Genomic DNA, 144,179 nt, shown 5'->3' on the forward strand with positions numbered 1-144,179 from the left:
CAAGGATGTATACCTTGGAACTAGAAGGAAAATAGAGATACAATTATAATAGGAAGTCGGGGTTAAGGTACACAGAAATACACAGTAATAACAATGACACTAATAAAGCTCTTCACATTGATTATCTCATTTAATCTTTACAAAAACCTCAGGAAGTTGGTATTACTGTTTTTAGCTGAAGGAACTTCTTCAAATGAGGAAATTTCCAGAAAAAAAGTTTCATATTTTGCAATGTTTACAAGTTGCCTCTTTTTTCCCCCTTTACTCTTCCTTCTCATTACAACAACAGAAAGTTCCTTTCCCCTCTTCTCCTCCAAGTTGAAGAACTAATCTGGGCTCGCTGAGAGGACAACAGTCTTATTGAATTCTTATTTTTTTACCTTATTTTGAATGGCTTGTATGATTATCTCTTTTTTTTTTTTAAGATTTTACTTATTTTTTTTGACAGAAAGAGAGATCACAAGCAGGCAGAGAGGCAGGCAGAGAGAGAGAGAGGAGGAAGCAGGCTCCCTGCTGAGCAGAGAGCCCCATGCAGAGCTGGATCCCAGGACCTGAGATCATGACCTGAGCCGAAGGCAGGGGCTTAACCCACTGAGCCACCCAGGCGCCCCTGTATGATTCTCTCTTAACTGATTATATGAATCTCTCTTTTATACATTTTGACCCAGAAAATAAAGCCAAGCAAACATCATTTCAGGTATTATGGGTAGATTGTTGTCAGGCAAGGTAACTTTTCCAGAATTCCACAACACCAGGAATTCTAGCCAGGAAACAAGTATCAGGGAAAGAAAGGAAACAAAACAAAACAAAAACAAAAAAAAACCAAAACCAAGAACCTGGACCAAGGTAGGCTTTATTTGCAGGCCTTGAAATGTGCTTCCTTGGCCACAACAGCCTTGCCCTCCATTACTTATTCAGGGTCTCAACATGATGATTGAAAAGAAGAAATCCAGCTACATGATTTCCCCATTCTGGAACTTTCAATGCATCATCATCAGAGAGGATTTAGTGTCAGTCTTCCTAAAATAGCATTCAAGACCATCTCTTGTCCATACAGCTTCACTTAACCAAAATCATCCTTATACGCCGTATTTTCTTAAACCTTTTCTCATGATGTTCCCTCTTTCTGAGGAACCACTTACACCCATTTTTACTCTCACCCCTCTAAAGGTTTGGCTCCCCATTCTCTCAGCTCATATGGCTTGTTCCATCATGTATTCATATTGGTATGGAATCACAAATACATGTTTTATACTTTGGGTTATATACTTGTTGCTCAAGCTACTTCCGTTTTGACCACTGGGAGATCTTTCAGCTGGCTCCTGGGTCGCTTTGACAAATCCCTATCAGTGTGTGTGTGTGTGTGTGTGTGTGTGTGTGTGTGTGTGTGTGTGGTTTAATTATTTTGGGGGGGGCAACTCCTTAATTTCTGGCAATACAAGATGTATCCTGTGTATTTTGTGTCCCACTTCTAGAACCAGACATTTCTCCACTTATTGGAGAGCAGTTTATTAGAAACCAAGATCTGGATATGAGGAGTGCTCATTGCTGCTGATTTGTCATTGCTTCTAGACCCCCTCCGCTGACATGGTGAGGAATGTGTATATAATAACCTATTTCCATAGGTAACCATCTATATGCATATGAGACTTTAACATGAATTCATACTGAGGTCTCCCACTTGAATCAATCGCCACATGGATTATTCTTGTCTCTTGCCTTAGTTTGTCTCTAACGTCCCACTCCAACTGTGAGAAATCTGGTTCTCACCATCCACTCTCCGGTAGTTGTTTAATTCCAGATACACATACAGTGGTATCAAAACTGTTAATACATACCAGCATGAGAAAAAAAACTTTATCAACAAGAATGCTGTGCCTATGTTAGTTCTCTTTTAACTTTGGTCTTCTAGAGACTCCACTCATTTCCGAAGTTATAGGTATCAACACTTTTCTGCCCCAAACACTTCAATGAGGTTTTTTCATACATATATTAAAAAAGTAGATGGTTTTGTCACATTCTACGTTACATCATGGAATCCCCTGACCTCATAAATGATTTTTTTTTAAATTTATACAATGAAAATTTACTCTTTGGTCTATGGGTTTTGACAAATGTTAATTCAACATTACAGCATCACACAGAATCAATTCATTGCCCCCCCAAAATCCTCTGTCCTTCATCTGTTCAGCTCTCCCTTGCTCCCCACAAACCTCTGGAGACCATGATGTTTTAAATTTCCCTGTAGTTTTAACTCTTCCAGAATGTCATATAATTAGAAGAGCATGGCTTTATTTTGTCTCTTCTCTTAGCATATCAATTATACTTTTTAAAAAAAATAACTTTAGTTGTTTCCCTGGGGTTTTCCAATATATTTTTAACTAACCTAATTGTACCTTCACATAACAGTATATGACTTCATTTGTATACAAGAACAGAATATTCCCAATTCTTCCATCTTTTCCCTTATGAATTATCATTCATCTCACTTATCCATATGCTATAATCACCCAATACATTGCTACTATTATTACTTTAAATATTTATCAATTAAAAGCAAATTTATTTAAATTAAATTAAAATTTAATTTATCAATTAAAAATTTTATTTATCTTCATTTATTCCTTCTCTGATACTTTTCCCTTTGTAATGTAGATTCAAATTCTCACTTACAAAAATTTTCTTCTGGCTGAAAAATTTATTTTAACATTTCTTGTGATGAAGAAATGTTAGTAATGAATTCTCTGTTTTTATCAGAAAATGTCTTTATTTCTTCTTCATTTTTGAAGGATATATACTGAACATAGACTTCGACGTAGAAATTTTTTTTCTTCTAAGATTTAAATACTTCACTCCATTCTGATTTCTGATAAGTCTCCTGTATTCTTATTTTGTTCCTTGGTAGGTAAAGTTCTCCCCATGATCACTCCCTAGTCTGGCTTCATTCAAAGTTTTCTATTTGTCTTTGTTCTTTTGTTTTGTGAGTGTGTGTGTGTGTGTGTGTGTCTTGGCTATAGTCTGGGTGTAGATTTTTGATATTTACTGATATTCTCTGAGCTTTCTGAATATGTGATTTAGTGTCTGTCATCGATTTGGGAAAATTCCCAGCCATTATTACTTGAAGTATTTCTTCTGCTCCATTCTTTCTTCTCCTTCTGGTATTCCCACACACATATGTTATACCTTTGAAACTATCCCAAGTTACCCAGATGTTCTTTTGTTCTTCATTATCATTATTATTCATTCATTCATTTTCCTCTTTGTATTTCCTTTTCAGAAGTTTCTACTGATTTATTTGCACACTCACTGATCATTTTGTTGGTGCGTCCAGTCTACTAACAAACTCACCAAGGGCAATCTTTATTTTTGTTGCAGTCATTTTGATTTCTAGTATGTCCTTTTAATTCTTTTTTAGCATTTTCATATTTCTGTTTGTATTACCATCCATTCTTGCATGGTGTCTGCTTTTTCCACTAGGCTTTTAACATATTAATCTTAGTTATTTACACATGCCTTTTCTGGTAATTCCAATAGCTGGGTCATATCTGAGTTTGGTTCTCATACTTACTTCATCTCTTTGGATAGTACTTTTCCCTTGACTTTTAGCATGGCTTGTAGTTTTTTTTGTTGTTGTTGATAGCCAGACATGCTGCATTGAGTAGCAGGAACTAAAATTAGAAAATATGAAGATTTGGGTTAATCTGGGTAGAATTTAGGCTATGTTTATTGTTTGCCATAGGTGCTAGTGGCTTCAAATTTTCCCCAGGTCCTTGTTATAGTCTCTTCTGTCATCTTTGGGCTTCCCCAAATATTCTTCTTCAAGAGAGTTTAACAGGTCTTTCAGCTAAAATCCACTATTATGCTGGAGGCCTGTTGGTGTGGTGCTAAGATGGGTAGGAGGGATGACACTGTCCAATCTTATGATTAAATCTTAGTCTTTTAGTTAGGCTTGTGACTCTAAGCTGTGGTCTTCACAGCTGTTTCTATGTTGGCATAGCTCCCCCTACCCTTAGGTGGGACAAAAAAACTAGAGGGAGGGGGAATTGGCAACTTGCCCTTCTCGCAGATAGGATAAGGCTCTGGTAATTTTTTCTCTCCTGGAAAGTATACCTTCGTTGCAGAGAACGGTCTGGGCATATTTTGCAATGATTATTCTTCCCCTTTCCCCGCCAGAGCCATCGGGGAATTCTTATCAGGTCTTTAGCTTCTCCTAGAGGGAAAGCTCATGAACGAACGTGTGGTGGTTCCCCCAAGACTGCAGCCACCCAGGATTGTACCATGTTCATGCTGACCCATGCTCAGATTCAGAGTACTCGGCGACCTTGTTTACCATGTTGGTGTTCCCAGGAATTTATGACTCCAGCAACTTCAGCTCCAAGTAAGCAGATCTCACCCGAATCTCTCTGCATTCACCGGTCTCGCCAGATCTTGGAAGGTTTGTTTATCCTGTCACCTCAATTCTCTGATGAGCCTAAGAAAATTCATTCATGTGTCATTTTCTCAGGTTTTTTCCTTTTTTTTTTTTCTTTTGCTGTAAAGATGAAAGCAATGATCTGTAAGCTCTTTACATGACCTTTTTAACCTTAGAGTGAAAGTTTATGACATAGAAAATGGAAAATTGGAAGCCTTTTTTACCTGAGGGATTTTGAAAAAGGAATAGAGACAGAGGGGGAGAAAGGGAAGAGCTGACCCCAAGGCTTTCATTTCTCCTCCCCTTCATCTCAGAACTAAAACTTAAGGGCAGTGGCTTAGAAACATCCAGAATGGCACAAGAGGAGCATGGACAGGGGTTTTCTGTCCTGTTTCAGATATAGGGAAGGAGCACACATCCTGGCAGTGGACCCTTTACTCCCACCATTTTGACAGTGCAGAAAAGTTAGTAGAAGGAGATACTGGCTTATAGCTCTTATAAGCTTCCCTTGGTTCCCATGGGGTGTGTAAAAGACTCAGAAGTTTCTCAAAGAGGACTCAAAAGGCAGTTGATCTGGTGGCAAATGGACCTGCCATGGAGTCCATTATAAAAATGGTAGTGTTGAGTCCCAGCAGAAGGGTGCCAAATGGAGGCCAGGGCTGCTTGTGTTTTGGCAGAAGCGCAGCCTCAGATGGGTCTCCAGTGCCAAGGAGAGCTGAGATGATCACTTGGCAGGGAAAGCTACCAGGTCCAGATTAAGCCAAGAGACAGCAAACAAGGCTAAACACTTGCCACAGATTCAGGCACAAATGGGATGAATGCCATCAGACAGAAGAAATCACTACTCCACAGATTAGGAGACAGCACAAGAATGCCTCAAAGATCTGAGGCCTCTGTCCAAGGACAGCACAGGGTGCCAGGTAATACGCTCCCTTCTCCACACGCCTAGATGTCCTCTTGATGTGCAGTCAAGGAAGAAGCCAAATCTTAGAGGCTCTTCAGCTTGCAACAGGTCAAAATTACAGGCTGGATGAAGAAAGCCAATTATTTTCCGTTCTAACCATCAGGTAACACAGGAAAAATGCCAGAGAAGTTTAGAAATTTAAATAAAATGTATTTTCTCTGTATCTATGAGTACAGTGGGCAATTTGTGACTCCAATACATCTCCTGTTCATTACTCTTGATTTATGTTCTTTATAATATTTGTCGTTCTCTGAAGTTATCTTATTGATCTATTTGATTTTTCTGACTACCTTAGTACAGAGAGAGCTCTGAGAAAAGAGTAACCTGGTCTGTTCCAGTCACCACTGGGTCCCCAGCCCCTAGGCACATTGGAAATGTTCAAGAAATACCTGTTGATTGAATAGTGTTGTATAACACCTCTCTATCAGATTAGACAGTGGGTGTAAGGATTCTGAACCTCAAAGAAGGCTTGTATGAACTAATATTTATTACATGCTCAGCATTCATTGACTCATTTAAATATTTAGAACAACACAATAGCAATGAAGGCGGTACTATTATTATCCACAGTTCCCAAATGAGGAAACAAAGGCACAGAGAAGTCAGGTCACCTGGGCAGGATCACAGAGCTTGCAGGAGCAAACAAGGCAGTCTGACCGCATAGCCCGCGTGCCCGTCCAGTGCGCCACCCTGCCTCTCCTGTCTCATGTGTGGCCTCAGCTCACCGCCTGCCCCCCTCCTCCCGCGCACCAGATGAGCCACAGACGGCTAAGTAGGCAGCGAACACTTCTCAAGATGTTTTCATCGATTTTGCCAACACTCAGCTGCTTTATCGGCTCTGATGAAACATTTGTGACAACCACAGCAATTGCAATGATCATTTCCATGCTGAAAACATTTGCCTACAAAGCAGACATTTTCTCTTCAAAGTAAACATTGGTGCCGCTGAGAAGCTGCCACCCCTACCCGTTCACACTGCTTCTTAGAATTTAGAATACCTCCAAGGCAGAATCTCCCCACGCACTGCAGACAACTGGCATGACGTATCCTCCGGGCACCCCGCCTGATGCTCTCAGGTCAGGCACGACGCGCCTCCCTTCATCCCTACCTTTATCCTCCTCACCCAGCACTTACTTTAAACGTACTCCTAACAGATCGCCCGGGGACTAACCCTTCCCAATTATGTGTCCTTTCGGTCCTGATTCTACAGGATATGATACTGATGATACTTTATTGATCTTCAGCCCAGCACTTAGTGCACTGGCTTAATTAATTCATCAATAGTAAACAGAAGAGGATCTTTAACTCCCCCCGCCCCTGCCCCCGACAAAACCTGGTCCAAAGAAAAACTAGATGGAAAGCCATAGAGCTGGATGGGAGGAAGAACCACCACCTTAGGGCAGTTTCCCTCAGTGTATTTCAGGAAATCCTATTCCAAAAGTATTCTAATAGGGCATTTGGCATGGATGGTGGGATGAGAAGGCTCTCACTTCCAAATGAGACTAATAAATGCGGGGTTAAATTTAAAGTAAAAAGGCTTCTTGTCAGCAGGACTTCGCGGAGCCAGAGTGCCCAGTGACTCTCCAAAAGGGGCAACGGTGCATAGCATTTTGCAAACGCATTTGACCACAGAGCTGTTTCTCTGCCAGGCTCTTCAGGGTCTTAGTGGACCACGACCTCCACCTAAAGAAATGTTCCCTGCAGAAGCACAAGGAGAACCCTGATCTAACAATTTTGTGGGGGTGTGGATGAGCAGAAGACAGAGCCTACCGCTGGCAGAGATGAAGACTTCCTGAGAAGGCAAAGGCTCTCTCTAGGCCCAGATGCCATCTCGGCAGGAATGGCCTTCCAGAATGTGCTGTAGGCATGAGGCGATGGACCTTTACATGCCAGGTGCCATGCTGGAAGCTAATTTTGCTCTGGACAGCCCTGTGAGCTTGGCATTATCTCACCCAGAAGAGGAATCAGGGACCAGGGAGGTTGGGCAGCGGGCTCACATGGACGAGCTTAAGAGTCCCTTGGACACCAATCCAGTGCCCCCTCCACTTTTCCTCACTGCTTCAAAACGAAAACCCAAAAAGGTGGGGCAAAAGTGGCAAGCAGTTCACCTAGCTTTCAAATGTGTGGCAGCCGTGAGACCCAAATTTCCTTTCTGGTCCTCTCCTTGCGTGGCCTGACCAGAAAGCCCCTTCCCCTGGGGCAGCCGACAGGCAGGATAGAGCCCCGGCCCAGGCAGGCAGATGCCTGTCCCCACACCTCATCTCAACACCGAATCACGAACTTCGCCAGTGCTCTTAAGTGATTGTGACTGTTTCGTTTTCAAAATATCAGTCGGCCTGTTCGAGTAATTTTAAACTTAAATTATTTAAATGCAATCTATCCATTGAAGCAATTTCCCCTGCACAGGAGAAGTGTTTTCTTTTTTAGGGAACTGAAGCATGATAAATAAATGAATAAAGACTTGTAGCAGTGTCTCTCTCTCTCTCCTGAAGAAAGCACTTCGCTGCGAGTCCCTCCTGTCAGAAATCTGGGAACTCATAATATTCCCCGTGGTTCTGCCGCTCAGCATTAAAAATAACCAAAGACTCGAGTCACGGGTTTTTTTCTTCTAGACACGAAGCGCATTTTACGCCACGATGCCCGGGACGACACAGGGACGGCTCAGAGCTTGCTAATATTCTCCACTGCTTCTCTCCCCAGGCCTGCAAGCAGTTAGAATGGCTTAGTGGTGATCACAAATGCTGTCCCATTTGGAAAGCACTTCTTTAAGGCAGCACAGATTAAAATTCATGAAAGGCGGCTTGCTTGCATAAATAAATTAAAAGCAGCAAAACTAAAGTTTAAACACCCATACACAACTGGCATTTTGCAAACACCATATGCACCGTGGTTCTCAATTCTGGGTTGTCATGCAAGAAGTAGGGAAAGAGGCCTCCTTGGGTTTGCATGCATAAAACTGGAAGCACCTTGATCACCTTTGGCACAAAGGAGCCTCAGCAGCAAAGTGTGAACTAATTGATTTGAACCTTGTCTAAATGCATATGGATTTTCGGGGAGCATGCCAGTATCTGGAGAGTATTGTAAAAAGAAACCGAGAGTGAGACAGAGCCCAGGCTTTGTGATCACACAATGTCAGGTTCAGACCTTACTCTTGAAATTGCTGTTACCTTGGGTAAATCATGGGAAGTCTCTGGTACCCAGTTTTCTCATCTGTAAAATAGGCGTGAGAAAACTAACCTATAACCATAGACTGTTATATGGAGAGTGAATGATCACCGCACATAGAGCAGCTGGCAGAGAGGACGTGTTCACCAACTATGAGTCCCCCTTCTCCCTGCTTTTCCATTTATTTATACAGCAGTGGCATTGTGGAAAGCAAGTGAGTTCTGGGGTCAGAAGCCTCAGATCTGAGCCCCAGCTCTGCTACTCGCTGACTCTCTGATGTCTCAGAACTCACTTCATGTCTCTGGGCCTCAGCTTCTTCAGTGTGTAATGTGGCGATGGTGACATGACCTCTCTCCCACACATGTGTAACATCTGTGAGGGCTCTGGTCCTTGCAACAGGACAAGGTAGGCATGGCTGGCAAGCTGATCTTCATTTCCTTAGCAAAAAAACCCCCAAAAAACTAAAAACTAAAAACTAAAAAAACTAAAAAACACCACAACAAAAAACAAAAAACAAAGCAAACTGATGCTAAGAGAGGGGGCAGAGTGAGAAAGAAGTGACTTTGCAGGTGAGTGGCAAATGAGCCTACCATCTCGGTTCATGCATCCTGGGCACCCCTCCCACCCTCAGGGTCTCTTGCCACAGCATGGCTGCTCAGGGCCTGCCAGGGAAGGACCCGGTCCAGTTCTGTCCCTGCTGCAGGTGAGGCAGGTCCCACCCTGATGGAATGAGTATGTTTTCATCCCTATACTCCAAAGACTTGCTGCCAAATTCTGGTTACATAGTGCAATTGGCATTAATGGGCTCGATTTCAGTCCCTCCTAAGGAGCAAATGTGCTTCTTGCTCAGGATTTCTGAATCCCCAAGCTGCTGTCTCAGACAGAAGAGTTCTGGGAGCTGGAGGGCCACAAGGCTTGTACATGGGAGTGCTGAGTTCATGGGGTCTGCCTAAGTTGGCTTGGAATAGGATACCCCTTAAGAACCACTCTAGTGGGGAATCATGTCAGGAGCCCGGGAGTGCCCATCTGTCATTCTCTAGCTGGAATCTGTCAGCAAAACATTAAACCTCAGGGGTCAACAAGAATCAGGCCCAGGCCCAAGGGGGCAGATTCTAAAACACAAATGACATCTGTCAGTAGTCTTGGTGGCAAACAGTGGAAATACATTCTGGCTGTTATAATTAGATTAAAAGTGTGAAAGAGTAGACTGGTAGATTTCAGATGTGAAATTCTTCTCCTGAAAAATACCTAGAAATGCTCGAAAGAAATTATAAAATGTAAATGAGTGTAGAAAAGTTTTAAGAAAGTAAGAGGAATCCCAGGGTCTTGTAATAAAGGGGAAACTACACCTCTGTGAGCTGGGCCTGTAACTTTCCTGGTAAGGAGGTGGGGAGGGGTACAGGGGTATCAGTCTCATCCACCTAAAGGCTTGGATTTTTATGCCTACACTGGAACAAGGGACCCAGCCTTGGCCTGCACGATTTGATGCTTGAATAAAGACCTAAAGCCAGGACACTCTGGGTAAAAGAATAAACTTAAAAATCCCTTGATTCATTCTTTTTTTACCAGTTTGCTCATCTATCTTGATTGAGTTCTGGGAGAAAAAATAAAATCTTCTCAAAGAATATGTAACCATAAGGACATGCCTCACACAGGTTTAGAGTTCAAATTTATGTTATCCATGTTGTTTGGTGAGCCTGCCCATGTAACACAAGAAATTATCCAAAAAACTAGACCCAAATAATGGATACTTTGGGAAACTTGGCAGAAACAAGACTGGAAAACTTGGAGGGGGGTGCTGACCCTTTAGCACAAGTGGTATAGAAGTCATACAGTATACAGATGCAATCCCACTAAAGATGGGGTACTTAATATTATGAAGTATTTGAGTGTAGCAGAGATGCCTTATCTATTTCTAGAATTTCCATATTCCCTTGCTTAGATCTTAAAAGTTACCAAATTCCCTGGAAGCTAGAGGTAGCCGTATGATTAAGTTCCAGATAGTAGATTATGAACAGAAGTGCTGTATGGGGGCTTTCAGTAAATGTCCCCAAAGGACAGCTGGCAGGTGTCCTTTGCTCCTCCTTTTTGCCCACCCTGCTCTTCAGATCATGGATGTGCTGGCTGTTGCTCCATTGTGACCATGAAGACACTGTGGAATCACCTTATCAACACTGCACAGGTTACATTACATCAGGACATTGGTACAAGAAGAAAAGAAACTTCTGTTTTATTTATTTCTGTAACTCACAGTAAAATATGCAATGAAGGAAAATATACCATTAGTTAAGTCAGTGGGTAATATAAACAGTAGGTCTGTTGCCAAAAAAATTAGATAATATAAATGTTGAAAAATGATTACAAATTAATGGTCTAAGTGCTTAGAAGCACAAAAGAAAAAATAGGATATACGAGAAAGGAACAAGACGTTAAGGAAAACAGGCAGATTTTAAAAAGAACCAATAGCAGTAATAGAAATTTAAAAATGAAGTCACTGAAACAAACCAACAAAAACCTCTCCATGGGTTAAAGAACCCCATTACCTGGAAAGGTACATCTGAGGAAACTACCCAGAATTAAGCACGAAGAAAGAAATGGAAGCAAATAAGGAAAGTTGAAGGAAGTGAAGATCAGAATGAAAATATCTAACACATGTCTACTTGGAATTCCAAAAAAAGACAATGTAGAGAATGGGAGAGATGCAATATTTGAATAGTTAATGATGGAGAACATTCCATATTTAGTAAAAGGCATAAATTATAAGATTTGAGATTCACAGTTAGCCATATGAAAGAGATTAGATGCGCAGATGATAGGTAGGTGGGTGGACAAATACAGAGATGATAGATAGATATCCACAAAGAGATACAGTACAATGAAACTTGGGAAGCCCAAAGGAAAGATCTCAGAAGAAATGAAAGGACCAAGGTGACCATGTTGCAAAAAAGAACGATGAACAGTCAGCTTAGGAACCAGGAACCAAATCTAAATAAACATTAAATTATTACAAATTATAATACGACTGACTTGAAGGTAGGAGAAGAAAGTGGAACTAAAATGCAGGACACACAGAGCACGTGAAATGGGAGGAGGGTGATTGGTGCTGAGGCAGTCTAATACCTCTTTGTTTGCTGCTGTTATATTTATACTCTGGTGGCATCAGGCAAGCATGTTTACAACACTTAAGGGTAATGACTCCAAGGAAAGATACCAAAATGAAAAATGTCCAAACCTGCGATGGAGTAAGAGGATAAAGAAAACAGTCAATTCATTAAAAGACAGGGATTGAAAAAATAAGCAGCAATGTAGAAAAATCAGAGGAAATAAAAGAGCAAAACGAGAAAATAGAAATAGAACAGAAATAGAATTATATATATATATATTCTACAAATATATAAATATACATATAAATATATATTTATAATCTATACATATATACTACCCCTAAATAAATGTATAATAAAGTTGGATCTGTCAATTTTGGCTTTGATAAGAGCCTTCTTCTCTAAACATATTGGCAATATTAGGGCTTTTTGAGGGCAAATACATAATTTTCTCTCTCCTCTCCCATGCAAGTTCAGTGTCAACTGAGATACAAGGATAGCAACCAGATATTTGGAAATCAAAGCATTACTTGTACTGTGATAACCGCTCTACTCTATGCTCAGGTGTGTGACAACACGGTCTGGCTTGTGTGGAGCCCCAGAAGTTAGACTGACTTGCCCACCCAGTGACAGATAGTAAGTATTAGACAGCCGTAAGCCTCTCCACTAAGGGACAGAGTCTCCATGCTATATGAGGAAGGAGAGAAGAAGAATCCATACTGTCTGCAAGAGATAGATACAATAGATAGATACAAAAGGGAGGAAGGGGAAAAAACAAAAAAGGGAGAAAGGGAGGAGGGGACTGAGCTTGTCAGGCTCAGCTTCAGGCTCCAAATCACCAATGTTTGGAACAGAGGGGGGTACCAAAGGAGCAGGCATCCTCCCCCAGTGGGGCTTCAGCCACAGGGCAGCATAAAACCTGGAGACACTAGATTCTCAAATAAGAGTCTTACTAGATAGAAGAGAAAAATCAAGATTCTGAAACAGCATAGCCAGGCTATAAAATGAGTAACCACAGCTGTGTACCAGAAATAGAACAGAAAGGTGAACCTCTAGTGGACAGGCCACATGAGCCTGTTGGGCCCTGGGCCAGAATTCAGGCTGTGATCAATTCAGTTCCAGCAGAGCAAAAGGACCTGAAACGTTTCTCACCTGACACTGAAGCCAGAGATATTAGAGGACAGGTATAGCCTCCCAAATAAGGAGATGGCTGGCTTAGTGATTCATTCATCAATCAATCCAATATCCTCATGGAATAAGTATTGCCATGTGAGAGGAGACCTGATTCTCGACTGGGGATTTGGTGCCCTGTGAAAGTGACCATGAGAACCAGCATGTAGGGAGAAGGAAGCACCAAGAAAGAGATGGGAAAATAACCTAATATGAAACATCCACCTAAAATGATCCTATTGACCAAAAAGTATAAAATACATTTAAAAAAACTAAAGCTAATAAAGAAGCCAACAAAATTAAAAATCAGAACATGTATTCTTTCCATATAAAATGGATTTTATTAAATCAGTCTGCCAAAGATATTAATGCATGAGTATTTAAAATTCTCAAAGAGAACAACTAAGAAATAAATTCCATTAAATAAGAGCAAAAGAATGGTAAAACAAAAAAAAAAATCAAGAAATGACTGTGAAGTATATAGAAAGGAACCACCTTAGAAATGAACAGTGTAGTCCTTGAAATAAAATACTAAATAAAATAAACTCTGAATCAGACACAGTTGAAAGGAGAATTAGACGTTAACGACAAAAAAATTCACCAATTAGAAGTTAATAGCAAAGAATTCACCCATACCTCAGCAGGAAGAGAAAAAGATTGTGTGTATGTGTTTTCTTTAATCAATAGGAAAGGACTATTAACAGACCCAGAGGATAGATTGAGAGGCTCTAACATACATCGATTTGGAATTTTTGATTACAATAAATGAAAGAAAAGTAACCCTAGATAGAAAAGGGTTGAAGATATGAGGACTTTTGGCTAACCATAGAGAACGAGGTGCTCTCATTGAGCTTTTATCCTTCCCAGAGGCTCAGTAAAATGACAGGAAAGGCATTTTAAAAGCTATGCATTTAACAAAGAAAAAAACAATAGGAGAGAAGGCAACAGCAATACAGTTTTGGAAGCTACAAATCCAAACCCAGATATGACTCAGTAAACTTGAGAAAGCCGAATCCTAAACAGTGGTGGCAAAAGCCACGAAGCAACCCAAATTATATCCCAGAATTCTCCAAAGGCTAAGAGACTCAGAGCCACTAAGAACTTCCGAACACCAGAGGACGACAGACTAAAAACTGGTGGACTGGGTTGAAAGTCTAACAATCATCTTCACAGTCAGGCCAGGCAGCCCCTCCTGCTCACCCAGCAGACCATTAGAGTTTCATTCTCTAAAGCAGAGGTCCTCACAGTAGCATCCCAGGACCGGCAGCTTCAGCATTGCCTAAGAATTCGTTACACATGCAAAATATTAATTCCCACCTCAGACTTCCTACAACAGAAAATTTACTTCTTTTTTTTTTTTTAAGATTTATTTATTTATTTGAAAGAGAGAGTATGTGCACATGAGCAGGAGGAGAGGCGGAGAGAAAAGAGGGTGAGAATCCTCAAGCAGACTCCCTGCAGAGCATGGGGCAAACATGGGGCTTGATCCCAGGACCCTGAGATCATGACCTGAATTGAAACCAAAAGTCAGTTGTGTAACCAACTGAACCATGCAGGTGCTCCTTTAAATCTGTTTGTTTTGTTTTGTTTTGAACAAACCCTACAGGTGAAGTGTGAGAACCACTGCTCTAAAACAGGGTTTTTGAACTGCAGGACATTAAGTATACGTGAAATGAATGAGCATGTTAAAAATAAGAGGGGTTAGTAAAAGTTCACTTAATGATTGTTGACCCTCAGCATTGTTTGCTCCTTGACTCCAGAATGCTGGCAGACAACATACACAAATGCCAGGAAAGAGACCAGCGTCATCTCTGGGGCATCTGACAAATACAAAGAGACAGACCATCTGATGCTGATATGGAGGGTTCTACAAGTTAAAGCCCAGCCACATCCCCCTACCTTGAGTCTCAGAGTTGGCAAGGTCTATACAAACTTAGAGCCTCTAGTTAGCTCTGAAGTCTCTCCTCCTGGTATAGGAGCACACAACTGAGGACCATCAGAAATCCAGGCATTTAATGAAATGTTCCAAGATCATAGATGATAAAAGAAAAGCATGGGGCAACATGGAGGATATAGGGGCCGGGGAAAGGCAAACTTTTAAGAATACCTATCATTTATAGCTTATGAAAATCAATATTGTGACCATGCATAGGAAGATGGAGACAAAATATCCAAGGAACAAAAAGGTGATCTTGAAAGTTAAAAATATGGTAATAAAAATGAAAAACACAACAGAAAGTTCAAAAGGAAGATTGCTAAGAAAATAAATAGAAAAAGAACAGGAAAATCACAAAGTAAGATATAAAGTAAAAATATAAGCCCAAGAAATCTCATAATAAAATAATAGGATTTCTAGGAAATCTGAGGAAATAAGATCAATGCAATCATCAAAAATGTATTTCAAGAAAATTTCCCAGGACTAAAAAGCATGAGTTTCTGATTAAAAGTATTCATCAGAATAATGGACTAAAAAAAAAATAAAAATAAAAATAAAAACAAGAAGACCTACACCATGGCATATCATCGTGAAATTTCCAAATAGGGTCCATGACAAAATTCTGAAAGCTTCCAGAGGGGGGTGATAAAAAGCAGGTCCTGTGTGTTCAGAAATCAGAGTGGCTACAGACCAATATCATACTGGAAGATGGGAGACAATGGAGCCATGCCTTTAAAACTCTGAAGGGAAGTAATTTCCAATCTTGAATTCTATTCACAAACTATACATATATAAATAAATAAAGTGTGGGGGTAAAAAGAAACATTTTTAGATCAGCACATTCACCAAAAAAAAAAAAAAAGAAAAAGAAAATAATTGCCTTCCATTCTACTCTCTCAGGAAAGCAGTAGAGGATGCACTCCAACAAAATGAGGGAGAAATAGGAATAAGATAATGCCACAGAGCACAGTTAATGGGAAGGCCACTCCAGGAGAGAAGTGGAAGCAGAGCTCCTAAGATGCTAGGAAGGCAGATGCCTGGATGGTTGTTGTGCACAAGGCAGGGGTGACTGAAAGAGGTTAGGAGGCTCCTGAAGAGAAAATGATGAAACACCTGATGTGAATGGATGTCCCGAGAGGGGAGATGTTGACATCTGGCAAAGAATTTGGGATTTAATTACCGATTTGTACATGCAATCCCAGGCAAATGAAAAATGCCAAATATTAATTCTAGGAAAAACCAAATGTTGTGAGGGAAAGGAAAAACAATCAGTTTGCTAAATGAATCACCTGTAAAGATCATTACATGAACAATAACATAAACACTGGATTTTTCTCTCTCAATATTCTCTCTCTCAATAATATTGCTGTATTATAATGAGCAGAATGTGGGGTATGGGAAGAGTGTGAAGTGTTTGGGAGAGCAAAGACAGATAAGTTCTATTCTTCATCACCGAAAATCCTTAGATAATGCCTACAATGAACACTCAGAAAGTAGTAATTCGAGTAAGGGAATAATTAACGAAATTGTCAGCTTTTTAGGGAAAAGCAGTTGCCTTGGAGAAGGAGATAATGGAGAGACGAGGACAGAGTGCTTCATTTTGGTGTAATTGACTTTATAAAGTTCATTCTCCACATGTTGTCCATAAGTAACTTTAACTAAGCAAAAATAAGAACAAAGGGAAGAACTTAAAAGGGAAATATAGTACTGATAAAGGCCCACAGTGTGGGTTAGTACATTACCTCGTGTCATAATCTTTGGGGGGCAATGTGTACCAAGATGTGTTCACTTTTTTTCGCACTTCAATTATTTTTATTTCAGTCGATATATTTTAGGGAGGAGAAAAAGAGTGTTCTTAAGGTGACGTGAAATGTTCCAAGAACATGCCGGTCTTTTTACTGCTCTGGGAAGACAAAGCAGAGGAGAGAAAATAAGAGCCGTTTCCTTTGGTTGCTCCAAGGCCTTGCTGGAGTAACGTGAGAACACCGAGGGCATCTGAGACATGCCTGACAATGTCAAAACAGCAAGCAGCCTCCTCTTCCATTCTATATTTTGAAATAGGAAAGAAAACAGATGAAATAGCTTTTTCATTATTTTCCACATCCCGAAAGGAAATTCACTTCAACTTTAATAACATTTCTATTTCTTATTTATCATCATGCAAACCTTATAAAAATTGCAAACCCCAAATTTGGGGAATAAGGTGGCAGGATGAAAATGTTTCCGCCATCAGTCTTTTTTCTTTTTTTTTTTAATCGAACTAAATATAAAATCTGTGTTTCTCTTTTGAAGGAGAAAACAGATGGATAATAGCTAATTTGACGAATGGCCATGAAGTCTCAGGAATCTGGCTCAGGGCTATGCAGCCGGGAGCAGCACCCAAGGTCACGGCACAGAACCAGTCGAGCGCAGACACAAGTCCTGCCTCTCTTAGTACTGACCTTGCAGCTCACACTGATGACATGACCAGCCCTGGACGGTCCACTACTGCTCCCACTCAGCCACGAATGATGCTCCCTATCCTTGACCGCCAGGCCACGAGAGACTCTTCCTCTTTGTCTCCCCTTCTTGCATCACTAGCTCCTGATTTGAAACCCAGGTGGTGTTTCTGCACGTGGAGCTTAGAACCATTCCAAGTTACAGGGAGAGCTAGGAGGGAGTATCTGGAATTTTCAGCTACCCAACAAGACGCCTCACATGGAAGAGGAGTTTGACGTCAGGCCAATGGCAAAGACATTATAATAGCAATAATGACCACCATAATTTGAGCCTCATAAGGTGGTAGTGAAGCATATAGACATTGCATTCAGACCCTGGCCCTTCCTTTTCTTTGCAATTCAGCCAAGCAGATTCTCACTTAAAGGCCTTCGTGCCTGCTGATCTCTCTCCCTGGGATTCGTTTCCCTCCAACATGGGATTCTTTGTTACTGGGAGGAGAGTATGTGTTGTGTGAATGGAGGTCTTGGTTCTTGGATTCCCTATGAAAGATCTGAGATGTGCACTTGAATGCACAGCCAGAAGGAAAGTAGCAAGCACAAAGTAGTTTATTAAGGATGGTACACTATCGAGGTAGGAGAGTGAGCAGGCCCAGAGATTTAATTGGCAACTGCTCTGAGGCTCCAGAGGTCTTTTCTTTTTGTGAGCAGGGTCTTGGGTCATAGATCGGGTTGTTTCTAATGGAGATTGCTCCCAATCATTTGTGGGATTCCTCCCATAGATTGGGAAGTAGAGTTTTTGATCCTATAGGGTTTGTACTGTAACCATCATGGCAGTCTTACCCCATGGGGGTAGGGCTAAAACCACAATGCAAAGGCATGGTAATGAATCTAGGGGTTACTCTGGGGCAGAGGTGAATGAGAAGAGCACATGTTTTGCATCTGTGGCTCTTGGTCTGTTAACCTCAGTGGTTTTGGAAGCTATAAGGCCAGGAAGTTGAGAGGTCTTGGATGCCACAAAGTCAGGATGTTGTGCCACCTATTTATCATGGTCCTTGCCTCGAGTTCGTGACAAATTAACTGCCTACTCCATCACCTTCACCCATCTTATCATCTCAATAAGGCTATTCAAAGCCAGATCCCTCTTGGCATTTCCTAGCCCCCTTCCATGATTTATGTCTCTCCCTAATGCTTATCAGTGTGGGATAAACTATTTGGTTTACCATATAGATCTTTTTCCTTGCTGCTTTTTCCCTACCCCCGACCATCCCACTTTGATGTAAGCTCCAGGAGAGCTGGGGTTTTTTTTGCATTGATAACTCCCATATTCCCCCAAACCCAGAAGACTGCTTGGCACATGGTGGACATCCTATAAATCTCTCATGGCTGAATTGAGTTAGGTTCAACACTCAAGTCATTTCTTTAAGCCTTAGCTCATTGTCATTGTCTGTAAAATGGGGTTAATAGAAACCACATCGTAAGATTGTGTTTGTGCTGTGAAAGAGTGAGTGCCCCCTTACCCAGCCACCATTCCTTCTTTTTCATCCCAACCCTCACCTTCTGGGTCAGTTAGACTGAAGCTCCTACCACTTTTAGGAAAGGTGCCTTGATAGAGCCTGAGAACAGAGACATCACATTCTTGGCCATGAAGGTCAATGCTCTCTGTCCAGAGGTAAGACGGAAACTACTTGGGAGAATATGGGATCAACTGGACCTGGTTTTTCTTGCATAAAACCTTCCAAGATGGGAAGAGGCAGAGAGCATCTGAGAGCAAGCAATAGCTTCTGCTCTGCACCAGGCTCTCTGGCCCTGGGAGGCAGTTGCCAGAAGGAAAGTGTTCAGAACAGTCTTCCTGAGGCAGAGGCCCTGGGCTTCCATGAATGTTCTGAGGCCCCAGCATGGCACTGGAAAACAGCCAGGTTTTCCTCTACCCCAGAGAATGGTTTCAGAATCAGGAGAGAAAGAGGCCACAGCAGAGCATGGCAGAGACCATGCGGCCAGGGACCAGCTGGGACAGAGCAGGGACTGCATACCTGAGGCAAGGAGACCAGCGACCAAACCCCGGGAAATACATCTGGGCAACCACCATCCTTGGAAAAGAATGACCTGGGGCAAGAAGACTCAGCCTCTTCTCCAGGCACACTCATGCTGGGATACTACTCAACTCCAGAATGTAAATGCCACACTAAGGGAAAGGAGCAAATGAGAAACGTGCTGAATTTCTCGAACTCCATGTAACTTGGAGAAAACCAAAGCCACTGTGATGTCCCAGCAATGACTAAGATTGGCTGTCAGCCATCATGTAGAATGGGGGCTCGACATAAAGTTTTATAAATGAGTAATTAATAAATAAAAATAATAAAAATAAAGTTGTTGAAAAGAGAATGATGTTTATTTGACTTAGAGTGCGTGGCCTATGACAGCTGTCTCTACTAAAATATGCAAAGAGCACATTATAGTGTCTGGCACTTGGTAAGCAACTAAACAAAAAAAAGCTACTATTATCACTGCTGTGATTGGCTAGACACAGGAGCACCCATTCTGTGTGGGTCATCTCTACTTGCCACTCATTTTGATTTTGTATTTAATAAAAATGGGCCTTGTAAAGATTCAACTCCTTGGCCCAAGTCACTTGCTTAGGATAGGTCAAAGGTGGGGGTTGCCTGACCCATCCAAGCCTCTGACACTGCCTCCTAGGGGGTTGGAGGTGGGCTCAATGACCTAGGTATGTGTCTGGTAATGCGGCAGGAGGGGGTTGCCCTGGACTGTGGGCTGCCAGCAGTCACCCTATTGATCCCAGGCAGCCAGCAGACATCCAAATCCATGTTGGCCTCTCCAGAGTTACCCAGACAGGCATTGCTTTGGGATACAGAGAGATCCAAGGGCCAACAGGATTTAAAAGGAGATAGAGGTTGATACCCTTCAAGGGGCTTCTAATCATTCAGCCCCAATGTCCTCAAGTCAAAAAAGTATGTGTGAGAAGGGCAAAGTCCTCCCTCAGGAAACCTACAAAATGCATTGAGACGCCAGAGGAAGGAAATCGTTTCCCATCACAGCTGGGGTGGCGTCTGAGTGACAGACTAACTCCAACTGAGATGATGGCTTGCCCCCACTTTGTGAGAGCAAGGGGAGCCGAACAGGGAGTCGGCATCCAAGACAGGAGCGGTAGAACCCAAATGCCCACCAAAGAGAGCCAGCAAGTCCTGTGGGTCTTTGCTCAGAGCTGTCAAGGGACCCGTGGGGGGAGTAAGGGTTGTTTCTGTGCTCACACCCGTGAGTCCTTGGCTCTTCCTTACTGAGTGCAGATGAGCGAGAGGAATGAGGGATGTGCAATTGTGCACTGACTGCAGGGTTACCTTGCTCTCTCCTCCCACAGGTCACAAGGCCCCGGACCCAGTCTTGTTCTTACAAAGGCTGCCTTTTGAGGAATAAAAAACAGCCTTTCACTTCCTTCCACTTGTTGAAGTGGCTATTTAAAAGAGTTATTTGTATAATCCTCCATTTTATCATCTGGGTTCTACACTTTACCCCCAACACTTACCGTACCTTCTCTCCTGGCCTTTATGGTTTCCTGCTGTTTCTGATGCTTCTCTCAGTGACTAGCAGAATACAGAATCATGTCAGAGGCAAAGGTGCCCTGCTTTGGTCAAATGGTAGGTCTCTGAGGACTGTGGCACCTGGGAAAGTTCTCAGCTGTCATCTCAGACCAGGAAGGACCCAAAGCAGCCCCAGATTATGGGCTCCGAGGGCTTGAACCCAGCCCTCCTTAACGAAGCACAACTGTCCCTCGGGCTTGAAGAGATGAGGATTTGGGCTCACAGATGAAGTTGTGGGCTCCAGAGGACTTGCTATTTTTCACAAGGTCTGACGGTCAAAGCCACAAAAGTGGGTACCAGAGCTGAGGCCAGTTAAAGCCTCCTGAGAAAGCTCCACCCTTTTCCCCATTTATAAGATCTCTATGTCCATGCATAATGAAGGGTGGGGGCAGGGTCCCTTGAATGGAAACTTTCTGGACACAAGCCGGGGAGGGCAGAAGCAGACTCCTTGGTACTCAGAAACGTTAAGAGATTAAGCAAAAGACTCTGGCCAAAGACAAGTGCTAACTACACCCAGCAAAAGGGAAGGGGGTCTCTGTCCAAGACACTGGCTGCAGTGTGTGTTCCAAAACAGAGAGAATCTTTGGGGAGGGGGAGGGAGATGCCAAACCTGTTTCAAAGTATAAGACTAAAGTCTTCAGCCCCCTCTGATGGTGGCTTCTACAAACAGTGATGTCTCTATCCTCATAAAAGCTCACCACTCTGGCACAGAAGGAAATCGCCCAAAGCCATAGTAGTATCAGCTAGGTCACAAAGAGCTCCAAGATAATAACTAGCCATTACAGAGCTCTTAAAACGTGCTAGGCCCTGTTCTAGGTGTGATTTGGTTCTCAAGCCATGGAATCCTTACAACACCCTCTGAGGAAGATATCATTTACTCTCCCCGTTTTTCAGGCAAGGAAACCAAAGCACAGAACACCTGAACCAGATCATGCAGCCCAAGGTCAACCAGCTGGGAAGTGACCAAGCTGGGATTTGAGACCAGGGAGTCTGACTCCAGTACTGAGAGCTAAGTCTCCTCACCCTACTGCCTTCCCTATGCCCACTTCTATCAGAGCCCTTAACCAAATGTGCCACCAAGCTCTGGTTACAGGTTCTTCACCTCTGCCCTTGACCATGAGCTCCTTGAGGATGGATAATATATCTAAGTATTCTCTACCTATCCTCAAATCCTAACAACAAAATATGACTCTAGTAGGCATTCAGTAAATGCTGAGTTAAATGATGGGTTTAAACAATTCTTATAAAGCTTGAACTCCTGCAGTGGAGAAAGTGCCTAAAAAAAATTCTTGAACTTTGCCATGGAAGCAGCAACACGCTAAGCACGGTGCATTTACACCCCACTTCATTCCCTAGAATTCTCTGAGAGGTAAACGCTATCATTAGGGTGGTTTCACAGAAGAGAAACTGAGGCACAGGGAATGTAAGTGGCATGCACAAGGTCCCACAATTAGGATTCTCATTTAGACATTTGACTCGATTGCCCTAGCACTTCCTTATGACCAGATATAGTACATCTGGGCTAGACTGGGCCATGATGGAAGAAAAAAAGACAACTGAGTGATGTAAGGAGGGGGGGGTAGTACGATTTCCAACTTCTAGAACTAGAACTAGAACTTCTAGGAAGTCTTCCTAGAAGAGGCAGCACCTCAGCTAGATCTTCAGGGATGAGTAGGATCTGAACACAGAGAAAGACAGGCAGGGCAGGACATTCCATGCAGAGAAACTGTGAGCAAAAATAAAAGCAGAGAACTGGGCGTGTGCAAGAGAATGGGGATGACTTTCACTTGGCTTCAGCTAGGATGAGCGACCAGGAGTGCCCGAGATTGAGTTAGAAAGGAAGCTTGGATCCAAACTGAATTCTGAAGGCTAGGCCTAGAGGCTTGGATTGAGTTACTAGACAATAGGGAGCCATGGAATGCTTTTGAGCAAGGAGTGACATATTAGGACACTGCCCAGGATGACTTCACAACCCGGGAGGGGGATGTTGTAAAGCATGGGGCTACTGGCAGGGTAAAGAGCAATTACGATGACTAGAGAAATGGGATCAGAGTCTTATCTAGGTATGGAGAGGGGAGAGGGGAAGCAATAGATAATCTGAAGCCAGAACCAATTACTTAGCTACTGGGAAGGTGTGAGGGCCCAGAGGCAGAGAGTTAAGAGAGATGTTAAGGCTTTCCTCTGGGCTCAGAGGATGACAGTTCCCTCAGCAGAGAGTATGCCCGAGGGAGTGCAGCCCATGTCAGGGCTGGTGGGTGAGTGAAGCTAGCTAATGAGCCGATCCCCTCACACTGGGAGCATTTTCTAAAGGGTCAAATCTAAATTCCAGGCCATCTGCCCCCACTGCCAGAAGAGCTCCAGTTGGTTATGTCAGGGCTCCACTTCCATTTCCTAGACAAATTCTCTGTTTAGATTTGATTTATGTAGGGCAATGCCTAGCAGATATCAGCACCAGGCATCCACAGCGGCCACACGCACACATACACACGCACACAGACACACACACGCACACACGCCCACCACAACTAATGACCAGCCGCTTCACGAAGCCCCCTCCCCTGTGTGAGCCGCATTAGTGAGCTGATCCACTAATAGAAGACAAGCCGTACAAATAGAAAACTAAAAACTTCCAGATTTCATCCTGCTTTTCCTTATGTCCCTTATTTGATGCCACATGAATTGGATATGAGTTTCCCCGTTTCACTGAAATGTCGGATCACTAGGGTAGCTTGAGCAGACTCAATTTCGCTTCGAGTAATAGAGGGAGATTATTCAAAATTATTTCCAGTGGGCTGAGCCTGCCTGTTCCTTCTGTTATGAGAATAGAAGTAAACAACTCGACACCGTCCTCGCAAGCTGACATCCTTGACACAGCGCCCCTATGCCTAGCTCCTTAATCGCGAGAGCATTTTGGTTTTAGCCACGCTCAATTAATTCATCCAGGAAAGGGTCCAGTCAGAAAGAGTTGATTTAAAGTGAGATAAACTGGGCATCTGCTTGGAAAACCAGATGATCCCAAATATGTCTTTCATCGTGAGAAAATGAAGAGCTCTCTCCACATTTACAGCAGTAACTTCTCAGTGGCAATTTTTTTTTTCCCCTTGAGAGTTTCAGCAGTAGCAGCGACAGAAGCGACAAAAGGGACGCCTCTCCTGGAGTCAAGCAGGGCTGCGCAATGGGGGACAGACAGACCTCCGACCCACCCCTGGCCCCTGCTGCGGAGGTCCTGCGGGGCCGCCGAGAAGGGCTGGGGAGTCCAGGAGGGTCTTTATCCCCAGCTAGACACACAGCTGGTCTCTCTCGCAGTTGAACACAGAAGAGCTGAGCTAGCACTTGGAAAAGTGGGATGTCGACATTTTTTGCTCAAATTTGATAAGCAGCGGAAGATTAGCACCTTCCTCAAGTCTCCATTTCGAACAATGTTCCTTTCAAGGCATCCAAATTTGGCAGAAAATCCAGAGCCTGCAGACAGGCTTGAAGCTCTTGGGGAGAGGAGAGGGGTGGGAAGATCGGAGCAGGAGAAGGCAGAGGCGCGGTGACAAGCCCCAAATCCATAGTTTTTAAGGCTGCAACATGCACTCCAGGGGAGAAGGAAGCCCTATCATGTGAATTGTCTGCCGGAGGAACCCTCCTTGGGGCTGGTTTTGGGGTGTCCCAGCTAAGTAAATAGGCCAGACAGCTAAGTATCTCTCTGCAAGGAAAGAAAGGAGACCCAGGACCTGGTGGCCTCGATTCACCCCAGGCACCCTGCCTTAATGTGCCAGAGGCATTACATGGCACAAACGAGCTGGGGAAATTGGGGACCAAAGAAGCATTAAAAACAGGCTTTTCTGGCCTCCCAGGGAAGGCTAGGGTTTCGGCTCTGCTCCCATCTCCTCACACTTTCCACTGATGTCACCCCAGGCAAATAATTGGTAAAGAGGAGACTTCAAGTGGAAGCAGGGCAGTGGAGGTGGGGTTGGGGGAGGCTGTGTGAACAGAGCCATGGGCTGAAGAGAGAAGCAGGGCATGCACTGGCCCCAGCTGTGACCAAGGGGGATGGCCAGGCATTTGCTGCAGAATGAAACCTTCCTCGTTTCTTGATCAAAATCTTGCTAGCTAAGGTCCGCTGCTCCTCAGGAGCACAGGGACATCTGCTTCATGGCCACCCTGACCCTGGCTCCCACTGTCCCAGCCGGGAGGCAGCGAGCATGGCATCATCTGCAAACATGAGGCCGCTGGTCCGGAAGGGGGTTCTGGCCCTGCCTCTACTGCCCTGTGTGCCAAGAGAAATCCTCAACCTTTCTCTGGGCCTCAGCTGTAACAGGTGCCTGGCCAGAGACTTTGGTTGTACCATGGGCTCTTCAGTGAATGGGTTATCAAAACCCAACATGAGGGTCTCTGCAGAGAAACTTCTTCAAACTAGCAGAGATTCAAGAAATATTAATTCAGTGTCTTTTTACATGCCAAGCATTGTACTAGGCACTTTCACATAAATCACTGACACATTTATTTAAAAATATTATCAGTTATCTGTGCTGTGTGATCACTTTGTTAAGCACTGGGGATGAAGCAATAAGCAAGACAGACAGTCTCTGTCTCCTCAGAGCTCATGTTCTATTTCCCTCATTTGTACCTTGCAATGTGAGGATATAATATTACTAGCTGCATTTTACAACTAAGGTGATAGTAGCTCAGAGAGGTAGAGTGACTTGCCTGAAGTCACACAGCAGTTGAGAGCAGAGTTAGTAGTGCAAATTCACTCTTCTGGCTTTAAAACTACACTTCTTTCCATTATGCCCCTCTGAATCCCCATGTGCAGAAGAGCAGGGGATTTTGAAACCATCTCCCCAACCCATCAGAAAGAAAGGGGAGAGGGGAAAGGAGAGAGAGACAGAGAAGAGAGATGAGAATTCGCTTCTGTTCTGAAATTCTGATAAGAAAATATTTTTGTACATGCTGTCTCCAGCCATCACTCTCCAGGTGGCCAAAGCCATGATCCACCGAAATTCTATTCTTCTCCTCCCAAAATTTCTTTGGGAACCGGGCAAGAAATGCTGAAGGGCCGACCAAAAAAATAAGGCTCTAATAATAATAATAATAGGCTTGCATGAAACCAAATAAAGTCATTCTGAAATGACTAAAGAGAAATAGCAGAGGAGAAATGCCCCTGGGCTCACGCTCTGTTTATGCACTGCACATTATACCTTTTCATCACAATTACCTAAAGTGGTACATTTGTACTTCCATAATGTATGGAATTCATTACATAGTTTTGCAATGAAATTATCACACTGTGCCTGGGACATCTGCACCCTGTCATACATCATTCTATTCATTTCTAGTTAATTTAATCCCAATATCTGCCCACATGATAAGACAGATGTTCAGCTACGATGCAGCTTCAATGGCTTTCTGCCTTGAAGAAACTTGAAGCCGTTGAAAGAAATGACATCTTTCAGACAGAAAGCTTACAGTATTAAAAAGTTTGGGGGTTTTGCCACTTGACTATTATCAGCTTTATTATTCGGGGGTCTATCATAGTAACCTCTGCCGTGAGGATCAACTTGTGAGATTAACAGAGGCATAAGTCTAATGGGAGTGTTTCTATGAGTATTTCTATAGCCACTAGAAATGAATCCCCATCAAAACTGGGTTAGAAATATCTGCATGTCCCTCAAAAAGAAAGAAAATCGAGACATTTCGCACTAACATTAGTCACAGATGCTGCTTCGCAGGAGAGGGAGGGAGGCCCCTCTTGCTCGGGTGTGTACCGTCTGCCTGCACGGGTCTGGACCCCTGCTCAGCGGACCTCCTCCTCTCCATGTCGCCACCCTGGGCGGTGACCACTCTGGCGCTGGTGCCACCAGAGTCTGTGACTGGTGTCCCTCCATGTTTTCTACCACTTCCCCGACTGCATGTCCCACAACAGAAAGTGCTTGGACCTCGGAGAATGCTTCTCCTGGGTGTGCCTTCTTGCTCTGCTGCTCACTGTCGGGGTGACTCTGGGGAAGCTACTCGGCCCACATGGAGCCGCGATCCCACCACCTGCATGAGGTAAATAATGACGGTTATTTCATAGAGATGCGAAGATTAGATAGGGTGACATGTGTAACGTACAGGACACTGTGCTTTGTGCAATAATATGAACGTTACTTTTAACAATAAGAGGACCATTTTCCATATATGAAAAATGCCTCGCGTGGTTCCTACCTCCTCACAGTAGCCTCTAAGGATATAGCAGATGCTGCTATTATTACTAATAACATTACTGTTATTGTTGCGCAATAAATCCTGTTAACAAAGAAAACAATTTTGGTACCCCTGAAGCCACAGGTGGAAACGATTTCTGATTTTTGCAATGGCCAACTATTGTTTTTATTAGGTCACACAAAAATTGCAGCAGACCCTGGAATTCTGTGTGCATTAGAGGTTGAGGGAATCAGAGATGAAATAAAAACATTTGGAGCTGGAACAGAAAGTTATAAATGCATCACGTGTACAACCGTCAGGTAGGCTGTACCCTGAGGACAGGAGAAGTCACTGCCCGAGAGAAAGAGAACTTAGTTGCTTTCAGATCCATTTACACAAGAAACTTTTAGTGAGGGGGTGGCCCCAACTAAGTGCCATAAACCATGCTGGGCTATGACGTGGGAGAGGACTGACAAAGACACACTTCTGTGTTAACGCGACTTACTCTATACACACATACGCATATACGTACATCCGCATCCACAAATATTTTTAGGCAGTTATCATTTTAACATAGAGGTATGTTTTAACACAAAATAATGGACTAGGCCATGGGTCTAGACAGAGTTTTTCTTATTTTGGGATCTCTTGCTACCTTAGCAGGCACTCTGCTCACCAAGCTGCAAGCATACTGTTTGGGAGGTATCACCTAGTTCCAAGAGAACCTTGCAAATCCAGCTTACTGAATTTGGCCAGTAGAAGACCTTCAACATCTTTTTTTTTCACCAGCTAAGGATAGTTCAGTATAGCGGCTCTCCATTCTCTGTTCTTACTTCTTCTCTATTCTGTTCCAAACTCCTTATTTATATTCTCATGCATTTATGATACCTATCTCCGGCAGTGTACTTTAAATGCACTTTCCCTTTCCTTATTAAGATTTATATATTTATTTTAGAGAGAGGGAGCACAAGTGCGAGCAGGGGGAGAGGCAGAGGGAAAGGCAGAGAGAGGATCTCAAGCAGACTCTCCACCTGAGGATGGAGCTCTTCTAACTTGATCATGGGCATGGCCAGTGGCTTTTTCACTATTTCATTGAAGGACTGCATCAAGTCGGCTATATATACATATTTGTCACCCTAGCCCACCACCGAAAATTACTTCCCAAGTCACTCTTTCTGGAATGACTTTGGAAAGAACAGTATACTCTGCAGCTAACCTAGAGATGACCAGCAGCCAGGGGAAGGACAGGGAGGGTAGAGTGTCTCTGCCTTTTCTCATCTAATAATAAGTTGCAAGGTGTGGACTTCTGGGTGATTCAAGACCTGAGCCAAAATTGAGCACAGGTTACAGTGCTTATAACACCAAGCCATGTTGTAATGGAACATGGGGACATGGGGATGGGACTCACCCTTAGGTGAACAGTCCCTGACCCCCCAGACCTTCTCATCAGCAGCATCAATGAGAGGCCACAATACAGAATGACCCGACTTCCTTGGCCAGAGTGAGGAGCTTGCTGTCCCAGTGCTATAAAATATCAGAGGAATGTGACCTTAGGAACCAGCTGGTCAAATGGTCTTCTACAGAAGAGAAACATGAGACTGACAAGTGTGTGTTTTGGACTTTTTTTGCTGTGTGTGTCCTTTTGTCTTTGTGTCCCAAATGCCCTACCTGGCACTTAGCCCATGCTGGCAATGCAGTGGCCATTCAATGAACTCACATTAAGTGAGACCTGGAGAGCTTCTGTGGTGCACCATAATGGTGGCAGAGCCCTTCATGGAACCCATGCTCCCCAGCTCAGCTGTCCTTACCTCTGGTTCTGGTCTCCAGAGTCACCTTCCCAGAGCCATGAACCCAGGCAGTCTCTTGGTCAGGAATGAGATGCTGGAGGGCCAAACCTATTACTTCTGTCACTCATAAAACGTTGCCCACTTACTCACAAAAATGTTGCCCTGCAACATTTGCCCCATCAGCAATCAAAGGTCAAGTCCCTTTGCTCTCTGGGTGCCTTCTTCACCATCTTTAACTTGAGGTGATTGGTCCATCACTAGAAGATAAATAGGTGCTTCACAAATCTTTAATGGATGAACAAGGGAATGGATGAGTAACCAGGTAGACAATGAGGTTTCGGCGTATGAGCTAACAACCATTACAAGTGAATCTCTCAAGTTCTGCTTTAAGGAGAAAGTGAAGGCAATCCCTGGGTTTTTTGGAAGAGAATGTTACAATTCATGAGCGAGGCTTGGCATGGGCTCAGGAGTATAGTGTGGCCCAGGTGCTGGCTATGGCCTGACAAGGTAATTAGGTGGTGGGAGAAAGAGAGAGGAAAGAAAGGGTACATTCTGGTTTTGTGGAAGGGGACAGGGTGGCAACGCAGAACCAAAGGTGGGATAAAAAAAGATAAAGCCACTATTTCCATTCCAAATTACTCTGATGTTGCTGACACCATAAAAGAAGATGCGTTCTTGCTGTCCGAACTAGTGTTTCCCTCCTATCCACGCCTGGCTCCCACCTGAGGCATAGCTAAGGCCTCCTCTCATTCCCCGATGATCTCTGCTTCGGGAGACTCCTCCCTCCTCTCCTGGTGCAGGTCCATCCTAGACTCACTTCCTAAGAAGTACAATCGGATCAACCTGGGAGCCTATTTCCAAACTGCAAGAGAGCCCAGCCTGGAGACTGGTTCTGTTAGTAGGAGATACTCAGCTGAGGTGACCAGGTCAGAGTGATCAGTTTTGCAAACTGTGCTTTGTTTAATGTAGGGCAAACTGTTCATCTCTGTGTCAAATGGAAATACTAATGATGCTACCACATCACAGGACTGGAGGAAATGGAATAACGCCTGTAAAGGGATGAGCCCATTTTGTACTTCTGTATGAAGATATCATCCCCTCTTGGGCTTCAGTTTGCTTTGGGCCAGTCGCTTATAGGCAGCACTGATCTTCTTCCCAAAGAGCCGCTTTTGCTTAAATGGATGGAATAAAAGGGGCCTTTCCTCTGTGGTTTGCTGCAAGAGTAGCTGTTTTTCCTGGATCCTGGAAGCGAGCTTAATACCAAGTTCCCCTGCTGGGGGCCTCCAGATAAGCCCTGAGCATACTGAACTCCAGCTGTTGAGCTGAGGAACAGCTGGAAATGACACAATTGACACCTAAATGGGGGCGATGATCCTTGCACAATCGCCTCTCGATTACCTGCCTGTAGCTTGCTGCCTTGGCCTTGCCGATTTGTAAGTGGCTGCCCAGGCCCACACTGGCTTCTCAAGCTGGCCCAGGTGGGAATGGCGCCTATGTGGTGCTGGTCATGGTGGTGTGCGTGCGTGCACTTGGGTATCCATGTGATTATCACGGCTAGACTCCCATACAGTCTGTGGAGTGCGTACTGATTCCTCTTGTCTGCGCCTCTCCTTCTCACTGTATCTAGCAACCTGAAGCAGTCCTTCAAACAGTCATATGCTGGGCAGAGCAAAACCATTCTGGGCTGCTTTTCAGCCCCAGGGCCTGCAATAGCATTGTTTTCTGAGACACTCTGTAAGGAAGGCAGAATGATGTGCTAGGAAAAGAACGTCTGCTATCACAAAGGCCAGCTCCCAGCTCTGCCATGTCCAGCTGTATGACCTTGAGCAAGTTATTTATTTTTTCTGTCTTACAAATGCCTTGTCCAAGGTCACATTCAGGATGACTGACCCTGAAGCCCTTCTGTTTGGCCACGGAGCAATACTGCTTTCTTCATTTCTTCATTGATCCAATCCGATCCCATATAGGTACATACACCTGCAGGCCTTGCCTAGATCTGTCCACCCCACCTGTCCCCATTTCCTTCAAAGCAAGCTGGGATGTCTTTGTCATCCCCATAGAGGTGGGAACCTCCCTATATTCCTTCCAGTCTCTCTTTTATTAAAGACAAGGAAAATAAAAATAGCATTTTTGTATAAGTACTATGTGTCAGGGTCTACCGTTGCTAATAAATCCATCAAGTCGTTCCTGATTTATGGATGAAGTTTCTGAGCATCACAGAAGCAAAGTGACTTATCTCTGTTCACGCAGGTGATGAACAAAATAGCAGCTTGCTTTGGAGACCCGCAAGGGTGGAGAAGCAGCAGCTCAGCCAAATGGCAAGACCATGAGACACCGCTCTGTAGCTTACCCCCAAATTTTGTGGCAGTGACCTAGGAGGAGGCCCGTGGGGATGAAAAGAGACCCAAGGTAACATACGGAACCACATGGCAGAGACCAGGACAAGTGTGGAAGAATGGCTCCGAGTCCCCATGCAACCCTGCTAAAGAGAAGGGGGAGGGAAGCAGAGGGCTGGGGAGTAAGGGAAGCTGGAATGAGCATAGAGACTTGTCTAGTCATTTTTCATTATTACTGAAACCTGTCATGTGACTCTTCCTTAAGCAAGAGCAACCTAAAGGGAAACATCTGTCACGCCTTTCCAAAAAGAGCATCCCTATCTTCTTACATGCATTCAGAGAATGTATTTTGAGTGCCCGCTCAGGGCCAGCCACTGTTGGAGACTCGGGGAACACAGCAGTGAGCAAGACCGATAGGGTCTCTGGCCCCATGGAGCTTTTGTTCCTGAGAAAGAACATAAATGATAAACACAGAGCCTGGTGGTTCTGACACTGGACTGGTACACACACAGAGGAGATAGTCATGTGAAGGTTGCAGTTATTGTCTAAAAGCCGAGGAACACAAGGATTGCCATAGCCACCAGAAGGTAGGAGAGAAGCATGGCACGGACTCTCCCCCAGAAACTCGGCAGGGAGAAACTCGGCGGAGAAACTCTGGCCCCCAGAATTGTGAGAGGGCACATTTCTTACAGCAAATGAACCTAAGGAGCTCACATTTATGCCGAGACCAGATTGCAAAGAGGGACGAGCCTCACAGGAGATGCTAACGTACCCTCAAATCTGACTTCTTTAGACAGGAAGAAAGGTGAAGTCCAGGCCAAAAAGATCCATGCAAGTCGCAGAATGGAGTAGTCAAACCAGAGTAGAGCAGCCTGGACCTGACTCTCGGGGTTCAAGTCCAGGTTCTACTAATTAGTGACTGGGTGGGGGGCTGTGGGCAAGTTGTGATCTGAGCCTTTCTTCCTCACCTGGAAACAAGCTTAATAACAGTGCTCCTCCTGAGTCGAAAGAAGTGAGTTAATAATCATTAACTCAGTGCTTGGCATAGAGTGTGAGCTCTCAAAAATGGTATCTATAATCACTATTATTATTGTTATTGTTATTATTATTTCAATTTGAAGTCACCAATGGCCAGGATCCTCTCTGCTGATCACAAAGGCTCCTGTGGGAAGGCTGAAGCTGTGTGTAAAGCTACAGGACAGCCACCTTTGTCAGGTGAGTCTTTGGGGCTGGGAGGGCAGGGGCGGGAGGAAAGCCACCAGCTCGAAGCTCCCTGGAAGACAGAGCTGAAGGACAGCTTGGCTGGAGCTGTGCCCAGCAAGCAGGTTCCTGCCTTTCTGAGATCCACTGTACGTGCCACCCAGCATCTCCTATAAAGGCACAAAGCTGCCTGATAAACAGATGACTGTCAGGTCCTCTGATCCTGCACCTGAGGGCCGGAGGGAAGGGAGAGGCCCTCTGTGCTCGTTTCACAGGACCCGAGGAGCTGGCTTGGCAAGCACAGTCCTGCACCACACCTGCCCTTCTTCGAGTATTTGAGGGCCCCAGGAAAAAAAAAGTCTCCTGGTGCAGATGAAGAGGTTTCAAGAGGAGGGGCCAGTAAGTCACCTCCCAACAGGACACTGATTCCCTGCCTGCATTCAGCAAATCAATGAGCAGTGCCCCTCTCCATTCCCACCACCAGGATGCCCAAGGTCAAGTTAGGTCTCTGTGGGTTCCAAACCCTGTGGATCCCGTGGGGAGAGGATCCTGGGATCTGGCTGAGGACAAGAGGCCACAGGGACATGTTGAGGGCTGAGCGAAGTTTGAGGTAAGGACATGATTAGCAGGCAGTTTCATTTAGTACGTGAGTAGTCATGGTAGGCCTATGACACCCCAGGCATGTGCTAGGTCCTCAGATCTGAAGATAAGCCAGATTAGACAGTCGCGCCCTCCAAGCGATGATAGTCCAGCAGAGAATCTGAGTCCCACCCAATAACTACACAGACAAGTGCACCATGACCAAGTTAGAACAACATGCTCGAGCTACGCAGGTCCCCACAGCTCTTCCCTGGAGCATCTGATCTCACCCAACCAGACACAGGACTCCTTCCACTGCATGTCTGTTCATCTGTCCTGGGCCCAAAGAGGGGCCTCCCCTTGTAACTCTACCATGGGGACGTCCCAGCCTTAGTCTCCGAATGAGCCCTTCCTCCAAGATGTGCAAATGAACTTTTCCCCTTGATAGGTTTTCCATGAGAGGAAAGGTAATAATTACTTAAACAAGAGGTGGCCGATCACTTTTAACCAAAAATTCTGAGCTTCTTAAATGTACAGCTAAGTTTCCAGATGTGGGCTGGGTGTCCCATCAAGATTCACACAATCAGTTTACTTGTTTTTCATTCTTTCTATCACAGTTATAAGATTGTCCAAGGCTGGCTTCTGTTGCCCAGGATGCAGCCAAAAAAGATAATTCAAGGGCTGGTGTCTACTGAAGGAGTGAAATACCACTCCCCATTTCTAGAGTCTCAACAATTTCAGAATTTTCTTTACTTACAATAATTTCACTATTTCTACAGAGTAGAAAGAGTTGCCATTAAAGAAATGGATCTGGCCATTTATACACTGGCAAGTCTAACCAGGGAGGTAGGCACCCTTAACAGTGGCAGGCAAGCAAGAATGGGTGTGTGAAACCAGCAGTTATCAGGATTTTAGGCAACAGTATCATTTTGGACCTGGCAGCTACCTTTCATACTGTATCATATACAGTACGAGTATCATATAAGTATATGAGTATCTTATGAGTATCATATAAGTATCATATACAGTTATACGTAAAATAGTGTCCTGGCTCTTTTGGGTTTGCCAGCACAACTCCCAGTGTCTCTCAGGGCTGAGAATAAAGACTAATTTGTGGATTACAAAGGTCCACTTGTGAACATGCCATCCCAGGTATTTTCATGCCAGACTTGTATGTATGAGTTTCCAGTTGATTTGGGTGTGTGCGCGCATGCGCACGTGCACTAAGCCTTAGAAGCCAGCTCTGTAGACCTCCACTCCGTCTATCTGACAAAGATTAGAAGGGCCAGTTTCATCTCTCAGATGCACAGAGTTCACAGCTAGTGGGGGAGATTCAGTATGTATACAAATAACAATAAGCAATGTCCAAACAGAACAGCAGAGAATTCTGGAGGGAGAGAGAAACCTCTGGCTGAATTCCTGGGGCTTCAGAAGTTTCACCTATCCTTATGGGTTTCACTGAGCAGGAGAGATCCTTTTAGACAGACTGCATGGCATGAACAAATGTATAAAGGGGTAAAAGAGGAGAAAGTGAAGCAACAGTGAGCCAAGCAATCATGAAACCCTTTGCAGGTAACAGGTGTTTAATTCAGAGAGATCTCCAGGAGACTTTATCCTAAAGCATCCTTTGTATCTTTCAACCTGTGACTTCTCACCTCCTAAAAGTTCACCTGCAATTAAAGCCTCTTTGTTCTCCTTCTCAACCACAACTATAACACTATATTTACCTGGACTTCCTGCAGGTGTTTTAACTTTAACAGCGGTCAGACAACCCTTCAAGACTGGCCCCCCGAGAAGGTAACAAGATCCTAATCCCCATAAGTATTCAACCCAAGGCAGAATGTGTTCTTGTTTGAAATAGAGTAAATAACATACATATACGTCTGGGAATTATAAATTAAACTGGTACACAAACACTAGTTTGTTGATGTTGTATTCATGGCAGGTATGTTGATGATGACCGTGTCCAGCAGATGAGGGGTAGGCTAGAGACCTAGCAGACTTGAGACAAGAAAGTAAATTTCCAAGAGAATGTATGATTTACTCAAGGTCATCCAGCTAAGGAATGGGGGGACTCACGTCTTCTGAGTCTTTTTCATGGTACTGTGCTGCCTACATAGTGTTTAACATTCAAATTTAGGCACAATATCCATTTCCATCTTCTTCAACAAATTACAGGTTTCTAAAAACGGTACTATTGGGTATTAGCATTTATGTTAGAAATCCCAAAATTAAAAATAGTTTTCAAACATTAGGAATTTTACCTTCAAAAGTTATTTTATCATGTGATCATATAATTTGGGCAATTACATTATGTGTCTATTGGCACTGACTTTCATGTCCATCTGAAGTCTAGTGTAGAAGCTAGGCACTCTGGAACCAGACTTCTTGGTTTTGATTGACACACTAAAATTCAGGGCCTTAAACAGGATTCTTAATCTTTCTGTATCTCAGTTTCCTCAACTAGAAAACGGTGATAAAAATAAACCCTATCTTATAGGATGTGAGGATAAAATAAGTTAATCATATTAAATGGTTGAACAGTGTCTGGCACATGGCTGAGTATAATAAAAGCTTGATAATATTATTATCATCAGTTAATATGGTTATTTTACATAGCAGAAGCTCTTGATGCCCATATGAAGAGCTAAGAATTTGAGCTCAGAATTTAATTAGAATCAAGCATGCCAGGGCACTTGGCATCTGCCTTGGGCTCAGGTCATGATCCCAGGGTTCTGGGATAGAGTCCGGTATCAGGCTCCCTGCTCGGCAGGAAGCCTGCTTCTCCCTCTCCCCCTCCCCCTGCTTGTGTTCCCTCTCTCCCTGTGTCTCTCTCTGTCAAATAAATAATATCTTAAAAAAAAAAAAAATCAAGCATGCCATATCCTAATCCACACTCTCTTCTCCTTGTGGCTTTGAGTCACTCAAAGCCCTAAATCAATTTAGGGTCCTGGCAGGAAATGATGGCATACTCAAACAAGTAATGAAGGAGAATTTGATGAAGCAACTATATATAGAGGTGTGGGAAGGATCAAAGGAAACCAACAAGGAGCGGTGCAGCCCCCCAGGGTTAGCAACAGTGGGAGCCAAGGCCACTCCTTGGTCTGAAAGAACAAGTCAGGGAATATTTAGGGGAGCCAAAAGAGAGAGCAAGAGCTATCAAGGAGCTCCTTGATAGGAGCTGTAGCCTTCACAAAGGAATATAACCATCCATAGCACTTTGGTAAAGATGGAGCCGGGTCCATGTTCCATTCTCCTGCTGGTGCTTTCCATTGACCAAACCCAACCATAGCCAGGGGGCAAGAGAGTCTGAGTAAAGCAATCCAGAGAGGTTATCCTCCCATGCACATAGCTGGATAGAGACTGGTAGAAGGTCCAGAGGAGCCAGTGGAAAGATCCAGCACAATCTCTTCTCATTTTGCTATGAGATCCTATAAAATTTACCAAGGGCAGCAATATGGCCTTAACTATAAGTAGGGGGGATAGCTGTTCCTTGAGCCTCACCAACTAGAACGTGGTTCATGAAAAACTTCTCAGCTCAGTATTTTCCATTTTAAATCCTGCTAGGGTTTGCTGCAATTAAACTAGCAAACTAAATAAAACACACCCCAGATTGCAAAAGGTATGAATTCAATTCCGAGTTCAAGTACCAGCTCTACTTCTTGTCACTTGAATGATGGTAGACTGAATGAGGTAAAGCAATGGCAGTGAGGACTGGTGAAGTAAGACAAGAGAAACATTTAAAAAGCACAAGCAATAGGTCTTGATGGGTGCTTAGATGTTGGGGGCATGTATGGAAGGGTAAGGTGGAAGAAACCAGGAAAATGGCAAAGCCATGGACTGAGATGGGGGGATCCAGAGGAGGAGATGGTTTGTCTTTCCCTACAGGAGCACCTATTATTCCCACTCTTTCCGGAAAGCCCTTCACTTTCCTTGTAAATAGACTCAGGAGGAGATATTCATGTCAGTGGCAGATGAGGTCTATCCTGGTCCAGGTCCCCAGCACAGAGCAACCACCTCGGACACTCAGTAAGGAGTTTGCATCAATTCCCTATTAACTAGGAATATGCAATCTCAGGAGAGGAGTAACTAGCACAAGTGGTGCAACTGGGCTTGTCCTCAACTGAAAGTTGCAAGGAGACAGTCAACATCAAAAAGCCTCTAGGGGGCGCCTGGGTGTCTCAGTGGGTTAAGCCGCTGCCTTCGGCTCAGGTCATGATCTCAGGGTCCTGGGATCGAGTCCCACATCGGGCTCTCTGCTCAGCAGGGAGCCTGCTTCCCTCTCTCTCTCTCTGCCTGCCTCTCAGTGTACTTGTGATTTCTCTCTGTCAAATAAATAAATAAAAATCTTTAAATAAAAAAAAAAAAAATCATTTAAAAAAGCCTCTAGGTCCAGAAGTCTGCGAGGAAGTGGCTAAGGATGGAGGGATTTTGATTTTGTGCTTTTAATTTACAGATGAACCAGGCCCTAATTGGAACAGTATCATTAATTACACATTTGCCCTCATGTGATCTCTGGGCCCATAATCTGCTGCAGATAAGGATCTATACCATGGGATAGTTTATTATTGTGTCCTCTATCTTGTGTTTCAGTTAAAGGCAGTGAGGGATGGCTCGTTTTGCTGCTAAGATAGCAAATGCAGCTGGCAAATTTATTGGGTTTACCCCTCCCTATCCAAACAGATTGCTCTTCTCTCTCTCCCTTGCTGATGACATCTTCTGCAAAGAATTGCAATAATTAAGATGTCTGGTCACCAATGTCCACAAAGGAGGAAGATGTGCTTTTATAACTAACTTCCAGTGAAAAAGCTTCCCAAGAATTTGCTTGGGTTGAAGACTTTTCAGACTTTTCTGAACCAAGTGATAAATTTTTATTGAGCATCTGCAGTACACTGGAATTGTGGAGAAACAATGAAAACATGGCCTCCGCCGTCAAGTAGCTTAGATTTAAGTTAGAAAGACCAAATGCATACACATAAGCTGGTGGCCAACAATGTAAGTCAACCAGAGGACCTGGGTTCCTCCTGACTCTGATAAGCTTAGGATCATGGAATATCTCTGAGCCACATAGTCCCAGAATCTTCCCCTATAAAAGGGCATCAAAATGCCTAGCTTGTAGGATTGTTTTGAGAATTAAAATAGAGACTGCTTGTGAAAGCATCTCAAAAACAAATGTAATCATTATTACTTATTGTGAATTACAAAAGTAAATTGAAAATAACTTAATTTTCCAATGATGCCAAGTGCAGAAGTAATTTTGGCATTATTCACTTACAAAAAAATTATTTAATCATCTAAAAAGTTGCTTGGAATAACCAGAAAATTCTCATGTTATACTGTTCAAATGAAAAATAAGGAATAAAAATGTCAGCATGGTTCAATTTCAAGTTTGTAAAAACAACATACAGGAAAAAATGCAAAGAGAAACACCAAAAAGTTAAATTAAATATTAAACATTGAAATGACATCTTCCTTGGCAGCAATAAGAACACCTAGCATCCATATCTTGGTTTCTAAATACCATTCCCCACTGGAAGGAACCAGGGATCCTTAGAGAAAAGGCTGATTCCAGGGCTAAAACTGGGAAGATCTAAGATGTACTTGAGACATCATCTTGTTCCCAACGGTATGGAAGTGCTAAAAATTAAAAAAAAAAAAAAATGACAGGGGGTGTCAATAGGGCACAGAAACCAGCTTCCAATGACTCCCACTGGCCAAATTTACATCAGTTTGAGAATCTGAAAAAATAATAGTAATGGGTTACAACCCATAGAATAAAAAAAAAAAATTCATGAACTCGTACTGAAATTAATGAATTAATTTCAGCATAGTACAATTTCAAGTTTGTAAAACTAATGTATGGGGGAATATATTAATTAGTCAATTTAATAAAAAAAAAACTGAAGAGAATAGAAAATTCTTCCTTACAGTAGAATTTCAACAAATGAATGAAGAGAAATAAAATTAGAAAATCACTAGTTGACAACCATAATAATAAGTGATTTAAGCAAGAATCATCAATATCTGCTTAAACTAATACAGGTGAATTTTTGATGAGGAATGAGATATCTACCTTGTCTCAAAGTATCTTCTCCCAAAGTCCTTGTTAATTTCCAAGTGAAAAACAGTAACTTTACACCTGTAGATACCACCTGTACCTACCCTGTAGATACTACCTTAGCCAATGGATGTAAGTTAACATTTTAGTAATAGGCTGATATAATGTAATGAGAAACTCATTGTTTTTCCATTCTGAGGTTCATGCCAAAAATGCATAATTTCAACCCAGTCACGGGGGAGGGAAGGTTGGGAAATGTCACACCCAAACTGAAAAATGGTGTACAAAACTGACCAATACTTTTCAAGATGGACTAGATAATGAAAGAAAATAAAAACATGGAGGAACTAACTGTCCCAATTTCAAAGAGACTAAAGAGGCATGAAGACTAAAGGCAGTGCATGAGCATAGATTAGTTCCTGGAGCAGATTTTTCTTTTTTTGCCATAAAAGATATTAAGACAATTAGAGATATTTGATTAAGGACTATCCATTAGAGAATAGCATTGTACCAAGGTTAATTTCCTAATTTTGCTAAATTAATTTTGTTATGGAAAAGATTATCCTTTTTTAAAGGAAATATGTCCTTAAATATTTTGGAATAAAAACGCATCATGTCTCCAACTCATTCTAAATTGGCTCAGGACCAAAAATAATGATAGGCACATATATATGGCAAGAATGATGACATATATGTGATAAAATGTAAACATTCAGGGCATCTGAGAGAAGGGTATGTAGAATTAATTATAATATCGTTCCAATTTTTTATAAGTTTACTTATTTAAATATTAGAAGTTTAAAATATAGTAGCTTTGCACAGTGGGATTTTTTTCTTCTTTCCTACACTTCTAATTAGTATGTAATAGACAGATGGATAGATGCATATATATATATACACATGTGAAACAAAGTTTTTATGTTATTCCATTAACATTATTTCCCTTGTAATTTACATACTCTCATACCATAATATGTTGGATATAGTCATATTATGACTGTATCCTTCAAAAAAACAGCATTCCTCACTTCTTTGAGTTTCTCAAGGGCAAAAGGTAAATTATGATTAATAAAGCAATCAGGGGCACCTGGGTGGCTCAGTGGGTTAAGCCTTTGCCTTCAGCCCAGGTCATGATCTCAGGGTTTTGGGATCAAGCCCCCACTGGGCTCTCTGCTCAGAGGGGAGCCTGCTTCCCCCTCTCTCGCTGCCTGCTGCTCTGCCTGCTTGTGATCTCTCTCTCTTTCTCTGTTAAATAAATAAATAAATAAAATCTTTAATTAAGAAAATAAAGCAATCAGATAAGAACTAGTGAAATTCTAAGGTTGTAACCCAGAGGCCTAGGACAGGACCACCCTGGGACCCAAAGGTCTACTAGTCCAATGTCCAGATGCATCAATCAGCTATGTGATGATAGTGAGCCTATAATAACAAAAATCCCCAAATTTCAGAGGCTTCATTCAAGAGATTTATTTCTTACATTACATGTAGACTGGAGATTGGCTGCATTCTGGGTGGGTGTGAAGGAAGGCTTCCCTATCCTAGAAGTCTGACTGGGAAAGCATCTTCTATATTAGTATCATGATAAAGAAAAAAGCGTGCAAGAGAGCTAGTGGAGGTGTTATGTTGAGTGAAACAAATCAATCAGAGAAAGACAATTATTATGTGGTTTCAGTCATATCTGGAATATAGGAAACAGCACAGAGGATCATAGCAGAAGGGAGGGAAAACTGAACGAGATGTCATCAAAGAGGGAGAAAAACCATAAGAAATTCTTAATTATAGGACACAAACTGAAGGTTGCTTAAGAGAAGTGGGGAGGGGAATGAGATATTGGGTGATGGGCATTAAGGAGGGCATATGATGTGATGAGCACTGGGTATTATATGCAATGGATAAATTGTTGAGTGCTACATCTGAGACTAATGATGTTGGCTAATTGAATTTAAATTAAAAAAAGAGAGCTAGTAGAAACATATTTTCATTCTTAAAGCTTCTGTTCATACATGGCACATAACAATTTCACTCCTATTTCAGTAACCAGAAATTACATGACTAAGTGGCAAATGGGGCAAGGAACTATACTCGTCCCATATGGAAGCTCTGCAAATCAACAGCAAGAGGTAGAGATGTGTTTTGTGGTTGGAAAGGAGGAAAAAAAAGTTGGGAACAATGAAACAGTATCCCACAATGAGTACTCTGCTTACAAATTCGCTTTCCTCTTTCTGCACACAAAATACACCCACTTCTCAAAGGAGAAGGCCAAAAGACTCATGACAGTAAGTCAACAGCCTGGGTTCTCATAATAGTCTCTACACCAAAGATGAGCAAAATGTGGCTCGGCTCTTCTTGATCCATAGATCTATGAACCAAAACAAACACAAACTCAATAAAACAAAACAAACTCAACATGCATCAGTGAAACAACACCAGGATAACTGCAATGAGCTCTCCCACTTCTAAAGAAGAGGAAAATATAGAGCTGAGTGGTCACTGGTCCATAGCAATTTTGAAATATGACTGGGCAAATACTGTAAAGCCATACCTGGGAGTAGGAAAGGGATTCTTTGATTAGATACCAAGGCTCCCTGAGTGTCAGTATTGCTCTCCATGGCTCTTGGCTCCATACTTGGATAATTCCTGTCTTTTCCATTATCCTCTTGGGACACATCAGTAGAGAACATTAGAGGATATTCTGTCTTTGGGAGCTGAGTGGCAGAAATTTGGCAGCTCTAAGGTTATTGTGTATCTTTAATAGTTACAGTCTCTTAATTCATGCCTGTGCCATTTGGAAATAAAAATCTCTCAAAAACATTATTGGCTTTTTCACCAACCAAATTTATATGTCAACAGCCACACTCAGAATTCTTTTCAAGACATGCCTCTCTTTCCAGAAATAATTACAAGTGCTTCAAACTTAACCATGCTTTCATGAGGGAGGAAACCCTTAGTTTCCTTTCTATTAACTATTTTGTCCAGTTTAAATAATTTGCAGAGTATCACCTTCATTCATTTAAAAGTTTTCACAAAAGGTGTGCAGTTTACACCCTGGATTTGAACTTGGCCTTGAAGTCAAAACACAATTAGCCTTTTTGCTCAGCACATTTTTCAGTTTAACTTTTATAGGTTGTAGATGAGACTCTGTTATGGCCTACAAGTCCTGAAAGTTCTTTAGTCTCTCTTATCCCTTTGATTCCTGCTTGAAAACCAGACAAGTAGTTCTGAACTCCTTTCTGTCCTACAGTATCTTGTCACACGCAGCTAAGACAAAGCAAGCCACAGGAGTCTCCTTCTGTCTGCCAAGTTCTTCCTTTAAAGTCATGGCATCATTAGGTGAAATATCTGTCTTCCAAGTTATCCCAGGAAATAGTCTGACCAAATGTTGAGGCACTGGCTGACATGAGTCACTTTGTTGCCAGCTTCCATAATAGTGTCCTCTCTGACCACTGCTCCGCTATGAGCTAGTGCCACCTAACTCGGTTGTTTTTGTTTTGTTTTGTTTTGTTTTGTTATGGTAACACATCACTTCTGGTACTAGTTTCTGCATTAGTCAGCTTTCACTGGGTGAGACCATGGTAACAACCTAAAATCTCAGTGACTTCCCAAAACAGAGGTTTCTTTTGTTTGTATGTAATGGGAGCCTTACCCAGTGAAGGCTGATATAGCCACTCCTAGACTAGAATGAGATTTCAAAGGAAAAGAGCCACTGTTCTGAAATGGTATTATAATATCCAGGAAATCCATGAGAGGAGAGAAACGGTCTCCTCCTGCTGCAGTTCTTAGTACAGTGAATGACCTCACCATCTATCTGGCTTCCTGAAGCCACAAATAGGTAGATGAGTAAACCTCTACTTCTCCCTCTCCTTTACCCTCCACATCCTCTAGCCAGCAAGTAAAAATATTCCTGGCAACCAGAACATTACCTGACTCATTGTGTAGTCTCTCTAATTGTTTGTTGTTGTTTATGTTAATGCACAAAAATACCTGATCAAAAGAAAATCTAATGTGTATTAAATTGCCACTCTGAAGCAGGACTATAGCATCCATATCTTTTAGTGAGGACAAAAGGAATGAAACCCAGGCCCGCCCTTTCTATATACCATATACCTCTAATAGTCATTGCTTTGGGGATAACTGGAGGACTATAAGGAAAGGCCTAAACTGATCCTAATTCACCATTATCTCATCTCTGGCTGTGCATTCAAATATGTCAATGACAAGGGATAACACGGCTTACTTATTCATTAAGGTTATCCTGGATACATGCCCAGGGTCATCTTCATCTTCATCTAAAGGGCTGTAGAGCATCACTCTGATTTAAGAGCATCCTCTTGAGAAGTGTTAGTTCCTCCTTCTAAACTCTAGGATTACTCAGGAGGGAGAGCCTTATGCTGCTGATTTAAAATTACCTGGCCATTCTTCTTACTAGCCAAGAAATTATGATACTAACAGCACTAAGATCCTTGAATCCAAGAAACAGATGATAGTTCATAGTAGCTAGTCTTCAAAGATAAGATGATCTCCCCAATGAACTACACCTCTCAGTATTCATCCCCTGGTGTAGTCTCCTCTCACAATGAAGCTGGCTTGGGTTGTGACCTCCTTTAATGGATGGAATGCAGTACTTCTGAGCCTAAGCCTTAAGAGTATGTGAGGACCATATCTATACTTTTAGGAGCCCTAAGCTGCCAAGTAAGGTATCTTGCTACCTGCTAGAAAGCACACTTGGGAAACTAAATGGAGAGGCCACTTGAAAAGGGAGAGGCCTTAGAATATATGAAGACAGAGAGAAAGACTCAGACTCAACTTCCCAGCCAAAGTCAGCCATTCCTGAGTTCCATGGTTATCATGAAAGGTCAAAGTGACATAATGATGCTGTTTAAAGGCACAAGCACACAGGTCTGTGCTCTCACACACTCAGTCAACCGTGTGTGTTAAGCATTGAGCTCAGCCAGACTGTGGTGGTTAGAATAGGGAAGGGGATGTCAATCCTATTCTGAAGAATCTGCCATCGAAGAACGAAACACACTTGTGTGTAGAGATGACACTGTATGCTCAGATGTTGTCCCCATTCAGTTCTTGTTGGAACCACAGAGATGGAAGAGAAGCAAAGAAAGTCAGGGTGGGGGACGGGGCTGGGAGTGGTGTGCACCTCTGAAGGTCAGAACACATAATGAGGCTGTCACACCACCTCTCCTTAGGGAGAGAGATTTGTTATGGCACATTCTGGGAAAATCAGCTAACTTGTCATGGGCTCTGCTGGTGAAGCTTAATTTCAGGGAACAGAGTCTTGGAAGAAAGAGAACAAGATAACGTGGCATTATCCCTAAGGTGCTAGAATTCTGGCCTACTCTTCTCTAGAGGACACAGGGAACTTTTTGAGGCCAATTATCCTCTGAATAAGGCTTCAGCTCCTGGAAATGGCTTCTAGTCCTCAGAGAAAGATCAAAGTTTCCTAGAAAAGAGCCACAGCAGAGATAAAGAGTAGAAATACAGTAATAGAGAGAGACAAAGAGCACCAATGACTCACAATGTGTGGGTCCAAGAACTAAAAAGGACATAAATTAGGGAAAGTTTAATTCACTCCAGGCTCTAGTAGCCACAGTGGCTCTCAGGGGTCAGGAAAGCTGCACAGGCTTCTGGAACCACAAAAACAGGTGTCCTGGACAACCTGCCAAGGCTGAAACCAAGCTATATTCTCAGTAACACTTCACATGCCTACTCCTGCCCCTTGAAAGAGACCTTCTCTAGACTTACAGAACTGTAGAATAAGCAGGGCTTTAAGATTTCAGCCAAAATCTTGCTGCTTTCTGAGCATCTCAGCATGTGATGTTAATGGTTATAAGTTGGACAGACTTATGTCAAGACATATTAGAACCTCAGCAGGACAGACTGAAGGGATAGAGAAGAAAAAAGAACTGAACTTTCCTTATAGGAAATCCCAAAGGACCTTTATAGATGTTCAAATGAGTGTGGTGAGCACAAGCTTGAATTAGTCTGCTGTTTCTGTCAAACAAAATCCACTCAGTGGTTCAGTATAACAACAAGAACTCCAGTTTGGGTGGATCTGTAAATAAGCAATTCAGAGGCCATATGGGACCATGAACAACTTCTATGGCCCACTGAATAACGGGCTAAGTGCAACTAGGTTAATTCTGGACTCTGTCATATAGATGAGCTGGTCCTACAAATACTCTGCTTGTTTGGGTGAGAAATTCTTCAGGGGGATGGACCTGATGGAAAACACTAGTGCCTATAACTTGAGAAGTCAAGGACTGATCATCTCTCAGTGATGAAATGCTCCCAGTTTCCTCCAGTTTTCTGGAACTTTTCCGATTAGACCCATTTAATCTCTGCATCCATATACACATCAGAGAACATTTGGCTCATGTTCTGGAGGACCAGCTCTCAATACATATCTCTGTATGTGGTTCACTTTCAAGTCTATTTCTATGCTGTGACCAATAGCTCAGCTTCTCTGCCACCAATGCTTAGAACCAGAGACTGCTCCCTAGGTTGAAATTTTACCTAGACCACACTGATCCTTCCTTCAAAGATTTATAACTCACTTCATGATTACCTCATTACTCTACCCCAGCCTGACAATATTCTTAACCACAACCTCCTTTTCCCCAGCAGGTTATACTAAAAAGGTTTCTTATCCTATTCAACATTTACACATATGCCTAAGCCTCTTCTCCAGACAGTAGACCCTATATACCTCACAGAGATATTTTAATGAAGTGAGGTAGAAATATAGATTCAGACACCAAAAGACTTTACAACATTTTTAGTTACAGATTTTTGTTCGTTTGTTTCCTTTTGTTGTTGTTGTTGTGTTATGTTACCATACATCATTAGTTTTTGATTTCCAAACAGTATTTTCTTTTTTTAAGATTTTATTTATTTATTTGACAGAGAGAGATCACAAGCAGGCAGGCAGAGAGAGAGAGGGGAAGCAGGCTCCCTGCTGATCAGAGAACCTGATGTGGGACTCGATCCCAGGACCCTGAGACCATGACCTGAGCTGAAGGCAGAGGCTTTAACCCGCTGAGCCACCCAGGCTCCCGCAAACAGTATTTTCTAAAGTGGACCAGTATGTGTAAATAACCCGTATGTACCTAGCTGCTCTGACGGGGTAAGGGTAGGGGAAGCAGAGCCTCAGACCTCTAAGGACTTGGGCTCACAGTGCAGAGGAAGAAAACCAGCGACCCAGACCAAGTTAGTTAACTTACAAGGGAGAACACTGAGCCCCAAGATTAGACAAAGTTTGCCCAGTCACAAAATAAGTTGGTATTAGAGCCTAAGCAAGAAACAAAGCCTGCTCTGACTTCACACACACAGATTGCTCTACTCTATCTCAAAAACTTACCTGGGACATCCACGGAATCAGATAATCAAGTTTATCAAAATATATCCATTTGACTTGGTCCAGGTTATTGGGGAAATGCATAAAATAACAAATCTGACATCATGTCAAAGCGTATCTTATTTCATGGATCCCTATTGGAATCATTACCACCTTTTATTTTTAGGAAAATCAGAAAATGTTCAAATTGAATAAAAAGTATATGTTGATTACATTAGAGAACTCATTCAAATGTGCTTTAAAAAGTGCATTTTTTAATGAAGGACTAAAATCATCTTTCTACGGAAAACTAAGTTATTAATCTAAATAGACTTAATGTATCTGTTCATGATCAATGCAAGAGCTAGAACCAGCAATTCCTTGAAACACACGCCAAAAATTTGCAGGATGTGGCAATACTTGCACACAGAGTGAAGTTAGTCTAGGGACTCAAGTTTTATAACATGCATATGGTGACCATATTTCCTAAACAAAAAATCAGGACACAGGGTTGACAAGTAAGAATATCCTTATGGGGACAATGGAATAGATATAGCAACCAGGAATGTTCCAGAGAACCTGGAACATATGGCCCAGAAAGAGGCTGAGGAAGCAATTTTGTGAGGCTTGTCTCCTTCACAATGAATCATCTCATTTCAGGGTTAGGAAACCCCCATGTGTTTTCTCAGTGTCTTGGTCCTTAACTTTCACTTTGTGCTAAGGCAAACTTTATGAAGAAAAGGAAAGGTCTTTGAAAAGTTAAAGCACTAGAGAAATATGCATGGCCATAATTATTAAAACACTACAAAAATATGTAATTCATTGTTCGGTGCACTAGACAAAATATTTGTTCACTCATGAATTCAATAAATATTCATCTGCCTACTTTGTATTAGGTACTGTGCTGGACCTTTGCCCTCATGATGCTTACAGTTTAAAATGTATTATACTAACATAATAACAACCAAGGCTTAATAGTGATAGTGAACAGTACACTTGCTACCTTTCCAACCAATTTTTTCTTTCTTTTTTTTTTTTTTTTTTTTTGCGTGATAGAGTAAAACACGCATGCCTTTCAACATCAGACCCTAAGTTTAGGTACTTAATAGCTATGTAAATTGGAACAAGTCATTTTATTGTTTTGAGCCTCAATTCCCTAATCTTTTATATGGAAATAATTAACAGCTTTTCTTCACAGGGAAACAGAGTAAATGGGATTAGTATATAAAGTACTTCTATGGAGACAGCCCTACAGCTTTATGCTTCATAGTGAAGGTATACAAGTGAAATGCCAAAGTCAGTATATTAAGGCAGCCAGATAGATAATCTTTGTAGAATATGTTCTGAGTTCCCTAGAATACAAGTGCTCCCACAGCCCTTTTTCCAATTCACCCAGACTCATAAAGAAGTGACTTGGCTCAAGAAAAGATCTGTTCTGTCTTTACTGCTCTTTGGGTGCATCTTTGATATGAATGTGATCAGAACTATTACAGTGAAGCTTGGAAAACTCAGGTAATGAGTATGGCCTATCAGTCGTCAGTCATCTACAAAGAGCTAGGTCTTCATACAGTAAACAGGAACCCTTTTGCAGGTGGGAGAGGGCTCCCTGCTTTCTTTAGGGAATCTAGATCTGATGAATGGTGGATCATCATGCTAGGTGCTACATGGTGAAATGGCTAGGTGCTACATGGTGAAATGTCACAAAAAGGTATGTCTGGAGATAGGATGTTGTATGGTCCCCAAGAAAAATATGGCATACCAGCCAGTTTATGCTCTGGATACATTTCACTTTTCTCATCTTCAGCTTTAGTAAAGCTGTGTGGAATGGTCAAGCATTTTCATAGCCCTGCAGAGAAGAATTAAGGCACTCTATATCAGAGTCCAGTAGGACTGTTTCAAGCTCTTACCACACACAAATACACCCTCATATATGACATACAACTTTCTGAATGCCCAGGCTGGCATATCCCCCACAATATACCACGATAGGTTGACTCTCACCCGGAGAAATGGCTGCGGTTGTCTTCAGACAAAAGAGGTAATGGTGAGGTCTTGAGGAAACACGTTGTATCAACTACTCCAGCAACCCCCACCCCCAATCTCCCCGATGCTTATTATAGCATCAGGTTGGAGCCCAACACGGTATCTAGTGCCTCAATTCTAGCTCGTAGTGGTCTTCCTCCCCTTTTCTGCCATGCAGAGAGTCAAAGGAATGAGTGTAGCCTTCACCAGAACCCGCCAGTGGGTAGCAGAGGAAGAGGAGTCATTCTCCAGGCAACACTCAATTCTGACGAAGCCATCACTGAGTGAGGAAGAAAGTGGTAAGGTCGTCAGAAGCAGGAAGCATGCGCCTGCCTCTCCATGGTGGGTCATCAGCCTGTACTGTTCTTCTAGTTGCACTCCAGAGATCTAGTCTCCAGACTTGTAGGAAGTACAGACAGAAAAGGAATTCTCTGGGGGCCAGAAAAGCCAGTTGGGCACCTGGGAACTTAGCCACACTGACACATAGGCATTCTTGCCATAACAACTGGTTAAAGGTAATAAACCTCCTCGTATGGAAACACCAAGTGACTAGCACTGTTCGCTTTTGCCTTCAACAAAAGTATGAAAGAAAAAGATTCAAAAGGAAGAAAAATAACCCTGACTCATTCCCTGAGCAATGAGGCAAGAATTAGAAGAAATAGCCTATGTTTAAATAGAGCTCATCAGTGGGTCCCTTCACTTTCATCATCCCCACACATTCCTTCTGTCAAAACTCTTAGGCAGGAGATTTCCTTTGGTGGGTGTGCTATAAATTATGATTGTTATGATATCCTGATTTTTAGATGTATAGACTCAAACTCCATATGCCTGTCCCCTCAGAAATCACATGTACTTGTTCTGACATCACAGATGCTCACGTGACAGACACGCTCATTCAGGCACCAAACCAGTTACCTGTGTGATGTGCCCTGAGGCACCCACAGGTGGTGTGACCAACGGCTGATGAGGACAAGTTCTCCTTCTGAAGAGTTTCTCTTCTCCTAAAGTTCTTTGCTTCTTCCTCCTGCTTCACAAAACCTTTACCTCTCTCATCATCATACGTTACTATGTCTTGTGTTGTAACAGAACCAGAACTCTGTCTTCATGGACTGCAGCCTCATCTACAACTCCCAGACCAGCTGTATGATCAAGTCTCACCTCTCAGGTAGATTGATTTTCCTCAGTCAAGTTCTATATGTGTTGTTGGTAGTTTTGGAGTCACTTTGAGCCAATTTCAGAAATTTGCGCCTGCTCTCTCTGTCTCACACCACACATACACATACACGCACATGCGTGCATGCGCATGCATGCTTAAATTCTAATACCATTGATGCCACAGGTTGGTTGACTCATGCTTGTAATTGTCTCCAGAGGGCTGCAGGAGAACTTGTGCATTTTTTAAAACGGTGTCTAGGTTGTTTTTCCAGCTCAAAACTGAGACATGAAAATGGAATTTTTAGCCAGTAACTCATACATTTAGATTCCTGGTTTTTAGGTTTTGGAAAAAATGCACCTAGTTGTTTTCTTATTACAATACTGCTGGTTTTGTTCACCGGTCCATGTTTTTCTTGGACTGTGGTGGAGTGGAATGTTTTAAATTACGGGCTTTTGCTTTTTGCCCTCCGATGTCTACTAAATAAGTCCATCGTCTAATTCTAAAATTGTGAGGCAGCAAACATGCACTTGTAGCCAACAAAGCTACATTTTTATTCCAGAAAGGGTATTTCTGTTCTAAATTTACAGCAAAATAGCTCTGGAGACAAAGGCAGGATTTCGGCCAAACCAGACGTGCTTCTTTATAATGGCATGTGGCTTCCAGTGCCTTGCTAAGTAGTCTACCTTACTAAATGCTTCTCTTCATTATTACAGCCTATTGGAAGTATTCTGAAGCTTCAGCTGATATGCATTAAAAAAAAAAAAAGGAAAAAAGATGGGCTATGTTTTGATTTAGCCCTTAAAACAAAGCTCAACAACAACAAAATGTAAACCCACTGCTCGGCGAGATGAAGAAATCTGATATTATTTGGAATCAAAGACTAAGTCATATTTTAGGCTTTCATTACCAACAATGTTACCAATCCAAAGTAGTCATAAATTAAATTTAAGTGAAATGGATTTAATCTCTCTTGGTAGAGCTACTGCTATTTGGCTAGACTCGTCGTCCCTCTCTTTTCTACCATAATCCTTTTCATGCAAGGAGCTCCGGGAGGATACTGCATGACCTTCAATGCCCCTTCCCAATCTGAGGTGCCAGGACTTCACAAGTCTAAAACGACATGCTCCTCTGAATCAGTGACTCTAAGCTTTTCTGACTCTCTGCCCATCTGTGTCTCCGACACCATCACAGGCTACTGGGCACACTCGTAACTTTCTGAAGGAGCTGCAGATCACGATGTGTGAGAACTAGGGTAAATACCACCTTCCCTTCTAAGTAGGCATCCAGTTTTGATCCTGGTCCTGCTAGTGGCTGAGAAAATGAAAGGTAAAATGAGAAGCATGTATTAGGTCTTCTGACTCTAAGATGCTTATACGTAAGCAGCAACAATAACACCAACAAAGCCATGAATAAGCCATGGAAACTCTAAGAAGCTTCAGAGTTGGCATTTCTACATAAGACTTGGGGGAAAAAAAAAATCAAATGTAGACTAAGTCTTTCCCTGCTCCTAATTTATTTCCTTTTATTTTTCTTTTTGAGCCTGGCCAGCTGAACTACTGATTGACAACTGTGCATTGGGAAGAGCAAGATTGTGTTGCTGTTTTGACATTGATGCTGGTGTGCCTTGAGGTGGTGGTGAGGGGGTACTGCTCCATGCTCACCCCCTCCCAGCACCCGGGTTCAGTTAATCAAAGGCCAGACTCTTGTTTGGTACACAAGCCAATGGGGCGCACACATACTTTCCTGTGTCATTAGAATGCCATATGAAACCAATTCCACTTACAAGGACTCCTTTCTTCAATCCTTGCTCTAAATCACATTTCCCCATTTTATATCTGCAGATTAGTACTAGAACTTGGAATCCTGATAGAAAGCTCTATTATTGGGAGGGAGAGAGGGAAACCAGTCTCACGTTAGCAAAAGACATTCTGTGGGATCTCACTGGCTTGCCCCAGTATCTTCCTCAAGTAATTGTTTTTGGCTACTGCTTCAGCTCCTGCTAGCTTTCTACCCTTGCTCAGACTCAAATACTAACTCTGGTATTCACTGTCCAGGCCATTAAGTTGCCCATCAATTATAGTTTCTCCTGTTGCCTCCCAGGCCCTTCTAGGTGGTCACTATACTTGCCTGCTCTGACTTCAGGACCCACACACACTTGTCATTCCAGTCAGGCTAGGACATCATGGAATTCCCAGTCTTTCAAAGTTGAGGAGGGGCGCAATTTTTGTTTAAGTTGAGATGCTATAGGACTCTAAACTTGGGTGTTGTATAATGTGATCAGGTTGACAGATGCTAGGTATCACTATGTGTGATTTGAAAGACACAAAATTGCTCTCTCCTCTGCTCTTCACCCAATACTGGTCACAACCTAGGGTCTGGAATGTTCAACACTTGTCTTGACCCTAGGTCAACCAACGGAAAGTCTTGTGAAAATGATGGAAATAAGTGCACTTTAATATTAGCTCCACTTCCTACTTGGGGAAATCTTTCAAATAGCTGGGAACCATTGCAACTATACAACAACCGATCCCATAGTTAGCTATAATCCTTCTGGGTGATATACCTTAGCCTGAACTTGTTTTATATAGAATCATAAAAAATGGGATCTCAACACTTAGAATAGGCATCAGATGTTTCCTATTCTATCCATTCAAACTATCATAATACCACAGAAAAAGTCCTCCGCTTTACATGGTTCTTCTTACCAAGTCAATCCTAATGTTAATGGCAATTGTCTCTAGATGCTGGGTCATAGCTGATTTTTAAATTCTTTTTTATGGTTTTGTTTTTATAGGTTATAAAAATTCTATAATGAGCAAATATTACTTAATTTCAGTATTGTAAAAATCAGAAAAGAAAATTATTTCTAAAAGAGCTAATTTCTACATCTATAACATTTTCTCTCATGGGCTCTAATTCTACCATTTAATCAATGAGTGTCATTCCTCTTGTTAGAATCAGTCATACACCCTAAAGTAACATGTGCATGTTTGCTTCTGCTCTTTCTAAATGTAACCAACCAAACTGCTCTTCACTTCATATAATTTCTGATTCTAGGCTGATGATCTCTAACCTACCAGCAGTACATATTAGTTTAGATCTGAATAAAGTACAGCTAGAATGAGTTTGCTCAATACAGATAACAGCACAGTTTCACCTCCTTTAATTTTAGCAATCTATTTCTATAAATACAGCCTTTTAACTTTTTTAGCAAACATAACACACCTTCAGTTTCTATTGACTTTGTCCATCTAAATTCTTGGGCTTTCCCCCAACTCACACATACACAAATAAGTTTTTTCGGTCTTATGACTGAACAACTGACTTTTCAAAGCTAAATAAAAAACGTGGCATTCATCTTGTCACATTACCAAGGTCTTATACTTTGGACCTAATATTTGGCCCTCTAATATTATTGTGACTCTTGGTCCTACCATCTGGCCCTCACTGATTACTCTGAGCTTTGCATCATTTGTCAATGTGATATTCATGAACTGACAAGACTAAGGTGGGTCAGAAGACTCACCACGTGAAGGGACTGGCCTCTAAGTTAACCCAGGTGTTTCTGAACTTGCTGGAAAGAGCTCTGGAGAGAAGATATTAATTAGAATATCCAAATCTTAATTTCCTCATGTCATGACTTTTCATTTCTTCTGTTCAGGATTGTCAGGAGAATGAAATAATTCTGAGATGATCCCTTGACAAATCTTGTATAGACAGTGCACTTTAATATTAGCTCCACTTCCTACTTGGGGAAATCTTTCAAATAGCTGGGAACCATTGCAACTATACAACAACCGATCCCATAGTTAGCTATAATCCTTGCAGAAAGTCATCCTTGCAGAAAAGTGCTGCCTATGGTAGTCCTGCTCAGTCTCCCAAAATATAGGACACTCTTCAGAGTTGCACATGAAACATCATTTTTTTCTTTTTAGAGAGGAAGAGAGAGGGTGGGGGAAGGAGCAGAGACAGAATCTTAAGCAGGCTCAGCCCATTGCTGAGCCTGATGTGGGGCTCGATCTCACAACCCTGAGATCATGACCAGAGTTAAAATCAGGAATGGAACACTTACTGATTGAGCCACCCAGGCGCCCCTTGAAACATCATATTTAATTGTCTTTCACTTTTTTTGGCTTTGTATTGACCATCACAATGTATAAAAAATGAAGATATAATCATTTATTACAATAGCACTATCTTATATTTGCGCAGGTTTTCTGGGTTTATAAGACACTTTGGCGTGCATAAGCAAGCCATCTGTTGCTAATAGCAACTCCATCCATTTAGGACTCCTAAACCCATATTACAGATTTGCAACCTGATACTTGAAGAGTTTCGATGACTAACTCAAATAATCAATGACTGAGCTGGAACAAGACCCAGGTCTTGTGATGGCTGGTTTTGCTCTCTCACTTTCACTCCACCCCAATTTATTTTGGTTGTCAGAATGACTAAATGTCCCAAAGAGTTACATCTAAGTGGATCCCTGTAAGAGGACTTGGCTTACTATGAACCAGACCCATTTCTTTATGACTTGCACAGATATGTTCATCAGATTAGCCCAAACAAAGAGCAAAATTCTAAGGGACAGATGAATTTTCATGAGGGGGCAGAAGAGGGACACAGCAAAGGTACAAGGAATCAATTCAGGTTGAGGCATGATAGCAACAACCCAGAAAACGAAGGTGGGCAAAGGGCTAGGGGCTGAGAGGGCATGGGTACAATCTTTGTGAACACCACACCTGTTTCTCAAAGACAGTTCTGTGTGTAAGTTTTAGACCCACACTCTTCTTCCTCAAATATTAAATAGCACTTTTCAGCTCTCTAATATTCTCCATGAGCCTTAGCCCACCGCTCCAAGGAATTCCATCACTCGCCTGCATGCTTTTGCAAAGTAGCTGTTCATGGACCGTGCCAAGGAAAATACATCCACAATGTGGTCATGGTCAGGGGCTGAAAGATGTGTTTTAATATAGTTGTGCTCAAGCTTTTTATGGCTGAAACTACTTTTCATGATTTCCACTAAAGACCTCTGGAGGTCCTACAATGGCAGCAAGAGATAATCAGAACATTGGATTCACAAGAGATATCCAGAATTATGAGACACAGTCAAAGAAACTCCATCTCAAAATGTAGAAACTGAACATATTTGTAGGTTGCCTGGCCTTATTTGGGGCAAGTGTATAGTTTCTACGAGGCTTATTTATCTATCAGGATATTTTTTTGTACACATCCATGCCCCACTTCTTCACCACTAAGTGTCTGAACTGACTCTATAGCATAAATGCAAACACTGAAATAAAAATAAAGTGAAATGAAAAAATAGGGAAACGTAAGTATACATGAAAAATCATGACCAAGAGAAGGAAAACTGTAAACATCCAATCGTTAGGATCAACATGAATACCATGAAAAGGCATCTTATTTTACCAAGTCTATCTTGCAACACAGGGCAAAAATGGAAACAAGATCAGTTCTTTGGTTTTCACTAATGAAAGGGGGCCTCACGTTGGACTTTTTTCAACCTGGAAATACACCTAAGACTTCTGCTTTAACCTAATATTTTCAGACTTCAGAGCTTCTACACAATAAAGCCAAAGATTCATTCTTGTCTGGGCACCTGCTCTCAAGCCCTAACTAGTCCTTAATGAGTCCACGAGTGGTAATAGCAAAGGAAGCAGACCCCTGGACCACACAGCTCTCCTGTTTTCTCTCCTGAACTGGAATTCGCAGAGAGAGAGCCTGACACCAGCCCTCCCCCACAGCCACAGGCAAACCTTATAAAAAGGGTGTGAAACCCAAGAAATCATTCCATCACTATGGTGTATATACAGAGGGGCTCACGTGTGCTGGTAACTGTGCCAGAATATTTACGTGTACAAATAACCAACTTGCCAAAAGTTAAAAAAAAAAAAGCGATAGAATTAATATTCATTCCTGGGCTTTAGGAAATTTCAATTAAAAAGTGCTGAAGTGAGCTGAAAAATACAATAAACTAAGGGTCAGCAAGCTTTTTCTATAAAGTCTTACAGATAGTAAATATTACAGATAGTAAATACTTTAGGGTTTACAGACCATACATTTCTGTCACAATTATTAAACTCCATCATTGTAGCACAAAAGCAGACATAATAGGCAAATGGATGGCTGTGGCTTCCTTCCAATTAATTTATTTACAAAAACAGGCCAAGGGCTGGATTTAGCCCACAGGCCCCCATTTGTGGACCCCCTGCCTTAAATGGAAACAAAAATGACATGCTCTACCATTGAACAATGACCTTAAAAAGCAACTTGAAGAGCTGCCATGCAGTAAGGACTCTGCTATCTCTAAAACTCTCTGGTTCTCTAGCATATCCAACAAAGAGTGTGTGTATCCCCTACTTTGCTTCTTTTTAAGCTTCTTCCAAAAGATATTTTCTGTTCTACAAATGAATGGAGAATTATGAGACATGCATTCCAGTTAACACTGTGATGACACTTTGCCTGGCACATAGTAGGGACTTTATCTACCTCTCACAACCCCTTACAAAAATGTTGATTGGCTGGGGTGGGGGCAGGTAGGAAGAATATGATTATTTATGAAGTCAGTGACTTCAACTGAAAAGTCGGCTGGAACAGTAACCCTGGACAGGGTCAGCTGCCCACACTCATTCTGCTCTCAGCTACCTTGGGTAGAAGCATTCACCTATGTATGAAACCCACGTTCACACACACATGTTCCCACACAAGACATGTTCCTTAAAGATCTATGAGCTATTGCATATCCAGAAGCAGAATCTCCCCCTCCCCTCACCCGCCCCAGTAATTTGAAAAGACTAAGAAAAAAGGGATATTCAATCGGAAGGTCTTGGCCAACCAGCCCAAGACATTAGGCTGGATTCTGAGGAAATCAGGCTGTGGACATATGATAACAATAAGTCTCAGTGTGAAAGGGCCTTAGGCTGGATCACTGGTGGGTTGGTTTATATTCAAAGGGCAAACTGTTGAGAGGGAATAGCGTGACCTAGCAGATTGGTTTCCAGACTTGGCTGGAAGCCCGATATATATAAAGTAGGCTAAGGCCCAGCTTCTCTGGTTGAATCCCATCTACTTGGAGCCCTCCCTACCCATGTGGCCCCTTAGGCACCTCCACAGACACTCTAGGAGAAACACATCAGAGAGCCACTTGCAAATCATGGCTTCAAAATAAGCCTCAGGGCTGTCACTGACTTGCTGTCCGACTGCTTAAGTCACGTCACTTCTGAGCATGATTGTCCTTAACTATAAAATGAAGTTAATGTAATATGGTTTGCTTTACCTCAGTAATATTTCAACTCCTTGTATCACTAAATCTAGTAGTCGATGTTGTGATTACATTTGGACCACCAGAAAGTGGCCTCCCCACGGTGATACCAGTGGAAATATTCAGAGGGACGGGGAGAAAAGATGACTCTAAATCATATAATAGTCTTTCTAGCACTAAGCACAATTCTTTGTACAACTCATAACTTGAAGCAATTGTTTCTACTTTAAAATCTTTGCATAACAGGAACTCTGTGAGGAACAAATTAAACATTTTTCCTGTTAAGATAGTTCCAAGTAAATGAAATGTTTTGTTCACAAAATGATTTTAACAGAATCATTGCTTTGCAATGAGGCATCTGAAGTTTTTTCTTTTTTAAATGCCTACCAACTCTGTTTTAAATTTGATGGAGTTTTTTGTTCTTTTTTGTTTACAAAGATAGCAAGTGTACTTTCATTGTAGAAAATCTAAAATTACATAATATAATATTATACATTATACAAGAGACAAATCATTCTTTACCCTGGTATAGAATATAAGATCAATGGGAGGAATTTTGTCTGAATGTTCACTGTTCTAGTCCTAGACCATAAACATGATAGCTCAATAAGTCTTTAATCAATTAATATAATTGAACTGGTAATGTTTAACCTGTTTGGGGTTTTATATCTATATTTAAAAATAAGATAAAACTATATTTTTCATAACCAAATACATTAACAGTCATCAATTCTACCCCTTCCACACCCATGATAAAATAAGAAACAAAATATAATTACTCTGGGATATTCTACCCAATCTATTATAATGTTATTTTTAATATGCTGTTATTATCATTTTGTTTTTAATTTCAACATTATTTTTCTTTAAGAATTATAAGATTTGCAAACCATTTCCAACTATAATTACCACAATTCTTCAGGCATAATTATATGTTTATCATACTTAATGCTCAATTCAACCTTTTTATACTCAGATTTCCCCATTCTTGAGCTCTTTTACTATTCTTAAAAATCTCCTAGATATCTAAGTTATATCTTGAAGTAGACTTTTCAGGAAGAGTACATGGCTAAAATATTTTCCCTAACTTCTTATGCTTGAGAATACTTTTCTGTTGGTTTTATACAGTGGTGGCAACCTAACTAGTTACGGGATTTTTATTTCTTACACAATTACATTCTGCCATCCTGAACTCAACCTAATTTATTTTTCCCTTTTGGTAACTTATCTTAGTGTTTAGAAAAGATATTTCTAGTTTTCTTTGAAACTTAATAGCTTCACTAGACTCTATTTGAGGGATCTCTATTCTCTGCTAAATTGCCTCCAACAGCATGAAAATCAGAAAGGAAAAAAAAGAAAAATTAGAACGTCAGTTATTCCTTCAAATCTCAAGTTTTCTTCTCTTAGGTCTTAGAATCACATTTCTATTCCATTTACAGTGCTGCTTTTCTTCAAATACCACGTTTTGCTCTACAAGTACTGCAGTCTGCATCATGTTATTATATTGGTGAATACGCCCATCTTTTTTTTTTTTTTTTTTAAAGATTTATTTGACAAAGAGAGAGAGGGTGTACAAGCAGGGGGAGTGGGAGAGGGAGAAGCAGGCTCTCTATTGAGCAGGGAGCCTGATGTGGGGCTTGATCCCAGGACCCTAGAATCATGACCTGAGCCAAAGGCAGATGCTTAACTAACTGAGCCACCCAGGTGCCCCTACGCTCATCTTTTCTAACTTGTACTTCACCCTAGTATTTTCTCAGTGGTATCTCCGCACCATCGACTTAATATTTTTAGATACTAGTTTTGTTCCTTGGAAGTGAATGCTTTATCTTAAAGTTTATGGTATATTGTCTTTCACTTCAATTCCTTTCTTTATCTCTATCAGCTTCCTTTCTGTTTTGATGAGCTGTATAATTATCAATACATCTCTCATTCCATAAAGTCTATGTTTTACTTGAGAGTGTGAAGTGGTTGCAATTAAAATGTTCTTCTATTTCCTTGAATATGTCTTCAAAATGTACTCCATTTGTGTTTTCATGTTCTGTTCCATTTATCCATGGATTTATTTTTGCTAATTCTTATTGTGGTTTCCATTTGCAGGGGTTTCTTTTGACTCATCTTTGAACAGAGTCATTGTATCTGAAGTTGCTCCTTTCCCAAGTTAGTGTGGACTTCCTGTTGCCCTGAGCACTGTATGAATCTTTTCTTTGGAATATGAACTGGAACACTGGATGTTTTTTGTTTTTTGTTTTCCTCTAGCCACACAAGTGCCCAAAGGGTGTGGACAAGGACTGGAGCTTTGTGTAACCACAATTAGAGAATTTTGTCTCTGCTTTTTTCTGTAATTTTTTGAAATAACTGAGGATAGCACCACCATATTGGTGACTCAGTTCCTCTGTCTTGTAGAGGAATAGGGGGAGGTGAGCTTCGGAATTGGGCTGGTTCGGGTTCTTCTCTCAGGGTGACTGGCTGTAAGAAAGTGTTGTCCTTGTTTCTGTCCTTGTTTCTCACATGCTTTTGATTTGGGTTTGCCCTGCATTGATTTCTACACTCTAATGAGCGTATGTTTGCTGTCGTTGGAACAGCCCAAACAAGGAATCCTAAGAAATGAGTCTTCCATGACTCTCATACCATTTGCCCTGCCAGAGGTCAAAGGAGAAGCTGGCAGCAATTCCAGCCCAGGCTTTGTAGTGCTTTTTAAAAAAATCAACAATGGGAAAAAGCTTCTTCCCAGGGGGGGGAGTCCCCAGGTTTTCCCCTGGAACAACCTGCATTTCAATCCTAATCTCTCCAAATCTGAAACGGCCACTCCTCCTTCCTGCCAGGCACTGTCTTTCAATTCTGTCCAGATTGTTCTACATTTGAAAACCACTTTTCATAACACTCAGAATACAATATTGGGAGTACTTCTCTGGTTTGGGCTAATAGTTTAATCTTTGCTAAATTTGCTTCAATTTGTTTTCCTTCTTGTTCATTCAGGAAGGAGGAGGTTTCAGGGAGGACTTTCACCGATGTCTTTTACACTATAATGCCAAAACCTTTCTCTTTTTCTTCTTCGGTTCAACCTGTACTGTTTTACATCACACTTAAATAAGATCAGATTGTACTCAAAAACATACCATCGCTTTCTCTATGTGACTCAAGACTCACTATATAAGATTCTTTATATCACTTCCCTTCCCTGGGCATTAATTTCCCAGTGGCTACGTCAGTAGTTCGCATCGGGTGTTCTCACAGTGCCCGGAACCCGTGAAATAGTAAACACTAAACCTGGATTTCTGAGAATTATCATCATCCTTGATTTCTGGACTGCCTAGGGAGGGGCTGGAAGCTCAGGAAGGTGTTGGGTTCTAATCTATGACTAAATCATTCTGGATCTGAGAACACACAAACTGTGAACAGCACAGGGGATACATCTTGAGATTTCAGCAGTCTGACAAAAAAAATCCCAAATGAAAACAATGTTTCAGATTTCAGCCACTGGCCTGGAAAGTTAACACATCCACCTGGCAAGACTCCTGAAATTGTAGCAAAAGGAGAAGACTCTGAATCTGAAATTCACATCTAAAAATATGTATTATTTGAGAGTTGTGGAGAAACTTGATCCAATGAAAATCATTCCACTGTCCACTGGCACAGATTCATTGGGAGTTAATCACAGCCAATCCAACCTTATCTAAATATAGTTTAAGAAAATAGGCAAATATATATCCCAAGAATTTTATAGAACCCAGTCCTGTTTTATAAGCAGCTTCATCCCCAAGGATGAGAAATAGGCGTTTTGCTCCACAAAGATCTCATCTTATTTCACTTATCCAAAGTGTGGAGCCAGACTCTAACCCTGTCACAGGAGGATGCAGGGCCTTTGGATTTCTTGACAGACAAGATTCCTTAGACCATGGCATTCTTGTGGTGTGAGCAGTCATAAAAAAGCAGAGAAAGGCAGAAGAAGAGAAGGTGGCAAAATGAGAGCCAGGCTGGAAGTCCACAGGGCTGGAGGGAAAACTGTGCCTGGGTGCTGGCTGGATGGCTGGTTTGTTTTGAAGCTGACGTCCTGGTAACCCTGAGGTCAACTAGAGTCCCCTCCCTGCCTCCTTACAGTCTAGACAAAAATGAGTCAAAATCTCATCTCATATCTTGTGTGAGTCTCTGCAAATCTCCAGGAGATTTACGTACTTTGGTCAATATTTGCCTTGGGGTTTCTACTTTTGTGGATGTGGTCTTCTTTCTCTATCAGCTCAGACATGGCACTCATCTTCTTTATGAAATTTCACTAAAAGCAGAATCTACCCAAGCACTTGTGATTTAGGGGTGGGGCTGAGATGAAGGAGGGTTTCCATAATGAATGGGTTAATGACTTCAAATTAGATATTAGGAATGCCTATTCCAAAGATCACCTTTACCATTCCACCTTAGGGGTACCCCCCGACAACTCCCATGTGCTTTCCCATAGTCTGTATTAGGGCAGGCTAAGTGCTCTAACAAACAACCTCAGTACCTCAGTGGCTTAAAAAAAAAAAAAAAGTTTCTTACCCAAATCATAGTCCAGCTGGGAATGCGGATGGAAGTCTAATGCAGTGACCCAAGAAAGGCATCCCCTTTTCTCTAGTGGTTCCATCTCAGAGTTCTCCTCTGGATCTTATGTATCCAACTAAGAGACAAGGAAACAAGTGTGGAGAATCGAGTATGCAGAACCACACAGAACATTTCAGAGGCCAAGCAGAGAAATGGCGCACATGATTTCTGCTCACATTTCATTGGCCAGAACTTAGTCACATGGCCCCACACAACCATAGTGGAAGCTGGGAAATGTAGATGTAAGTGGACCCAGAAGGGACACGCCGCATAGTTTCTGCCGTATCATCTTTTTAGTTCCTCTGTCATACTTCTCTCTTTCCTTCGTCCTTCCCTCCGTACCTCTCATTATCTCATAAAGAACAGTTTAAGCATTCTTTTGTTCCTTTGTAATGTTCTTTCCCACCAAGCATGGACATGACCTCAGAACGCTACTCAACACAGCAGTCACTACCACCAGAGTTGGCCTAAGAATGCAAATCTGTTGGCCATATAATCCAATTATCTCATTTCACAGAAAGTGGAGTTGAAACCCTTAGATTTTGTTAGTGAAAGAGCTTAAATCTGAATTAGTATCTTGATCTCAGCAATCTTTTACACCAGGAGCATCATCTCTTCAGTTAGATTGTGAGTTCAACATCAAATGAAAGCTGCTGCTATAGCCACCTCCCAACCAGCCCCAGCACCTGGCACAAAGATATATGTCAAGATGACAGGATATTCAATAACTGTTGAGTGGAGAAATATACTCAGTAGGTCAACAGAAGGGATATTCTACTTTTGTGGCTATGAAGTGCCTCCCAAGGGAATACAATTTCAGTTTCCTTGGTTTATTTGAGCCCAATTGGAAATAATAGAGCATCTTTTGATCCAATTAAAAATGTTGCCCATAAGCTGTGAAAGGTTTCATGGCATTCTTCAGACAAGAGCAAGATTTTATAGCCAAGTTTCTGAACACATTTTTTTCAAAGGAGATTTTATTGTGGAAAATGTGACAACAAAACTCCGGGGGCGTGAACATGCTCTTGTAATTACTCCTCCAGATACAATGAAACCAAACCAAGTTAATTATTTATCAAAACCAACCCACTCTCTGGAAACATCTTTGTTTTGGCAGAATTTTCTCTATTCTCCAGGAAATAGGTCAACAGTTTTTCCTCCTACACTGTTTTATCATAATATCTGACTTTGAGAATTAGCCGTGTCAAGTGTTAAGACATTTGCCAAGTACCCAGGTGGGCTGGCAAGAGTGCAACAAGAGTCCTGGGGTTTCTGCTTCCTAGATTCTTCCTGTGTCAGCATTCCCCATGAATGGGAGTGAGTCTGAAAAAGAAGGAAATCAAAGCTTGCTTAAGTATCTATCATATGTCAGGCTCTCTAAGAGGCACAGTATTATATTGTCTTACTTCATCCCATGGGTTAGTTATGAGTATGTTCATTTTACAGACAGTGGAATTAGGCTCAGAGAGGTTAAATGATTTTCACACATCATTCTCATATATATAATAACTTCATGTACATGATTTTTCCATGTCTGATAAGAAGGAATATGAACTGTGTAAACAAAAGTTGCTATTAAACTAAGACTTGACCTTGGTGATTTAAGGAAGCCTATGGGGCCAGATTTGAGCAATGGCATCAGATATACCAAATGACTTCATCTGTCATAATTTGGCATCTTGGATGTCATTGCTCCAGTTTTGTCCTACAGATGTCCCTAAATCCCCAAGGTATATTCTTCACCCTTGTCTTGCCCATGGCTATCCCTGCCCAGGTCCAGAGTAGTTTGTTTGAATCAGGTGGAAGTAAAGAAAGATGAGAAAGGTAGGAAAACAAACAAGAAGTAGGTAATAGAGAAGAAATGAAGATGCTATAATTGAACCTTGAGACTTTCTGGACCTTTAAAATTTTGCTGTGAACAGCTTGGTTCTATAGCAAAAGCAATGAACTAGGAGTAAGGAGATTTGGATATGAAGTTTGCTCTGCCACTCTTTATTGGTTTTGCTCTGGTAAGTCTGTCTGGATCTCAACTTTCCCATCTGGTTATAATCGGTATGAATTTCTCCGTGACTCCCTGGGCCAGGTTCCTTCATATATCTTTCATTTCTCCAAACTCAATTTCAAACAGGCTTCTAGCCACCAGATAAGGAGATATTCAGCATCATACTCTTGAGCACTCCACCTTTCAATTTTCTAAGAATATTGAGGGCTCACACAGTCTGAAAGGGGTCTAAAAGATACCCACTTTCGAGCAAGTACTCTCATGTCTGCTCTTCAGCTGTCAGGCTTGCTGGCAAAGCTTCTCCCTGACACACGGCACCACCATAAAGCATTGGCCTCCTTCCTGATCCCTGGCATTGCTAGTACATGCAAAATAAAAAAAAAAAAAAAAAAAAAAAAATGTCTGGCTTGACTCATCTCTGGCACAGGCCAATGTGATTCTTCAAGGAAGGGAGGACCCTAGGTGATTCCACTCCTGCAAGGCAACCTTGACCCAAGGAGCTGCTATTCAGTGAATCCTACAGAGAGTGGCTCTTCAAGGCCAATCTTTGCAATGACATACAGCCATCCCACCTTCATCCTGCCCAGCCCCTGAGATGCTGTGCTCATGAATGGACCATAATACACAAAAGAATAAAGTTTTCTTGGGCTTAATGACAAAGACTAAACATTGTTTAGTCTTTTTTCACAGATTCAGTACATTTAGGGTAGGACTTGGATACCACAGATGATTCTGGTACATGTTTTAGGTTCCCAAATTGGAGAGACAGTGATTTAGAAACACACACAAAAAAGCCAGTTTACTTTCATAGTTTATGTAGGAAGGGGGAAATATCTTCCATGAACCAGGAAATGGTCTACGCTTTAGCCCACTCCGTGCCAAGCACAGATAGAAGCTTTCTTGTCACTGTCTTGTTAAAGCAGCAAGAATCAAAAGAAAAAACAAATGTATATTTTTAATGGGTCACTCATCAATTCAGAGCACTGATTTCCATGTAAAGGTTGACCTGGAAGTTCTTTCTGAGATTCTTTCAGCTCCATTATTTGAAGACTCAGAGTGTGGGAGACCTTTCTGTGAAGAGTTACTCTGAAGCCAATGACTGCCATGAGAACTGACACAAAGGAAGAATGACTTCATTCATCAAGGAGAAGTTGGACTTCAATTGGAAGAAAATGCATTTTTTTTTTCTTAATAGATTTTGTAGGGATATCACTAATGTAACAGAGCAATTAGAGTTCACTGAAAATTCACATCCTCTTTCCGTGTTCCAGCTTCTCCTGCAGTTAAGTTTGCAGCTAGTTCAGAACAAAGGACCAGGAGTGGAAGTGACATGTGTCACTTCTGATTCAAGGCAGTTAAAAATATGTGCACGTCCTCCACCTCTCTCTTCCATCTCTGCAGGATCCTTGGAGACTCTGCAGTCCAGATTGCACAGTTAAAAGACTGTGGGGCCTTTGTCAGCGTGGGCCCCTAAGTTAACTACATGGACTAAAGCCCCCTAGGGATCGGTGTTGATCATCTAAAGTGAACTTGTGTTATTAAGCTACTGAGATTCCAGGCATAATTTGTTACTGTGGTATACCCTAGTCTATCCTAACTAGAGTGGTAGACAAAGGACTAAAATTAATCAATTTAATCAATGCAGGGGGAAAAAAAAGATCAGAAGATAAAGCTAATATCTTGGAAATTATCAGCATGTGGCGGTCTTATAACTAATCTGGGTACCCATGCTGTCATTTTCTAGTATGACAGGGTAGAGGACAGAGCTACAATTTGTTGAATTTCTTTACACTGGGCATTTTGCATAAATTACTGTACCCTATCCTCTCAATATCTTATGAGTTAGGTCTTATTACCAGGAAACACATGATAAAAGGAAATACATGAGAAAACATAAGGTTTGAGGGTCACACACTACTACTAGGTAAGAGATAGAGTCTGGATTTGAAGGCAGGAATGTCTGACCCCAAACTCTATTTATTATATGATACTGCCTTTCCATTTGTAGCTGTAACTCTAGAAAAACAGAACTCCATATTAGGACTAGCTTCTAATGATTGTGAAGTGGGGCCTGAGTTGGCTTAGGTTTTCTTTTGCAAGTTTTCAAAGTCCTCTCCAGCAAGTTGCTGTACATCTGGTCTCCTCTTATTTAATCCCCCTCCCAGCTCACGGGATACCTACAAGAATCTTCTAAAACACATATCTGATCATGTTACCCCCAGGCTAGAGTTAAACCTCTGTTGGCTCCCCTTACCTGCAAAGTCAAGTTCAAACTTCATAGCTTGGCTAATAAAGCCTTTTTCATCATCCTTTTTCCTGCTGCTGCCCCACTGAACTAGTTTCTCCAGTCACACTGAACCTGGAGAGTTCCCAGGCACCCTCGAACCATGATCATTCATTTCCACATTTGCTCAGCTTGGCTCTCTGTTGGAATATACTACCTCTCCAGTACTTACTATTTTCCTCCATATTTGGCAAGATCCAGCTCAAGAAATTTTTTCTTCTAGCCTTCCCCAGCAGAATTAAGAGCTCCCTACCCAGCTTCCCCAGCACCATATACATATGCTCCCATAGGAATTTAACTAGTTTTTAGGGGCTTTCTGTCTTCCCTTTGGCATTAAGGTTAAGTGTGTTTAAGCTCTTGGTTTGAATACTGGTTCCATCCTTTGGACACTGTATGGTCTTGGGGAAGGTTACTTATTGAATTTTAGTTTCCTTATCTGTGAAACTGAAATAAATAACTGTGCTGGGCTACAGGCTTATTTCAGTGGATGAAATACAACAAATAATACAAGCAAGTGCTTGCTATGATGTTGGCACAGAATAGGGGCTGAATAAATACATTCTATTTATTTTATTTGCTCTTATTTTCCACAGCCCTAGCACCATGTGTGGCTTACAGTAGATCCCCAACAAACCTTTGGTAATCGAATGGTTGAGTTCATTTGGGTGGCTGAGTAGAATGAGAAGATCTACCAGATACAGAGATCTTCTGGAAACCCTTGTATCAAATGGGAAAATCACTGTTTTTCTTTTTTTTTTTTTTTTTTTTGTGCGCGTGCATGCGTGTGTTCAACTCTTCAGCAAAATCTGGGCAGCAACTTGTATTTAATTTCAAAGTGAGAATTGCTTAGATGAGCTGAGGATTTTCTTCTTCAAATCCAGAGCTGAGAATTTTCTGTTTGAAATCCAAAGTCAGGGACTACACAGATCTTGCAAAGCTTGCCCTGCCTTCATCCCTAACGGGCACTCTGTGGCAGATCAGTCACCAGCAGAACGTGGACACCAGCACATGAGGGAAGATACTGTGTGTTTCGCGGCATCAGGGTTCACCCAGATAAACAGCCGAGCACACCCCGACTTCCAGACACCATCTAGGATCTGGCTAGTGTGTCAAAACAGAACAAAAACATCTCTCTCAGGAGACATCATTCTTTCCTCCTCCAATCTGCGTGATTTGGCAGGACCATCAAGACAATAAGGTGGAGTGAGATCAGAAATGATAAGAATGTGTTTGGGTCGTGCTGACCCTCTTTTTAAAGGGCTTCCCCTGGAGTCACTTCTAATTCTTCCTTACATCACAATTCTCCAGGACTTAGCTTGGTTTCCAGCTCCCTTTCTCAGGCTCCTTTCTCCCAATAGTGAAATCAGACACATGCCTCCACCTTTTCCTGTATTCCTTTCTATTTCTAGTATAATCTGTCTGTGCTTCCTCAGAGAGAGGGGATCCCACAAACTTCAGTTCCGGTTGCTTCACTTCACTCTCCTGGGACCCCAGAACAATGACGATAGTGTCTTTGGCTTAAGCCCGAGTTACCAAAACCAAATTATAGCAAGGTGGGGAGGGGGGTTATACTGATTGATACATAGCAATCAGAGCCCACCCACAGAGCTGGGAGTAGGATCATTCCCTCCTCAACTGCAAGGCTGCCACATCATGGGGCACTCAATACAGTGCCCTGCGTGTTTCTTTCCTTACTCTCTGAATTACTTTTATTCGCTGCACTCAAGTTCAAATGAATTCCCACACCCAGTATTTTCTGACTTATTTCGTTTATGTTATAAGAATAATACATGCTTATTTTGATTGCTGAGCAAAGTAAAAAAAAATAAATAAATAAATAAAATAAAATAAAAATAGACTGATCCAGAATGTCCACTAAGGAGAGGAAACAAACATCCAGGCATGTGTGCCTTTCCGCTGTGCCTTGTTTTGTCCAGGACTGTACTCACACTGCACGCACACAGGCTTGATGTGACACTGCCACGCTAGCATTGCCACAGGTTGCTGGAGATATTCTCACAGCTGTGTATTCTTGCATACAGAGGAACCATGTGTTACTTAAATGTTCCTCTGTGGTTGTACAACAGGCTTTCCTAATTATTCATTATGAGAAATAGTACTTTAATGAACATTTTTGAATTCTAGATTATTTCCATAGGACAAATTCCCGGATACCTATTCCCAAATTAATGTCCAAAATGCCTATATTATTGTCAGTTCCTCTCCACAGTGGAGGAGGATGGCTATGTCGTTGTGTTTATACCAGCACCAGGTACTGTTATAGGAGCTACTAATCTGGGTAGGAAGAAGGGGAGGGGCCTCCTGTTGCTGTTTTAATTTTCATTGCTCTCAATAGTACAGCAGATACTTTGTTCAAACGTTTATCGATCACGTTTCCTTTTTCTTATGCATGTTCATCTCCTCTCCCATTATCCATTAAGAATGTAATGTTTTTCTTTCTTACAAACTATGAAATCTCCATACTAAAGATATTAATCCTTGGACATTTGTGCCAATTTTCTGAGTTTTTCCACTTTGATTTATGTTAATTTTCACATACAGCAGTATTATATTTTTATGTAGTTGAATCTATAAATCTTTCCTTGTGGTATGCGCAATGGTTTTAAGATTATAAAGCCATTTCTAATTCAGAAATTTAATCAAAATTTTAATTTTTCTTTCATTTCTTTGGTTTGATCTTTTTACAATTAACACCTCATCCTCTGTACTTCAAGTGTCCCTCCTTGACAGGGTCTTTACTTAAACATTTCTCAGTGAATCCCAATAACAACACAGACCTGTCCTTCACATAAAAAGAGGTTGGCTGATTCATTAAATCATCTGCTTCAAGAAATCGCTTCTCCTAGATGGGTGGCTCGAAGGAGAGAAGACAACAAGAAATAAAGGAAGAACTGATTGATGATCTCGATGTCAGTTTCCTGCTCTGACACTCAGTATCCCTGTTTGTAACACAGGGATGTTTGACCAGGTTTTCTGTAAGCCATGATCAGCTCTGACTTTTGTGGTTCCAGAAAATACTTTTTTGTTTCCGCCCATGTCCTTCTGTTTCCTTTCTTCTATTCCTTCTCCTACTCCTAAGATGACCTACATAGAGACCAAAATCAGATGTATCCCTGTCCTCAGCATGTTTTTGTGGTGCTTGATCCCCAGCTTCTACACTGTCTCTTATCTAAAACCAACCTGTCTGCACCACTGCTATGAGAAGCAACCATAAGTTGTTCTGTGTTATATGACCAGCAACTGGCTCAGAGGTGGACATTTCATCCAAGATGGCTTGTCCATTGGCTGGACAGTATACCCCTCAGGCTGTCATAAAGGACATTCTCCAGTGGAACCAACAGTAATTAGCTAAGTCAATCACATGGTCTTCCTCCACAACTTGGGCTACAGCATACAGACACAATTATCTGTCACTTGACCTTGGGATCTGATTAGAGCAGACAGAAGCAGGACCTATGAAGCAATGAACACAGGACCTCGTAGCCCATGTGAGATCAGGAAGAGAAGTGGGTTTATAGGCTGTCTTGGTCTAAAGTATAAGCAGGTTCCAGCTCTGGTCTACACACATCCTAACAATGAACCTCTCTTGTCTGAAGATGGTCTGTTTCTTGCCAACAATAACCTGAGTAGCGCTCCTGGAATGGTCTCCTTCCCACTCTTATTCACATCCTTTCATTAGCCTGTCTTGGTTGGAAGGGCTCAGCTGCTGCTGCGTTTTTGCCAGCAGTCGGAAGCCAAGGCGTGTTTAGGGGAAGTGAGAGGTCCTACTGGACACAAGGAAGATGTGACATTGAGAATGTGTGCACATCCACACCTGCCCAGCTCTTACTCCCACCCATGGTCTGATACTTTGTGTGTACTCGAAACACGATCGCAACCTCAGTGCATCCCAGAGAGGTCTTTAACTCGGCAGGATGTACTTAACTGTGCAAAGGTATGCTCCGCTCTCTCAAGCCAGCCTTCCTGAGAATTGTTTTATAGCAATGCTATCATTTGGCCCAGGGCTGGCCCCAGGCAAAATGGGGAAGTGGGAGAAGTTAGCATTTGGCTCTCTACATACCTCTCTGGGCTGCTCCCTCCTGCTGACTGCCAGCTGTGCCCATGCCCTGCTTCTTCCCATTAAAAACTGCCCTGTCTGTCTCTGGCCTCCTCAGGGGCCCCCTCTCAGCTTGAAAGATGTCAGCGGGTCTTCCTTAACAGGAATCTCATAAGGGTCAGAGCCTGAACCCCAAATTATTGTCAAGTCAGAAAGATGACTTTGGACAATGAGAACCATGTCTGTTTAATAAACACACAAGGTCAGTCCGACACCCACATGCCAGTCACAACTGAGGGCCAGAAGCCTTGCTCCGGCCTTCCTCCTGTTTCTTTCTGGCTTTCTTTGCTTCTGTCTTCCAGGTTTCCTGTTTCCATGGCCCCTGAAAGCTCAAACTCTGTCTTTCTCTTCGGTCCCAGTTCTCAGCAGTAGGAGCCTGGACACCATTACTCTGTCCCCTCTCTCAATTCTTCACGCCCTCTCCAGCCAGATCAGGCCCCTAAAATGACCACACCCTCATTTCATAGGCAGCTCCCTTCACTGGGGTTCTGACCAGGTCCTCCAACAGGATCTAGACAGAAGTAACTTGGATGTGGGGATTTCAGACTTTGAGGCAGTATCCTGTGAAAATTCTAAGATAGGACAGATCTACGCCTCAGTCTCCTTCCCTGAGAAACAAAAGTAATAATAGTAGCCACTTTGTAGAATTCCTGTGGGGGGGTAAGCACTTAGTACCTGTAAAAGACATGAATAGTGCCTAGCACATCGCATATGTTCTGAGTCTTGGCTAGCAGAGCTGCGGTTGTATTATTCATGGTGATACTGGCCCTGGAGTTGGATCCTCAGGCCAGGCCCACAAGTGAACTGTGCCAGGGGCTGCCTGGACCAGGTGGGGGCAGCAGAGAGCTATCTGAGGGCAGGCTGGGACCAGAGGGCAACCTGGGAGTTCAAGGTGCAGGGCTGGGACCCAAAGCCAGCCACCAGGAAAAACATGGCAAGATCAGAAACAGAGCTGGGAACAGTCAAAAGCCATTCTTCTGGCCTCCTTACCTCCTGTCTTAACCTCTTCCAATTTCCTAATCACCCTTTGCTGCCATGATCTTTTAAAACTGCGGCTGCGAGGTAGTCACTTCCTTGATGGACACCCTTGGATGATTCCTCTGACCATGGGGAAAAGACCGTAACCATCAGGATGATATTCAAGGCCCTCCAAGAGTGACCACTGCATCCTCAAATCTTTTACCCTCAGTATTTTACCAATTGGTCAAAGCAGTTATTCCCAAACACACCTCCACATTTTTGTCATTATAAGGACATTTTCTGGCCTTTTCTCTGCATGTCAAAAGCCCACCCTGCTTCCCATGTTTGGCTCAAAGGCCCTTTTTGCCATGAAGACTCTCTGGTTTAATCCCAGCCCCTACTAAAAGATGACCTTCTTCAGATCTCACTCAGTCCTTCCCATCTGACGTTCTAGTGGTTATCTGTCACTGCCTTATTCTAGAATGCTGATGGATTACATACCACCTTCCCTGATGCAGCGATTTCTCAGACTCTGTCTCTGTAAGATAGGATAAAAAGAGCTTCCCTGCAGTGTCCTGAGCATATAGGAGATAATATATGAAGAGGGCGTAGCACAGCTCCTGGCTCATGGGAAGTGCCCAGTTAATGTGTTTCCTTATACCATTACCATGATTTCACCACCATCTACGTAGTCATCACAACAGTTAGAGACACACGACCCCAGTGGTCAAGGATCTGCAGACTTAAGTCCTTGGCCACCTCCTAGAACAAAAACTCATTTACACAAGAAAAAAAAAATGACTAAAAACATTTTGTCCAGGGCAGGAATAGTTGGTTTGGATCACTAGCCTTCCAGGAGGCTTCTGGGAGGCACGGAGCCTTGGAAAGGTAGGGAAACCTCCCGTGGAGGAGAAGTGTGAGCAGGTAAAAGAACAAACTAGTCCCGTGGCAAGAGAAGAAACTTTTTTTGTTGTTTAGAAAGATAGTGATGTTTTCAATAAAAATTTCAACCCGGAAATTAAAATTTAAACAACGTAAGTGCCTCCGAGAATCAAGCGGCAGCAAGCAGTCCCTTAATGGTACTACGCACAGCCTTTATTTTTTAATGTGGAGAAGGAAAGGATTTGTCATTAAAGTTTAAAAATAATCAGAATCAAAATCCCTTTTGTTCCTGCGGGCTGGCAGAGCTGAGGGGCCGATTGTGTGTGCTGAGTGGGTGTCCAGGAAACAGTAGTCATTTGTGTGCGTGTGACAGGAGTTGAGTCCAAATCTAAATTTAAGCAAGTGTTGGCCTTCTTGGAACCCATAATTTTTGGATCAATTATCCCGGACTAAGTGTCTGAGTGTCTTGCGTGCGCTCTCTCTCTCTCTCTCTCTCTCTGCTACATTTAATAATTACAACACTTGAGCCAATAATTTGCCGACCAGCTGCGGTGGCCTAACTGTCTGGTTAACTCATAATTTCTGGAACTTGATACAATCATGGCCTTTGAGCCAATTAGGGTAATATTTGGTGTGTTGGAAGTCTGTTCCCCACCCTCCCACCATCTCACCAGTGTAAGAAACAAACAGCCCGTGTCTATCCTGCAAGAGAAATGTGTGTTCTCACATCTTACCAGATCATTGTACCCATTGATGCTGTCTATGCTGTTCCTTCCCACAGCTTGGAAAAAAAGGCAGACTGGTGGCCTGAGAACCCAGATCTGAGAATCAGATAGCCCGACTGTTCCCCCAAACCAGCTGTGTAGCCTTGACTTAGTGGCCTACCCTCTCTGACTCTCAGTTTTCTGTCTGTAAATAGCCAGACTGCTTGAGTTCAAATCCTACCTTCATCACTTTCTATCTGCAACACTGGACAAATTACTTAACCTCTCTGGGCCTTTATTTCCTTATCTGCAACATGGGGATGATGATAATATTAATTATCACATATAGTTTGTAGTTAATGAGTTAATACAAGTAGACACACACACATACACACACTCCTAGAATTTAAACTTCAAAAATGCATAGCTTTTTGTCTGTTTTGTGTACTACTATATCCCTAGGACACAGAATAATTTCAATAATTTTCCATGGAGAAATGAATGAATAGAAGAGACCAATTTATTTTTATTTGTTCAGTGTTTGCTCCCAGCTTGTTTCCAAAAGTGATTTGTTGTGGCTCACAACAAACTCATGTTTACCACAGAGTGATCACAATCAACCTAGACCATCAAAGCCCAGAATAAAGAAGTAGCCAGCAGCAGTGTGAAGTGCTTCACTCAGCTTCCTGGCTGTCAAAGCTAAAGCAAACACCCCAGAGAATCCTTCCAGATCTAACATTCCAGGAGTCTGAATTTCAGCATCAGATCCAGTGTTGCTAACTTTCAGTGTGACCTTTGGAAACTGTCCTAACTGCTCCAAAGTCTCAGTCTTCCCATCTGTAAAATGTGCACACGAGACCAAAGTAGCTAAGATCCATTCTCAGATTCCAGCCTTTCTTTGAGCAACTGACCATGGGGTTATAAAGATAAAAGAGATCTGATTCCTACCATCAAAGAGTTTATAAGAGAAATAAGGTACATACATATGTAGCTCTTTAATTCAAGCCAGAAATGGTACTTAAGTAAGAGTATTACCAAAGGCTGATGGGATGATGAAGAAAGAAGAATAAGCCTGTTCAGGAGGACCTGTAATAAGTTTATACAAAAAGCTAAAGTTTGCAATAATCTGTGAAGAATGTCAATAGATATCCACAAGGAAACAATTCCTAACGAATGGGAAGATGGGGAAAGGCAGGAGGTATATAACTAGCTTATCTAATGAAGTGAATGTGCTAGACAGAGATAGGGGGTGGCACACATGTGTGCTGCTAACTCACCACCCTCACCTTCAGCAGACCTCACTAATCAATCACAGAGCTTCATCCTGCTGAGTCAGGATGGCTTCAGAATTCTTCTAAACACTGTCCTAGGCAGACACTCCCAAGTAATCGCAGGTGGTACAGAGAATGAAACCTCTCTGGCCTCTGGATTTAAGGGATATATAAGGTAGTAGTGGAAAAGAAGACTGGACCAAAATATAGAGGGCCCTGAGTGTCAAGATCAAGACTATGAATAATCAAAACATTTTCTTAGTCTTCCACATTCAGCTGCTCCTTGCATTGGTATGATAACCACCATTTGTGGGCAACACACATTATCATAATATAGCTCCACTGAGCCTGGAGGAACTGGATCCACCCCTGCCAAGGCTTTCTGCCATCATCTGGGACATAATCCACCTCCAGGCCTCACAGTGCCTGGCTTGTGCTTAAACAAGGCGCGCACTGTAACAGTGTTCTCACATCACACTGCGGGAAGGAAAACAGCGCTGGGGACCTCTGCCAAAGTTTTCAAAGGGGCTGCCCCAAACGTAAATGTGGCCTCTGCACATTCTTAAAGCAATGCTAGTTATCATCTCTGTGGTAGCAGGGCCGGCACAATTATCCTATTACTGTCCAATGGCTGCTCTTGATGAATGTGTCCCTATGATGGTTCCATTTAACCTTACTCCAGGAAAAGGAAAATCTATTGAAAGGAACATGAAACAGAATTCCATGAGCTCATGTCTAGTGGGGAAAGTAAAAGGCATCTGAGGGTGATGGGAAGTGAATCATATTGTTTCTCGGCTCCAAGTGTAACCCTACCCTCCTAACTCTTCCAGGGGACCTCCAACTCTCAGTCCTCGTGTGTGGGGACAGTCTGGCAGCAAGGAGTCAACTCTGGCCCGTGGTTCCTTGGGCACATTTTTCTTTACATCAGCATTTGCTTATACACTACCTCCTTATAAAACTGTTTCCAAGTGGCTCACCTAAACACTTTTTACATACTAGAAGGAAATAAAATTAAAATAAAGGATGCACACATATTAAGAAGATCAGAGGAATGAGGCAAATATAAAAGGTAGAATTATAAAATGAAACCTGGAGGAAGGCAAGTCATTTACTCTTTCTGAGTCTCACTAGGCACATCATGAACACAACAAAGAATACCTTATTTACAAGATTGTTGTGAGGATGAATGTACACTCCAAAAAAAAAAAAAGAAAAGAGAAAAAAATAAGTCAGAATGGGAAGATCAGCAAACCAGTTGTCAGAAGACTCAGATCTGAATTGAGTGTTCCCTGAGGCTTCTCTCCTCATGAAGAGTCTCTAATTCTATGAAGTAGGGACACGAGAGAGGAGGTAGGGGAGCAGGTAAGGCAAGAGGAAGGGATGAGGAATAATAACATATATTACTTTGACTCATTCCTAAAGTATTATTATTAATTGTATCTTTGGAATATTTTTTTTATCATGACTGTATCAGAGGCAATCACTGATTTTGCAGATGTCATGTGAGTATCTCTTCCGTGCCTGGGCTAGGGGCAAAACTTTCATGCAGATGTTCTAGTCCCTGTTCAGGCCATTCTCAGGCCATTCCCAGTCAGGAGGGGTGTGGGAAGAGATCAGATAACTGTAATGCAAATCTCCTTTAGCCTTAATAAAAATGTCCATAGAGAGGTCTAGGTGAAGAGTAAGAGAAGGAGCCTGTCCTTGGGATGAAGGAAAATCTCTTGGGAGAAGAAAAAACAGAGTCTCACCCTAAGAAGAAAATTTCTACTGGTAGAATGTCAAGAGAGGATGTTTCAGGTGAAAGGGATAAGGTAGGTTGATGTGGAAAGACTGAAAAGCATTTGGGGTTTGTAAAAAACAGTGGATATTTATTGAGTTTTCATGGGCCCATCACCAATTTCCCTTCTTTGGCTAACAACACCTAAATTTACCTTTGGGGAGTAACTACTCCCCAACTCTCGGTCCATCTGGTTTGTGTAAGACTGATCCTACCCTGTCTAGCTCCAGAGGAAAAATAGGGTCTTAACTCAGCCAGTGAGGGTATGTTATTCTCCTTGCCACAGTGATTGCTTTAATGGGCATGTGACTCAAGTACATCCAATGAGATTCATACTGAAACTTCCATTGGATCTACTACAAAAGAAAACTTAGACTGGTATAGAATATTAGCTAGGAGCTGTTCAAGTCAGTGAATGTATTTCCATGAAATTAATTACCCTCAGAAGGAAGTTAATACAATTGTAGTGCTGAGAAATAAAATAAGATTAATTCTCATTATCATGTGAGCACCTAGATCGAACCATACCTGAAAGCAACGTCTTCTGATATTTTTAGTTTTATGAGTTTAAAAAAACTTCCCTTTTATTCTTAAGCCAGTTTGATTTGAATTTCTATCATTAGCATCTCAAAGAATGTGGTATAATATAAGGGCTCTGGTCCAAATAAGTTGAAGATGTTAGCTATGGCTAACAGGACTGCTTCTGAAACCACTGAAGGGTAGGCTTTCAGAACAAGGCCCAAGCTGTCAAGGACCAAAAGAACCTAATTGGGAAGGATAAGGCAAACAGTGAGCCTGGGAGTAGAGTGGAAGATTTATTAGATTGAGATGCCAGTTTATTATAGTTGAAAAAACATTTCTCTGCCAATGTGAGAGGAGCTGAGCTGGAAGAGACAAGGAAAGCAAAGGCCTCCCCCCTATAGGGGTCTCCCATCAGGTCCTCAAGCAGCTGTTCTTGGTGGGTCTGGAGGAAGCAAGTCTTTCAGATGGCCATGGCTATGGTGTTCATGTCCTGGAGTAAAGAGCACAGACTTAATAATCAGACACTTGGTTGTCTCAAATCCTACCACCAGTTATTAACCGCCACTTTTTGTTAACTCAGTGACCTTAACAAGTAAAGGCTCAAACTAGCATAACGGCATGTTAATGAGTAACTTCATCTTTCTGAGTCTCAGTCTCTCCTTAGTAAATGTGGATGGTGATAGCCACCATCATCTCTCAATTGAGAGACCTAATTGGTCTCAACTCATTTTCAACCATGCAGCAGAAATGATCTTTTTTTTTTTTTAAGATTTTATTTATTTATCTGACAGAGAGAGATCACACAAGTAGGCAGAGAGGCAGGCAGAGAGAGAAAGGAGGAAGCAGGCTCTCTGAGGAGCAGAGAGCCCGATGTGGGGCTCGATCCCAGGACCCTGGGATCATGACCTGAGCCGAAGGCAGAGGCTTTAACCCACTGAGCCACCCAGGCACCCCCCAAAATGATCTTTTTAAGGACAAATCAAATTGTTTCACCCACTCCCCTCAAAACATCTCCATGACTCCTATCATCATTAGGATGGTGATCCAAATTCATACAATGGACTTCAAATAAGTCTCTGTATCATCCACAATCAAATCCTTCTTACCTTTCTGACCTCTTATATACTCTCCTCCTTGATTTTCTAAGTTTGTTGAAAAAAATGTGATAAAATTATACTAGTTAATAATAAATGTAGTATAGCACATTAACAACATGAGGATAAAGATTATATGACCATCTCAATAGATTTAGAAAAAGCATTTGACAAAACTAAACATCTCTCCATGATTAAAAAAGCTCAACAAACTGGGTATAGGCCTCAAAATAATAAAGGCCATATATGGCAAGCCCCACAACTAACATCATACTCAATGGTGAAAAGCTGAAAGCTTTTTCTCTAAGATCAGGAACAAGACAAGAATGCCCACTCTTGCCACTTTATTCAATGTACTACTAGAAGTCCTAGCCAGAGCAGTTGGGCAAGAAAGAGAAACAAAAAAGCATTCAAATCCAAAGGAGGAAGTAAAATTGTCTCTATTTGCAGGTGGCATGATATTGTGTATAGAAAATCCTAAAGACTCCAAGAAAATACTGTTAGAACTAATAAACAAATTCAGTAAAGCTGCAAGATATAAAATCAATATACAAAAATCAGTTCCATTATTGTACGCCAAAGACAAACTACCCAAAAGAGAAGTTAAGAAAATAATCTTATTTACAATAGCATTAAAAAGAATAAAACAATTGGGAAAAATTAAGCTAAGCAGGTTAAAGATCTATACACTGAAAAATATAAGACATTGATAAAAGAAATTGAAGAAGACTGGAGAAGTGGAAAGAGATTCTGTATTCATGGATTAGAAGAATGAATATTCTTAAAATGTCCATACTAACCAAAGCAATCTACAGATTCAATGCAATCCCTATCAAAATTCCAATGGTATTTTCCATAGAAATAGAAAATCCTAAAACTGATATGGGACCACAAAGGACCCTGTATAGTCAAAGTAATTCTGAGAAAGAACAAAGCTGGAGGCATTTACACTTTCTGATTTAAAACTATATTACAAAGTTACAATAATCAAAACTGTGTGATATTGGCATAAAAACAGATATGCAGGTCAATGGAACAAAACAGAGAATCCAGAAATAAATCCACACATACATGGTCTATTGATTTACAACAACATGGATAGAACTTGAGGGCATTATGTTAAGCAAATAAGCCAGACAGTGTAGATTATCACTTTATGAGGAATGTAAAAAATTCAAACTCATAAAAACAGAGACAAGAATGGTGATCACCGGGGCCTGGGGCATGGGGGAAATGGGGAGATGTTGGTCAGAGTATGAACTTCCAGTTACAAGATGAGTAAGTTCTGGGGATCTAATATACAGCATGATGATTATGGACACTCATACTGTATTATGTACTTGAAATTTTCTAAGAGTGTAGATCTTAAATGTTCTCACCACAAAAAAGAAATGGTAATTATGTGATATGATAAAGGTGTTAGCTAACCTATGATGATAATTATTCTGCCACACATGAGTATATACATATGTTAATTATATACAACACAATGTAAATAATTATACATAATTTATCTAACACAATGTTATATGTCAATTATTTATCAATAAAAATAGCTAATAATAAATAATAATACTTAATAATAAAACTAACATTTATTAAGCACATATAACAGGCCAGGCACTACTCACACAACTTTAAATGTTTTACTTGAAATAACACATTTACTCCTTATTCCAATCCTGTAGAGTAGGTATTACTGTTAGCCCCACTTTACAGATGGAAAAAATTGAGAAGCAGAGAGATTAACTAAGTTGTCCACTATCAGACAGCAAAGAATCACTATGGCCAAATTACAAACCTGTCAGCATCCAGAGACCACATGTTAGTCACTATACTATGTTACTTCTCTAAATGCATTCCCAGGCTTTTCTCTATGTGGGGACTGATAGACTGAATAATGGTCCCCAACTATATTCATGTCCTAATCTCCAGAACTGGTGAACGTTACCTTATATGGAAAAGGGGACTATGCTGAAATGATCACATTCCTTAAATGAGGAGATGGTTCCAGATGATCTGGGTGGGCCCTGTCATCACAAGAGTCTTCAGGAAAGGGAAGCCAGAGCGATATAGCCACAAGCCAAGGAATGCTAGCTGCCACCAGAAGCTGAAAGAAGCCAGGAAAGACTCTTCCTTGGGGCCTCTGGAAGGAAGCAGCCCTGCCAACACCTTGGTATGAGCCCAGTGAAATCAGGACTGGACTTCTGACCTCCGGAGTTTGTAAGAGAATGCATCTGTGCTGTTTTAGGCCACCCCTTTTGTGGTGATTTGTTACCACAGCCAGAGGAAACTCACATAGTGGCCTTAGCACAGCCCGGCTCTTCTGGTGCACCCCTTGTCTTCCATAAGTTCCACCTATTTTTCAGCTCTTAGCTTCAATCTTACCTTCTCAAGGCAGGCTCCCTTTTCATCTCAGCCTTAGGTTCACCCAGTATATCCTCACCTGGTGCCCCAGATTTCCCCTTAATAGTCACTGCATTTACAATTGTTAATGGTTCTTGCTCACACAACCAAGCCCAAGTGACAGGGTACAGGAATATGTCTGTCTTGTTCCCTACTGCATCTCAGCTCTGGGGTTAGCATGTTGTAGATTCTCAATAAACATTTGTTGAAATGAATGCACACATACATAGTTAAGTTGCTCATAGGACTACTGGATGCTTTCAAGGCATCATGAATGTATAGCACTTAGCATGGGAATCACCCTATAAATTCTTAATAAGTAGAGTTGTATGTGAGATAGAGCTAGGACTTATCTGTCTGTCTTTTGAACAATATCACAGACACTAAAGTCCTTGATCTTAGACAAGACCCAGAACAAGTGCTCTGCTGTGCGCCCTTCTCCCCAGCACTCTATACATGGCTCCTCTTGACTACAAAGTCTGACAGTCACTCAGGCTTGATGGCCACACTGATTGTCCTAGAAAGGAAGGGATCAGGGCAGTCCCAGCATGCAACAGGACATGGAGGCTTCCCCAAAGCTGCCTTCTGTTTTAAGTCTATGGCAAGACCTTTGGGCCAATCCATAAGGTAGCTGGAATGGGTAATTCCAGCCCTTTCTTAGAGGTCTGCAGTGTGTGTGAGCCTCCAGCTGGACCAGGTACCGACTTTCCAGACCCTACTGAATTCTCATTTCCCAGGGATCCTTCAGCTTGAGTTTGGTTCTTGCGCCAAGGCTCTGACAGCTTTATTAGCACCTATAATTCAATGTAAGCATCAATGTGTTGGGAAACACTTTGAGGCTATCTTTTAAAGTCAACTTAATTCCCTCTCAAATGCCTCTTTGTTTGCCAAAGTGCCAGCCAGAAGACTTCCAGGTAGGCAGGAGATGAGCTCCAGACAGGGGATCAGCGGGACGTGTCTGCCGGGCGCCCGAGTCACTTTGCTGGTAGCTGATGTCATTTCCAGTTAGCGGGCTCCTGGCAGAGGTGCCTGCAGATGCTCAGATGACATCACTGGGGACCAGCCTGTCACCAGGGGAGATAACAAATGGAGCCCAGCCCTGAGTTCCCACTGGCCCAGGAAGTCACAATTCATTTCTTGGCTTTGCTGTGGGCCTAGAGAATGGATGCCCTGTGCTCCCACTCTGGCCAAGTCCCAACCTGGTGAGCCAGTACACACCCTCTTGCTGGCTGTTTTGCTTAAACAAAACAGAGTGGGTCATGCTGAGCCCATCCAAAAGCATTCAGTGACTCCGTAATAATAGAAACTGGATAAGCCTGATGTAATAGACACTACTGGCCATCTATGCAATATCCATTTACTCTCCTCCCAAGCTAGTAGAACCCAATTTTGTTTATCCATTTACTCTTCCTCCCAAGCTAATAGAACCCAATTTTGTTCACGTATGCACCCTCCTCTAGAACAAACTGGTCCAACCCCACCCACAATGGGTAGATCCTCACGAGTTCTAAGCCAATCATTTACTCCTTAATTACTCATTTATTCATTCAAAAAACATTACTGAATGCTTGTTTTGTGTTGGACATAGTTCTAGACACTAAGGATAAAATCATGGTTAGGCTTCAGCATGTGATATGATTGTAGTCAAAGAAATATGGCTGAAGGAGGCCTCTGGGAAAGGTGTCATCACTTCTAATGAGTAACAAAGGCTGGCTGGTTGGTGGAATGAATGAATGAATGAATGAATGGGTGATTAAGTCAATGGATTTCTAAGTTTCCATTCATCTGTAATAGACACGCAAATTCTTTAGGTACAATGGAACTGGGAGGCCTAGGTTCTAGCCCTGGTTCTTTAATGAACTGATCATAACCCTGGGTCAGATCATACACTTTCTAAGCCTTGGTTTCCCTATCTGCATATACTGAGGAAACTGAGCTAGTCTCTGTGGACCCAACACAAGCTTTGGAACCAGAAGCTCTGAGAGAAATGTTAATTTCCCCCTTCTTGGCATAGGACCTCCAGCACTTCAGAGCTCCTCTCTGTTACGGTTTCCTCATCTCTGAGATGAAGATTTATGGTCCCTTCCAACACTTCCATTAAGTCACAGCAGAGTTGCCTGGTTACTTGTGTTGATGGAAATAGTGAAAACCTCTAGGAAAGCAATTTATGAGGAAACCAACTCTTCAGTGCAAACACACACATACACACAGCCTAGGAGGGGAACCAAGTTGCTCCTTGCAGAGCAGCTGTGCCCATGTTCCTTCTGAGGACTGAGTCTGGTCACAGGGGTCACAAGGCTCTTGAAGCCAATTGGTAGTGTTTGGGGCTCTTGACCTCTTTTGGCACTTCATCCCCAAGAGCTAAGGGCTACCCTAAGAATCCCAGAGTTTGGCCCTGCTGGGACACTCTTGTGGTTCTACTACAAGAGACATTATTTAAGACTTTAAAGCTCCCAGCCCAGACCTTGTAGGCAGTGAGTGTGCAAACTGGGTTGCACCTCAGGCCCCATGCCCCACAGGTACCAATTAACTAAAGTGAGCATTAATGGCATACTATCAGGCAGTTTTAGATCTCATATTTTTAATGTGCTCAAAAATAGGGATTCCTGAGCTATTTCATTCATTTAAATGGTATAACAATAATTGCTCATTAACACTCCAGAAACACTCCTCTTACCATAGTTAAGCCCACCCAGCCTAGCTAAAATTTCTTTGGTCTGAAATTAAATCAATTCTGTGTTGTTAGTGTGATCTGATCAGTACTATATATGAAGGCAGAGTAATAGGAAATGGACAGATAAGTATATTATGATTTAATCAGTGCTTTATGTTTGAAGACTTGATCTTTCAACTCCCAGACAGAAGGATTAGTAAAAGAGGTCTTCAGTATCAGAAAGGTTGGGAGTCAGCAAGCAAAATGTTGAATGTTTTGACAGGGGTCTGCTAGTGACTATATCCCTCCCTTTGATGTCTGGCCCCTAAGAACCTCTGAGCTGTGTCAGAGTGTCCCCAAGGCACAGATCCAAGGGAGAAAGGGGAAGAGACACTGTGCTAACAGTGACTAATGTCATTTCCAGTTAACTGGCTCTTGGCAGATATGCTACAGATGTTCAAATGACCTCATTAGGGCCTAGGATGTCAACAACAAGACAGATACAAATAGAACCCTGCTTAAGATTCCTGCACATCCCATGGCTTTGGAATCCCTTAACTCATTTCCCAAGCTTTGCAAGGGATGGGAATTTCAGGCCATGGTATGTGGCATCAGAAAGACCTTTAGGTGAGATGGCATTTATATTAGTTGAGTAGGCTGGCTTTGCAGCAATGACAGAGAATCCCCAAAACTCTTCCTCACTCTCCAACCCATTTCACTTGTGGGTCATCTTCATCCTTTGCTATGTCAGATGGGGTCTCCCCAGGCAACGTGGAAAAAGGAAGTATGGTCTCCAGATGTGTCCAGGTTTACATTTAACCAGCCTCTGACTCCAAAGGAAGAGAGCTTGCTTCTCTCAGGCACCATATATAAAATCCTGAGGAAGGGCTTTGGGCCGTGTTGAATTGAGTGTTCATTGACTATAGTACACGTAGCTAAGCCTGGATTCGTACATCTGCCTCCCTTCCTAGACTATGAGCTTGGAAATGAGTCCCACTCTGCTTCCTGTCTGCAGCCTCTCCCAGCTTGGGGCCACCCTGTGTGGGACACTCGGTAAACATCAGTTGAGTCGTATGTATTCGCAAACCCCAAGGTTTTTTCTGGCAGACCCATTCAGCACAAACCAGAAAGACAGGAACTAAATGCAGGGAAGACTGGTGACAAGTGTGATTCATAAACCAACCAGTCAACTGACCACATGCTGTTGCATTCAACGGCGGCAGCAATTCAGAGCATGCCCTAGGAGATACTGCATCGAATAAACTCCTTCCAGAGCTCGTAAGGAAGAAATTCCTTGCATGCTGGTTTACGGGGCATTTTTACATGATTTCACCTCAACACAAATCAAGAAATAGTCACGGGAGTCTTCCAGGTGCCCGGCACTGTACTCAGTGGTGGGTGAGCTGTGGCAGTGGAAGCAGACACGGTCCTTGTCTTCGGAGAACTCTTCGTGAAAGACTAAGAGAGACTGTAAATAACTGAAGGGAGAATAAAAACTGATGTACTTATACAGAACATTCACTAAGTGTCAGGCACATAGCCCAGTGCCTGACACATACTAAGTCAATTAATCCTTACAACAGCCCCTGTTAGGACAGATAGATACTATTCTTAGTATTGGAAGCTGTGTGACTTATCCAGGGTCACCAGCCGGCAAACCACAGAGCCAGAAATCAAACCTACGCACGCAGCTTGGCTTCCAAACCCCTGCTGTTCGCTATAGGGCTATACCACCAGCCAATGAGAGTGTCACGATAGTTCAGATGGACCGTAGATGGGTAAGGAAGGCTCTCACATTTGATCCAGTCAGGAGATCAGGAAAGACCTTCTTAATGGAAGCCTGAAGGATGAGCACAGTTTAACATCACAATAACAGGACAGTGAGAGCACTATAAGGCAGACACCCTTCTACATTGATGGAAAAATCCAGGCTGGGTGAGACTGCCTGACTTGTTCAAGTTCACACAGCTAGATGGGATGATTCAGATCTTAGAGTCAGGTCTGTGGATTCTTAAGACTCCAGGGTCCTTTCTACCACCCGTCTCTGCACAAAGGCTGGAGCAGCGGCTGTGCTAAGCTGTGTTCACAAGCCTCCAGGGAAGTACAGACAGAACACTGCTTGGCATTCTCCCAATTGCCCTAGCATAAATAACCAACAGGTTGATGGGCACGCATCTTATAAAGCACATCCTATAAAGAACTTAGAAACAAATTGTTTTTCTGGCAATTGCATTGAAGGAATGTGTTTGTTTGTTTGTTTAGCTTAGAAGTTAAAACAGTACGACCCTGTCTTGAAAATTGGGAAATAACAATCAAGTTATTTGCTTATGTTTATATTTATAATTAAGGGGTATTCATTCATAAGTGCAAATGCAAGATAAAGGGGGTGGTTTACAATACTGGCTAGGGATTAAGATTAACTTTACAGAGCAGATCATTATTCAGTCAGCTATTATGATTAACAGTTCAAAATCCACTCTCTGCTGTTCCCCATATCTGGGGCAGAAGAGAGGATTTGGGGTTTTTTTGCTTTTTGTTTTTCTAAAATCAAAAGCCACATTTCTTTCTAGGGAATGCATTAGAATGAGGAGTTTCCACAGAGCTGGAAAAGAGCCAGGATATTTTGGAGTCAAGGTTGACTGCCCCTCCCCCTTACCGCCATCCTTGCAAGGGAGGATAAGGTAAGTGCTCTGGCTGAGTGTTCGGGTGGCAGGGCAGAAGGGGCTGACTCTACCTGAAAACACACTGGAAGGGATACAGTGTAGGTGGGGTGAGGTGGCAAGAGCAGGATAACAAAGTCATACTGTTGACAACTGATGGTTAACCATTAAGGAGGACCCATTATGATGGCCAGACACTAGCCCATGCACTTCACATCATTAGCTCATCTAAGTAGGCTGATACAATTGGTATCCTTGTTCTGCAGGAAAGGAACAGACCCAGGGCTTCCCTTGCACACAGTCTTATTTCTAGAAACCCAGGGGGCCAGAATTCAAGAGTGACTCCAGCATCAGCACACTTCCCTGGGAGGTGACAGCAACAGGGTCATCCTGGAATTATCACCCTGTTGACTGAAGTTTTGAGACCCTCTCAAGGACATCCAGCTCTTTAATGAGCTCTGCTGGCCTTGAACTTGATACTCTCTGGTCAGTTTTGCTTTATAGCAAAACTTACAAACTTCTTACAAACTGTCAGCCTAATTTGGGCCCTAGAGCTTCCTTCCCTGGGTAGTTGGAGTAGGGGTGGGCAGGGGAGAGAAAAAGAGAAAGAGACAGAGACTGAAAGACAGAGGGAATAGACAATCACTTTTGAAGAAATCAAACAGCATTATAACCAGCATCTCACCCAAGTGATGAAAAAACTATTGTTGGGGCATCTTGGCACCAGAAAGGAAGAGAGAGATTTTCCTGACTCACTTCTCATTTTTTATTTAGGCTTCACACTTTTCCTGGGGCCTCTGGGCAGCCTTCCAGAACCCATCCCCAGGACTGCCGCTGGGTTTCAGAGGTAAGTGATCTGTCCCTCCCAGGCTGGGGAAGGGGCGGGCTGAGGCTGGGACAGGCCATGCTTGGTTCGGCCCCCTGACATTGTACACGCTAATGCAATGTGAAGTAGCACGTCTAAATAGCCTGTCCAACTTTTTTGATGTTCTTGAACCCACAGATGGGATTCATTTCCACACTGTTCGCAAAACGTAAACGATACAAGGACATTAAAGAGCATTAAACTACTTGATGACATTTTGGTCACATTAATGAAAAGTGGCATTTTTTAAACTACCAGAAAGAAAGAGAAAGAGGGTAGGGGCGAAAAGGGGAGGGAAGAAGAGGAAGAGAGACAAAGCAGGGAGGGGGAAGGAGGATTAGGAGAGAGGCTGGAGTCCATTTCAAATGTGGAAGAAATACTGGCAGTCCCAGCTCTTACCAACCCAGTTGGGATTTCATTGTGTAGGACACAAGAAGCAGACATCTCTGGTGACAAGACAGATCTGCAGAACATTCCAATGCCTATATGGAAGCTAGAGAGAGATACTAATACTTTAATGGATTAGTTAATGTATTAGTTACTTCCAGACTGACTAGTTTTCCCAACACACTCCTGGGACACAAGAGAGGAGAGGAGGAATGTCAAACTCACCTCATCCAGGCAGCCTTCCCTGAGTTCCTCCCCAGGCTAGATTAGGTGCCTATTCCCTGGATGCCTGAAGATTTATCCTCATTATAGTCCACATCACCCTGTCATTTAATCACTGTGTAACCTGCTGGAAACTCTCCCCGACTGTGGGCTCTTCAAGGGCATAAAACAAGGATTAGGGGCACAGGTTTGAAGAAACAAATTCGTCTGGACTCCAATCCCAGTTAGTCCATGAATCGGTTTTAGGACCTGGAGAGAGTAAATGGATTTCCCGGGGCCTCAGCTGTGCCATCTGTAGACTGGGGTGAGAAGAAAACCCAGCTCAGAGTTGTAGTGACGCCCAAATGAAATAATGAGTAAAAAATACCCAGCACTGCGCCTGGTGCACATATACTCAACACATGTTGCCGATTAGCATCAGCTTCATGCCCAGCACCCCAAGAACTTGGCACAGGGAAGTCACTCAGTAAATACCGCCAAAGAAATGAGCCTCAACAGACTGAAAGAGAAGGAAAAAAAATCACTTATCAAGAGGACTAAGGAACTGGAACCACAGAAGCTGCAAGTGGGTGGCAGAGACATTTTATAACTCACTTATCAAGTCTTGGGCACCTTGCTTTAAAATAAAAATTTCTAGTACTGTGTTATCTCTCGAGAATGCCTAGGGAGATGTCCTGCTCATTCCTCTAGTGAATGGGGTTAGCAGCCCCCCACCCCACCTCCTTCTAGCAGCCTAACTACCCCCCGCCCCTCTCCCTCTGCCTTGGCAGGACTTTCTCCTTCCAGCCCTGGTGGTTACATTAATTGCTAATGACAATGGCAACCTTCACTCTGTGTGGTTTCCTGCCCAGATTCTGGATCCCTTACAAGGCTCTCTTTTCTTTTTTTCCCAGATAGGAAATGCAACCCGAGACGTGTGAAGAAAAAAACAGTGTGCTTATTGTCATAGCCTCCACTCCTCCCTGGGCTCCCAGGCCGGCTGTGTGTGCTCTAGGGTGTCTGCCCCGCCACAGGGAAGAATAAACCCAGACTCAAATCATAGGAAATTCATCAAGTGTGCTTCACAGAGCTCTGTCTTTCAAGGTCTGTTTCCTTGCCATATGATCTCTATAAACCAAATCACTGTTAGCCAGGGCACAGGACCAGAGGCGCCGGAGGCTCATGGATAATGAATGCCAAATGCATGTGACAATAGACTGATCAGGGAGCTGAATGGAAATTTCTGAGTCGTGCTTTTATATGTATATACATACATACCTATGTGTACCCTGTGCCCACATACACACACACACACACACACACACACACATAAGTCAAGCAAACAGTATACCTTAACCAAGGCCAACTGTGATCCTTGGTGCCAGACTCTGCTAACTTACCTCTCAATAACTCTGTTAAAAGTATCAAGACAAAGAAGAACAAAATGAAGGAGAAAAAAAGTCAGGTCCCACTTTAGCTGGGCACATTTGACATAGAAGAATCATGCACTTGACTTAGAAATTCAGAATGCCTTTCACTCAGTGGCAAGCAAAGGACCCAACATACACGGGGCCTCACCTGAAAAATGTGAAACAAGGACTCATCCAGGCACCAAGGGTAAATGGGAGGAGCTGCCCTAAATTGAAGGGATTATTGTGGGATCTTTCCCAGTAATGGGTTTGACTCCTGGCTCTGACCCACCCCTTCACTCCATAAGCAAGTTGCCAGTGTGACAAGGTGAGAGACGAGAACTCGGGACAGAGACTAGCAGGCCACTAGCTAAAGGCAAAAAGGTAATTAATGTTACAGCCTTTTAGATTCTAGAAAATACTGCAGTTAAAACTGCAAGTCAACTAAGCGGCTGTCGGCAACCGATAAATGCTTCCATATTCACAGGCATCAGCACTCTTCCCTTACAAAAAAAGTAATAATACATACATATTAATGGATCACATTTTGTCCTTTGGGGAGCATAATTTTTAAAAGGGCCAAGGCAGCAATAATAGTTCCTTTAAAAATTCTAAATGCTGTAATTGTTTTCTCTGAATTATGGTGCTAGGATTTAATTAGCGATGAATGTTCAGTATGGGGTTTGGACATTTTTGATGAATTCAGCCAAACAGAAAAGTAGTCTTGTCTTCATTGCTCCCTCCCTGTCCCCCGCCCCTCTTCCTTCCCCAGGACCCTGAAATGTGCCTGCGCATGAGAACATGTCCACATAGGAATTTTCTTTTCTGTAGTTTGGCTGTAGTTAAGAGGGAGATTGCTGTAACCACAGTTCAACGAGGAACATGAAACGTGGTCAGTGAGGTCATGCAATTCAGCACAAGTTTTGAGGTTTTCTAGTTATAAGGAGGAAAAATAATAAAACGCAAATGGTAGGAATTTCTTCTTGGCAATGTTCTTATCACTAGAAAGAAGTGGACCAGGTCTTAGGTCTGCACTTTTGGGCTTCAGGGGCTCATGGGCAGCGGGGCTTAAGGTATGAGGGGGAGGGAGGCCAGAGGAGGAAAAGGCTTTCTTCATTCATCCAACGAATAACCATTAAGCAAAGCAGAGTCTGGGTCCAGACTCAGAGCTGGGCACTATGCACAGAGCCCTGGCAAGGGAACATTTGCCTGGGGATAAACACAATCGCTTTGTTCTTCTCCAAACCACTTCTTTGTAAAAGCAGCTGGAGGGAAGCCCAGAGCAGCGGCCATCCATACAGGCCGAACAGGCCCAATCGATGGGGCCTACCGCAGCGGGGGCCCTGGGGGCTGTGCCCACGCCTTCCTCCACCTTCGGGACTGCTTTCATTTGGGACCTGGAGGCTGTTCCTGAACTCCCAGTATCCTCTATTAACATGCAAATGCCCCTGGGAAAGGTCGCACCTTGAGACCCCACCAGCTAACCTCTTGCTCACCAGTTACTTCTTAGCAAGGATTAGCAGAAATAGAACACCGAAAAGGCTGGGGGTTGGGGGGAAGGTTAGGGCTGGTGGGGAAGTGAGGTAAAAGACCTCTTCCTACCGCCAACATTTTCCTAGACAGTCGATGTGCTTTAATTCAACACAACAAATCAATATCCTTAATTCAATAATGGTTGATCTTTGAAAACTGTAAAACGAAACGAAATTTCACTTGCAGACCCACCTTTCCTGTCTTGGTTAAGCCATTAGAATTGCCCGCTTCAAAATTTTGCCCAAAGAGTAAAAATGGCGGGTCATGGTGGTCAATGGAGAGTTTTTCCCCACTCTGTCTGGCGCTTCCATCTTGTTTCTCCCTATCCTCCCTTCCTTCATTCCTACTTTGTATCCCCTCCTATCACACCCTTCCTCCTCCTCACCTTCCACCCCTGTAAGGCCTCTTGAGAGTGCCCTCAATTGAGACCCATCGGTCCAGTGGCTCCAGGATTTTCAATGTTCCTCTCAATAAAGTCTTTAAAATGCCATGCTGGGATAGTCATGATTAAGAGCACAGAATGCCAAATTAGCCAGAAAGACGTGGGTTCAAATCCTAGTGCTACTACTTCTGGATACTGGAGGCAAGTGACTTATACTATCTAATCATTAGTTTCTTCATCGGTTATCTTTTGAGAGGAATAAATAAATAGCGCCTAGCATAGTGTCAGGCATACTGTTAAGAACTCAATAAATATTTGCAATTGCTATTGTTATAATGTATCTGATAAATCTTTTATCTTAAAATCCCATTTCCTATGAGATGAGATTCTATTCTGAAATAACATTCAGATAGTTTTTTTTTTTTTTTAATGCACCATTATATACATACCAATGAGTGCAGGCCTCAAAGTTGTTCTCTTAGGGAAATGTTTCCTTATTTCAACACTGCTGTCATTGATCTTAAATGTTACTCATCTACTCCTTTATCCATTCAACAAATATTTGTATGCCCCTATTATGTACCCAACACTTAGGACCCAGAGATGGACCCATGTGACCCCTGGCTTCCAGGAGCTCACAGCTAGTGGGTAAATGCTGACTGAGCAAGAGCAGGTTTCCATAAAGAGCTATGACAAAGCTGTCAGTAAAGAACCAACTGGCTGAGGTAGTGGGGCAGGTATGCAGAGAGGCATTCAACTTGAATACTGACAAAAGGAGAATAATATTTGTTGCAATTTACTAAGACTCTTCTAGGTACCAGTCACTGAACTAGGTAGGAGCTTTATCATTTTAAATGTATTCCATGTAATCATTATGCAAGGTAAATATTATTCTCATTTTGCAGATGAGAATACTGAGTCTCAAGGAGGTTAGGAAGTGTACCTATAATTTCACAACTGGTTTGCCATAACTGAATTTTCAAACTGCGTTAGCGGGTTTCCCAAAGTTGTGCTTTTCCTTGCAACCTAATGGGCTAATTCAAAAGTCACTCAATCCAGAAAAGGGGGAAAATATGGTTTTGTTGTTTATAGGCACATCTCCAATTTTTGTTTTTTTATTGTGTAATATTTTATATATACAAAATAATCTGCAAACGTATTTAAGGTTATTACATAGAAATGCATATATATTTTAGAAAATGTTGGAAAGCACAGATATATATATATATATATATATATATATATGTGTGTGTGTGTGTGTGTGTGTGTGTCTGTATACATACATATTGCACATATATAAAATACATTTTTTAGGTAAATAGTATGCCAGGCATTTTTATACGTAGAGGAAAAGGGTTATATCTATACACAAATATGATCATATTTTGATACATACAAGTTCCCTTTCCCCTTCACAACAGATCAAGAACATACTTACAAGTTTTTTCCACTTCCCAAGAGATCAAGAACATGTCATCATATTCATATGTATACCACCTTTATTAATCACTGTTAAGTGTTCTTTAAATGGATAGATACCATCACTTACTTAACCTATTCTCTCTGCAGATGGCTAGCTTAATTTCAATTTCTAAAATTATCATTAATAATGTTGTGATGATTATCCATTGCACAGTGTCTCTGTGTATTTGTCCAATCATTTTCACTGAAAAAAAAAAAAAGATTTTATTTACTTGAGAGAGAATGAACACAAGCAGGAGGTAGGGGCAGAGGGAAGGGAGAAGGAGACTCCCAGATGAGCAGGGAGCCTGAAGTGGGATTCCATCCCAGGACCCTGGGATCATGACCTGAGCCGAAGACAGACACTTAACTGACTGAGCCACCCAGACACCCCTGTCCAGTCATTCTCTTAAGATAAATTTTTGGAAGGGGAGTTGCTGGGTCAAATTTTGAAAGTCTTTGATGTATGTGGCCCCACTGTGTTTCATCATGTGTGAATTTATTTACATTTACAATTTGTGAAAGTGGCCTGGCATTTGTTTTTACATTGCTATGTTCTCCATTTTATCTTACTGATTTTGTAAGAGGTCTTTATATATCAAGGCTATGAACCTTTTGACTTTTATATATTTTGTGGTGTATTTGTTATACACAAATACTCAATTTTTATACAGTGAAATCTATAAATGGGGGCACCTGGGTGGCTCAGTGGGTTAAGCCTCTGCCTTCAGCTCGGGTCATGATATCAGGGTCCTGGGATCGAGCCCCACATCGGGCTCTCTGCTCAGCGGGGAGCCTGCTTCCTCCTCTCTCTGCCTGCCTCTCTGCCTCATTGTGGTCTCTCTGTCTCTTTCTCTCTGTTAAATAAATAAATAAAATATTAAAAAAAAAAAAGAAATCTATAAATGGATTCACAGTTTTGGCTGTTGATGCAATATTTAAGAGATCCTTTCTTAATCATGACCCTAAATTTTCCCTGAGATATTCTGTGGCCTCACCTTTTATATCTTATTTTTAAATCTATCCAGAATTTATTATAGTATATGGTAGGAGGAAAGAATCCAAATCAACATGTTTCTAGATACCACCTTTCCCCCTTTCTCCACATATGAAATACTACTTCTATTGTATGCCAAATAATAGTATGGAGGAGTTTTCTATTCTTTTCCACTGATCTAGTTGTTTATTTTCTCCCACAGGACCATGCTGTTTTAATTAATACTGCTCCGTAGTATATCAGATGTCTGGTAATGCTAGTCTCTTACCATTTTTTTTCAAAGCTATTTATATGATTTTTTTTTCCCCAGTTTTCTTTCTTCCAAAAGTGAGGGCATGGGATAGAGAAGAACTTTTTAAAAAGTGTGGCAGTAATATGCATAACAAAGTGTATGTGTTTTTAAGACAATCAGTCTCACAACTTTATAGCCACACTTGGTTCATTTCCATACTGAATTGGGTACTTCCGGTGCTTAGAGTCAAGCATGCCCAATCTATCACTAGACCTATTATGTCCTCTTGGCCAAGAACCTTGGTGGGAGGTTCTGTTCATTCTTTCTATATGGAAAGGCAATAGAGGGCAGTGGCTGAGAGCACAGGATGTAACTGTGTGACCTTGGGAAGGTATTTAGACTCTCTGAGCCTCCACGTCCACATTCGTAGAGGAGTGACAATACCCTAACCCGTAACATACAAGCTGCATACGAAAGGCTCTTAGAAGACAGCTGCTGGCACAGAAGAAGTATTGCATGAACACTAACTAGTACCTTCATGTCCCCATCCATGGTCTTGTCCTTCCAGGGGCCTGCTACTATGTCTGAACTTGGAAGAGGGACATTGAAAGGAAGATATGAAATTAGGAAACACGAGTTAAATAAAATAAAATTTCACAAGGCTTTGCTAATGTTTATAGGGATGAGTAATTGTCATTAAGTTGTTATTCCTCATGGTGTCCAGGGTACTAGTAAAGTAAGCTGTGGCCTGGCCATGGCAGGGGGTGGGGGTGTCATGTGGTGTCAAAAGATGACTACCACAAAAGGACTCTGAACCAGCCAGGTGGTCTGACCCCACTGCAGATTCTACTTAAGGCCCTCGTCTTGACCTCTGTTGATCCTTTCAGCTCAGAGCTCACACTTGACTTCTCCTTCTGCTCTCCCTCCTACTCCTGCTCAGAGGAGATCTCCTCCCCTGCCAGCTCAGAATCTGAGCATGGGGATGACCCTGAGCTATGGAGTCAGACTGCCTTGGATTCAAACACCAGCTCAGCTACAAATCCCTATAGTATTAGAACTGGAGTTTTCCTCAGCAGAAAAAATGGGGATGTTAGGCCTTCCCTGCCAGGTTACCATGGGGACTAGGTGAGAATAATACACATAAGAGCATTTTATAGAGTGTCAGGCACAGAGTAGGTGCTCAATAAATGTTACTGCATCAATAAAAAATTTTGGATTCTAAGTAATAGAAAACCCAATTCAAACTGGCTTAAACAATAAAGGACAATTATTGGCTTGTATAACTGGACACTGAAGAACAAGCTGGGCTTCAGGAACAGTTTGATTCAGTAGCTTGACTATGCCACAAAGAATTTGTTTGTTTGTTCATTATTTCCTCTCTCTTCACCCTGCCCTTCCCAGAATCAGATTCATTTTAAGGCTGTCTCATGGTCCCAAAAATGGCTGCAAGTATCTGGAGAGATACTTAGATCATGGTCCCCAAAATGGCTGCAAGTATCTGAAGAGAAACAAAACAAAACAAAACACAGGGCCACTGCCTGAAGCTCAGGAGCTCAGATAGAGCTCCTCTAAGAACCCCCAGCAAACTTCTCTTGTCATAGCTTAGGCTGGAAGATGGGATTGTGCACAAGGGCCTTGGTCTGGCCCATAGGCCCTTGGTATATAGTCACCTCTTTGCTGTTGCTAGAACTATGCAGAGGCAGGAGGATGGAACTGGACCAAACATCAGAGGAATTACCAAAGGAAGCAGCAAAATATATTGGGGGAACCACTGCAAGGCTACGCCTCATGTTCCTGGTCTCCAGAGGAGGACAGATGAGCAGGTGGGCAAGGCTCCACTGAAACTTGAGACACAGAAATGGAAATAATAATAATAATAATACATGGAGTTTTTCTTTAAAGTTAATATTTAAAAATTGCCTTTTGAAACTACAAACATATTCTTGCTCCACACCACTGAAGAACGTGTGCTGAAAGCACAGTATCAAGTCAGACATACAACTGGTGTTTTCCTTTTGACCCTGCCATTCCCTGGGACCCTTCTCTGTAGGCGGCTCCCTTACTCTTTGCCTCCTTCTGCTTCCCCTTCCTCCTTTGTTTACATTTTTATTTGCCTCAAGTACCTGGGAAGAAACCTGCATGGGAAGGAACAGTGGGCTCAAGGCCTGAGAGAGCCCTCATTCCTACTCAGCCAGTCCCTGCTGCTGACTGAGGCCTGGTCTCCAGAAGGGTTCAATGGTGGAGCCCAAGTGGGCCCTTCACGCCTCCAGGTTGCTAAGCAACAAACACTTCAAGTTTGGAAATCTCTATCCACACCGGATATATTATCCTGGCAAATTGGACTTTCAGATCTGGCAGCAATGGAAAGAGTAACTTTTTTTTTTTTTTTTTTTTTAAATAGAGACAATTTAGATGATTTCAAAGACATCTGGTCTCTTTTTCCAGCAATGTATGACTCTTCTCTTTCACTAAGCACATTGGATCCAAATACTTCACATGTACAAAAGCACAAGGTCCCCGAAGAAAAAAGTGTTTCAGTGGCAAGAGTGGACTCACAAAAAGTGCTGCCAGTTGGAAAGGCCTGGAACACACTAGCACCGGGGCACTTGGGCTTCCTCCTTCCCTCTGTGTGAAGTTTCTTTCAACCTAGTTTCCTCCAAGAACTCTTTCTTCTCTTGGTTGCTGACTCCCTTCCTGTCCTCTGTCTCGTCTTCTTTATTCCTTTTTCCCCCTTTCCTTCATTCCCACTGTTGTCTCTGCAAACTTCCATCCAGCCTACTCTTTTTCTCTCTATCCTCCCTTCCCCCAAGTCCAAACGACACCATAATGGTTTATGGTCAGGGACTCTCGGTTTTCTTGCCCCACTACCTCGGTGGGGCACAGAGTTGGTCATTCTTCTTTCCTTCTTAAATCACAGTTGGGGTAATCTCAGGGCAGACTCTCTCACCCTTAAGTTCTTAAAAAAATTTTTTTTCAAGACAAACCCAAACACCAAATACCTTCTCCACCTGCTCGGTAATATCTAGAATTCCTCCAACAGAGAACATTACATTCCACAATTAAAGACCAAGTTTCAAACATAAATAATAAACAACTCACATCTGGGCAGCTCTTAACAGTTTTCTAAACAGATCCAGCTGTTTGCAACCAATTCCCTCATTTGACCCCCACATTAATCTGGAAATTGAAGCATGATTTTACTCTCATCTCCATTTGAAAATGAGGAAATTGAGGCTCAAAGATGTTAAGTATCTTTTTCCAAAAGTGGCTCTCCCCTAGTTCTGTCTGATGCTAATGCCCACATTCTTTATCACTCTACCTCACTTCTCTGAGAGAGAACTATAATAACCTGACATGAATGTGAATCTTCCCCTAATTTCTTCAGACCCAAGATGCCCCCCTTCATTTCTATCTCTCTGACATCTTCAGTTTATAGTTAATACTGGTGGAATCTGTCAGTGGGGTACGCTGCCACCAGATGGTGGATGATACTCTGTTTAAGGGTAAGCTCCAGATTTTTACAATAATTATGAGAGTGAAGTGTTTGTCTGTATTTTATCCTTTTGTAATCAAAATTATAGTTCATGGGCGCCTGGGTGGCTCAGTGGGTTAAAGCCTCTGCCTTCGGCTCAGGTCATGATCCCAGGGTCCTGGGATCGAGCCCCGCATCGGGCTCTCTGCTCAGCATCTCCCTGCCTGCCTCTCTGCCTACTTGTGATCTCTGTCCGTCAAATAAATAAATAAAATCTTAAAAAAATATATAGTTCATAAAAAACAGGTTAAGCATAGCAGTATCCACACCTATATACAGCATACAGAGAAGACACACATTTAGAGGAATAAATTTACAGGTTGATTACATGCCTATTAAAATGCTCATTACTAGCAAGTACAACTCTGTTTAATTCTGCTCCCAGCCTACTTCAAGCCTACATCAATTTTCTGAGACGTTAGCCATGGCACTCTAGGGTTACTGCCTTCCCATCCTGGCCATTCAGTTCCCCAAACACTAGCCGGAAAGGAGAAGTCAGAATGATTCTCAAATCTAAGAGTACCTCCGAATCACCAGGAGGGCTAGTTCAAGCACAGATGTCCAGGTCTCAATTCCTATTTCTGATTCGGTAGGAGTGAAGTGGGGGTCAAGAACTTGTATTTGTAACAAATTCCCAGGTGATGCTGATGCCATGGTTCTGGGGACCACATTTTGAAAACCATTGCACTGTGGCCAGCCACCCTGTCTGGCTCTCATAGGTTCCCCTTCCCCTTTCTCTCACCAGGACCATAGAGGAAGGAGTTTGAGCCCCATGGTCTCCCAGCCACAGCCTAGGGTCCTACTGTGAGTGATTAACCAACAGCCTTAAATATTGTTCCTGGCACCAAATGAACATTGTGTCACCTTTTTTTCCATCCTTCCTTCCTCCCTCCCTCCCTTCCTTATTTAGAGAGAGATTGAGAGATTGAGAGAGTATGCCAGTGGGGGTAGGAGCAGAGGGAGAGAGAGAAAATCTTAAGCAGACTCCATGCCCAGTACAGAGACCCACAATGGGACTCGATCCCATGGCCCTGAGATCATGACCTGAACCGAAAACGAGTCAGATGATTAATCGACTGAGCCACCCAGGTGCCCCATGTCACTTTTGATACATATTTCTGCTGCTCACTGCCTTCTGATCAGATACTCTGTGATATCAATGCCTTTCAGGACTTAGTGTCTCGTTGATTATAATGATAGAAAATGTTAGCATTTACAAAAGTTGCCTGCACCAAGGAGTTGCTTCCTTAACTCATCTAATCCCCACAATTCTATGAGAAAGACACCATCTTCATCACCCTTATATAGATGGAAAGGCAAAGGAGCGATGTTACAAAACCAGTAAGTTACAGAGCCTGGACTGAACACCAGTTTCTCTCCAGAACACAAGTTCTCTCAGTCTTCATTGATACTGATTTCAAGTTTTTAATTTGGATACTAAAAGTTGACTGCTGGCTCCCTCAAGTCAGTTTCTTCTGGTTCCCACAGCTTCTAGTCCTAGCATTGCCCCATTGGTCTATATCTCAGCCCACCAGTCAGCCAGGATACCAATACCCCAAGAGGTCCCCTGTTCTAAATCCACTGCCTCAGTCCACCATATCGGATGCAGGCAAAATGGTTATAAATGGAGACCCCAAGTCTCTTCCAGGGTCTTAGGCAACAAACCTAAATTCAAATGTATTCCCCAGGTGGTACTTTCTAAGGCAGGGAAGTGGAATCAGACACTTTATAATGAGCTTCTACAAATGTTACGTTGGCGAACTGAAACAGAATCATAAGATTTTCTCTCTTATTTATGGAAGAACTATGCAAACATATTATGAAAGAAGAAAGTGAGGTGGGGGGCAGAGTGGGGAAGAAAAAAGGGGGGGAGGAAGGGAAGTACAGGGGAGGCAAGGAAGGGGGGAAGGAAGGGAAGGAGGAGACGGGAGGAAGCAAGGAGGGGGGAAGAGGGACAGAAAACCAACCTAGGAGAAAACATTTCAAAGGAACAAAAGGAAATCTTTTCAGTCCTTTCGGGCTATAGAACATCTTAATAAGAATATAAATTCAGGAACAGAAGGGCTGAAAGACAAGATAATGAGGTTGAAAACAAACAAAGGAGATGGAGGATCTAAGGAAACAAATTGAGGACACATACTGCATCATTATAGAACGAATGCAAAAATTAGAACAAAGAACAGGTATATTCTACTAAAAATAAATTAGATGGATGAGAGTTGGAGATAATCACATAAAATAAATAAATAAATGATAAATGAATGAATAAATAAATAAATATTAAATAAATAAATAAATGAATCACATTAAATAAATAAATCAGATTAAAACAACTGTATTAGAAACAGGTACAGGGAAACCAATAGACTTTTTTAAAGCCCAATAAATAAAAAAATAAGTTCCCAAACTCAATGGTAAAAATTTTAAAATCATAAATAAATAATAAATAAGTAAATAAAATATCAATAAATATTTTATAACATTTATATATTATATATTTATATATAGCATATAAATATATAATATTTATATATGATTTTATAATAATATAATATTATAAAATGTTATAAATATCATTAATAAAATATAATAAATTAAAAATTGAATATGTAAATTGTTGCAGGAAAATTTAATACAGACAGCTCAAGATAAATCTATATGAGTTTAAAAAATGACACTTCAAGCACTCAGTCAGGAAAAGCAAATCATCATGAAGGGTTAAAATCAATCTGGCCTCAGCTTTCTCCACAGGAACATTTAAGGCCAAAAGGCAGTGTTCACAGTAAGAGGGAGAAAACGCACCCCAACTGTTAGAGCCACACAAGAATGTTGTGAAATATAAAAAGCAACAGACTTTCTCAAAGCTGACAAACCAGTAGAACAGCACCTATGAGGCCTTCTTGAACAAAACTATGTGACAATGACATGCAGGCAATTAAGAAATAAAAACGAAAAAAAAAAAAAAAAAAAAAAACTTAGGACCAGAAACACCATGGAAGAGTGCTAGTGGTGGGCAGTAGGTCTAGTTACCATCTCTACTGGTGACAGCAATGTCTGCAGGGAAGCCCAACCTAACTGCCTTATTTACTAGGGAAACAGAGCCTGCCCACCCCACTCCCACATGCTGGACCTCCCTTCCTCTGCTTTACTTTTTGCTTTCATTCTCGAGCATGTATCATTTTCTAATACATCATATATTTTTACTCTTTTGTGGTTTCTTACCTGCCCCTGCCCCGCTTACCATAGAAGGTAGTCAGTCAGGGAAGCTGGGGTTGAACAGTTCCAAGAAATACAGGAACTACTGTAGTTATGGAGCAGAGCTATAAGTCTGAACAATGTACAAATAATCATGTAACAAAATCCAAATTTTTAGGGGAGGAGACCTGAGGATGTGTGAGGGTGTTAATGTCTTACCTTTCATGCCCCAACACAATTGCTTGTAACACTGAAACACGGAGGTCTCAAAAGGCAGGATGACTGCCATCTCTTGAACCTTTCTATAATCACTTCCATCAAACTTAAAAGGGTATTTCATGAAATATTGTATTTCAAAAAATAAACAAACAAAAACAGCAAAGAAGCATGTATTCAATAATCTGTAGTTTTACTTTGGCACATTTTCTTCTTTTAAATTCCAGGCAAGTTAAAGGAAATACTTCACAGTTTACAATAGTATTTTGAGTTATGATTCCATTTTTATTAAAGTGTTTTTTAGATATTTATTTTTCTATCTCAGTATGCAAATACAAAGACAACAGTGATGATGTTTATTTATTCTCAATATAGGTTATCTCTGAGTAGTATTATTTGGGTTATTTTATTACTTGCATGTCTAAACTTTATTATATGAATTATTTATAAGGAGCATGGACATTTCTTTTCAAATACAATTGAATGGTTTGTCTTTAAGAAAGAAAGAGAGGCGATCCTGGGTGGCTCAGTCAGTTGAGCCTCAGACTCTTGGTTTCAGCGTGGGCTATGGTCTTGGGGTTGTGGTCTCAGGGTCATGGGATAGGGCCCCGCATCAGACTCTGCTCAGTGGGGAGTCGGCTTGTTTCTCTCACCCTCTGCCCCTCCCTGCCCTGTGCAAGTGCTCTCTTTCTCTATCTGAAATAAATAAATAAATCTTAAAAATAAAAAAGAGAAAGAAAAGAGGAAAAACTAGTAGATATATGTCCTGGTGACAGACAGACATAGAGACATAGAGACAGACACAGAGACGTATCAGATACAGACTCAAGTACAGATGTTTAGCACTCATGGCAGAAATAACAAAACTTGAGCCTTAACCTTTAGTCAACTTGCCCTTCTTTCTGTCTACCAGAACTCCCTCGTGGACTTGCCAGATGGAAGGAAGGAAATTAAAGCTGACTGGAGAACCTACTAGGTGTTTTCCCATAAACTTTTGGTTAAACTTGTGGGGTAGTAATAATCTCACTATTTTAGAGAAAATAATGAAAAACTTCAGATTTGTATAGTCGGAGGGATAATAATGGCAATATATGTGCATGGAGCTCACACCGTGAGTCAGACTCCATGCTGGGTGCATCCAGGAAGAAGCTGTTTTAACCCTCAAAACAGCCCAAGATGCCAGCAATTTTTACTCTTTTTTTGACATGTAGTTCAGAGAGAATTGTATGGCCAAATGTGACACAGCTAGAAAGAGACAGTGTCAGAACTGGAACACAGGTCTGTCCCACACTCACACCCATGTCATTTCCCCTCCACTGTGCTCCTTTTAGGCTGGAAGAGGAGTGGCCTGTGCTGGTCACCCGGATCTAGTGGAGAGTCAGGCTCCTACAGTGGGCTCTGCTGTCAGCCAGTCCATGAATCCCCTTGTCCCTTGCTGGGTGTCCCTGCTGAGCTGAACAGGCAAAAGGCAACACTGATGAGTTCCTGAGATGGCTCCAGGGCCAGCCTGGGAGCTCAGGCCCCATCTCAGCAGGTAGTTCTTGGGCTGCTCTGACACAATAAACACTCAGAACAGAGGTCTGACTTATGGTCAGCAGAAATGTAGACACCAGCTCCTTCAAACAAGCATCAGGAGACCTGGATTCCAAGCCCACTTCTACCATTCCTTTGTGGTAAGACGCTGGGGGAGTCACTTGATGTCTCTGAGCCTCATCTGTCCCACCACTGTAATGAAAGGGTTTTACTACTGGACAATTCCCCAAATCTCCAGTTCAATACTTCTGTAATTTATTCAGAGAATGAGATCCTCTCTTTAGAAGGGTCTGAGTGGTTCAGAGCAAGCTTCTCTTAGAGAAAGGAAAATGGTGGCCAGGGAGCCAAGCCAGCAAGAAGCAGGAGGGCCTAGATTATCCCCAGATGGGAAAAGAGTGTCTTGGAGGAAACAAGTCTTCGAGGCTGTAGGAAGGGGTCTACGTTGTAGGCCTTCACTTTCTCCCCAGGTGGGTCTTGGCAGCTGGACCACAGGCCTTTATGAGATTATCTGCTAATCATGGCCTGGGCATGAGCACTTGAGAGGTGTCACATGCGGAATGAGATGCTTTTTTATGATGCAGTAAAAGAGAGGAAATCGTCTTGGCTTCTTGCCTTGTCCTGCACTCAGTAAAGAAGTGCGCAAGCCGAGCCAGCCTCCCTTGAAAGCTCAGAATTTCCACCCAAGGGCTGCCATTTCATTAGTGCGTTGCAGGGAGGGGCTGCAGGGAAGGACTATGGTACGGGTTGGGGGGAGACTCCCACCCTCTCCCACTACCCTCCCCCACCACTGCTGACGTTTAGGAGAGGCCAGGGATTGCTAAAACCCACAGACACTGAAAGTTTAGAAGAGCCAGGGTCACACGCACTGCATTAGTAACGTTATATACTCATAACCAGAGAGTAAATCACCGGCTCCACTTGGGACAGGAATTTCTCTCCAAACGCTATTATTGCAACAATCTATTATATTTTCTCTGAAAAGGAGACTGTGCCCGGAACCACTGTTCCACCCACTGACCACTCCCACTCACTGTCAGTGACGACTTTTACCCCAAAGATAAAACAAAAGATTCAACCACTGTTTACCAACTGCCAGCTGTGTGCCAGCAGCCGTGTCGAGCACGTAAGCATCAGAAGAGTTAAAACAACTGTGTCAACAGTGATCTGGTAGCTTTCCGGGCGCTGACTAATTTAATCCTTACAACAGCGCAGATTCAATTTAACAAAAACTAAGTTGATATTGTCATCACCCCTCATTTTACAGATGAGAACATTGAGTCCCAGAGACGTTAAGTGACATGTCCATGGTCACACAGCTAGTAACAGTGGAGCCAGGATGATTCTCCTGTGTGCACTTTTAATAGTCCCACATCTGTGTCTTAAAATTACCATTCATTTTAAGTATAGAAGAATCCTTTTGCCCTGTACTTCACCCTCTGCTAAGCTCACTGCCTAGGGACTGGTGGTTTGGGTGGGAATGTGACTTCCATTGGTCCATCCCTTTGTAACAGGAAAGTGACTGGTGCCTTCATGGGTTAGGGCCGTTCAATCCCTCCTATGTCAGGCGAGGGTGCTATGACTCTCCATTCACACTGCTCAGTGAAGGTCTATCTGAGGAACCCAATTCTCCCCTCAGGCAGCTGACACCTAGACTAAAACGTGGATTAGGATTCTCATTCTGGCATCCGGTGCCTGTCAGCCAGGCTGCTGACACCACACCTTGACCCTGTGTCTATTTCTCAGAATCCAGAAAAGGGAGGAGGTGAAGAATTAACTCTGCAAAACACAAACAACTCCCAGCCCCAGAGTTCCAAGGCCTGTCCCTGGGCGAATGGAGGAAGCTTGTCCTTCCAGCAGGTTCCCGTGTTCCTTCTGGGCCTCCAGGCCACTGCCTGGGCGCGGGGAGTTGCCAGCCATTCCCCCCCATGAACCTCAGCCCACCACAGCTGCATTATCAGCAGGACTCGTTGCCCCGTGTGGACTTTGGCTCTGACTTCATTTTCCTACACACTGTAAGACTAGGAAAAACTAAACATTTAGCAGAATGTTGGTAAAGATTTGAGAATAATCAGAACAAAAAAAACATGAAGGAAAAAGAGAAAAAACCCTTCAGTTGAACACCAGCTCCTGAAGACTACCAGCCCCTGCAGTACCCCGACCTTAGCCCCCCTTCCCTGCCTGCCACCATATTGCAGGGATCCCCTTACCAGGGAGCATCTTTGGCTCTGCGTTTCTATCCTGAAATGCACCTCTCAAAAGTTTTTTTAGACTTGATAAAGAAGGGAGAAAAATTCCTCACCTCCAGCTTCCTCACTGGCACTACTGTCCATATTCAAGTCACCCTTTGGGATGCAGCTTTACCTGGGCACCTCAGCTTCCTCCCTGGACCTGCAAGAAAAGAAACACACAAACAGTCAAGTAAAACAAACCACTTCCCCCCACACCAGCTGAATCCCAAGTTGGCGCCAGGCCAGCCAACCATGCACAGAGAAGCATTCCCAGCACAAAACAGTTTGTCTACTTGTCTTCTCAACCTTGCCATTTGGAAACAGAAGCTGGGTGTCCCTTCATATGACCCAAAAGTCCATCAGAAGATTTGTCCAAGACCAAGCGCATAGGTTTTCTGCAAAAATGACTCTCCCCGGGAGCTGAAAGAAAGACGATGAGTAAGTATTACAAAAGGAGCACGTTCTTGCTACACATGGTCCCAGGGTACCCAGAGAGGGGCTTGTGTGTTGTTTTCCTCATATTGTATGTAAGGAATCTGCGGCTCACAGTACATAAACACCCTGTCCCCAGTATCCACACCAATAACTGTTCAAGCAGCTAACAGACGCAAAATCAGAATTCTTGCCACCAGACTCTGCTTAGAAGACATGAACCACACCCCCAGGCCTCCTGAGAACTGGGTGAGTCCTGCCCGTCCCAGTGCCTTCATCAGTAAGAGAGGGTGAAGGATGGGGTGCCTCCAAGACTCTGAGGTGGGGGCCGGGTATCCATCCCAGTCTCCTGAGACCAGCCCTTCTGGACCTGGAGTTCCATATTCCATGATTATTCATCTGTCTCAGGTGACTCCAGTCTGCCCCTTGGGGTCAAGGACCAAGAGCCTGTGATCCCAGGTCGGTCACCTTCAAGCCATGGGTTATATCTTTGCCAGAGAAGATCCAATGCAGCTGCTGCTTAAGATTTTCGGTGTGCTAGTGCTTTTGCGCAAAAGTCAATCTGTTCCGCGGGGTGGGAGGTGATGGGGCACAGAGTTTGATTTTGGAGAAGAATCAAGAATTAAGAAGCATAAAGATGTATTTTCATGCAGCATAGAAAAGATGGGAAATGTGGCACTTTTCCTTAGGCCCAGCAAGGTGCATTTGTCCCTTAATTAGTTTTGTCACCAAGGTCTCCCACCTACATCTGCCCTGGCCTCTATGCCCAACCTGCTCCCAGCCCACAATCCACCTCTTTTCTCCAACCTTGTTAAACTTCTCTTTCAAGGCTTCTTCTTCTTCCCAGACCCCCGTCACTTTTCTTCTTATTGCCTGCAATACCCTTCCTTCTCTTCAGCTGGTTAATTCTTATTTATCTTCCAAAGGCCACGTAGGTATAGGCATCACCTCCTCTGGGAAGCCTTCCCTGATCCATCCTGTCATCTGGTCTCCCTTGGCACTCAATGCACATGCAGGCTTTCACTGCAACACTCCTATGTTGCACTGCCATTCTATCTATATTGACCCAAGCAAAGAAATCTTAAGATGTGTTGTTAATAACACAGGATCTATAACCTGACAAGCCTAAGCCAAGTTGAGCCAGAGGGGGCACGTTTTCAAAATTTCATAGGGCCCCGATATTATAAGAACTTCTCCAATCTCTTTCCAGTTCTATTCCTCCCGTTACCATCATGGCCTAAGGGAGAGGGAAAGAGGTTTTATCATTTACACTAACCCTGTATCTGCTTTTCATGTTCTCCATAGGTTGGCACCCTTTTCACCTGATGCCCTGCATTAAACATCCTGAATTACCTAAAATATATATAAACATATATTCACCAAATGCAACAGCCCGGCACTGGCCAATTAGACTGATGCTGGCCTGTCAAGCGGTCCTGGTGCCTCTGGTATGCAGACTTCTTCTCTTTTCTTGCTGATTCGTGTGGAGGTGCAGGTCCAGGGGAAGGCAACAGTTTCAGGTAAGGGTGGATGGGGAGGTGTCTGGTCCACGTGACAGTGGCTATTTACTAACCAGTATGGAAATATTCCAATACTTTAAACTCAGTTCGCCAGAAATGACAGCCTTGTGGATGTTAATAGATCAGAAAGGGATTTAAATACACATCTGATCTCACCTTTATTTACTGAGGCTCTAGGCGATCCCAAGCTACAGCACCTATAGACCTTTAAGATTCATGGCATTTCCAACTGTTTTATATTTCTCCTTGAGGAGATAATGTCAGAGAAGATGGGGGGAGCAGATTTCCCTTCAACTTTGTTTGCCTGTTGAACTTTCTTCTGTTTCATATGAGGCTGATCTGGCTGCAAGTCTGTGTAACCCGATCTGGTTTATATCCCTCAATGACATTCAGGGCTCAGGTTGAGAATTATGGCCGCAGCATGCTCTCTTTTCCTTGGAGAATGGACTTTCAATCCCAGAATAACTCTGATTATATTATTTCCACTTATGGTAATTGTGTGTTTCAAAAATGTCCATTCTCTTCAGTTACTTTTTATTAAAGAATACATGTACACATTCTTATTGTAAAAGACTACAAAGATAAAAGGAAAATCCCCATTAGTAACCAGTCCTGACTTCTAACTCTCCCTTTGTCCCCAAGCTAACCACAAGCATCACTCTGGTCTGTGTCCTTCTACACTCTCAGTAACTTCACACATACATGTGCATATAGAAAAATGATGGTTTTGCTCTGTTGCATGCTTTTGTTTTGTTTTTACCTGGCATGTCACTAACTATTCTGCAATTTGTTTTGTTTACTTAAAAATATGTTTTGAGGATCTTTTCATCTACCTCATTCTTGTTATCTCCTTGAATCCCACAGATTAGCTGTCTCATAATTTACTTAATCATCCTTACAGGTAGGCATTCCTGTGGTTTCATTTTTCATTACTACAGACACTATTTCCATGAGCATTCTTTAACATAAGGCTTTGTGCACCTGTATTTTTCTGCATTAGAGTCTTCGAAGTTCCCTTGTTGGCTAAAGGGCTATGTGCATCTTCATAACCAATAATAATCTTCTCTTCCACCAATACTGCATAATAATAATAATAATACCTGTTTTCCCAAACCCTTACCCAAACCAGATGTCATCAGTATTTAATCATCCTTAATATGAAGGATAAAGCATGACTTCTCTATACCATTTGAATTTGCATTTTCCCTCATTATTGGTGAAGCTGAGCATCTTTTAAGTTTGTAGGTCATTTCTCTGTCAATGGACTGCCCATGTGTATCTAGTGGCAGGCAGGCTTCTAACCGGCCCCCAATGGTCCACATCCCTTAGTGTTCATGCCCTTATATAATCTGCTTCCCTTAATGACTTAGTGACTTGCTACTAATAAACAGAATTGGCAAACATGACAGTTTGTCACTTAGGTTACAGAGACTGTGACTTCCATCTTGTTAGCACTCTTTCTCTCCTTTTCTGGCTCTTACTCAGTCTGGTAAAACAAGCTGCCATGTATTTAGCTATCTTCTGGAGAGGCCCACATGGCTTCCAGCCAACAGCCTCATTAGCCATCACGTGAATGAGTTAGGAAATGGGTCCTTCCCTAGTCAAGCTAAAGATGACTCAGCCCCAGCCAACACCTTCACAGCAGTCTGGGAGAGACCTTGAGGGAGAAGCCCCCATGAAGCCATGCCTGCATTCCTGACCTACACAAGGGGTGAGACAATCAATGCTTAAGGCAATAAATTTGGGAGGTAATTTGTTTAGTAGCAAGAGATCACTAATACATATCCTTTGCCCATTTTCTATTTTTTTAATTGGTAAGCATTCTATACCTTACAGTTGAAAAGTCTTTGTGTGTGGTGTATGTCATAATTATTTTCTACCAATCTTCTGATTTGTGTCTTTTACTATACAGAATTTTAAACTTTTAATGTCTTCAAGTACCTCAGTCTTTCCTTCTATGGCTTTTAAATTTCTTGTTTAAAAAGACCTTTGCTCCCTCGGAGTTGGAAACATATAACTATTTGTTTACCTCTTTCTCCCGAGCTCACCGTAAGTTCTGTGAGGACAGGGGCTCTGCGTCTTGCTCATCTCTGGATCCATGGTCCCTGAATACAGTGGCTTGCAGGGAGCTGGCATTCAGGAATGCCTGAAGGCATTCCAGGCAGACAGCCTGTGCAGGTCTGCATTCCTTTCTCTTAGTAAATTCTCCCTGGTGTTTAATCTCCATTCCTGAGCTGAAGTTGTGTGCCTATCTCTGCTTGGTCTTTGCTAAGACAGAGAACAGACACCCTTCCCGCCCCATCTGAGGCTTTCTCCCATCATCTCCAACAATCGCGCGAGCTCATACACTCCTCAAAAACTACACAATCTTGGCACTAAATAATCCTGGTGTGCCAAAGATCTCCACCCTAAAAGAAAAAAAAAAAAGGAATAAAAATATCAGAAGATTTCACTTAAAATGCTGGTAATGATTCAATGCCAGGAAATGTAAAAATGCCAGCATGAATTAAAATTGTAGAAGACACAATGTGGGGAGAGGTTGTCCATGTGGCAAACACCATCTGCAACAGCTACCCGAGACACTGACATGAAGTCAGGTGCCAGCTTCCCTGGTCGGGGCTCTTTCCACCAAGCTGGAGGGTGGGGCTTCAAGAAGGAGCCTGGGCTCCCAGGGGAGGGGTGAGCATCACAGCCCACATTCTAGAACACACAGTGAGACACTCTTACTCTTGGGGAAGTTGGGGGAATGAAGTGGCAGAGACCTAGTTTTTAATCCCCAGGCTGTCCTGGGGGGAAGAGGTTTTTTGAAACCGTGTTGTTGGGAACTTCACTCGGACTGTTTGGACCCTGAGTCCATGCTCCGCTCAGGCAGGGGTTGGCGCTACATAAGCAGCGTCTGAACCCAGCCCACTAGGTCTGGTACAGCAGGACAGGTACTGCTTTGAGGGGAAGGACAACCCCATATCAGACCAGCAGGAGGGGTGAGGAATAGATGTTATAGTTAGGAGATGGGTAAAGGAATCAGTATCTGCTCAGCACCCTAACCAGCCTATGGGAAGCTTCATACAAGTTCGAAAAAGGCACTCTTTTAATGAGATATCCTACCTGCCATCTGCCAGAAAAGTAAATAAATGGACAAGTCTACAATGAATAGGATATAAATGGCACACCCTCGAGTTGTATAAGGCATACCCAGAACAACTGTGTAGTCAGCCTGTGAGCCACCCTTCTTCTCCTCTATCTAGCTGTGCAGTTGTTGTTCCTAGAACCAATGGAGCCAAAGATAGTCTAACTCTAAGACATCATTCATGGTACTTCTTGGACTTCAAGTTCTTCTATGCTTACCTGGTTGCTACCTCTTATTTTCTATGAGATTCAGAGATCACCCATCAGAAAACACTTTAAGAAAACCAAGGCTTGCCTATGCCAGATCCCAGCCCCTTGCCAAAGCATGCGTGGAAAGTGGAATTCCCCGAGCCTGGAGTTGGCCATAGGCATCCTTGACCATGTCAGGCAAGGCCACACTACCACTGATCTCTGCAAAATGGAGAGGACTGCAAGTAGGTCCTCTTCCACGTGTCTGCACTTCCTGAAGTGTGCATACTGAAGGTCAAGAGAATAAAACAATGAAAAAGAAATGTCATGGTTTCAAACTATGTTACAGAGCTCTAGTCATCAAAACAGTATGGTACCAGCCTAAAAACAGACATTATAAATCAATGGAACGGAATGGAGAGCCCAGAATGAAATCCACTAACCTACGACAAAGAAGACAAGTATACACAATGGGGAAAGGACAGTCTCCTCCTCCTCCTCCTTCTTCTTCTATGTCTTCTTTTTAATAGGACAGCCTCTTCAATGAATGCTGCTAGGAAAACTGGACAGCCACATGCAAAAGAATGAAACTAGACCCACTTTCTTACACTGTATAAAAAATTAACTCAAAATTGATTGAAGTTTTCAACCTAAGACCTGAAACCATAAAATTCTTAGAAGAAAACATAAGTAGTAAGCTCTCTGACATAGGTCCTGGTGATGATTTTGTTAATCTGACACCAAAAACAAAAGCAAAAGTAAACAAGAGGGAATACATCAAACCAGAAAGCCCCCTTTTACCTATGAATAAACTAAGACTCAGGGAAAGTAACATGTCCAAGTTCAGCCAACTGCTAAGAGGCTGGGCTAGAATCTGAACCCATATTTAACTCAGTCCTGGGCTATTTCACCCAGTCACACTGTCCCTCTTATGCTTGATTAGTATTTAAAAATGTTAGTTTAGAGGTGCCTGACTGGCTCAGTGGTTTGGGCCTCTGCCTTCAGCTCAGGTCGTGATCCCAGGGTCCTGGGATCGAGCCCTGCATCGGCTCCCTGCTCGGCAAGGAGCCTTCTTCCTCCTCTCTCTCTGCCTGCCTCTCTGCCTACTTGTGATCTGTCTGTCAAATAAATAAGTAAAATAAAAATGTAAGTTTAATATTGCAGTTGCTGTTGCTCCAAATACAGGGTTCTGGAAGGAGCTCTGGATTGGCAACCTTGGTATCTCATCATGGCTCTGGTTGACCCCTGGGCCAGGTGCTCCCCTTCAATGGTCTCAGTTCTCCAATCTTTAAAGCAAAGGGTGTGACTAGCTGACCAGGTAGGGCCCTTACAGGGCTCCGATTCTGTAAATGCTAGAGCTTCTGTCAGCCCAGACAGACAGACTGTCAACCCAGACTGTCAGCATTTACAGAAGAGGGGCAGATACTGTCAGCATGGAAATTTAGCACCTGCCAAATTTTTGGTGCCTCTGCCTTAGTGCAGTGGAGCTTCAGGAAAGCAAACTGGAGGACAAAGAGTGTGGACTGTAGTATCTATTCAAGGGCCCTTTATTAGCAGAACCATTAGTGAGGTGGGGGGAGAGCTACACATTTCTGAAATATCTGTTTTCTTCTTGCAAGACAGGGAACAGAATTCAAGCTTTCAAACTGTTTATAAAGTAATCAGCATTAATTTGTTCTGTTCAGGTTTTAATTATACACTGTAGGCCATTCTGACAGGACACCACCACCACAGAGCCTGTCAGGAGATAATTTCCCACCAGGATGACCACGCACCTCATGAATTATACATGAAACTTTGTTTCCCTGTGACTGTTGCTAAAAGATGCTGTCAGCCTCCTGAAATCTCAAAAGATCTGCAATTGTTTTTCGATAAGTCTAATTAGCAGGAAGTAGGTGGGGAGGTGTTAAGAATGACTTCCCAGGGATGTAAGATGCTGAGAGATGCTGAAAGGGTCCCTCCTCAGCTGGTGACCCCAGTAGTTTTGGCACAGAGTCAGCCTCAGTGGGTGGAAGTCGGGTTGGGATACTTGCTCCCACAAACCCGACAGGCAGCAAGATTTACACTTGTTCTCCCCAGGACTGAACCCCAGCAAGCCAGCCAGAGACTCCAGACATAATTCTGTTATTCAAATGGGAGAAGAGTTTGATAGCTATGCTAATGACTTTTATCTGTGAAAACATAACTAATAGCTTGGTTTACATTTGCGTACATTTATGAGCATAATTTTAGCACATAATTTTATTGCACAATAAAACATAATGCAGCATTAGTCGGCTTCACCAAAAAAAAAAAAAAAAAAAGGAGGGATACCTTCTAGTGATCTGCACGTAAACCTTCACACCGCATTTATGTGACAGTATCATTTAAAATGGTGACCTGTTTGAATTAATGAAAGAGTTTCCCAGTTAACAATTAGCTGCATGAGGCTATTTCCCGTAGACATAATATTTGGGGGTGATGCTTATGATTTGCTGCATAATTCATTGCAGCATCTACTGTTGAAGATTGTTTTTCAATGCTATTATTCTTCTGGTTAAATTGGAGTTAAGGAGAGCCTTCTTGGTTGTGTGCACAATCTTTCTTGGAGTCTCCATTGTGTGGGTCCCATATGAGGAATGCAGAAATATCAAGTAGGCCAAAGGGACTCCTTCTGAGTGTGAGGAGCACTCACACTCATGATGACATGAGGACATGCCTCTGCCCGAGAGATCTATCTAAGGGAGTAGAGCCTAGGGATGGAGCATAGGAGGCAGGGAAGACAGGACTCCCAGACTGAAGGCTGGGCTTCTGGGGACCAATGTGAAACAATGGCTGGGATGTCATAAAGGAAGGAAGCTGTGTGACCACGGCTGAATGTGGTCAGAAAGAAGCAAGGAGATTTAGCAACGGCCGTGACCAAACAAAGCCAGTCCTTCCGAAGCGGCCCACAGGGGAACACTGGCAGCCCTGGATATATGGGTCAAATATGCCTGCTTGCAAAAGCAGCACTGTAAGTCAAACTAGCTCAAGCAAAGATGGAGTTCTGGGGTTCACACAACTGAAAAATCCGGGGTGGATTAGCACCCAACACAGCTGAATCCAGACGCTCTGACTATATCACCAGAGAATCAATTTCCCCACCTTTCTCATCTTCCATTGTGCTGGCAGCGTGCTCTGCTCGGGCCTCTCCCAGGGGCAGGAAAAATGGGCACAGGCTTAAATGATAACAACAACTCATGATCACAAGTGAATCCTGGCAAGAGGGCACCCAGGGATGTGGGGTACTCTGCCGGGACCTGTGCTCACCCTGTGGTGAGAAGGTTGAGACTATTGATCAGTCTCGTCCGAATCACAAGGAGTGGGATGTAGACTCTTCCCAGAAGGAAGAGAGGCGAACAGGCAAAAGGGCAGTGGTTAGCCAGCCCTCCAGCCAGAGTTGTGGTGTGAGGGACCAGAGAACACTCACCGTCATCAAGAGTCGCGATGCAGGCACCCAGGCTCGAGAAGACGCTGCAGAGGAGAGGGCACTGTCCCGACGGCGCGGGAAAGCCCATCTACCATAAACAAGCTGGAGGAAGAAGGGCTGCTCACTGTGGCACCAAGAGGGCTTGGGGATGATGACGGCTCTTTGCAAATCTTGGAGGCCTATTTATCCTGTGTCACTCTAGAGGGGGAAACAGCAGAGAGAGAAAAGTTACAGGCAAACAAGCAAGTCTGGCTCAGTATCCTGCCAATTCAAGGTCTTAACGGGCAGACAGAATCTAACCAGACAAGCTGCCCTGGGGTTGGTGAGCTCCTTACCTATAAATAAACGCAAGCCGGTAAACAGGTGCTGGAAAGTGCCCCTGATAGGATGCTCCAGAGGAGAAATGAGAAAAGGGAGAGAGGATGCTCTAGGGGACCTCTACTGCTGAGCACAAGGATGGGGAGTCACCTGTTAACTGCAGCCTCAAACCACAGGTTATCTTCGGGCTGGGCGGAGGGTGGGGGGCATGTGTCTGAAACCCTGAATATTAAAAGCTAAAGTAAATAAAGCTGAATGTAGGGATGTCACAGAGGAAAGAATGGACTGGGAGAATCAGGTGAGCACATGGAACATTGCAAGAACAATTTTCTGAGGTAAACAGGGAAACTGAAAGCAAGTAGAAAGGAGACGAGATGCCACTGAGTGCCACTGAGTGCATGTAAATCAGCTTCTCTGGAGCACCATGGGGAGAGGATTAGGAGACCAGTCCTGGGTGGAAAGCAGGAGAGGCTGGTGAACTAGTGTCCTAGGACTGCCATGACGAATTACTGCCGACTGGTGGCTTGGAACAACAGAAATGTACGCTCTCATATTCTGAGCCTAAAGTCCAAAATCAAGGTGTTGGCAGGGCAGCACCCCTCTGGAGGCTCTAGCAGAGAACCCTTCCTTGTCTCTTCTGTAGCTGGTGGCTGTCCCCACTCCTTGTGGCTACACTGCTCCAAACTTTGTCTCCAAACTCTGTCTCCCTCTCCCACGCCTACCCTATCTTTTCTGCCATGTCTTCTCTTCTTCCGTCTCTTGTAAGGACACTTGTCTTTGGATTTAGGGTCCACTGAAGGAATCCAGGATCAACTTATCTCAAGATTTTTAGTGTAATTTTATCTGTAAGGAGCTTTTGTCCAAACAAGCTCAATCCGCGGGTTCTGGGTGGGCATAGCTTCTGGGAGCCACTTCAACCCCTTACATCAGGCAACTGGGCTGACTTGAGACATCAAGGGTGTGGTGGGAGGTGCTGGCTGGGAAGAGAGAGGCTGACCTCAGGCACAGCTGCCTCAAGCTCCCTGTCTCATGGGAAACTCAGAGCTTGTAGCAGATGCCCACGTTTGGGAGAAAGAGTAAAGGTGTCTTATGTGCTTAAATGTCCCCAGGAAAAGAAAGAAAACACCATGGGTTATAAAGAAATTTGACAGACTCAAAGTTACACAGAAATCCTCAAGGTTTATCTCTAGACTTGCCATGTATGGTTAGGTATCTATTTACTGCTTAATTAAATATTAAACCTAATATAACTTCTGATAAAAGTGTTTATCTGTATTTCAGATTTCTCAGGAGCACTGGTAAATGACATATGCCATGAAATTAATTATTCAGTCAATCCCTGAGAAATCCCACAGAGAGAGGTGTGCACCTATATACACAATGAGCATGAACGTGAATAGCCACATTCACCAGCTGAGCGAGTGAGAGAGATCACACTAAAACTTCCTGGTTTAACAAACCCACGGTATCTGAGAAGTGTCTGTCTCCAACTACCCTGATTGCCCTACTCATATACGATCCTGCTCTGGGAGCTAAATCAAAGCTTGAGTTTGTGCCCCTCTCCTGGTCATCACCATTGCTAAGAAGACAGCACCATCGCCATGTTTAAAGAGCACGCTTACTGCAGAAAGTGGGAACGGGACACTGAGAGTGGGGGAGGGCGGCTATGATGCCATGAGAATAGTCTTAGACTTGGAGCCATTTCCCTGTAACCTCCCACCAGCCCCTGTGGCAGCTCCCATTGTGCCCACTTTACCTAAGAAGACAAGGGCTTTGAGAGGTGAAGTGAACGGCCACATTCTCACAGGTAACAAGAAGCAAAACTGAACTTTAAATCCAAGTCTTTTTTGACTGCAGGATTTGTTGTGTCTTAGATTTGCTTATAGCACAGGGAGCAGTAATGATCTCAGGCTGGGCCCGTGTCCTGGTACCCAACTCAGTCCACAGGGTCAGGCTGTGGCTGCTCCAGTCAGTCTGTCCCAGGCACATCCGTGAAGTGGTTGCTAAGAGGGGGATCCTATTAAAAATGCCGCATACATGCAAGCCAGGAGAGGCAATACAGCTAGTTACTCCTATTGAGCTGACTGATTTCAAAAGATGAAACACGTACAGTATTGTCCTTAAATATTGAAAGAGATAAGGGAGACTGTGGGACGTACAGAAAGAACCCTGCTTAAAGTCTGGGGGTGCCCCTTTTCTTTCCAGGTTTGACTCTGCAGGATTTAGGACCATCTGTGGTTTGAGGATTCCTGTCTTAATGGAGTTCTAAAAGCTCCTTTTCTCTCCTGGCTTCCACAATTACAGAAGGGCCCAGAAACATCCCACTGCATCGATTGTTGGGGGAACCGCGATCTGCTCCCACGTTATCTTGTCTTCACTGTGTCTTTTTTTCTACCGTTTACAATTTCTTGTCTTTGGTCCTTTGTCCAGTCAGTTCCTCTTCGTAATTAACCCTTTTTTATGTCTCTGGGGGGGATGCAGACCAGCCCTTTAGAGGCCTCTAATGACACCCACTTTGGCTCCTGCTGTGCCCCAGGAGATAATGGCCTCGAAAGCTTTCTCAGCAGCACGTGCAGCCTCTCCTGCCCAGCCCTCTATGCCCCAGCATTGGGCAAGGTTTGTACTAATAGATACTTGGTTTAGAAAAAGAGACAAAGAAAGATGACTTAGCCTGTTGTGTCTGAAATACACAGCACTGTATAAGTGTCTTCCTGTCCCTGAAACCAAATGTTCAGTAAGCTCAAGGGCACTTCTCTGAGACCCCCTGGAAGGCACAGTTCAACCCTGATTAACTAGAGTATTCAGGAAAGGGCAAGGGGATGGAGGGGTGGATTATAGGTACCTGGAAAGTTCTAGCTTACAGAAAGTTAACCAAAAAAAGCTTTTCCCCACCCAATTTACATTTTAGCTTTTTTTTTTTTCCCTGAAACAATTCATGAAATCATTCATTTCCATATTAGGGGGGAGCTGGTGAACACGGTTGTTATTCCCATCTTAACTTCCTGAAGGAGTAGCTGCATCTTCCTCTATGTTCCCAGAGCACTGGATTCGATTGAGTTAGCCCTGAGCTCAGGTGATTTATTGCTCTTCATATCCCTCCTTACTCTTCTACACCTAGAGAGCAGGAACCATGTCTTACATACATGAACCAAAAGTAAGATATTTTGGATCCCCAATTTTGGCAACATGTCACGGCCTCCATTTGCTACTGGCCTAGATAAGGGCACAGCAGGAACATGCCATAAAGCAAAGCAATGGGAAACACAGAAGTGATTTGGACTAGCTATACAAGAGACCAGGCCAGGGGTCAGAAAGCCATTGTGGAAGCCCAAGGGGAATTGTCCCCAATTTTCTCCAGGATTTGCTTTAAATAATTATTATGGAGACTTTATCTAAATCTTAATGAATATTATCTGTAAAAATAATTAACAAAATAAAATGGACAGTGGATAAAAATAAAAATGGTAACATGTAGATACACACAATTGGACCCAGGAAAACTGAAAACGATAGAAATAAGATCTAAAAAGAAAACATACCAAGCCGAAGTCAATAATCAAGATAACTTTATATGGATCAAAACTTATCCATAAACTAGATCTCTATTGTGAAATTTTCATGGAAAAGGCATGAACAAAAATAAGCATTATTCTAGTAATCTACTGTTGTGACTGAAAAAAGATATATATTTTTAAAGATTTTATTTATTTATTTGACAGAGAGACATATCACAAGTAGGCAGAGAGAGAGAGGGAAGCAGGCCCCCTGCTGAGCAGAGAGCCAGATAAGTGACTCGATCCTAGAACCCTGGGACCATGACCCAAGCCAAAGGCAGAGGCTTTAACCCACTGAGCCACCCAGGTGCCCCAAAAGATATGATCTAATTACTAGTTTAACTACAAAAAAAAAAAAAAAAAAAAAAAAAATCAAGGAATTGAATTGGCCTAAGCCCTTTTGGTGCTGGAAAATATTTTTACAATAAAAATTCATCATCACTACAGAATTCTGATTTAAACATTTATATTCAAAATACCTGGATCAAAATGGAAGATTTAAACATTCTTCACTTCGTGTATCTCCAGTGCTTTGTTTGTTTTTTTAAAGATTTTATTTAGTTGTTTGTTTGTTTATTTGTTTATTTATTTACTGACTGAGCCCACCAGGCACCCCTTCAGTGCTCTGTTCAAGAACTCAGTCCAGGGAAACCACTGCCCTGTGCAGATCCACAAACTGGAGGAATATGCCACTGCTCAAAGGAAGTGGTAGATCTGGTGCCCATTTTCTTAATTCAAAAATCCAAATTCAGTCAGTGAGTGTGAGCATGAGTCAGAGAGGAAGAGAGAAGGCATGCATCTGAGAAAAAGATTAAGTATGTATGCACAAGAGCTTGGAAAAACAGGTATCAACTACTAACAAATGGGAAAGGGAGTTTTTTGTTTTTAAAAATTATTTAAGAGGATGTGGAGAAAGGGGAACCCTCTTATACTGTTGGTGGGAATGCAAGTTGGTGCAGCCTGTTTGGAGAACAGTGTGGAGATTCCTCAAGAAATTAAAAATAGAGCTTCCCAATCACCCTGCCATTGCACTCCTGGGTATTTACCCAAAGATACAGATGTAGTGAAAAGAAGGGCCATCTGTACCCCAATGTTTATAGCAGCAATGGCCACGGTCGCCAAACTGTGGAAAGAACCAAGATGCCTTTCAACGGACGAATGGATAAGGAAGATGTGGTCCATATACACTATGGAGTATTATGCCTCCATCAGAAAGGATGAATACCCAACTTTTGTAGCAACATGGACGGGACTGGAAGAGATTATGCTGAGTGAAATAAGTCAAGCAGACAGAGTCAATTATCATATGGTTTCATTTATTTGTGGAGCATAACAAGTAACATGGAGGACAAGGGGAGATGGAGAGGAGAAGGGAGTTGAGGGAAATTGGAAGGGGAAGTGAACCATGAGAGACTATGGACTCTGAAAAACAATCTGAGGGTTTTGAAGGGGTCAGGGGTGGGAGGTCGGAGTACCAGGTGGTGGGTATTATAGAGGGCATGGATTGCATGGAGCACTGGGTGTAGTGCAAAAATAATGAATACTGTTATGCTGAAAATAAAAAATAAATTTAAAAAAATTATTTAAATTTCTGGATAACTTAAAATTTTCACAGCAAACAGGTATTAATTTTGTAATCAGCTCTTTAAAAGATGTTTAAAATGTTAAACAGAAGAGACCCCGATTGCTAAGGAAATGTTGAAAAAGAAAAACAAAACAGGGGGCATCATGTTGCCTGATTTCAAACTTTACTACAAAGCTGTGATCACCAAGACAACATTGTACTGGCACAAAACAGACACATAGACCAGTGGAACAGAGTAGAGAGCCCAGATGTGGACCCGCAACTCTATGGTCAAATAATCTTCGACAAAGCAGGAAAAAAAAATATAGTGGAAAAAAGACAGTCTCTTCAATAAATGGTGCTGGGAAAATTGGACAGCTATGTGTAGAAGAATGAAACTTGACCATTCTCTTACACTATACACAAAGAAAAATTCAAAATGGATAAAATGCCTCACACAAAATGCGAGGCAGGAATCTATGAAAATCCTAGAGAAGAACATAGGCAGTAACCTCTTTGACATCAGCCACAGCAACTTCTTTCAAGATATGTCTCCAAAGGCAAAGGAAACAAAAGTGAAAATGAGCTTTTGGGACTTCATCAAGATCAAAAGCTTTTGCACAGCAAAGAAAACAGTCAACAAAACAAAAAGGCAACCTCCGAAATAGGAGAAGATATTTGCAAATGACACTACAGACAAAGGGCTGATATCCAAGATCTATAAAGAACTCCTCAAACTCAACACACACAAAACAGATAATCACGTCAAAAAATGAGCAGAGGACAAGAACAGACACTTCTCCAAAGAAGACATACAAATGGCTAACAGACACATGAAAAAATGTTTGCATCATTAGCCTTCAGGGAGATTCCAATCAAAACCACATTGAGATACCAGCTTACACTAGTTAGTATGGCCAAAATTAACAAGACAATAAACAACAAGTGCTGGAGGGGATGTGGAGAAAGGGGAACCCTCTTACACTGTTGGTGGGAATGCAAGTTGGTGCAGCTGCTTTGGAAAACAGTGTGGAGATTCCTTAAGAAATTGAAAATAGAGCTACCCTATGACCCTGCAATTGCACTACTCAGTGTTTACCCCAAGGATACTGATGTAGTGAAAAGAAGGGCCATCTATACCCTAAAGTTCATAGCAGCAATGGCCACAGTCGCCAAACTGTGGAAAGAACCAAGATGCCCTTCAACGGACAGATGGATAAAAAAGATATGGCCCATATATGCAATGGAGTATTATGCCTCCATCAGAAAGGATGAATACCCAAGTTTTGTATCAACATGGACGGGACCGGAGGAGATCATGCTAAGTGAAATAAGTCAAACAGAGAGAGTCAATTATCATATAGTTTCACTTACTTGTGGATAATAAGGAATAACACAGAGGACATTGGGAGATGGAGAGGAGAAGTGAGTTGAGGGAAACTGGAGGGGGAGATGAAACATGAGAGACTGTGGACTCTGAGAAACAAACTGAGGGTTTTGGAGGGGAGGGGAGGGGGGGTTGGGTGACCCTGGTGGTGGGTATTACGGAGGAACACTGGGTATTACCATGGAGCACTGGGTGTGGTGCATAAACAATGAATGCTGGAACACTGAAAAGAAATGAAATAAAATAAAATGAAAAAATGCTAAACAGATAAAAGAATGAATGAGTACCAATGACTGAAAGAGTCTGAGATGTTATCTTACTTGTAAGCTAACAAGCTAAGAGTTGGGCTGCCACTGTTCCATGGATGCTGCTGGAAAAGAAGAGACTCCAACAGAGTAGACAGAGGATTTGCTTTTGTGCAATTTCCTGAGCATGGGATCTCACAAGTGACATAAAGTGGGCTAGATGATAGCCACATAACACTGGAGTGAGCCACAGGAGAGCAACCCTCAGCATAGGGAACATGAGTCTTTTATGAGGAAAACCCAGCCTGCCTCACCTTGGTCCATCCATCTCTTTCCAGCAAGGCTTCTATTTCTACAAACATCCTGGGAAATAGAATCCAGAATAAGAGCAGCCTGTGCCTCTACTCACCAGACATGCAGAAATGCAAGAGACCCAAGAGAACTGTTTTCCGATGATGACTTAAAGAATAAACTTGAGTCTCTCTGCAGTAACAGTCATTCTCATGGGCCTCCAGCCCATTCCTCCAATGCCCTGATCATTACATTTCTTGGTTCAGAGGTAAGGATGGAGAAGGAGCAAGAAATTGGCTTAAATCTCTGAGGGGGAAAAATTCTATTAAACTTCTGAGGCTGTGTCTTCCAATTCATGCCTCTATTTTCTTTGAATGGGAACTCAAGTATGGATATTACATTCTACTTCCAAGTGATTTCATTGTGCCAAGGACAGATGGCTTATTCATGCCACAGAAATCTATGAAGGGCCAACTGTGTGTCAGTTACTGTTTCAGGTAGAACCACTACCTCATGTTCTACATTAAATTCTACATGAAAGGTGACTCCTGGAACTGTGCAATGTCTTAGCCCCAGTTCTAGATGTGAGGGGTGCAAAACTAAACAAAAATGACCAAATCCCCTGCCTTTTGGGGCTTATCCCCAGTGTGCAAAGACAGAAAATAAATTTCAAAAATATAAGTAAAATGTAAGTATGTCAGGTGTAATAGGGGATGCATGAAATAAATCTAGGAAAGGGGAGAGGAGTGATAGCATAGGGAGTACTTAGAAAAAGGCTGAATAAAAAGTGTTGTTAATAAAGTATCACCTGAGCAAAAACCAGAAGGAGGAGGGATTGATCTGCGCAGGCATCCAGAGTAAGAGTATCTCAGGGAGAGGTAGCAGCCCTGGGCCTAGAGCATGTCTATGTGTCAAGGATCAACAAAGAGTCCAGTATGGCTGAAGTGGAGAGAGCAAGGGAGAACTTAAGAGATGAGGTCAACAAGGCCATCTTGGCAGACAGGTACTGACTTGACCCAGTCTTCTGAGTACTGAATGTCCTTGCTGAAGATGTTCAAGGAGTGCACTGCTAGTTGCTGGTGGGCAAGAAAATCAGCCTGTTAGAGCAGGAAGGGAATTTGAAGAGTCATCCTCTTGCCGTTATGAGCTGGAGCTTAGAAAACCGCAGAGGAGAACCCATCTGCCCAATGCCATGTTAGGATTCGTGGCAAGATCATCCCTAGAACCTGGAACTCCTAGAACATAGTTTAGTAATCTTTACTCAATGACTTCCAGTCTCCCGACTAGAGCCTCTGATTTGGAGGTTATATGGTCAACCTCCTTGCAGGGTTGTTGTAAAGTCAGTATAGCCTATCCTGAGATTAAGTGGTGCATACCATTGGGCCTCAGAGTCAGATACGTCCTGGCCTGTCCAGGATGGAGGCAAGGAACACAGACTGCTCTTGACATGAAGAGAAGGGGAATATAAACTGGAAGGAGGTAGCAGCAAAAACATGCAAGGGGATGAAAACATGATATGTGTTGGAGATGTTTGTCACCCAATCTAGCTAGGAGGGTTTTAGTGTAAACCCCATGGAGAGAACAGCTACAGGCAAAAGAGGGAAGAGAGTTTCCAGAGGCACTCAATGAAACATGGTCTATAACCAACACATTCTGGAACCCAAGCAACATAGACTGACTGTGTCAAGGGTCTTTTTTTGTCAAGCAAGGTCACATTCCAGGCTCTAAAGAGTGGGAGACTGAGGAGCAGTTGGAGTTCTGGCCCTAGTCACTGATGTCAAAGCTCTAATGACTGCCATAGGCAGGAAGGCAGGAGAGGAAGACATGGTAATAACAGCCAACCAGCTGGTTCAGGAGTTGTTGGGTAACCATCCTAAGGCCCCTCCAAACAGGACCAGGGAATTCTTCAGGATGGAGCAGGAGCTAGTGAAACATAAGACCACCACAGAGAACCTCATCCAAGCTGTGGGATAGAGAGATCCCGAAAAAAGTTGGAACATGCTTGCACAGTGTCTGGCACATGGCAGGTGCTCAACTAATAGTGTCCTCCTTGAACCCCACACTCTTGGCATTTCTATAGCAGGACCCCAGCCAAAAGCCCATTCAGTTGGAGTGCCTGAGAATGAAGTCCACAGAAAGATTCTTTGAGCGCCTTGGTGAATAGGACATTTAAGCCTCCGGCTGGCCCTGTATGGTTGGGAATGACCCTCATTATGAACACTTGGCAGTTGCCAAGATTGGAAGCTGTGTGTGTCTGGTGTGTGTATGTGTATGTGTGCACCTGCCAAACTCACGTGATTCACAGGAGCAGGGATTAGGGAGAAAAGGTCAAGAAGAGAAAAAGACAATGGGTCAGGAGGGGCAGAGCAGAAAGCCTTAAGAGCTAGACTAAATCAGAGGCCTGGAGGCCCATCCACCCCACAGGCAGGACACGTCCAGGCCTTTGAGGCATGTCTAACTTGAGCAGGAAAGGAAGTAGAAGAAAGCTGGGGATTCTTTTCAGTCTCAGGCCAGGTAGCTGATTGACTGTGATACGGGCCAGAGTTCCGCCAGTAATTTTTGGGCTTATGCTACTGCTCAAAGTAGAAAATAAAATTAAATTAAAAAAAAAAATCCTAACTAACATCTCTTCAAGATTTCTTTTTGATTTCAGGCAGGCCTTGCTCCCATTATCTTTGTGCATTTGACACCAGTCATGGGAGCTGGCTGGCCTTTAATGGGGAAGGAGCTCACAGAGACCCCTTGAGCCACCCTTGCTCCCTAATTTTACAAAAGTGCCACTGGGCCCCTCTGGCCTCTCTGGCCAGGCCAGGAGAGCAACTGCCCTGCAGCCAGAATGCCCCCTCATGCTCACACACCCACCAGTGAAACTAGCCCAGTGTCCCTGCTCACATCAGCAAACAGTCACCATCCATAATCTTGGAAACCACCTTTATATGTGGTTGTCTGTCCCCTCACTTCTGGTCTCCCCGTCTTCCCAGAGTCTTGGCTTGCTTGCAAACTGCCATCCTGGGGCCACGAATGCCATGGAGTAGGAAGATTCTGGGGTCAAACAGTTCCAGCTCTGTCCCCTATTTGCTGCAGGTGGCCACCAGGAAGGACAGTCTTTGCTCCTAAGTCTCTTGTCCTTGTTCTCAAATCAGAGAGGGTTGCAGCCATCTTGCAATGGTGGATGTCGCACCCAGCACAGTGCCTGAAAGAGTAAGTGTTGACTAAATGCACCCCTACTCCACCATGAGGGGCGGAGGTGTCTATCTGTTTTATCCACTGACGTAGTCACTGAACCTAGGTTGGTGCCTGTTAGCAGCTCAGCAAACAATTCCTGCAGCAATGAAGAAACTGAGAAGACATTCTAACTAGCTGAAACAGAAGCCCACTCCATTCAACCTCTCTTACTATCTACTTCTGTTTTACTTACAGACTTATCCTAGAGTCCCCTCCCTACAGAGAAACCCGAATCTTCTCAAATACTATTGCTTTTCCCTCCTTCCCATCAGAGTCAAACTCTTTCACCAAGGGGTCCTTGTTTTCTGCCTCTTGGCCCTGCACTCACCTGCCTTGAGGTGGATGGCATTATCCTCCTATGACATATGGGGAACCCAAGGCCTAGAGAGGGAGTAGCATGCTCAGAAAACAGGGAAGCGGAAATTGGAACCCGGTTCAGTCAGACTCTGGTGTTTCTCCTCTTCATCCCTGTCCTGTTCTCCTGCCCTGCAACTCCTCAAGCCACTCCCCAGGATGTGCCGGTCCCCAGCTCCACACCCCTGCTCCTCAGGGAAGCCAGCCGCCCCTGCCAGGACCCCTTCTCTAAGCCTCTCCATTATGGGCTCCCATGGCCCATCTCTCCCATGCAAGGGCTTCAGGAGAATTTCAATAACTATTAGTCACATCTCTCCTCCCTCTGAGCTAGAGTCAATTAACAAATAGGATGCTGGAGTTAGGCAGATGGTGTGAATAGTTTGGATAATTCAGAAAATATTCACTCCCCTCTCAGCTCATTGGAGAGGGTGGAATGGATTTCCCTGGTCTGCTGACGTTGGGCTTGAAGACACGACTGGCTTTGGCCAGTGGAATATTTGCAAAAGTGACCTAAGAAGAGGCCTTCACGGGCCGAGCAGTATGGCTGGGGGCTCCTGCCATGGTTGTTGCCTGGCTCTGGAGGAAGGAGAGATACAGGGGGCAGATCTAAACCCAACCTCTAACCTTGGGGCCAGCCCCAGTGAGATCAGCCAATATCCAGAAGACCCACAGACACAAGAGGAAAAAGAAAGTGTTGTTTTAAACCATGAAGTTACAAGGTCTGTAACTTTATTATGGCAACAAATAAGACACAGATAGAGATCCCAAAACTAAATTTCTAAATGGTAAGGCTGACTGGATAATCCTGACATCCTTCCCCACAGCCACACCTGTCTCTGGACACCCTTATCACCCATTGCTGTCTCGGGAAAGGCAGCACAGAGCCTAACACACTAAAACCTGCAATAGCAACCATACCCAGAGAAGACGGAGATGCTGTGTGTTTGGTAACACACAGGTAACTGAAGGCTCAGACCCCTTCCATCTCCACTTGTGTTCCTAAAGATCCCTGTGAAATGTGACCCTGCGCTTCCGTGACTCAGCATTGCCAAGGCCACAGCATGAGGACTGGGACTGAATGCCAGGATGGGGGTCGTGTGGCCCTGGGGCTAGTCTCCTGAGTGATTCTAGTTACTGCCCCGTTTTTGGATGCCTCTTGCCCTGTAAGACTCCTAGATTGAAACCTGATTTGTGATCATTCAAATTTCAGGGAGAGGAAACATGGAGGAAAACAAGCAAGGAATTAAGGAATCTACTGTTGGTTTCTATAAGCCGGCCTCTCCGAGCTTCCCCTTCGTAGTGTGGGCCTGGTGAGAGGTTTCCCTGCATCCTCTATGGAGCCATGTGAGCAGCCCATGACATAAAGTCATGATGTGGAAGCACCTGGGAAATCATTTCTCTGCAAATATAAAATAGTAGAAGAGTTCTCACTTCTGGCAACCTTGGTCTCACTTTAGAAGTCAATATATTTACCTAAAATTACACTGGACTGTATTTCTTTGACAAGAATGTCCTGTTCATTCTTTCTAAAAGAACTGGTGTCACTCTTCTTGGCATGTTCAAAAGGAGACAGAAATGTGCCTCCAAATCCTGGTGCAGATACTAATAAGCTGTATGACTGTGGGCAAGTGAAGTAATTTCACTGAGCCTGAACTTCCTCATCTGTAGAATGGGTATAACAACAAAGATCCCTTCAGAATGCTGTGACAGTTGAAGTGGACATTCTTATTGGTGGTACTTGATGGGTAGGTGTCAGATGTCACTCTTATCAGCTTTCAAGCATTTGTTGAGACCAATCATTGGCATGATGATCTACAGGATCAGGACCAGGTAGTGAGGGAACAACTTCTGCTGTTTTCCCAAGAACCTCTGCCTTCCCTTTCTCCAGGCACCTTTTACATCCAGGAAGCTCCATGTATGTCCTCAGCAGTGGTGGCTGAAAGGAGAAAGCCCTGAGAGGGTGAGGATTGGGAGGAACCAAAGTCTCCCCAGGTGCCTGCAACACTGCCTAGTTTCCAGAAAACTCGCAAGTGCCCTGCATCTCCTCGGGGACCTAGAAGATGAGGTGTGTAAGCTGCTGCTGAGGAACAGTCACAGTCATAAAAGTAACACCATGAAAAACCCATTTTGCGGGTAACAATGAGAAGTTAATGCAAAGACTCATTGCCCTCTGTTAGCAAAAACTTTGGCAGTGACTTTTCCAGGCTCCCGGGAAGCCTTTGGAGAATGCTGCTTTAACCCAGAAGCACTTCATCATTTATATGAATGAAATGAGTGCAAACAGATTGTCGGGATGTCTGTTAACATCACCTCTTTTTTCTTGCAAAGAATCCCCTCCGTAATTACATTTTGCCTGTCAGTTCATAAATTTTTCTTATTACAAACTGGCCATTATTGATTGCTTTTTAAAAGTACTAAAACTGAGCCCAAAGCAGTAGATCTCTCAGTAAATTCAAAACATACTATCTTCTGTCCCGATCACTGGTGAGGAGGGAGGGGAAAAGTCTCTGCGTTTACTGTGCACTCTGGGCCGAGGCAGGCCTGCCATACGTTTCAGTTTAGAGACTTGGCTTTGGGGGCTGCGTGCTTTAAGCCACAATGAAAATAATAAATAAAGGATAAACTTATTTGGCAAATGCTGACGCTTTGTGAGCCAACATCCTGTCATTGTTCTTCAGCCGGGTCCCACTGCTCAAGGGGTTCTATTTGGGTTCTTGGCGTTTATGACCGAACATCATGATGAGCGAGGAGGGGAAAGCTGTGGGGCACTGGGGCAGGATAATAAAGACTTACAAAGTTTTTAAATAACCAGTAGAATGTTTTCCTAAATCCTTTTAAAATGAGATGCTGTGGTTTTCTATATTTCAACCTATCTGATTAAAATGTGAAAAGAGCAAAATATCAAGTAATTTCTGTGTTCTGGGGAAAGAATGGGGTGTTCCTCATTGTACAGAGTTTGAGAGAAGTTTGTAGAACCTTTACTGGTCTCAGGTAGGGGAACAGAGCAGAAGATACTTAGATTCCAGGCCTCTGCTTTGGCCCAAAGATCTAATGGGCGATGAGGGGCACCCAGGGACATCCAGGTGCACCCCCCCCCCCAGGTCCCTCCAGCCCAGCTCCCCGAACACAGTCTCTTTAAAAATCAGCACAGGCTGCCAATCTCCAAACCCTCCAAACCTGCAACCGTGGAAAATGGGTAGGGGGAGGGAGAGCAAATGAGAATTTGGACGTGTGTGATCAGCTCCTGATTGGAGCTGGATGGAACCAAGTAATCAAAGCAAGCCACAACATGGGCTAGATCAGGCTGCCAATCTTGGACCACTCGCTTGCTAAAAGCAGGCAGCAGCTACTGATCTGGCCAGGAAACAATGCCCCATTCAGCTCTCAATATCTGTTCTTAATATCAAGAAGCAAAACTGGGGTCCCCACTGGTGAGGAAGCCAAGTCTGGGCCAGCAGAGCAATTACACCTTAGCCAACCAAGTGAACAAAATGGGAGACATTAAAACCATTTCTAAAGTGGAAATAATTTAAAGGCCTTCTAAATATCTTAACAGCGCACTTGGCCACACTTGGGATTAGGAAGCAGTATTTTATGTTAGGCAGCAAGGCTTTTGTTTTGTGTGTGTGCATTTTTCTTTTTAGCCAGGGATCTAAAGAGAGGACTGCATTCTGTCAAAGAGTGGCACCGACCCCTCGAGCCCCCAGCGGGGCATAGCATCCCAGCATTTGGCAAGAAGACAGGAGAGCCCGTGATTAAACAGACCTCTTCAAGGGGCCTTGTCTTGGCAGCTTTGAAGCTCACCCCCATCCCGTGCCTATAGATCCCTCCCTCACTAGGTTTGGTTTATGGGAGACGTCTGCCCTCAGAGCAAAACTCAGAAGACAGGCAAAGGTCCAGAACACAAAGGCCTGGAGCAGGGTGCGGCTGGAACTGGGACACCCTCTGTTTTCTGTCAGCTCCCAGATAAGATGAGAAAAGGTCGGCCCTGGTGGGAGGAGCCGGTAATCCCCACTGAATCCTTCCTTTGGCCCTAATGTTGGCCTCTGGGCCATAAATCTGTATCCTGTGAGAAGTGACCCTGCCTGGCCAGCCCAAAAGCGTTCCCCACTTGACTTCTGAGCAATTTCTCTGTGCTGGGCACTGGGGTCAGAGAGGAACCAGACAGAGCTGGAGGGAGGCTGAGAGCAAAGAGAAGGTGATGATGACAGAAATAATGAAGAGGAGAGAACTAACATTTATAATGGGCTCACCCTGAAAGCTTGCTAAATAACAACTCCTTCAATCCCCAATCCTGTGAGAGAGGTATTATCATCAGCCCTAATTTACAGATGATGAAACCAAGTCACAGAGAAGTCAAATCACTTGCCGAAGGTCACACAGGCAGAGTTCACTTTTAAACTCAGAACATCTAGCTCCAGGGTCCACATTCGTCACCACTTTGAACCCAAAAGCGCTGGGGGGGGGGGCAGGTCAGAGAGGACTGTCTGAGGGAAGCTCCTGTGGCACGAGGCCGGTCTACTAACGCCCAGGCTCTATACAGGGGAAGGAAAATACCCAGACCCTGGTGCTGGCTACACAGGGTAGCTCAGAGTCCAGAGCATGAGAATGAGGTTACTCAAAATGTGATCCCTGGACAGAACCCCAGCCTTGTCTGGGAGCTGGTCGGAGAGACAGAGGCTCAGACCTGATGCTGCGGTCTTCCTGAAACAGAATCTCATTTTTAACAAGCCCCTTGATGACTCCCAGGCACTGTCAAGTCAGGGAGGTCCTGGGACAGAACAGAAGAGCTAGACACACCCCCAGAGGCGATATGAGTGGCATGCCCAAGGCCACTGAGAAAGCCAGGAGAGAGCCAGTGACAATGTCTCGCCATCTGTGCTATGACAGCCAAGTTGGGGCTGTGGCTTTTCTTGCCACTCCAAAATCAGTCTGATGATATGAGGCAGCCACTGTGTTGCTCCCCCAGGCTCTTCCACAGTTGAGTCCCCTGCACAGAGCTCTTCCAAAGGAAGCCAGCCTCTGACTTCCACATCAACCTTTACTGGGTGGGGGGCAGGAACAGTCTGTCACCTCACTCACTAAGCTCAGTGCCCATTTGTAAGGGGACTATCCTGTCTCAAACCAAAACATCCGGGCAGATGCTCACCAGACCACACTCCTTTCATCAGGGACAAAACATGTCTTGATGGAAATAGCACAGGCTTTGAAGTCACAAAGACTCAGATGCAAAAATTAGTTTCATTACTCCTTACCTGTGTGACCTTGGGCAGGTTGCTTAGCCTCTCTGAGCTGCATCTTCACCAGTCAAATGGAGATGAAAATATTTATCTCCCAAACTGATGAGCTAACGTGTCTGATGTCTAACATATTGTTCCCTTCTTTGACCACCTTCCATCAGTGACCAGTGGACCAGAGACCTGGGCATTTTGGAATGATGTGGCTGATGCCAGCCCAGAACAAGGTAACCTGGGGGCTGCTGACTCTAATCCCATAAGGAATGCCATGGGGATATGGACTGTCACTCAGGGGCCTCAGATACCCGAGACCTAAACCATCTCATTCCCACTACTGCATGTGTTCAAATCACAGCCGAGTCCCCTTCTGTGGCCAGACTCATGCTATTGGCTACAGGAAGGGCTCAGAGGCATAACTCTTCTGGGGGCCCGATGGCTCCTGTTGAAGTTGTCTCAGCTGGGCTGATGGTACAGATCAGACCAAAGGAGACACAGGACCCAGAGTCCTTTGTGTCTTGGGTTAGAGTCAGCAGTCCCCAGGCAATCGTGTTTTCAGTTGGCACTGTCCATGTCATTCCCAAACATCCTCCAAGTCATTGCTTCCCACCTCCTGGCCCAACAGAGCAAAAAAGGTCCCAAGAAGGCTTTCAAGGACCACATCTAAGAACAGCCCTTGCTTCCTACCTACAAGACAAATGTCACATGCAAGTGTCATCTTGGCAGAGTCAGAAGGGCAAGTAGAGGCAGCAGAGCAACCTGAGAAGTCCTGCATAAAGACCATGATTCACAACCCTGACACTGCGCTGTGCACTGCCCAAAACATGGTCATTTTCAGAAAGATCCTCCCTCCCCTTCTTAGTTCTACTGCTTAATCATTAATTAATTAAGTGGTTTTTTAAAAACATCATATCACTCTACCACCTTCTCCCATCCATTATACGTTGTCTATATCCTTGCTCAATTATGGGAACCACAGTCAAACGCTCCAACTTCAGTGGAGCTGATCAGTATGGTGGTTGGCAGGACTATCACCTCCCTCATTCAGCCCACTCTACCTACACTGATACGACCGAAGACATCAGCACTCTAAGCAATCTTCCTCCACTGCTGACACACACTGAGCTAACACTAGCACAAGAACCTAAATCGTTTTCACTTTCATAGATTTCCAGAGGGACTTAGATAGTGGATCTGTCCCCTTCCCTATGGGGTCTGAGTTAGGGTATGGCAGAGCAATCTCCAGAATATTTTCTGCCAGTCTAGGCTGTCCCCACTGCTCTTCCTTTGCCCTGAGCCTGTAAACTCCACATTCCTCATTAATAGCAGAGTCAATAATTGCACTTCTTTGACAAGCAAGAGTCAGACCCATCCCTAGGCACCCCAGACGCCCCAGACCTGTGTGCTCTTCCAGAATTTATATTAAAAAAATAATGATGATTACCTATTCTAAATAGCAGATTCATCCTCCTGACCTGTGGCTTTAGGTTTTGCTCCCAAGTACAAGTCAAAAGCCTGGAGCCAAAGGGTCTCCATGCAGATTCAAAATGCTCTCTCTGGCCTATAAGGTAGCCCCTCCTCATTCTTTCTCTAGCAAATGATAAGAAAGTTCTTCCTAATTAGAGTCTCCCTTTAAGTTCTGTAGACCACTAATGAGTAAGGAAGAGGAGGCACTTGGGAGCCCTGAAGAAATTATTTGAAAGCAAAACCAAGTGGCCTCCGTAAAATATCACCATTTTAGTCAAAAGGATTTTTTTTTTTTTCTCTTACACACAACCACCTGACACAGCCCAGCTGGCAGCATATTGAGAAATTAGAGACTAGCTTTCTTCAGAGAGAGCCTCTACTTTATATTCTTGGGGCTTTTTTTGCTAGCAAACTGTCTCCTTATCAACTTGACCCTTCTATGACCCCTGATCTCCATCAGCTAAGGCAGGAGCTGGAATCCCTTTCTGCCCAGTGCTCTCCCAGGGGTCCAGAGAGGGCAAGTTCACTGCTTAAGGATGCACAGTAAGTTGGCAACAAGGCAAGACTTGAATACTAGGGCCACAGGCTCCAGCTCATTTCATTCCATTGCTAATAATTCTGAGGGCTCACTGGGTGCTGGGAACAATGCTTTGTAGGCACTCACTCATTCATTTATTCCTTCACTCAAGGGCTACTGAGCAAAGAGTTACCCAGTTGCTGGGCCTACAGCAGGGAGCCAAACCAAGCCCTTACTCCCTGGAAGTTTGTATTCTAGCCTGGGAGCCAACAATAGACAATGGCATCGATAGCTCAGTACCGTGAAGAAAACTGTACCCAGATAAAGGAACAGAGAAGGACCGAGAGGGTTGTATAAACAGGGGAATCGGGAGGGTGTCCAGCTTGAAGTGGCAGAGGCTTGAGCAGAGACTAAGTCCAGAGACAGGTTATGCCATTATTTGGGGGAAAGGCATTTAGGTGGAGGGAGGAGCAAGTACAAAGGCTCTGAGGCAGGAGCCTAGTATGTTTAGGAATGTCAAGGAAGCTGGTTGCCGGCCCAATGTGTAAGGGGCATCTAATGAGATGAGAGGTGACAGACGGCTGATCATTCAGGGCCTGCCAGCCCATGGCATGGACTACAGACTTGAAATACTCTGAGTTGTGTGCTCAGGAAAACACATTCTGACTTCAGTTTTAAAGAGCTTAGCTGGCCACTTTTGGAGAAAAGTTTGGAGCAGGTCATGGGCAGAAGCTGGGAGCTGAGGAGGCTGGGGTGGGGGGTGGGGCATGTGAAATGATCAAATCCTTGGGCAACCCCTGAAGTCCTAATATTATGAGGCAAGTAACCTCAGAGAGATTCAAGAACTTGCTTTAGGTCTTGTTCTGGGACATGGGTAGCCTGGAAATGAGCCTACATTTGACCCCAAGCCTGAGCTGCCCTAGAACTGAAGACTCACAGACAAAAAGACACCAAGGACAAGGGCACAGGCCGCTATCTTCCCGGAATAAAGCTCTTTTATTTCAGGCTTCCCCTAACCAGCCCCCTTGAGCCTTGGTTCACCTGAGAACGACTGTTGATTGGGCTGTGGCTGTGTCCCAGGCACAGGCCAGGGTTTGGACGTTCAGGATCTCATTTAATCCTCACTGCAGCCCAGGGATCTGGGTATTATTATCCCTGTGTTACCAGATGAAAAAGATCTCATTTTCTCAGTGGAGATAGTGAAAACATTCCAAAGCTGCTTTGGGATTTAATTCACAGAAACCTCAGCATTTAATCTACTAAACCAGAAAGTAATCCCCTCTTTGGCTGGCTCTGGGAACCTGGGTCTGCCCGCAGTTGTGGGGGATACTTGATAGCTTACACTTGCACAAGAGCGCATGTGCACACAGTCCACCCACTAACCCCGGCGGATCCCTGACCCATCCAAACGATGGCAACCTTCGGTGAGTCCTGGATGGCTCCCTCTCCCCCTTCCTCATGAGACGGCCCCTCAGCCAATGGCCTCCTTCAGGCCACTGGGTAACCCCCAAAATGCTACCCCTGGCCTTAGTAACACACTCACACACGTTTCACCTCTCACAAAACCCCTGCACCCTCAGGCCTAGCCCTCTTCTGCTCTCTTATCTGCTTCAAAAAGTACATCTGTCTCTCCTTTTTGCTAGGATCTGGCATAGCTAATCTGACAAGCTGGGCTGGGCTCGGTTGTGAATGGCTACCAGAAGTTATCAATACCAAAATCACAGGTAATCCTTTTGCCTTTCAAAGGAGACCTTCCTGGACAACTGTTTGGTCCAAGGCAGTGAAGACAATGGAGAAGCTTGCTTAGCATGGCAGGCACAGAGAAAGGGATCGTAAGAGGAGGTTAGGGGTAATTTCTAAAATTGTGCTATCCCAAAACTCTTAACCTTAGAGAGAAATTTAATCTGATCATGATTCAGGCACCTATTACATACAGACACTCTGCTCAAGGAGCTGTCGGTCTTGCAGAGAACCAGGCAGAAAGACAACTACGATGACAGGGTGACCCGTGCAATCCTAGAACTCTATACATGCAATAAGAAGGTTGAAGAGGAAGGGGTAAAGTCCATCTTGGGAAAGGGCCCAGAAAAGCTTCTGGAACAGGTTTTGAAGTAAAAATGCAAAATGTGTTCACATGGCTGATGAAGAGAGAAGGCTTTCCAGGCAAAGGAAACTGTGGGGACAAAAGCCAAGAGGAATGAAGCACTAAGTGTGTGGGCTGAGGGACCTTGGTGTTGCTAGTGGGGACAGGGAGGTAGGGAGAAACAAGGAGATGGGTTTTTCTCAATAATGTGTTTACACTCTGATCTTTCAGTGAATTCCATTTCCTAGCCTCCCCCTGGGGCAAGAGGGTACAGGAGGAGGAGCTACACGGGCTTCAGCACGGGAATGGCTTTCTGTTGGGGGGTACTACCATGCTCAGATACCCTCCATAGCTCCCTAGTACCCAGGTAATCAAGATCATATGAATGAACAAAGACTATGGGCTCCTGCTAATCTCCTAGCAGCCTCTCTGATCTCTCACTCTTCCCCAGATCCTCCTGTCTTCTCTCCGCAAAGCTCTCCTTGATTCTTCCTTGGTGAGAGGGCACCTCTCTTATGACACGGTAATGGTCCTCCTGTGTCAGAGACCTCCACAAAAGTCCCACTCTAAGGCCAGCAAGTGCTCAGGGGCCATGATGATGTATGGTGTTAGGGGCCGCAGCAGACAGGGTGGGGGCAGTGCTGGACAGTGCTGGTGCTCACAGGTTCTAGAGACAAGGTTCTCAACCTGGCTGAACACATGCAGCGTCGAGGTGAAGTTATTAAATATCAGTGCCTAGCCTCCCCCTCAGAGAGTCCAGCTTTACTGGTTTAGGGAGAGATGTAGACATAGATATGTTGTAAAAGCTCCCCAGGTGACGCAGATGGGCAGCCAAGGTGAAAACCACTGATCCAGAGCCTGACTGTGGAGTTCATGTCCCAGCTCTGCTGTCACTAGCTGGGTGACTTCAGGCAGGCTAAAGTCACAAAGTCTCAGCACCTGAGACTGTCAAAGGCGATCACACAGCATCTCCTCTGAGGACCGCTGGGGGACTTATGTTAGATGATGTGCACGAAGCTCGGAGCATAAGCGCTGCGTGTGGTAAACACTCAGTATTAGCTCTCATTAGTATCGCTTTAGGTGCCTTGAGCTTGACTCAGCTCTGTGTCCCCCCACGGGGCCCACCACAAAAGAGGCGTCAAGAGGTAAGGTTGTATTAAAAGCAGTTAATTGAGCTCCTTGGGCAGCTAAGCACTGCCCAGGCAGAGCCCAGACTGGGCCGGATCCCTGTAAGGCTTCCCTGGGAACTCACCCTCACTCCTCAGCAGGTTTGCAACTTGGGTCCTTTCTGGCACACCCTCTCACCACCGGCTCAAGTGCGGATCAGGGGGGATCTCAAGGCAACTCCAGGACCCCTCTGTCTTCTCATCCCCATAGGATGGCCTGCCCTGTCACAGAATGCCCCCTCCCAGAGCAGGACCCCCAAACCCAAGAATGTCCCTGATGTGTTCTCAGAACACAAATCCAGGCATCCCAGCTCTTCAAATGCTGGCTATTCTGGCTTATGTCAGGAAAAGCCCCTCGAGGCCTCCCTGCAGTCTTCTGCCCCGCACCTCCCCGCCCTGGCTCTCTGACCAGCAGAAGAACTAGATCAGGTGTGCTCATCTCAGCCTTTCCTGGGAGCTTGACAGTCTAAAACCTGCATCCCAGTGCCCTGGAAACAAAAGCTCACATTTTCCAGGAAAGCTAGAAGATGCCTGCAGGCCTTCTGCTGTTACATTTATCAAGAATAGTAAAATTCAAGAACATGTAAGGGCTGCAGTATGATTGCCAGGAATTTATTTCCCTCTTGTTACTAGAGCTCTATATCACCACTGGAAGACTTTCTGCAGGGAAAGGAAAGCTTCTGTCCCTCCCTTCATCTCTCTGACCAGCCTTGTCCTCCCGCTCTGTTGCTAAGAGGAAGCTGCCAAGAGAAAAATATCCTCATGGCTAGATGGGCCGAGCCTCCAAATCAGCAGGCCTACTGCTCAGAGAGACTTGACCCCCGTGGGGCCTCTCTCCCGCTCCCCATGACTTCTGGGCAGGGTCGGTAGGGGACTGGCACTTGCCTCTCCTTAGGGGAGACCCTGCCACTTTTCTCTCTTTGCATTTCTTCCCTGCACTGCTGATTCAGTGTGGTCCCCGAACCACTGTCAGTCTATGTGCTGGTTTTTACTGGTCGGCAACGAGATAAGGCACAAGACCTAAATTATCCTACCTCACGACATCACCGTTCAGTTCAGCTGGCATTTTCCCAGCAAGATTTTCTCGATGAAGGCAACAGGGTGTTGATTTACATTCTGCTTGCAACGCTTATCTCGTTGCAGAAGGGTAACAGTCCGCAGAAGCCTCTGTTGTGCATTACCATGCCACAGGACACCCCTCACTTTGGATGGCATATGTGGTTGGTGCTAAAGTTCAGATCTGACTTTAGCGGCGGGAAAGAGGGCCCATCGTTCCAGCCATGCCTTCCCAGCCCTCTGCAAACAGCCCAGGTGGGAGGAGGGGTGAGTAGTCGACCAGAATGCGGGCTCAAATACAATCCTTATTTCCCCACTACCCCTCACTAACTGCATTTGTACTTAAGCATTCCTTGGTTTTTAGTATGCCCAAGGTTACCCAGAAAGAGCCAATGGTTAGGTCATCAGATGGATGTCCCACATTAGGCAGAATCTGTGCTTCTAGATGGACCCAGAGGGACAAAAGTCAGGAAATATTCTGAAAAAAATCGCACCCAAAATACATCTGTCTGTGAAAGCCACTGATTTAGGTAACAAACCCGGTCCTTCACGGACCACAGCTAAGCCCTGGATCCGCTGTGACAGTGCTTGTTATAATAACCAACAATGCATCATAATGGTGACAAGCACGTGCCCCGACTTGTGTACTGCGCTATGTTCTTTTCACTACCAGGAGATAGCTGAGGTTCTCCAATCTCTTGGAGTATTCACTTCAGCACCTAACTGTATGTGTGACCCTCGAAAGCTGCCAAGACTGTTTTTCCTTTGTGAAATGAGAGTGAGCATAGACATTGTGGAAAGACAGATGTGGGTTCCATGCAGGGAATGCACTCCAGGAAGGGTGGCCTAATGCTGCCAGCTCTGAGGCACTGGGACAGCAGCTGGATGTCTCCCTTGAGAGGAAGGATAGCAAGGAGAGCTGGTGGCTCCCGAAGTTCCCACCGAAAACAGTTGGCAATTCTTTATCTTTCCTTTCTGGATGCCAAGAGATCTCAACAGCCGGGGCTACAAAGAAAACCCATCAGAGCTTCAACCAAACCTCCAGCTCCATATCTCCATGGCCTGGTACAGAGGGGTCCGTGTGCATGTTCGGCTATCCTTTTTCATTTCTGTTTACTCGACTCAGTAACACATTATGTACCAGGATGTTGTTGTACCACAAGTTGCAGAGAGGCCTCCTGCCTTTGTGCCTAAGCTGGAGAGTCAAGCACTGGGGGGAAGAAAAGTGGCTCAGACTAAGGTCCTGATGAAATGACTGACCACCTCTTCCCACATCCCCATTGGGTTTCAGGAATGAGGGGAAGGGGCCCAAGGTGTCTTTCTATCCTTCAAAGATAGCATAGTAGTTTCCTAAGCCTGCCTATGAGGTAATTTGTTCCCACCAACTGCTGAGCTGAAAACAACAGTAACTCATTCTCTCCTGGTTCCAGAGGCTAGTCATCCAAAATCAAGGTGCTGGCCAGGCCATGCTCCCTCTAAAGGAAGAATTATTCCTTGCCTTTTCCAACTTGAGGCCACATCATTCCTGCCTTGGTCTTTACATGGCCTTGTCCTCTTCTGCCTCCTCTTCAGTCTCTGATAAGGACAGTTGTCATTGGATTTAGGGCCCTCCCAGGTAATCCAGGATGATCTCATCTTAAGATCCTTAAGGACATCTGCAAAAATCCTTTTTCCAAATAAGGTCACAATCACAGATTTCAGAGATTAGTATGAGGACATATCTTTTGGGGGATGGGTCACTATTTACCTACTTCACCAGTTTAATGCCATCAACAACAAGGACAGCCCCTAACATAGAGACAATAAGGTAAATTAAAGGATGAATCTGCTCTGTTCACTTCAAAGACATGGCCTGATGCCTGCCCTGAGCTAGACCCTTTGCCAGTTCCTAAGGACACTGAAAGAGTGGAATTTACCTCTGAACTTGAAGATCTCAAGCTTTAGACGGGAAGTAGAGTCAGAATCTTGGTTTTATCGCCAACTAACTAGGCAGCAGTGAAATTCAGCCTTCCTTCCCTGCCCAAAGAACAAAGAAAATAATACCAGTGGCCAGTGAAGGGGTTGGAGGTTCCATGTTTCCTGACTTGTGGAGGAACCCACAGACCCCTTCCTCTGTCCTCACTCACTTAGCCTCAAAAAGTGAGAAAGATTTATCTGACTGGTCAGTTTGGTACCACAAACGTGGCCATGGCCTCTTCAGTCCTTCTACCTTTCTCTGGGGAGCTGGCCTGCCTCAAATGACATGCATTTTGCTCTCTGCTAAAAATTTAGAGACCCATGCTCTTGACTGAGGCAGCCTGACCCAGTAAGTGTGCATGTGTCGGGGGAAGGAAGTAGGTAACTGTGAGGTTCAGAATGAGAATCCAGCTTACCCGCCGATACAAGCCACCTTCTCTAATATCAGCTGTAGTGTCAGTAATAAGCATGATCTTGTATTTGCCTTGGTCTTTAGTTATTTCTTAATTAGGTCAGAATAAGGAAGAAAAAGATGGGTATCATCTCCCAGTGTAACAACTACTGTAGGTAGCTTTTAGAAAATTTGAATAAGATAATGCATGTAAAAGTTCTCAGTTGGGAGCCTGGGTGGCTCAGTGGGTTAAGCGTCTGCTTTTGCCTCAGGTCATGATCTCAGGGTCCTGGGATCAAGCCCCGCATCAGGCTCTCTGCTCAGCAGGGAGCCTGCTTCTTCCTCTCTCTCTGCCTGCCTCTCCTCTTACTTGTGCTCTCGCTCTCTCTCTCTCTCTCTCTCTCTCTCTCTCTGTGTCAAATAAATAAATAAAATCTTTAAAAAAAAAAGTTCTCAGCATGTGTCTGGGACACAGTAGGTGCTTGGTAAAGGACAACTAAGCCATTGTCCCCCACAGCCTACAGTACCTCTCCATTCTCCCCCCTCAAAGAGGAAGCACTAAGCCTGGCATGGAGGCTGCTGCCCTGCTTCTGGGCGCCCTGAGCCTGCCAGTCCCAGAGCCAGGGCCTGCCTCAGATGCCGCCTGCTCCCGAGTGGCCCACAGCCTGGGTGGTAATCAAGGATTCCAGCCGAGCCTTTGATGCCACAGCCGGCACGGCGAGCTGGGCACCGTTTGAAGTGCCTGCCTGTGTAATAAGGCTTTCTAATTCGTTCGAACCAAAGCAACATTTGCAGTAAAGATCATTTTTGGAATGAAAAATACATTGTGACTGGAGGGTCTGGGTTTGTTTCAAAAAGGGAGATCACCCACAAGCATCACACTCTCTAAGAAGCCACCCGCCCGTGTATTTTAAGATGGAGAGCACACCACTCAGAATTTCAAAGTGCTGTTAATTAAGAGCAGTTTATTAAAATGTCAATCTTTTAAACCAAAACAACTCTCTTCCCTAGATTGCCAGTGGGCTTCCCAGCCATTCTTCCTGCCCCAGATAATCCAGCAGGTCGCTTTGCCAAGACCCACAAAAAAATATCCATCTACAGATTACTCCTAAGAACGAGAAGGAGCTGCCCTTAGGCGGCTCGCTGACACCTGTCATTCGGAGAGCCCATCCCCAGGAGCCCGTCTTTCAAAGAGAAAAATGGCACAGGGGCTAAGTGTAAGGACTCAGGGGTCAGACCGCCTGGGCTTGAATCCCAGCCCTGCCTTTCCAGCTGGGTGACATGGAGCAAACAGTTCACCTATTTGTGCCTCAGTTTCTTCTATAAAATGGTACCTACCTTATAGATTGCTATGAGGGTTAAAAGAGATAATATATAGAAAGCATTTAGACTGATGCCTGTTACACAGTCAGTATTAAATAAACATTAGTACTGTTATTTCCCAAAGTCTCCCCGAGCATTCACTAAATCTCATTTATTTCTTTACAGACCCATCTCTTTCAAGGCAGGAAATGAGCTTATTCAGTTTGGCAACTCTGGTAATCAAGATTTAGCACCCAGTTTACTGTTGGTGGGAATGCAAGTTGGTGAAGCCATTGTGAAAAACTGCATGAAGATTCCTCAAAAAATTAAAAATAGAATTATTGTACTATCCAGTAATTCAACTACTAGGTATATACCCAAAGAATACAAAACACTAATCTGAAAAGATATATGCATCCCTATGTTTATTGTAGCATTATTTATAAAAGATATGGAAGCAACCAAAGTGTCCATCAGTAGATAAATGGATAAAGAAGAAGTGGTGTAAATATATACAATGGAATATTACTCGGCCATAAAAAAGAATGAGATCTGGCCATTTATAACAAGATGCATAGACCTAGAGGGTATAATCCTAAGTGAAATGAGTCAGAAAAGCAGACGCCATACAGTTTCACTCATACATGGAATTCAAGAAACAAAACAAACAAACAGGAAAAAAAGAAGCAAATGAACAGATAGACTCTTAAATACAGAGAACAAACTGGTGATTGCCAGAGGAAAGGCAAGTGGAGGAATGGATGAAATAGAGGGGATTAAGAGATACAAACCTTCAGTTACAAAATAAATAACTCATGGAGATGGAAAGAACAGCATAGGGAATATAGTAAGATTGTAGTAATGTATGGTGACTATCCTTGAGCACCAAGTAATATATGGACTTGCTGAACATTATGTTTTACACTTTAAACTGATATAACAGTGTATGTTAATTATACTCCAATAATAAAATAAACTAAGCACATATACGATTAGCTAAAGATAATTATTTTTAAAAAGAAAAAAAGAATTAGCACAAAGCAGGTATCGTACAATAAAGGAGTCAGTGAGTGAATGAACGCATGCCACATCCTCAAGGATGTTTGTGAACAGGACAAAGTTAGCTGCCCTGCAGGGATTCATGATGAGAGCGGCCAAAAGAACAGGGCTGTGTAGTGGCAACTTCTGGAATGGCTCCCAGCAGCCCCCACCTCCTGGTGTTCACAGCCTTGTGCAGTTCTCTCCCCTGGGGGGGTCGGGGGTAAGGCTAGGTACATGCTCCTCATGACAGAATACGGCAAACTGTGATGGGACGTCACTTCCATGATTAGGTGATACAGACTGTGACTTCCATCTCTCCGGCTCTCTCTTGCCTTCTCAGCTTGCTTGTTTTGATGAAGAGACCCTGTGGCAAAGAACTGGGGATAGCTTCTGGCCAAGAGCTGGCAAGGAACCGTATCCTGCCAATGGTCAGGTGAGCTTGGAGTGGGTCCTTCCTCAGTTGAGCCTGCAGAGGACTGCAGTCTCAGCCAGCACCTAGACTCTGGACTGGATCTGTGAAAGAGCCTGAAACTGAGGACCCACTTAAACTGCACCCAGATTCCCATCTTACATAAACAGTGAGATAATTAATGTTGTTGTTCCATGCCACTAAACTTTGGGGTAGTTTGTTACACAGCAGCAGGTAACTAATACAGGCTGTGAGGGAAAGGGAGGAGCTGTGGCTAGGGTAGGGCTGCCTCCCACCTTGCCTGGGATCCAACCTGTAGCTCACTCTCTGCAAGGGATATCAGGAAAAAGACTGAAGTCAGGAGGCCTGGGTTTGAGTCCCAGCTCTGCTACTCTCGAAAATATAATCTTGGGAAGGTTCCTCAACCTCTCCAAACCTCTGTCTCTTTGTCTATAAAGATCACAATGCCTACCTATCTCACAAGAATGTTAGAAAAATTGAAATCATGTATGTGAAATGTGTGGCAGAGCTTTTCAGACCTGTCAAGGTAGAAGCAGATGAGAGTGACCTGTGCCCTTACTCTGCTGGCCACCTGAGGGCCCCAGCTGTCCCTTCTATGATTCAACACATAATTTTGGAGCACCTATTGTGTGTCAGGCTTTGTACTAAGCACCAGGGACACAGAACTAAACAAAGCAGTCAGTTCCTGCCCTCACAGAGTTTACTTTTCAGTAGAGAGATAGAAATTGACCTTGCGAGGTCAGGAGGAAGCTGTAACAGTGGAAGTCCAGTGCTCTGGGAGGGCAGAACTGCAGGGGGGTAAGGGGACCATGGGCCAGTGTAGGCAGGGGAGAAGGCTCTCTGAAGAAGCACCTTTGAGCTCAGAACTAAGGGGTGAGTTGAATTAGGTGAGAGAAGAAGGTGGCAGAAGGCTCAGCATGTCCAAAGGCCCAGCAATAAGAAATGACAGAGCAGGTTCTTCAAGAGTTATGTATTTAGCAGAGACCGTATGTCAGACGCTCCTTTCCTGAAGCTCATATTCTAATGGAGGAAGACATATACTAAGTAAAACAAATACAACTTAAAAGGATAATTTCCGATAGAGATAAAGTTGAGAAAGTAAGTAAACCCCCAGAGAAAGGGATGAGGTGGGGCTGACTCTTGATCTGAAATCTGAGTAAAATGAAGGAATAAGCCATTTGAGGTTCTGGGAGAACAGTAATCCCTGCACAGGGCAAAGCAGGGAGAATTGTCCCAAAGATAGGGATGACACAGTATGCTCTAGAACCAGGAAGAAGGCCAGTGGGCTGGAGTGGAGAAGCCAGGGGAGAAATAACCAGAAACAAGGCCAGTAAGGTATACAGGGAAGGTCATACAGGGCATTCTAGGCCATGGGAAGGAGGACTTTTTATCCTTGTGTCAAGATGACAATGTTTGAGTTCTGAAAACATACAGCATGGAGAATAAATGGGGCAAGGGTAAGACAAGAAGCCAGGTAGCCAGTGGGGAGCCACTTCAGAACAAGTATGAGAGAAAGATGGTGGCAGTAAGGCTGGCTTCTAGAGCCTGGGACTCTCACTCAGGTCTGACTCATCAGTACCCAACCTGGAGTCTACACTTGTCTCTGACCAAGTTGTCTCCCTCTAGGACTCTTCCTTCAGAGGGTCCCTTCCCCAGCTGGGCAGGGAATCACCAAGAATCTTCCTAGATCTGTACAGGACTGCCACCCTCCACCATTATGGACCTTCTATCAAAGGTCTCTGCATAAAGGATGGTAGCTGTGGAACCTGAGGCAAGTTACTTCACCTCTCTGTGCTTCAGGTCCCTCAATAGTCACATGGGCATAATAATGCAACTTGGACAGATTAAGTGAGGACAAGTGCTAGAGCCCTGGCACAGAGTGCTCCCTGGTATGATTAGAGGATTAAAGGGCCCATAGGCTGACCTTCTCTGCGACCTCCTTACCAAGCTTCACATCCCTAGGGTTTAGAAAAAAAAAAATGACAAAAAATTTCTCCCCACATCCAGTGCCTCACACCATCTGGCCTGACTTAACAAGTCCCCTGATGAACCAAGGCTTTCCTGCCTGTCCCATCCTATACTGGGCCCAGCGCACCCCCACCCAGGTGTGTGCTCTGGCCACTCCCGCAGCATGCTGCCAGCAGGTAAGCCTGCTATGTGAGGCAGCAGCAGCACTTCCAAGTCCTGAAACCTGCTCTGTGTTCATCTTCCCAGCTCTTCCCAGCACCCTGATCCCAGGGGTGGGTTCAGGGGGTGCTAGGAACATTTCCACCCTGGTCTCTCAGGGGTCCTAATACCCACCCAATGCTCAGCAGGTAGGCCTTGAATGAATGAATGAATACATGCATGAAGGAAATGAAAGAAAGAGCATATCTTGGGCACCTGGGTGGCTCAGTTGGTTAAGCAACTGCCTTTGGCTCAGGTCATTATCCTGGAGTCCCAGGATCAAGTCCTGTGTCAGGCTCCCTGATCAGCAGGGAGTCTGCTTCTCCCTCTGACCCTCTCCCGTAGCATGCTCTCTCTCTCTCTCTCTCTCCCTCCCTCATTTTCTCTCTCAAGTAAATAAATTACACCTAAAAGAAAAGAATGTGTTCTCCATTAACATTTGAGTTTCTTAAGGTCATTCATTCATTATTTGACAGACGTATTGTGTGTGAGTCTTCTCAAGATTCTCCTCCAGATCTGGGCTTTACCCCACTCCAGGTCCCCAGGGGCTGACTTCCACAGACCACATTATGGTCCATGGTGCCCCTGTCCTTTGTCTTCATGAATCCAAGAGGTAAGAACAGACCAAAGCATTCTAGTAACTGTGTCTCCCACCTGGGGCTTCTCAACAGCCCTCTATTGCTAGCCACTTTTTGATATTTCCAAACCATGTCTGTGGCTTATATACAGTCTCTTCATTAAATTCCTTCAGAACCCACTCTCCATTTTACCTCCCTGCGTTTGGTGCAGTGCATCACCTGGTTTCTGCCAAGTCCTCAAGGCACAAGGCCTGCTCTTCTAGGCAGTCTTCTAGTCACTGAGCAAGGGAGGAAATTCCTGCCCTCGGGGAACTTATGTTTTAGTGGAAAGACACTGACAAGAACTGTGATTAATAAGAAAAATACATTTTAGTTGGCAATATAAGCTAAGAGCTGGGAGAGGGGAACTGTTGTAGGTGAGGGTGTGCTGCCATTTTAAGTAAGGAGGCAAAGGGGACATCATTAAGAGGGTAAAACAAAACAACAAAAAAAATATCTTCATCTTTTCTAAGTGAAAACGAAGGCATGGATTCTGAAGGAAGAGAAGCAGAGGGAAGAGAAGTACAAAGGCCCTGAGGCAGGGTCCTCCTTGGTCAAGGGATGCAGAAGAGGCACAGCCTAGCCTTTTCTCTCTCTCAGCACCTGGCACCAGGGAGGCTTTAGAGAATGTTGTCATTGAAAGGGAGAGAAGGAAGAGAACAGACAGAGGGAACATTGGTTAGGTGTCAACCAGCAGAGCCTCTCAGGTCCAGTGCCTATCTGGTGATTAGCTTAGCTTCTTACCTCATGTGCCAGGGACTCTCAGTCATGGTCATTCCCAGGCAGGGGCCCACCCCCCCGAATTGTGAATCAGCTCCCACCATAGCCCTCTCTTCCGGTATTCCTCTGGGTGGAAGCTCCCTACCTCCCAGACTGTTCAACACTCCCTCAAGAGAGCTGGTTCCCAAGGTTCCCAGTTGCAGCCCCAGGCTGGGAAGAGGCCAGCCACACAGAGGGACTCCGGTCTCTAAGGCCTGAGGCCTGCCCTATTCTCTAGGCTCACTGCCTCAGGGTCTTCCTGGCTGACCACAAGCAAGACCAGTCCCGTGTGGGGGTAGGGAAGGAGAGGAAGAGAAGGGGGAACAGGCAGAGGGCGGCCCAGCCTTGTGCCCAGGGAGTCTGTCCCTGGGGAGTCTCTCTCCCTTTGGTGATTGTTTCCCAGGCTCCCTGGAGCCAGAGGAGGATGGAATGTTCTTATCGCTTCCCAGAGGGAAGGCTTTCTTCTTCCTTCACAAAAATGTTAAGCTTCATAATCCGATAGGGAACCTGGACAGGCTGCAGCTGGTGGCCTGGGTCCTACTTCTGGGAACTGTGGAGAGGGGAGACAGATGGGAGGGGAGGAGGCAAAGAAAGGGAGGGAGGCCTCTTGAGCAAAACCAAGGAAGGGAGACTCCTCAGGGTAAGAGCAAGGGCCCAGCAGACCTTCCCACAACACAGAGGAAACCTTGGCAATGAACCTCAGACCCCAAGACTGTGAGAGATGAGCCCTCCCCTGAACTATGAAGAGGGGGTCCCACTCAGGGCAGCTTGGGCCCTGCAACCTCTAGGCTGATGGCCTGTTTATACACCTCCACGAAGAGCAGGCTCACTCTCTCTACAGGGTAGATTGCTGTGTCCCTTGCAGGAAGCAAAGTCTGAAACAGTCCCTGCTTATAGAGCTGCCATCACAGGTCAGAGGCCTGCACAGGAGGGGACAGGACAGGTGAGCTCGAGGAGTTCATGAGCCAAGGACTCTGATTTCCTAGCAATAGGCCACTTCCTAAAGTGGACAGGGTGACGAAGCTCCCTGAGACTCAGAAATACGGCTAGAGCCAAGGAAGACTGTACCAACAAGGAGACATGTTGCCATTCATTCATTCATTCATTCAGCAGATATTCATTCAGTGTTTCCTGAGGAAGAAGCCAGTGAGGTCCTAATGGTAAGTAGTTGCTGACTCCCGACCTTCTGTCCTGCCCCAGGACCCTGATAAAAACTCCCCAGGTTGGCCCATGGAACTGTAAATGCCCCAGAGGACCATACCTCTGGGAGGCCAACAGGCCCTGCCATTTCCACAGGATCCCAAGGAGGAGCAGGTCTTTCCTCAGGTTGGTCTGATGAGGGAAGAGGGGGTACCCAGGGCCAGGCCCCTCAAAGCAGGTGTACCTTCTGCGCTCTTCACCTCCTTCCATAGGGGTGACCGTGGCTGGCCATCACTGGCCCTGCCAGCTACTGGACTCCAGGAGCAATTGGGCTAACAAGACAAGAACCGCTGATTTGGTCAGCCTTGACTAACACAGCTCTGGTGCCCGGAGCTCCATCTGAGAGCCA

General features: G+C 43.5%; 1 long non-coding RNA gene across 2 annotated transcripts; it reads right to left on the reverse strand.

Annotated features, from left to right (window-relative positions):
* Positions 1 to 16,557: 16,557 nt before the first annotated feature.
* LOC309873427 lies at positions 16,558 to 102,938 on the reverse strand. 2 transcript variants are annotated; one of them, XR_014316352.1, is made up of 3 exons: positions 102,864 to 102,938; positions 61,248 to 61,365; positions 16,558 to 16,795 (listed from the first exon to the last, which is right to left on the reverse strand). It is a non-coding gene; the product is annotated as an uncharacterized lncRNA (long non-coding RNA). The 2 variants fall into 2 exon arrangements; XR_014316353.1 differs by lacking the exon at positions 16,558 to 16,795 and adding an exon at positions 48,496 to 48,559.
* Between the last annotated feature and the right edge of the window lie 41,241 nt (positions 102,939 to 144,179).

This window comes from Mustela nivalis, assembly GCF_964662115.1.
Source record: "Mustela nivalis genome assembly, chromosome: 9".
Classification (NCBI taxonomy): domain Eukaryota; kingdom Metazoa; phylum Chordata; class Mammalia; order Carnivora; family Mustelidae; genus Mustela; species Mustela nivalis.